A 144,179-nucleotide genomic window follows, 5' to 3' on the forward strand; every position below is an offset into this window, starting at 1 on the left:
ACTATACCTTAACATAGATACCTTCTACACCAGAGTAGTGTAGAAGTAGTTATTAATATCTGAAAGTATTTCACATATTTATGTGCTTAAGGGCTTATTGTATATATTTCCCTGACAGAATGTGTACTCCATAAAGACATGGGCTTTGTCTTATTGTTATTGCATTAATCCATTGATGAGTCCATAGCCGAATGTTGCTACAATTCTAGTTTCTAGAACCATACCTAGCATACTAAAGTACATACTAGAGTGGATTCTAGAGTACAAAGGAAGAAATAGGTACGGAGAAAACAAGTAATTTGCCCAATTTCATACATCTAATATAGGCAGATTCAAATGCAGAACGCTCTAACTCTGACATTCTTGTTCATTCTGGAATCTTTGAGGGCCTTTGACTTTAGGCATACATAAAGTGGGGGGGGGGGTTGTATTAACACACATTACCGAGTAGCATAGACATTCTACTTAATAGATCTGAATCTAAGAATCTAAAAAACACCTCAGATGATCCTGATGCAGTGAGTTCCCAGCCAAAACTTTGAAAAGCCTTGGCCCTGTGGCTTGTTTAGCTTATTCATAACTCTGTCTACCCCTAGAATACACATAAGAAAAATTGGGATAGAACTTTTGCACAGTGGTAGAGCACTTACCTTTCCTAGAATGGGTGAAACCCTGGATTTGATAGCTAGGACAGAAAAAAATAAAGAAAAAGCTACAGAAAGAAATTTAAAAAAAAATCAATATAAATGATACCATATTAAAAGTATACTAACCTGGAATAACATGGATGAATCTCAAAGGCATTATGTTCAGTAAAAGGACCCAGATGCAAGAAGAGCATGCCCTGTATTATTCCACTTATGTAACATCCTGAAGAAGCTGGAGCTACAGGGACAGATCAGATTAGTGTTTACCAGGGGATGGAGAGGTAAGGAGGAGATTGATAATGAAGAGGCATGAGGGGGTTTTTGGGGGGTTACTGAAATACTCTCCCCTGATTCTAGTGGTGGATATAAGTCCTTTCGTGCTTATTAAGACTCTGAGATATGGACACCTAAAAAGTGTGACTCTTGCTGTATATAAATTTTATCTCAATAAACCTGACTGTAATAAGAAAGACAACTAATGGGGTAATTCTGATTATCCACAAATTAAACCATAAAGATAACTTCAATAAATTCCAATAATTCCTTAAAATCCATCCTTTGAAAATCTGTGACTAGCACAGCTGTTTGTTCACAGCAATCATTTATAAGTGACAGAACTCAAGCCTGAAAAGTCAAAGTGTTTTTCCTTCTCCCTATTTTATTTTGGTTTCGCTTACCAGTCATTTTACCCCTTGAAATATGTTTTCTAAAAACAATGCATCTTTGGCAAGAGGCAGCAAATCAACAGAAATCAGTCCTGATATGGATCAATGACTTTGTCCTAGATGCCTTGTGAATTTTATATTAATCAATTCAACAAACCTGCCATGAAAAAGGAAAAATCAAAATCATCCTATATTCCAGTGATAGATGCTATATAATAAGCTACCCTAAAATTCAGTGACTTAAAACAACTACTCTCTCTCATCGTTCTTAGGATGACTTGGCTGAGCTGGGGGGGTTCCAGCTTGGGGTCTTCCATATGGTGGTAGTCACGTAGCAGGTAGTCTGGACTGGATATCCCAGATGGTTTCTTCACCCACACAAATGATGTTCCCACTGGAATAGCTGAAAGAAACAGGCTGGCTAGGCATCTCCACCAGCCCCCATGGTTTCTCTGGGGCTTCCTCATTGAGCTGCTGGCTTGCTCAAAGTGAGCTTTCCAAAAGGCCCTGGCTAAAGATGCATGGCATTTTTAGTGAGGGGGCCAGCCCGATTGAAATCAATTGAATTGCATTCCTCTTGGAGTATCAGCAGGAGAGGCTCATTAGGGACAATTTTGCAGACTAGCTACCACATCCTAAGAAACTCCTTTTTATTATTCCTAGAAGACTTTTACTTTATTTATTTTTGAGGCACAAATAGAATTTATTTCAATGTACAGGTACTTACCAAATGAAACAAGAAGCTTACACACTTATATCAAATGTTTCATCCCAAACAGCACATTATAATAATGCTCTAAGACATAAAAAATTAACTTAATTCATAGTATTATTGTTAAATAGATTCAACAGAAACTTGAAAGCACATAATCGCTGAGTATTTCAAACTACTACTGACTTTAAGTAATTGATATGGAAGTATTTTGGTGAAATGCCCACAGGCAGAATAGTTTAAAAAGCAGCCCTGAATTGGGCATGGTGGCACATACCTGTAATCCCAGCCTTTCAGGAAGCTGAGGCAGGAGGATTGCAAGTTCAAGGCCAGCCTCAGCAATTTAGCAAGACCCTGCCTCAAAATAAAAAAATAAAAAGAGCTTGGGATGTGGCTCAGTGGTTAAATGTCCCTGGGTTCAATCCCTGGTACCAAAACAGACAAACGAACAAAAAATCCAAACAAACAACAACAACAACAAACGCAGCCCCTGTTTCCTACAGAAATTGTGACAGTGACCACTTATCACATTCTCTGCAATATTTCAAAGCACTTCCACATTCGGCAGAGCAATACCCTGGACACCAGTTTATTTCACATTAGTGAACAAATCCAAGACTTTTGTAAAAAGTCTTGACTTTGGGCCAGAAAATAAAATATTCCATATATATATATGTACCCCCACCCCACACACACCAACACCTAGTATATTAAATTTCTACTTCTAAAAATAGTTTTTTTGACTTGTTTTCAGAGAGGAAAAAAAGTATACAATTCACTTTATTTGTGCTTTGAATTAATGAACAATATACATTAAGTGAGAAAAAAAGCTAATGGTACAAATCTACTTAGGTTATGTATATGATATTGGGTGTTCATGAGAATCAGTGTAACTGAACCTTACCTTAGAGCAACATAATTTTCTAAAGTTACCTAGAAAATGTATTCAAACTTTCACAAAATCAAAACATCTAACATGCATTTTATAAGACCATAGTCTCATGCCAGGCTCAGTGGCACACACCTGTAATCCCAGCAGCTTGGGAGGCTGATGCAGGACTATTTCAAGTTCAAAGTCAGCCTCAGCAATTTAGTGAGGTCCTAAGCAACTTATCAAGACCCTGTCTTTAAATAAAATATAAAAAGGGCTGGAAATGTGGCTCAGTGGTTCAGCACTCCTGGGTTCATGTCCTGGTACCAAAAAAATTTATTAGCTTGCCTATTCTTCTACAAAATAGGTATACATTAAAAATATTGCTCAAAACCATAAAATATATATTATTTCTTTCCTTTGCTATATATACATATAGTTTCCTGAAAATGCATCATCTTTCAATAAACAAATGCAAAAACTGCCTTATATACTTCTCTGCTATTTAGTATTATAAAATACAAAATTATTACAATATAATTAATTAGCTCCTAAATTCAAGGGGCTCGGGTTGTAGCTCAGCGTAGGAGCACTTACTTGCCTTGCATGAGTGAGGCACTGCATTTGATTCTCAGTACCACATAAAAATAAGTAAATAAAGGTATTATGTCCATCTACAACTAAAAATTTAAAAAGAGCTAAATTCAAGAGATTTGTAAACCAATACAGCAGCAAACAGTCTCCTGTACAAAAGTCTATTAAGAAAAAGTCAATTTTGTTACAGATTACATAAAAATGCCAGTCAATAAATGCAGTACAAATGCAAAAAAGAGCTTTGCTTCATCAGCACGTTCTTCAGTCTTGTTTGAACTAGATGCGAAACTTACTGTTCACTTTTTGGTTCATCTTGTTTTACATTAAGCTCTTGATCAACTTGTTTCATTTATTCTGGTAAGCCAGCATATTCCATGGGAACAAGTTCTGCTAAATTAAAGACATAGGTATGATGATTAGGGATTTTAGTTTTTTTCCATGAGTTTTTATCAATTTGCTGATAGCATTTTATAAGCCATCCCAGACTGGGCATTTTTCTTTGAGTTGTTGCACAATTTAAATAAACTATCATGTGGTTTATTACTAGCTCCAAAGTGCCAATAACATACTTAAAGAAATCCATCCGGTATAGTTAGATTGATCACTTTCAGATATAAAACAGACAACAAATCCATCCCTGTAATATCTTCCATAGCTGATAAATTTTTTATAGGGTTCAGTTGCCTTCACGTCAACCCCCTGGTGCTGTTCTCAAATCCTGAACATATGCCAGCATCAAACATCTTCTGTTTCCTGTGCTGCTGTAAACTCAGGGATGGAGCCTTTCCTAATTACTTCCGCAGTTTGGGGTTTAGGAAGATCATCTTCCCACCCACATTTGTTACTGTTCTCTGATGGTGTATCCAAACCATCTAAGTCAATCTCCCCACTTTCATCCAGATCATCTAACACAGAGCCATCACTTTGGTCCAGTGTCAGGCTGATGTCTGGAGCCATTAGTTTCTCACTTTTTTTTTTCCATTAACGTCTAGTGAGCCAGGCTGGCTCTCTGGTCCATTACATCTAGTATATCTGCTTCAATACCATCATCTTCTAATAAAGGTATCGGGAAAATCTTCATCTTGTCATTCTTCTTTCAGTTCTACACCTTGCATTCTCAGCCTAGATTCTATGTCAACCATTGACATAGAACCAACATTCCCGGGGGAAGCCTTGGCCCCCTCATCCTCTGTGCCCCTCTAGGCAGGCGGCATGGGCCAGGTTGCAGGAGGCAGCCCCAAGCAAAGCCCACTTCCCTAGGTGGGTGGTAGAGACGCCGGTCCAATTCCCCAGCCCAGTTCCCCCACCACAGCGGCAGGAGCAGTGGCAGCAGTTGACCAGGAAGCAGTCCTAGGAGACTTTTAATTTAGCCCATTCACATCATCACTCTACTCTGATGGCTTTAAAAGTTCTTTCTTTAAAGAAAATTTTTTTAGAATTTCCAATCATCTTGATGGTCTTTTAAGAACTCCCTTTATATAAAATTCATATATTTATACATTTATATATATTTTTCATTTATGCAAAAATTTGTAAAGTACTGCCACATACATTATTTAATTTGATCAGCATCATAACAATAGAGGTAGGCAGGGCAAGGACTTTTACCCCCAATCGTATTATTTATTTATTTATTTTTAGTACTGGGGATTGAACTCAGGGACATTTGACCACTGAGCTATATCCCCATTCCTATTTTGTATGTAATTTAGAGACAGGGTCTCATTGAGTTGGTTAGTGCCTCACGGTTGCTGAGGCTGGCTTTGAACCCATGATTTTCCTGTCTCAACCTCCCAAGCCACTGGGATTACAGGTGTGCCATGTTGCCAAGCTGTATTTATTTATTTGTCTTTTGCAGGACTGAGGATTGAATTCAGGGGTACTCTTACCACTAAGCTGCATCCTCAGCCCTTTTTATTTATTTGTTTATTGGTACTAGGGATTGAATCCAGGGGTGCTTAATATCTGAGCCACATCCCCAGCCCTTTTTATATTTTGTTTACAGACAGGGTCTTGTCAAGTTACTAAGGGCCTCACTAAGGCTGACTTTGAACTGAGGCTCCTGCCCCAGTTTCCCAAGCCACTGGGATTACAAGATTGCACCACCACACCTGGCTTTATTTGAGTCAGGATCTTGCTAAACTGTATAGACTGACCTTGAATTTGAGATCCTCCTGCCTCAGTCTTCTCTGAGTTGCTAGGATTACAGGCATGCTCCACCCCAGCTTTATCCCCAATTTACATTAGCAAATTAGAAAGAAGGAGCCTCAGAGAAGTTGAGTCCCATGGCCAGTAACTGCCAGCCCATAAGCTGGGCTCCTGCTCTGGTCTCATACCTGCTCAACAGCATGTCTGTGCTTTATCTTTCCAGCCCGAGAAAATAAGGCATTGAAATTCAGTTGACAACCAAGTGCTGGTGTCAGCAAAGTCATGCCTGCAAGATTAATATGGTAAGACAAAATTTTAAAAGAGCAAAGGAAACTTTAGGCACCTATCTAGCAGATGGATTTTAACTTGAAAATTAGGATTGCAGATGTTGATTGAACATTTAAAATAAAGGGTTTCTGCTATTACATTATTGAAAGCTCCACTATTCCATGTATAAAATCATCAATAGTAGTAAAAAATGGGTATAAATAATTTGCACCACAAAGTAACTTTTTTGGGGGGGGTACTGGGGATTGAACCCATGGGCATATAACCACTTAGCTACATCCCCAGCCCATTTATATTTTATTTTGAGACAGGGTCTTGCTAAATTGCTGAGGCTGGCTTTGAACTCAATATCCTCCTGTCTCAGCCACCACTGCTCCTGGTTACAAAGTAACTTTTTAAGTCAGTGTTTCACCTCCTTTTTATCTGTTTCTTATCAGGATAATAAATGAGTGACAAACTGGTTTGGATTTCCTTTCCTCTTCTTGTTCTTGTTTTCTTTTTCCTTGGTTAAAATCCTAGTAGATGCTGAAATGGTTTAAAGTCAAAGGTGGAAGAAGAAACCTTTTCAAACAGACTGTTTTGGGAGAGACAGTTATTGAAACCGTGACCATGGCACTGTCCACAAGAAAATCTTATGCTGATAAGTCACCTTATTGCAACTTCAGGTCAATAATGATTATTTGGATTCTTTAACAAAATGATGCTGAAGCAAAAAAAAAGTGTTTTAAGACTTACATAATTACTCCAGCTATTGAACTTGATTTTGTGAGATATGAGACAATCTTTTTGAAGAAAGTACCAATAAATTTGCCATAATACCCTGAAGTTAGAACTGATGTTAAGGTAATCTAAAACATTACACACATCAATCCCAAATGCTTCAAGGATTGTGGGGGGAAAAATTCTACCTTTTAAAGCCTCAAATATTTACTGATGACATTGTTTACCAGTAAACAGTGGTAAGTAAGTGGTTTACAATACCGAGCAAATGTCAAGGTTAACAACAACAACAAAAATGAGAACATTTAGCTATCATTCAAGAGGTAACTTCAAGGGTCTCTTTACCTCCTTGATACTTGGAGATAGGTCTCAGGTAAAAAGTCCAAGCAAGGGTCTGTTACTATTATTGGACAAGGCTGCTTGAAGGGGTCATGTGGCATCAACCACTCACAAAATTAGAAAATTAAATCCTAACATCTGTTTTTAAATAATTTTAAATTTTCTTCCAAGAAGATAAGAAAATGAAGAATAAATCAGTCATCTAAAACTTGTTTGCTCACATGTTGTAGCAGACACAGCAGAACATGGTGATGATGTGGTGGGCAGGGACAGGGAGCCAGGCTTGGTCTTTCCTGTGGGACTTTGGGCAAGCTTTCTTACCCTCTCTGTGCCTCAGCTGCCTTATCAATGGACAAGAAGATGATGCTAGTATGTACCTCAGAGGTGGCTGTGAGAATTAAATGGTTTAAAATATGTAATAGTGCTCATAACAGTGCCTAGCACAGTGAACACTCTAGATGAATGCTTGCTACTGTTGTAAAAATTGAAAGGTGGAACATAAATATCATTTGAAAGTTTATTCAAAATCAAGGAAGCTTCTGGGTATAGTGGCACACCTGTCTTTATAACCCCAGAAGCTTGGGAGGCTGAGACAGGAGAATAACAATTTCAAGGCCAATCTCAGTAGTTTAGTGAGGCCCTAACCAATTTAGTAAGACCCTGCTCAGAATAAAAAATAAGAAGGGCTGGGGATGTGGCTCAGTGGTTAAGTGCTCTGGGTTTAAGCCACTGTACAAAAAGAAAAGAAAAGAAAGTCAAAGAAGTTGTGCAGAAAAATATCAGGAGTATGTTAGATTATTTAGAAGGTTAGTAAAGATGGTTTTTATAAGTATGCCTTCTGATTTCCAATGCAGCACTCCTAGAGAACACCAAGTTAGTATTTTCATAATTACTACTTCTGAACTTAATAGTAAACTTTTATCAGTTAACCCTTAACAAATGACTCAGAAAGAATATACTGTTATATTTTTAAAAAGAACATTAATATATTTCTACATGCTGATTTGAAGACAATGAAAGAATTTTAAGAAATAAGGAGAATGCTGTTCCCAGCCAATTTGTGGTGCTGCAAATTCTTGAATCTATGCTTTGAAGGCAGAAATCTAAGAGAAAATAGTGTGGCTCTTGCATTTGACTGGATTATAAACCAGTGAGTGTTCTCAGCAAAGGATGTTAAGAATTTTTCTATATTCCTAATTCTATTGTGTCTCAGGATGAGGCCCACCTGGGAGTTCAGGAAGAGTCCTATTCTGAGATGTAGACAGGAGTTCTACTGCAGCACACAGAAGGAAGGACTAGTACCAAGAGATAGACTCCCCTTGGGGGGAGGGTCCAAACAGGTGCAAAAGGACCACTGGGAAAGGGTAGATTTGGCTGATGAAATGAATTTTTTTTTTTGTACCAGGGATTTAACTCAGGGGCACTTAAGCACTGAGCCACATCCCCAGCCTTTTTTTTTATTTTATTTAGAGACAGGGTCTCACTGAGTTGCTTAGGGTCTCCCTAAATTGCTGAGTCTGGCTTTGAACTCATGATCCTCCAGCCTCAGCCTCAGCCTCCTGAGCTGCTGGGATTACAAGTGTGTGCCCCTGCACTTGGCTTGGAATGAAATATTTGAAACTTACGCTAAGTACAATAGTTCAATTTGTTTTTTCTTTTATAGTTCTATTTGTTGACATTTAACAAACACACATCCAAACTGTATAGATACTGATTCCAAAGCACTCAATGAATAAATGATCTTTGGAAAGTTGATAGCTAATGTGTCAGAGGTGGAATTCAAAGATAAATGGTTCATAGGGCTGGGGATGTGGCTCAAGCGGTGTCTCGCTCGCCTGGCATGCGTGCGGCCCTGGTTCGATCCTCAGCACCACATACAAAGATGTTGTGTCCGCCGAAAAACTATAAAATAAATATTAAAATTCTCTCTCTCTCTCTCTCTCTCTCTCTCTCTCTCTCTCTCTCTCTTTCTCTCTCTCTTTAAAAAAAAAAGTTAAAAAAAAGACAAATGGTTCACAAAGCTGAAAAGCTATGCTATGCATAGCATTTGCAATAATATAGAAAGATTGGAAAGGGCTAAATTATATAAAATTACAGCAAAAAATTAAAATAATTTAGCATAATAGCACAAGGAACTTCACTTCATATTAATATACTTCCCACAATACCTAATCTACTCCGATTAATTTCTAATATTTAATTCTAATTGTGCACTACATAGTGACAGTTTGGTTTATGATGGACTGCAGAGACAACAGTGGTCCCATATATATGATAGTGGAGCTGAACATTTCCTATTACCTGGAAAAGGACTGTGGAAAGAGAGGTAAGAAAGCAGGAAAGTGCAGGAGAAGAAAGGAAGAAGCCCCAAGAAAATTCACAGGGAAGAGATTTACACAGGCTTTTGCAGACCCTGACAAACTCCTTAAAAAGTCTGAAACTAGGCATGGTGGCGAACACCTGCAATCCCAGCTCAGGCTCAGGAGGGAGGATCAAAAGTTCAGGGCCAGCCTGGGCAACATAGCCACAGCCTATGGAGGGGTGTTGGGGATGTAGCTCATCAGTAAAGTGCCCCTGGGTTCAATCCCTGAGGGCCAGGAGAGGGGGAGTTTGCAAACATGGATCCCAATGCTGAAAGGTTTTCATTTATAGAGAGGAAAGTTCATGGTACATTATCTGCTCATAAGCAGATTTACAAAGAGAAAACAATCACACCAGGCAAAGCTCCATGGATATATTTCTGTGACATCTCCCAGTGAGGAAACAGTGACACCTCCCAGTGAAGAAGAGCCTCTGGCAGCTCTTCAGGAGGGATTCCAGAAGAAGGCATGGCTGTCGTAGGAGATGACAGCTCCATCCATGTTACTGACCATGAAGAACTTGGGGCTGGGGATGTGGCTCAAGCGGTAGCGCGCTCGCCTGGCATGCGTGCGGCCACATACCAACAAAAGATGTTGTGTCCGCTGAGAATTAAAAAATAAAAATATATAAAAAAAAAAGAAAGTTAAAAAAAAAAAAAAACTTCTGGTGGATGATCCCAATCCCGGGTAGGCCTAGGCTAATGTTTGTGTTTGTTTCTTAGCTTTATATATATATATTAACAATTTAATGTTATTAATTTTGGGACAGGGTCTAGGTTGCCTAGACGAGGCCTCGAACTGCAGTCTAGCCTCAGCCTCTCAAGAAGCTGGGATTACAATGGGAGGAATAGATGAACTCTAGATAGGGCAGAGGGGTGGGAGGGGAAGGGAGAGGGCAGGGGGTTAGAAATGATGGTGGAACGAGATGGACATCATTATCCAAAGTACATGTGTGAAGACATGAATTGGTGTGAATGTACTTGGTATACAATCAGAGATGTGAAAAACTGTGCTCTGTATGTGTAATATGAATTGTAACACATTCTGCTATCATATATATAAAAAAATTAATAAAAAAGAAGCTGGGATTACAGGTTGTCTGCTGCCTGTGTCTTTAACCCAAAAGTTTAAATAGTAGATATGTGCATGCCTGAAATCTCAACTTCTTGGGAAGCTGAGGCAGGAGGATTGTGTATTTGAGGCCAGCGTGGGCAACATAGCAAGAACTCGTCTCAAAAAATAAAATAAAACATAAAAGTAAAGATAGAAAAAAAGTTTACAGATAAAGATATAAAGAAAATATTTTGGGATTTCTGTACAATATGTGTCATTACAAAAGTCTGAAAGTTGAAAAATGTACAAAATACATAAAATACAGAGTAAGCTGAGGTTAACTTATTATTGAAGAAGAAAAAAATGTTAACACATTTAGTGTAGTTTAATTGCAGTGTTTATAAAATCTACAACAATGTACAGGAATGTCCTTGGACTTCACATTCACTCCCCACTCACTCACTCACCCAGAGCAACTTCCAGTCCTGCGGGCTCCACTTAGAGTCAGTGCCATGCACAGGTGTAATATTTTTTTAAAAAGTCTTTTATATCAAATTTTTACTGTACCTTTTCTATGTTTAGATATGTTGGGCTACATAATCCATTGTATGATAATTGTTTGCAGTATTCAGTACAGATTTTAGCCAGGATCCTATGGCCTAGGTGTGCAGTAGGCTACCTATCATCCAGGATTCAGTAAGTGCTCTCTGATGTTTTCTTAATACCAATTCACTTAATGGTGCACTTCTCAGAACATATGTCATTAAACAACACACAATGGTATTGTGCCAATACCAAGAAACTCTTTCAAAAATCTAGTAAGTTATACATTTCAGAAAGAACTAAACAAAAAATACACTTAGAAATACTTTCTGCCAATTTGTTATTTGCCAATGGACCACAAGAGGGCACTTATTAAAAGAAAGCTATTTATCCTTAGTGGAAGGGTAGTGGGACACAAAATATCATCAAAGAAGAGTTTTACAGGTGCTATGGCTACTTTTTTATGCATTCATCAAAATGAATCATATTTTGCTGATGCTTTTTTTCCACTTCCACTAAGCAATCAAATTTATATTCTGAATTATATTTTGAGTTACTAGGACCACTTATATATAGGTCTGTCTCTCAATAAATATATTGCTTTGTTGTCTATGTGCCAGTATTCATTCATATAAATATATTTATTGATGAATCATATATGAAATATATAATTATATATTAAGCATATAATTTATATTTAATTTTAAAGGTTGGTAGACTATGATTATATACCAGGATTTATGATTTAATACCTCCCTTTTATAGAATTGATCTCTTCTTTTTCTTCTTGATACCAGGGATTGATTGAACCCAGGGCACTTAACCACTGAGCCACATCCCAGTCCTTTCTTATATTTTTATTTAGAGACAGGGTCTCTCTGAGTTGCTTAGGGCCTCATTAAGCTGTTGCTGAGGATGGCTTTGAACTTGCAATTTTATAAAAATATAAATATCTATTATAATAATATGTATTATTATAATTAATCTACAGAGAAGGAGATAGAGGCCTAGAAAGAGAAAATAATTCACCTAAGGTTACACAGTTACTAAGAGTAGAACAATCTGCATTTGGACTCTGTTCTCTTAGCCACTAGACTATCTTGTTTTAAAAACAACTCTGAATTGTATCCTATAAATATGTGCTGAGTGCCAGAACATGCCAGCTCTTGTTTTTAGATCAGGGATGTTCAATAACATTTTTGACAATGATGAAATGGCTCTATAACTGTCCTGCCCAATACAGGGACACTAGCAATGTGAGGCTATTGAGCACTTGAAATGTGGCTAGTACAACCGAGAAACTGAATTTTAAATTTCATCTCAAGGAAACAAAGTTGAAGTTAAGTAGTCATATGTGGTTCGAGAGCTACCAAAATAGCATAGTTCTGGCAGAGAGGGAAACATCAGCAAAAATCCAAGATCCTTGTTCCTGTGGAGTTCACATTCTGAGATGGGGAGTATCAATGAGAGGGGAAAAGATAGACAAGAGCCGTATAGGTAATAACTTACATAGCATGTAAAGGGCTACTGAAAATGAAAAGGTACCACAGAGTGGGGAGGGGCTGGGATGCATTTTAAAACAGGGTGGTCAGACTGAGATGCGAACTCCTCCATCATTGGCTATTATAACTCAGTCCCAAACAATTTCAATTCCAATCTCCCTCCTCCTCCCCTTTCTCTTAGGAGTCCAGCAAGGGGCAGCAAGGGGACTGGGAAAGGATGCTTGCCTTCTGAACTGGCCTTGCTCTGGGCCCACCTCATGCGGGCAGTCTTGGTCAAGGGGACCCAGTGCTGCAGGGAGGGCTTCCTAGGGGTCAGTGGGCAGGTTCATCCAGGCCCAGTCCATGGCTGAAAACGGGCCTCCACTACCGGCCTCATGCCCTCTTCAAATGTGGGTACCACTCTCTTTGGCAGTCTGAGCAGCCTGGGGCTCGTCCTCTTCTGGAAACCAGCTTCCTCCTTCTTGAGGAGCCGTGGGAACCGCCGAGAGCCCCGCTGCTGTCCACTAGGCTACAGTCCCTTCGCACCTGCTGGCCACTCCTCTCCACCCTCAGAAATCTCTCTGTGGGAAACCAGAACTGGTCTTCACATTTGGGACCCCTGTACTCCTGCTGTCCGAAGACTCCCACCAAGCTCTCCCAAGACCCTCCGCTGGTGCTCTGCTCTGATCGTGCGGTAACCGCACCTGGAGGACTGCAGGTTCGGCAGCTGAACAAGCATCCCTGGGAGAGAGATAAATGTATCCTCTTCCATCTTTTGTTGACCCCCTTGTTTTTATGAAGGGAAGGGGATAAGTCTGGACACCGCCCTTCCCTGCCTGGCACACTTTGCCTTGACTGATGACAAGTACCCATCTAAATTCCTCTCCCAGTATGGGCCGGTAGGCAGAGGGACAAAGGAGCAGCAGATTCGGCCGCCTTTGATTAGTCCTAGAAGGTGGTATTGTTAGTCACTCGTGGTGGCTTTCTTCAGAATGCCTGGTGTTTAGCACCTCTCCTCCTAAGCCTTGGTCCTTACCATCAGTTTGGGACAAGAGAATCGTACTTAACCCATCTTACACGGTTGGTATTAAATCACAAGTGTGATTTTTAACTACATAGTGAATCGTCAACAGAGGATCTAACCCACCCGCTCCCCGCCAGGGTGCAAAGCAAGCCCTGGGGGTTGGTTGTCTTGTCTGGTTCATAGAGAAAGGGAATCTTCAAAAGGGGTCACTCTTGAAATCCCCACTGACCAAGTGACCAAAACATATGAGGGAAGAAGAGAAATTTGAGAACTGAAGAGAGCACAATTGCTTTCAAACTTTCTTACAGAGGAAGACTGCAGATGCAACAGCACACCCAGAGTCCAGGGGAGCTTTGTCCTTGGCCACCGTGTCCTCCTGGCTCATCCTCTCCCCTAAGAATCATTTCCTCTGCCTCTGAAAGTGCCTGCAGCCCCCACCTCTCCCAGGTAAAGAGGGTTTTAAAGCATCCATCATCCGTTCTCTTCTTTACATTTTGTATTTTGGACAGCTCCTGGGCTTGTGCACATTAATAAATTTGTTATGCTTTTCTCTAATTAACCTTCCTTTTTTAAATGGGGGTTTTCAGCTATGAGCCTTTATGATGGGCAGGCAGGAAAGGGTTCACCCCTGTTTCCACCCCTACACTGACATGTCATCTGCTTTCTAAAAATCGTTAAATTCTGAACATTTCCCACATTTTTAATATGCTGTAAGGAATTTAATTTTTTAAATTTGTTCTAATTAGTTATACATGACATCAGAATGACTTTCATTTCATTGTACACAAATGGAGCACAACTTTTCATTTCCCTGGTTGTACATGATGTAGAGTCGCACCACATGTACAGTCACACATGTACCTAGGGTAATGATGTCCTTCTCATCTACAACCTTTCCTACCCCCATGCCCACTCTCCTTCCCTCCCTCCCCTTTGCCCAATCCAAAGTTCCTTCATTCTTCCAATGCAACTCCCCCACCCGCCCCGTCCCATTACAGATCAGCATCCACTTGCGTTTACTTCGCATAGCATGATTCTCCAACTCCATCTATTTACCTGCAAATGCCATAATTTTATTCTCTTTTAATGCTGAGTTATATTTCATTGTGTTGTTCATTTACAGTGTCTACTGCTGCTATACCTCTACAATGGCAGCATTGAACAGAGGCCACAGAGACCTTATCCCCTGTAAAGCCTAAGTATTTACTAACTGGTCCTGTTCTAAATCAATCATGGCAACTCGATTTTCCTTCCAGTGTTTATTTTTGGGAGGAGCATGAGATTCTCTTCTGGGTCAATAATACACAAAGGAATTCTATCAGAGAGCTGCTGGGGCAGGTTTTTTTTTTTTTTTCTGATGAAAAGGAGATAGGTGAAAATGCTTCCTTCCTGCTTGAATGTTGCACGTGAGGATATGGTAGACAGAACTGTGGCAGCCATTTTGTAGTTAGAGGGAAAAGTCAAGAGAATCAGGGAGAAATTCACTTAGAAATGGTTGAGCTGTTAAATCAACCAAACCTGGACTCTTTTCTAGATTTCTTTTTGTGTTTAAAATTAATATACTCGTAGGCTGCTGTGGTGACTAGGGAGGTTGAGGCAGGAGGATCACAAGTTCAAGGCCAGGCTCAGCAGCTTGGGAAGACCCTGTCTCAAAATAAAATTAGAAAGTGTGTAGGAGATGTAGCTCAGTGTAGAGCACCCCTGAGCTCTATCCTTAGCACCACAAAAATAGATGAATAAATCAACATGCTGATAGTTGGGCATTCTTCCTTATAGCCAAACTTGCCCTAAAGCATATGATATGAAATAATCTCTAAATAATGGCATAGTATTTCACCCTATTAATGATTCATAAGAACGTTATCTATTTATAGGCATTTTCCCAATTTTTTTCTATGATAAATTTTTGTCTTTTTTAAAAAATATAGAATTTACAAATAAAGCTCGTGATACATGCATGTCAATTGACTTACCTTCTTTCTTTTTTGCTGTACCACTACAAAACTGTCAAGGAAAAGACAAGTAAAAAGACCCTCTCTAGAACCTTCTCAGAACAATTGCATTGAATACAAATTATCTCTTTTATTTGGCAGCAATCCAAATCCATGTTGTACTTACATTCCATGTTAATGTATTTCCAATGCAAATTACATTTCATTCCAGATAAGATTTGATGAAGTTTTCAGCAAATTTGTTTCAGCAACCAAGAATATTTAATTGAAGCTGAAATTATGTAATTAAAAGCATTTTTTCTTCTTCCTCATTAACTAAAAGTACATTTGATCAAAATGTTTTGATTTTTTGGGGGGGGCACATTACTGGGGATTGAACCCATTTCCCTAAGCTACTAAGGCTGGCCTTGAACTTGTGATCCTCCTGCCTCAGCCTTCCAAGTCACTGGAATTATAGACGTACACTACCATGCATGCCACCACGTGTTTTTGATTTATTTGCAAATTCAGGTAACACACTTTGTGAAATTATTTCTCCTTGTGATATCATTAACCAGTACATTGTGAAATTCTGTTGCATTACCTAAGGCTCACTTTTCCATGTAGCCAATGTGTCTGTCCTTTCACTTGCGTCACACTTGCCACCCATCCAGGACCAGCTGCACTGATATCTCTGGGTTATGCAATCCCAAATTCAGCAAACAGCTTCTTGGAGTAGAAGGGACACTGCACTGCCTTTTTGAACTCATCTCTAAAATACTATTGGTTAGACCCATGTGTCCTCAGAGTATTAATCCTTGCCTATAAAACTCTATTCTCAGGGGCTGGGGGTATAGTTCAGTGGTAAAGCATTTTCCTAGCATGAATAAGGCCCTGGGTTCCATTCTCAGCACTGCAAACCACACCAAACCAAACCAAACCAAAGTATTCTCAGGAAGCCATTGGGAACAAAGTTTGCATGGGCACTTTTTTGATTCAGTGTTGACTAGAATGATTTTCTAATCAGTTCTCTGAGCTCCTGGGGAATGTTAAGCATTTTACCATGTTTACATTTGTTTCTCTATTGTTAAAATGAAGAGAGTAGAAAGAGCCAATTTTGAGAGGGATTCTAAGCCAATGAGAATTTTATAAAATATGGGAAGAGATGTGTTCCAAGAGTAAGAACTTCTAGTCCCTGCAACTCCCTTGCTTTGAAAAGGAAGCTTTCTGGGAGGTGACACTGCACAGCATGATGGCTAAGAGTTGGAACTCAACAGAACTTTGTCCAACCAGGCTCTTCCCTTAGGTCCTGTATGATTTGGGGCAAGTGAGTTGGCCTCTCTCTGTGCCTGAGTTTCTTCATGACTCCCATGTACACAGGCCACTGTGCTAGGCATGGGGTTTCAGCTGGCAAGCCAGCCAGGGAACAAATGGATGACAGTTTGAACAGAAAAGGTAACTTTGCAGATTAGGGGTTAATAATTTGAGCAAAATCCTGATTGTTTTGTAGTTTACAGAATAAATGGAGGCTGAGGGTCTCAAGGAGAGGTGGAGGAGAAGAGAAATGTAGAAGGCATGGCTTGGGATTGTAGAGAGTTTGGAACAGCTTTTGTAGGACAGGACAGGAAGGGATGGAAGAAAGAAAAGACAAGACATTAGGTTGGGGACTGATAGCCTAGCAAGGGTGAATATCCCCCATTGGAGCAGCAGCCTCATTTAGCACAGGGACTTCAAGGAAGCTGGTGATGCAGCTATCCCATGGCTGGGATGACCTTAAGAAAGGTTATGTGTCTCACTAAAGGTCATACAGGGACTTTGACACAAATATCCTGGCTCCAAGTCCAGAGCTTTCTCATCTCTAACAGGAGCTGAGTCTGTGCTCAATTAGGTTTTCTTTTCCTAGTCTGTAAAAGCCCCAGGACTAGCTGGTAGTGCCAGACTGCTGTAGGTTCCAGCTTGTTAGTTTACATGTCACTCTGGGCAAACTGTCTGGCTTGTTTCTATAGTTAATTGTCTTCCATAAGCCCAAGTTCCAAAGTGCAGATGCTGCAGAGCGCTCAACTACCAGGCTGTGTTACTTTCATAGCACTCACTGTGGCCAGGAAGGTCTGTTCTGTTGTGCACTCAATGCTACTAATAAGTCCTGTCAGATATTTCAGTCATCAACCTCGAATCATTTAAAGCAATTCGCAATAATCCAACACCATAAGCAAACAAGGCTGGAAGTTGGAAAAGAAAGGGAATAAAACAGTGTGGAAAATGAAAATAAATTTAGGCAGGCTGAAACACAGCAATGGGAAGGCAGTGGCTGAGAGTAGCTGTCTTAATTGGACCAAGTTCCTGCCAAATTGCCACGTATTAGCTCTTTGCTGTAGGCCACTAAATACTTCTTTGATTTTCCGCTTTTTAATAAAATGCTAACGAACGGTAGATATGCCCTATAACTTATTAGGAGCCAGGGGAGCAGAGAGGCTGACTTGGAGTTACAGTTTTCATCAGTGCGTCTTCCAGGACGTCATTAGGGATGGTTTCCCTTGGCGGGAGGGCAGGTGGGAATTAAAACAACAAAAACAAAAATCAGGCATAAGCTTGTTGTTTTTTTCATCACTGTCACTCCAGTACGTTCGTATTCGATGAGAAGCTGCTGACGTCCAGCCCCGAGCGCGGCCCGTCCGTCCCGTAGGCGGCTGGGGGCTCAGCCTCCCTCCCGCTCCTCCAGCGCTCAGTGGCCAGGCACCGACTTCCGTCGCCCCTGCGCGCGGACCTGGCGGGCGGGCGCAGCGCGCTCCCGACGCCAGGGGCGCTCCTGAGCGGCGCGGGATGGGCGGGGCGGAGGGCAGGACGAGGCCGACCCGAGTGTTAAGCGGCTGCCTTAGGCCGCCCTGGGTAGCAGAGAGGGCGGCGGAGCCTGAGCAGGACGTAGCCACGCCAACGCGGCGGTGAGCGCTGCCCGCCCGGAGGAGGGAGCGGGGCGTGGGCGGGCCCCGGCCCGGGCGACGTGACCTTTCCGGGCGGCGGGTGACGGCGCACAGGTGCCGCGGGCCTCGCGCGCTGTCCCGGGACTGGACGGCTGCGGCTCGTTCGAGCTTCTCCTGCTCCTGGGCCTCCTTTTCGCAGGGCCCACCTGGAAAACGGTGTCCTCGCCTGCCCCCAGGTCGAGTCATCTGGCCTCGGGGCGCGCGCCCCACGTGCTCGGGCGCCGGGAGCTCCGGGGCGCTGATGAATGGGAAGCTGGCAGGTTCCCCGGAGTGGCTGCGGGGCTGGGGCAGCGTTCGGACCCGGGAGAGAAAGCTGGAAATGGACCCTCTAGTCTGCGCCTTGCTCGATTCCCTAGTGGCGCGCGGGGTTTGCATCCCAGCGCCCTGTGCCCGGTTTGGGGGCTGGGGTGGCGGGTGGGCCGGTGGCCTCCAGCGTTAGCCTGAAACTGGAATCCTGCGGCAGTTCATCTTCCTTAATGGAAAATGTGGCCTTATCCATCCTCCCGTCCGAGAAATTAATCTCCCCAAGAACCAGAAAGAAGTACGGCCGGCGCCGCGGTTTCTGTCTGCCAAGTCATAGTTTGAAAGAGGGGCTTTGGAATACCGAAGGGATTCAGTTTTTCTATCCCAAGTGGTACAACAAGCTCATCAATTTTGATGCATAGTGATCAGTCTTGCCTCCTCCGAGTTTTGTCCTCTCCAAGCCATAGCCACGTATAACCCGAATTAATTGTGCACATCTTCTGAGTTCATCTGTTAGTACTTACCATTATTTTCTATAATTCTACAAGTAGTTATTTGTAGGATTTAATGTGTTTAAATTTCACTTACCTACAGGAGTTGAGTTCTCACTGACAAAACAGTTATTAACTGCTGTGCTTTTCTTTCCTTCTAAGTAAGGAAAGAATTGTTCACACAGAGACAAACGTCTTGAGGTGTATCTGAGAGGCCACCTTGGATGTGCTCTGTGCCTCTGCCCCCCAGTTGCTTGTTTCTTCCTTGAAATATACGGCTGGGTGTTTGGGGGGCTTCTTGTTTGTTTTGTGTTGTTGTTTTGGCCAGATTGGACTACTTTAGAATGGGAATTGGTTTGTAGGTATAGTCCTGAAATACAAGCCTTTTTAAGTTGAATCATGTCTGTGTCACTGACTAGTTCTGTGACCCTGAAGATGACCTTGCCTCCCTTTGGTCTCATTTTTCCTTGTGGAAGATGAGGAGAATGATAACCTTTTCTAAGTAAAAGTTGGAGCACCACCACTTTATTATCCTAGTAATGGTCTGTCTCTCCAAGCCTACCAGTAACCATGAAGCACATCTTGTACTTCAACCTTGAATGCTTTATTAACTATTGCGTTTTTATTGCTGGTTAATTTTTTTTTTTTTTTAATAAAGGAAGCTTCTTGGAGTTTGGTCATTGGCAAAATGCTTCAAGTGGTTTAAAAACTTCTTTGTGGTTACCATTATCTTCTGTTGACATTGATCCAGTGTACCGACCTGCTCCTCAATGTGATGAGGAATGAAATTTGTTCCCTGCTATTCATGAATACGTCAGGTAGTTTGAAAACCATACAGAATTGGTTATTTTAGTCTTCTATGTTAAGTAGCTGCCTCTTTAAATTTCCTGGTTAATATTTATTAAGTCTATATCTCAGCAATAGTTGATTTTTATCCAAAGATAGAATAGACTGCAGTTTCTTCAAATACTATAGGCTCCAATCCAAATATAGTAAATCAAGATTTCATGGAGAGAGGCCTGGTAATTTGAACATTTAACAAGTATTTCCAGGTAGATTTTTATCAAGCAAATTTGGGATTCAGTGGCCCAGATACTGCATTTCAAAGTGTGTTTGTTGGGCAGGCATTATCAGCCTTACCTGGGAACTAGTTGACCACAGACTCTCTGGTTCCACCTAAAGCCTACTGAGTCAGCATCTGCATTTTTAACAAGACCCTAGGTGAATTGTGTGCACGATAATTTTGAGAAGTGCTGGAGAGGAGGTAGGTTATAAGTACGCAGTTGGTTCTCTATGCTGGGCTTTGTTTTGAGAACTTGTGATCCATGTTCATGTCAGCCCCATGTGACTATCTGTGATTGTCTTTTCTCTCTCTCTCTCTCCATATATATATGTGTGTGTGTATGTGTATGTGTGTGTGTGTGTATGTATATATATATATATATATATATATATATATATAAAATAGTTGGTCACAATACCTTCATTTATTTAGTTTTATTTATTTATTTATGGTGCTGAGGATTGAACCTAGGGCTTCCACGTGCTAGGCAAGTGCTCTACTGCTGAGTCACAACCCCAGCCCCTCACTGTATTTTTAATATTCACCTTGTACAGGTAAGGACCTCTAGCTTTAGGGGTATAACAGGCTACCTTGCCAGAGGAGGCATCCACACTCAGGGACATGGAACTCCACAGAGCTAACCTCTGCCACCTGGGTGTTCCTTTCCAGGCCTCCTTTTAGGCACCCAGCAGCACAGAACTTTCTTCTGAACCTAGAAGTAGAGGGCAATCAATCACTCAGCTTCATTGCCTATCTTGAATCTCCCTCCTTAGGAGTCTGAGCATGGGGGATTGCAGGCATGGTGGTGCATGTCTATAATCCCAGTGACCCTGGAGAATGAGATGGGAGGATTGCAAGTTTGAGGACAGTCTCAGAAATTTAGTGAAATCCTGTCCCAAGAATTTTTAAAAAGGGCTGGGGGATGTAGCTTAATGGTAGAGGGCCCCAGGGTTCAATCCCTAGTTCTGCAAAATTAAAATAAGAACCATGGGGGTCTACAAAATCCAGGCTAATGGTGAACTCTTGCCTCTTCCCAGGGATATGCAGTACCCATCATAAGCTCCTAAGAGTTGCCTTCCACGTAGCCCAGCAGCACCATGAAATCCAATCCTGCCATCCAAGCTGCCATTGACCTCACAGCAGGGGCTGCAGGTAATCCCAGAAAAAAAAAACACAATGCTCTGTTTCCTCAAGTACCTTCTCTGCAAGATCAAGTGAAATTGGTATAAAAATATTCCCTTTGTCATCCTAGAAATAATATGCTTAGCCTCAGAGTGAATTTATTAAATGGAAGTATAATATTTTTCAGAACATGGCAGACAGTAGAGTAATATTCTTTATATTAAAACTTTGAATCAGGAAGAAAGGTAGGAATGTCCCCAACATACTGCTAGAAAACAGCTCAGAGATGAAATCACTTACCCACTGTCACACAGCTAGGATATACAAGTGACATTGGACTCTGTCTCAAGTTTGGTAGTCTTCAAATCCTTTGTAGTACAAAAATAATACCATGTCATCTTTCCGGGAAATGCCATGTGCTGTTACTGGTGCTGGGAAAGGAAAGAGGGCACCCTTTAGAAACAAGACTGATATGCCACTGGTTCTTAAAGCCATGGGAGGAAAGGAGAGGTAGTAAGATTTGTTGGGGCTGGTCATATAAGGTGTGCCCATGGGCAGACTGGAGCCTGCCAGGGTCCATTTGCAGGCCAGTCTTTAGGACAATCACCTTCAAGATGCAGGCTCAGCAGATAGCTTAGCCTGAGGCAAGTGGTGAAATTGGGTTTACACAGTGATCATTTAGTTTTCCAGAGTCCTGTGTTACCTTCGGGTTAGAAGAGCACTGGAATGCTTGTGTTTCCAAGTGTCCCACTGATTCTCATAATGCTTACAGTTCCCCGGACTGGGGAGGCCAGAGGGGTAAGTTGCCCAATGCTCTGTTATCCACTGGGATTTCCCAGGTCAGCAGATAGGCTATATACAGGGGCTGCCACTTCTCTCCCTGTCCTTAGTCCAACTGTAAAAAAACAATCCTTTTCCAGAAAGGAACTAAATATTTTTTTCAGGAGCCAAAGGTCGGCCAAAGTAGGCTAATGAGTAAGTCTGGCCACGGTCTCACAGACACTGATAAGGTGCCTGGGACAAGGGCACCTCTCTGAGGTTAGAGACCATAAGGTGTGTTCCAGTTGACTAGCAGGCCTGGAAGCTGGCTGAGCTCTGCCACAGTGATCTCTTTCCCATTGTGTGCTTTTGGGTCAGTCTTTCATGCTTGGGGGAGGAGAGCTATAGTTCCCTACACCCCCTGGTACTGGCCTTTCTCCTCTTTGCCGCACCACTGGAAGACACTGAGAATGTGCAACCATCTGTGGCCTCTGATCTCAAACCATCATAAGAACACTCTGGGTACAGTTCTTGTCTTACTGACAAGAACCACATATTTTATTATTTTATCACATAACAGATTCTTAACTTTTGGCATTTTATGTCCTTCAGTCAGTATACAGAAGATCTAAGATCTATTGTGGTAGAATTTAAAAGCTTACTTTTTTCTGTTTATATGCATTCAGGTATTTGGGTCAGTTTTTATGTAATTTATGTTTGGATCCTGGTATAGAAATCATTTGTTGATGAAAGTGTTTTGTAAAAATTACAATATTAACATACATTGGGCCCTTAGATATATTGACACTAAATGTTCCTGCTGACTCTGGATAGACATTTCTCCCTTTGCTTAGCAACATAGGATCACCCCTCCCTGATGCAGAGCTTCCATGTTTTGCAACTTCCAAGGGCAACATACTCGTTTGCAGGGGTTCTGTGGGTCAGGGACTGGGCAGAGGAGGTACCTATTAGTGACATAAGAACCTGCATTCTACTGAGAGACAGTGGGAATGCAAATAGGAAACACTAGTCTCACTTTTTTGAAGGCCCCAAAGCTTCTGAATTATTGATAAAGCTAGATGGCCCTTTAGAGATCATTGGCTCTAAGGTCACTGTATACCTAGGAAAGAGTCCCAGAGAAGGATGGAGATTTGTTCACGGTTACGCAGATAGATGGTGTGAAGTCTGGGCCAGGACTGCGGCTTCCTGGTTCCTTGTCTAGTGTTGTCTGTTTTAGTGCTGCCTGATGGGTCAGTAGCCCTGGAGAAGGTCAGGGTGCTGTGTGGTCTTAACCTCCCTGGCTTTCTGGTCAGATAAACTGCTGGGCTTTGGGTTTTTTTCTGTCAGGATCAGAGAACCCCTAGTGATTCGTGGCCATAGCCCACCCAAGGAAGTGATTCCTTTGGAAGTGCGGAGCCAGCTATGGTCCTGGGCGATTTGGGCAGAGCATACACGTGTTGTTCTTTGCGTCTCTCCTTTTTCTTTTAAAGCTTCCCCTGCCAGACAGGTTTTCCATCCAGCTCATCTCCTCTAAAGTGCCAAGAAGTTATTATTTCCCTGTCTGCACTTGTTGTAGAAGAGATTCCAGGAATGGATCTAGAGCCCGAGGCAGCTAGGATTAGGGGGATTTGAAGAAGATAGTTAGATAATTGGGTAATTGTTGAAATGAGGCAATGTGGATCCCAAAAGTTGAATTGCCTTAAAGGGAAATCTGGATACTTTAAGAGTCAGTAGTTCAACATCTTTAATGTCATAAGGCAGCCAGAGCCCTGACAGCTCTGTGGCAGCACACCTTATTAACCAGTGTCATTGGGGAATGAGTACTTTAGATTGTTTGTCCTCTTGAATGCCAAAATGAAAATCCTTTTTTGATAAGAATATCTTAAAAACAATATGCTACCTTGCCTTTTACTACTGTTTGTTGAGGGGTGTGAAGTACACCTGCCTGTCTTCCCTGTGAGCTGTTCCTTCCCCTGACACTGTCCCACCCTGATAGATTTGCCTTCATGCCTTATGCTTTTTTGTCCTGCCTCACAGTCTAAATGACCTGTGGCTAAATGTTGACCACTACCCAGTAAGAATTTCTGTCCTCAAAATGAGGTGCACAGCCAGCTGTGACACCCCTGAAAAATACAGAGGCTGTTTTCACTTGTTTTTCAGGGAGAAAAGCCTGATCATATGTCTGACTTCTACACAAGTGGAGAAGTATTTGTTCCCTGTAATCATTCCTGGCTTTCTTGACTTGATAGGTCTCTGAGAACCTGCCAGGTGTGGGTCTGAGCAGCCGGTGCTGGCATTCTGAATAGTCATCACTCATGGGAGGGGTACACAGGACTTGGGATGTGGGGTATATTACAGGTAAAGTTAGCTCACATCTCAGGGATTCACGGGAGGGAATTAGCATTTGAATATTAGCCATCCACCTTCTTCTTAGAAAGGTCATAGATACACAGCAAATACATATTGTAACCTGTGATGTCTGCTCCCTCCAGGCTGATTGATAAAATAGGGAAACTCAGCATATGAAGAATGGAGGAACTTTGGTTAGGGCAAAGGGAAGGGTGGGGATGGGAAGAGGCAGGGGGTAGGAAAGATGGTGGAATGAGATGGACATCATTACCCTAGGTTCATGTATGAAGACACTACTTGGTGTACAACCAGAGAAATGAAAAATCATGCTCCATTTGTGTACTATGAATCAAAATGCATTCTGCTGTCATGTTTAACAAATTAGAACAAATAAATTAATTAAAAAATATAAATAGGGGCTGGGGTTGTAGCTCAGCAGTAGAGTGCCCACCTAACACATGCAGGGCCCTAGGTTCACTCCTCAGCACCACATAAAAATGAATAAATAAAATAGAGGTGTGTGTCCAACTACAACTAAAAAATAAACATTAAAAATATATAAACAATAAAGTGCTGTGGAGTGATATCAGCCAAAAAAAAAAAAAAATAGGGAAACTCTCCAGTTAAAGTATTAACATGCTGAATTAAAGGTTTAATGTGCTGGGAGATGAGGCAGGAAGATTTTAAGTTTGAGGCTGCCCTCAGAAACATGACAAGGTCCTTTTTCAAAGAAAAGGGTGGGGGGCACTGGAGATGGAGCTCAGTGGTAGAGCTCCACTGGGTTCTTCATTCCCCTGAACTGTAATAACAGAACGGCTTTATGCAGTTCATCTGAATCTAGGTTATCTAAAGCATGTACTGTCTTAAAAATTCTGACAGTTTCATCATCTTTTGGAATAATTATATTGCTTGGATGTACTTTGGATCTTATTGTGGTCTAGCCCAGCAGTGCCTAGTAGAGAATAATTCTAAATTAATTATAATAAATCATATTGAATTCTATTCCACAAATTCAGAACTGAGGATAATTTGGCAAGACAGAGTGCACGGGTATCATCATTCCCTAGAAGAAGTGAATGGTAGTGATAGGACCACAGCAATTGTACTTTTCTTGTTGCTTAATAGACCAAGCAGTTCTCAGACCCTTTGGAATTGTTGGTCTATCGGCCAATAAATAGTCCTTCTCAGTGGCCCTCCCCATCTCTACTTTCCACAGTTTGGGTGGAATAACTGTAAAATGTCAAGATTATGAAATCACAGTTTTTAAATATTTTATGTGACCTTCTTTTTTCAGTTTTGATGAAGTTCTAGCAGCCTCATTATATGGTTGTGACATTTCCTAATATAAACAGGGGCATCTGAGATGTGGGACCTCTCAGGACAGAAAGGGTGGAAAATGTTAATCACTGGCAGTTGCCACAACACTAATCCCAGCCCAGGTTCTGAAGATATCATAGGGAAGTTACAGTTCATTCCTTTCCTTATGTATAGGATTCTTATTGAAGCTATCAAATGCAATTTTGGCCTTGAGTATCTGATATTCTTCCAATATGAAAACGGATAAGTATAGGACTTATGCTAAGCACAGGTTAACTTCAATTCGTTTATGCCAAGTAAAGATAAATTAAGGTCTACTATCTAGCTAAATACAAATGATTAATTTGTAGAGTTAAAATTCAAGAGGTTTTCCCTGGGATGAAATATTGTGCTCTGGAGGGATTAATTAGCCAGGCTCCTTGTTTTGTTCATGTGATGCCTGGTGCCCTGTTATTTTCCCATACTCATCAGACCGTGCCGTGGGGCAGTAGGCAAAGACGAGTGATTCTCTGAATTCTGTCTCTCTCACGGCAACTGCTTTGTGTTAACCACTTGTGCAGCAAGTGCTGTGCTAAGCTGTCTTCTCCATTTTGGTTCAACCTCCTGCTAACCCTGTGGTGCGGGCATGGAGTAGGAGCATCTCAGAGGTCGCATCCCCTGTCTGGAACCTTACAACAAAGCCAGGCTCCAGCTCCTTCCCTCTGACCCCATTGCCAAGGCACCTAAACACATGCACACCTTTGCAGCCTGGGGCTGGGGCTGTGGAACATACACATCTGCCCTGTGAGTAGAACCCCTTCAGGGTAGGATTTGGGTGCCGGACATAGTAGGGACTTGCTCTGAGTTGATTACTGGACTCTGCTAGAAGGTTTGGGGAGGATAAGAAGTCAGAAGGAACAGAGGTAACGCCTGGGGTAGGACAGCCGGCCTTCATTTCCATGGGTAGCTGAGAAAACCACAGACTCGTGCTAGAGAACACTTGTGTCCTGGTTCCAGGGGGCACAGCATGTGTACTGACTGGACAGCCCTTTGACACAATGAAGGTGAAGATGCAGACATTCCCGGACCTATACCGAGGCCTCACAGATTGCTGCCTGAAGACCTACTCCCAGGTGGGCTTCCGCGGCTTCTACAAGGGCACCAGCCCGGCTCTGATCGCCAACATCGCGGAGAACTCAGTGCTCTTCATGTGCTACGGCTTCTGCCAGCAGGTGGTGCGGAGAGCAGTTGGGTTGGACAGACAGGCAAAGCTGAGGTGAGTCAGGACACTGATGCCTTGTTCTTCTTCTTTTTTTTTTTTAAACAACAACAGCAACAACAAATAAACACAAAAACATTGTTGTATCACCCTGAGTCTCCTCAGGGGGATGCTTTTTAGATGGACAGAAGTGCTGGACTCAAACTGTACATACAGGTTGGGACCCCAGGTTAGGTTGTGCTTTATCAGCAAAAGGCAACATGTTGCGAGAGGTTGCCTGAGCCATGCAGGTTTGAGGAGAAATGTGGAACTTCAGGGAGGGTCAAAAACACCTGAGAAAATGCAGGTGAGCCTACCTTTCTTTGGCTGAGTCTTCCCTAAACATCAGATCTTGGCTTGGGCTTGGTCGTCCTTGGGGTTTTTATTATGCAGAGATCAAACAGTTCAGGAGATACTGGGATGTTTAGCTAGCCCTCCTTTGAATGCTGATCTATTTAAAATGATGGTATCAGCTTCATGGTTGCAGAAGGCAGTCTTGGTGGTGGTGTTGGTGGGACTAGAAGCCCTATTGCAGGGGCAGTGCCCACCTGACTAAAGGAGTTCCTTGTGCACAAAAATACCTCAAGGGCTCAAATGTGCCCTTTTACAGGCAGGAGTTCTGTCACGATAGAGGGAGCTTGTGCTTTCAGGGCTAGAGACTGGATGAAATGACTCCAGGAGATGGCATAGGGCAGAGCTCTGGTCCTTTAACCCTCCAGCACAGAGGGCAGGAAGGAAAGAGGAAGTAGACGGGAGCAGGTGAGGACAGTACCCCACAGTGGAGACCCCCCCAAAATAAAATAGTGTATGTATCCTCCCCACAGAGGGAAGGGCTTCTACTTGAGGAGACCTGGGATTCTGTTTGCTTCAGACTCCTTAGTAAAGGATGACACAGGAGAGAAGCCAGGGAATCAGTGAACACCTGTGTGGGTGCTGGTGGCAGGACTTGGCTTCCTCTGAGCAGAGCAAGCCCTTCTGGCCACAGAGATAATGACTTCTGCCTTCTTAGGTAAGTAAAGCCATTAAGGGATCAGGCCTTAATGTCCCTTCCCTTCCTCTTCTCTCAGCCTGTGAACAGTGAAGACTGGGAGGAGCATCATGTTTTCTGATGGAGAAGCTTGGATACCTTAGAGCTGCATTTCCATGCAGTTTTTAGAAGCTCTAGTCAGTGTCCCTGAGAAAGGGTTGGGAGACGCTTCTTTGTGTCTCTTGCGTGGAGAAGCACTCCGAGCACACGGATTTCATGCAGTATGGTAGCATTTAGTTGGTTGAAGTCACCTAGAAGTTCTTCCTCAAGTCTCGTCTTCTGAGCCTCTCTCGGCCCAGTTTCGGCCCAGTGTTCTTTCTGGTAGATCACAGTTGGGGTTGTGGAATGTTTTATAGGGGTCGCATCTAGAGAGAGAATTTATCAAAGTGTGGTGAAAAGGAAAGAACTGCTTGTGAGAGCCCGTTGTGAATTTTTGCAATCACATCGTCAATATTTGTCTGTTCCTGGTTTGAACATGACCCGGAGTGGTGTTCTTCTTTGACCTTTGGCTGGATGGGGTCTTACACAGCAAGAGTGTTCAGGTCATGTTTTTTGTTGAAGAGATGACAGCTGATTCTTACAAAACCCCATCCTGTGCCTGTTGCCCTTTCGATTTAATTTTATACATTTATAGTACACTTAGAACCTGCAGCCCATGTGTTTCATTTTGTGCCCTGGTAGATGACAGTGTTTATTAGAAAGCCAAAGTTCACTGCAAATCTGATCGGGCCTTGTCCTTGTACTATAATAAGGTGGTTGTTGTTGGTTCAGATGTCTCAGCCATCTCCACACCTGAGGTTGAACCAACTTCCACTTTTATTGACTGCCACCTTTGTTCCAGCAAACTTGGCAAACTCTAGTTAATGATCCTGGACGATTGCCTGTCAGCACGTTGACAGAAAGTCCCTGCGTGAGGCCAATTATGGATCTGTAGGCTGGTTAAAAGATGGCAGAATCCATTTTAAGCTTAGTTTTTCAACAAATGAACTAAGGAGTGACGTGAGGGAGAAGTGAACTGAACAGCCTGGGTCAGCTTGTATACACCAAAAGGTTGTGTGTAGGACATTTGTGTACCTTGATGGCTCTGCTGTGTTCATGGTCTTGGTGTAATTCTCCAAGATCAAAAGGAACCAGTACTGCAGTACTGCAAGCAGTGTCTTCCTCCTGAAAGAAAGCAAGCCCACACCAAGCCAGATTTTGAGACCTGGATACCTCCCGTTGCATCTGCCAGTGGCATAGAGGCTAGACCACCCACTAGGGACAAGTCTAGAGGGGCCTCAGTTTTATATTAATGTTTAATTCTGATAGAACAGTAGGATCATTGAATGTGGTAGGTCCCCTTGGAGATATTTTTACCCTCTGTGAGGGTGGTTGGTCTTAGCTATCCAGTGACCCCAGGAGGCCAGTATTTACTGGGGAGTTAGGGAACCAACCAGTCTTTTCCTGCCTGGTCAAAGACTGTACCACAAATACCGGCAGTGCTCCTACAAAACACTGTATTGGGGCTACAAGGGGGCTTCTTTTCTGACCCCTGTGAATTTCTGAGAATAGTGCTCAGACTTTCCCCTTACTTTTTTTTTTTTTTTTTTTTTTTTTTTAAGAGAGAGGAGAGAGAGAGAGAGATTTTTTTTTTTTAATATTTATTTTTTAGTTCTCGGCAGACACAACATCTTTGTTGGTATGTGGTGCTGAGGATCGAACCCGGGCCGCACGCATGCCAGGCGAGCGCGCTACCGCTTGAGCCACATCCCCAGCCCCTCCCCTTATTCTTGAACTCTTCCTGGATTCTAGTTTTAAGATCCTACTGGTAACTTAGGGACCTAGGGGTCCTAAGCCCATATGAAAGGAAGTAAATTCTTCTGTTTGTGTTTATTGCTCTCTCTTGTCTAGTTTGTAGTTTTCACCTAGACATGTCACCTAAAACCATTGAGTGTGCAGACTTTACCCACCTCTGAGGCCCATTGTCCCCTCCTCTTGGCCTGTGTTGCTGAGGTGGTGTTTTATTCCATTTTCCTATAACAGAATACCTGAGAACAAGTAATGGATAAAGAAAAGAAGTTTAGCTCACAGTTCTGGAAGTTCAAGAGCATGGTGCTGGCATCTGCTTGGTTCTGGTGGGGTTTTCTAGCTATATCACAGCACGGCAGATCACATCATGGTGGGAGTATATGTAAGAGGGAGAGATTTCATGGTATTACAGTAGGATAGAAAAATTCCCAAGTGAGGCTTGTTCTGTTGATAACAATAGTTTGTTCTTGTGGAAACTAACTGGAGTCCTGTAAGAACTACATTGATCCTTTCCAAGGGTGGCAGTGCCCCTAAGAACCTAACTGCCTTCGACTAGCCCCACCTCTTATAGGTTTCACCACCTCATTAGGGAGCAAGATTCTAGCACATGAACCCTTGGGGACACATTCAGACCAAAGCTGGAGGCTGGAAGCTGACTAGGAAATCTTTTTGGAATGCAGGGACTTGTCATTATAAATTTGTACTGGGTTTTTATCTGTGGTAGTTCATTACATGACCAATTGTTCCAGGATGGATTATAAGCATGAAGGGAAGACCTTAGAACTTAATCTTCTTTAAGGCTTTCTGGCAAATGTACTATAGTTGTGCATGTTTTGAGTGGGGGACCTATGGGTCATTTTTCCTCCTTCAGGTGTTTTTGCTTTATTTTGTATGTCACCCTGTGCCTTAGCGTGGTCTACTATAACAAAATGCCATAGTCTGAGTTGCCTAAATAACAAACATTTCCCCTAGTTCTAGAGACTGGAAGGTCCAAGATCAAGGTGCCAGCAAATTCAGTGTCTGGTGATGGCTCACTTCCTGCTTCATAGTACTTTCACACTGTGTTCTGACATGGCAGAGAGAGCAAGCTCTCTGGTCCCTCCTTCTTTTTTTTTTTTTTTTTTTTGGTACTAGGAGTTGAACCCAGGGGTGCTTAACTGCTGAGCCACATCTTCAGCCCTTTTTCAATTTAGAGACTGGGTCTCGCTAAATTGCTTAGGGCCTCGCTAAATTGCTGAGGCTGACTTGGAACTTGCCATCCTCCTGCCTCAGCCTCCTGAGCCACTGGGATTACAGGTGTGTGACACTGCGCTAGGCTCTGGTCCCTTCTTGTTAGGGCACTAATGCCATGATGAGGGCCTCACTTTCATGACCTCTCTAATTGCCTCTTAAGGACCCTCTTCAAAAACCATCACATTGAGGCGTAGGGCTTCAACACAGGAATTTGGGGTGGAGGGGAACACAAGTATTCAGCCCATATTCAGTACCTAATGAAAACAGCATGGATGTGGCAGTCAGGCAGACTGGGTGTGATTCCTGCCACTTTGTAGCTGTGTGACTTTGGACACATTATGGATCATTTCTAAGTACCATTTCCCTAGATAGGAATTAGGGTATTGCTGTCACCTCACAGGACACAGGATCCCTTGCTGCAACAGCATATGCCAATCCCACTTTAATCCCCATGCTCCCATTCCTTGAGGTGGAAGCTGAAGGAATGAGTAAGCTGACAGAGGTGGCTTCTGTGCTGTGTGCTTTCAGTGATCTGCAGAACGCAGCTGCCGGGTCCTTCGCCTCTGCCTTTGCCGCGCTGGTGCTTTGCCCCACGGAGCTCGTGAAATGCCGGCTACAGACCATGTATGAAATGGAGACGTCAGGAAAGATAGCCGGGAGCCAGAAGTAAGTACTGTTTGGAAACAAACGTTAGATCTCTGTTGCCTTGATATAGTAAGTGGGTTTTTTTTCCATTTTATATTGTATTAAAATTTAGTAGATTTGGAAACAGATTTATCTACTCCAAAATATTATTTCTAGAACACTTTCCCCTACCAGTCAAGGATTATTTTCTGCAAGGATTTTCTATGATGGTTGTACTGACTCTGAACCCCATAGGACATCTTAGGCAGATATTCAATACCCCAGAAATGGAGAAGCCTGGAAGTTAGCCCCTTTGTCCTCTTGGGTGTGTATAAGGAATGACCCTCAACTATATTGGGTTTTTTCAACTGCAGCTGAGAGCTGGTCCCTCTTAAGTGCTGATTTGGATTCTGAGATGGATATTCAGTGCCCATTCCCAGGTTTCATGCGTTGTTCAGGTTGATCACACCAGATCCTAGTGGTGACTTCTTTGCTCTCTTCTTGCCCTCCCCTGTCCTTCGTATATATCTACAAAGGGTCCAAGTTTTGAAAACATTCACAAAACCTCTGTAAGCACAGAACTCTTCTGTGATCAAATCGCCCTCCAACTCATCTTGAAAAAAGATTCTCATCACCCTGTGAGAATGTATATGTCATTCAAGATAACTTACTTGAATTGAAAAGCAATTTATTATCCTTATTAATCACAAAACTTGGCTATTGCATCCTAACATCTGGCTGATCAAAGTTCTGGTTGAAGATGTTGAAGTGGTGAATTCCAAGCCCGTGAATTTGCTGGGAAAACTGGTAGACAAATCAGCCATTTTTAGTTAGCAGTTTCCTCTCAGCAAGAATGGGGTTTGTAATAGTGCCCTGTTTTCTGCATCCTTGAGATTCATTTCATCCAACCTGAATCTATTATTTATTGCCAAGAAGTTCCAAAGTATAAGCCTTGAAAAATTTTTCTTGAACTAGAACATACGCATAGTATTGTAAATACATAAATCATAGTGTTCAATGCTATACACAGTCACAAAATGAATGGACCTTTGTAACCAGTCCCTGGATTAAGAAATAGAACACTAATAACACCCAGAAAGTGGTCCTCATGTGCCTTAGAAGTAGTTTTAGGTAATTTAAAGATAGCTACGGTTATAACTAAAGGACTTAAGACTGGTAGACACCTTGCAAGAAAAGAATATTTGAGATGTAGCAGGTGCTAAACAAAGCAAGTATAGTAACTCGGGGTAAGGCATGGTTTGGATGCAAGTGGTGTTGTGTGTTGGATTAATGTGTCACATTCTCATGGAATGGGAGCAGCACTGCAGGAAGGACCTGGCTTATGGGGAATGCCCGACGGAGCCTTCTGAAGCTCTGAGGGAAGATCATCACCCTGAGAGCTTCAGAGTGATGTGGCCTTGATACCTTGGGGGCTTGATCCTTGAGCTCCTCAAGCCAAGTCCCTTGCTCTCTAGAAAAAGGAAGGAGAAGATTCTCTAAGTCACAGAGTATGACTTTTTCCCGAGGATAAAACCTGCTATGGTACAACCCATCATGAAGAGGAGTCTGTGGACCAGAAGTGTCCTGGCCTCTCCAGGAGTAGGACTCTGGTCTGCTTAAAAGGAGTTCCCTGTACCTCTGCTGCTCTCAAGAATCAATTCTGGATGCTTTTTGCATCACAGGGGCTATAGCTCAGCTCTTAGAATTTCTTTCATCTTGCCTTCAAGTAACCATTTACTTCTTGGCATTAAAACAAAACAATGTGTAAATGCTTGAACAAATTCTCCTAAGAAATAGCAGAAATATTGAAGAGATATGGATCAAAGGAGGTAAGGGACTGATCAAAGACAATACCATTTTATTCTTGTTGAGTTTGGAGGACTCCTAATTATAATTTTAGGTTTCACTTTACTTCTGAAAATATAGGTAGTAGCTTTCATATATATATATATATATATATATATATATATATATATATATTGATAATGTGACTTCTAAAAATTTTGGCATTCATTTTAATAAATTATGTTTAACCATAACAACTTAATGAACCTGATAATAACAGTCTGCTTCTCTGAGATGCTTCTGAGATTCTTTATTCCATAGGAGGATACCTTTTATTTTCAGAATTATTGATTCCACTTTACAAAATCAACTGCTTCCTTCCTTGTGCTTGATCAGTTCTGTTAATTGGGTATGAATGTCCTTGTTCTCCCATCCTTCCTGCTGGCAGTAACTGTCACTCACTGTTCCCTCCCAGTACAGTTTGGTCTGTTGTGAAGACTATACTTAGAAAGGATGGCCCTTTGGGCTTCTACCATGGACTCTCAAGCACTTTACTTCGAGAAGTACCGGGCTATTTCTTCTTCTTCGGTGGCTATGAGCTGAGCCGATCGTTTTTTGCATCAGGGAGATCAAAAGATGAATTAGGTAAATGTGTTTGCATTAATGGGTATGTGGAGGCTGCTCCGTGGTGGTGTGGTTTCCGGGGATTATCTGTTCAATCCACCTCCATTTGGGGAACCCATCTGGCACTAGAAGTTTCTGGGTGCTGAAAAGTAACATGGCAGCAGATGATTGCCCATGCCCTTTCCCCAGGTTTGGTAATTTCCTCAAGACAGGGGCTGAAGCAGAAGCAGCACATCTCAAACTGCTTTACTGGAATTTCATTCATTCATTGTTCTGGATCCATTTTAGGGGGTGAAGAAATGCAGAGGTTATTTTTCCCATGGGGAAATCACTTATTTTCACTGGTTTCTGGAAATATCATATGGCTGTTCTTGAGATCAAATACCATTTGCTGTTTTTCTTCTCTAGGCCCTGTGCCTTTGATGTTAAGTGGTGGAATTGGTGGAATTTGCCTGTGGCTTGCTGTATACCCAGTGGATTGTATAAAATCCAGAATTCAAGTTCTTTCCATGTCTGGAAAACAGGCAGGATTTATCGGAACCTTTCTAGGTGTTGTGAAAAATGAAGGTGAGCCTGGTACGGTGGCACATGCCTATGATCCCAGTGACTGGAGAGGCTCAGGCAGGAAGATTGCAAGCTCAAGGCCAGTCCCAGAAATTTAGTGAGACCCTGTATCAAATTGGGGATGTAGCTCAGTAGTTAAGTGCCCCCCTGGATTCAATCCCTAGTATATAAAAAAAAAAAAAAACACAGAAAGGTGAGTCAACTAGTTTCAGAAACAGAGTAGGTGTGTATATAGAGTGATCACTTGCTTCAATACTGTCTTGCTGAGGTTTGATCAGATGTTTAATTGCCCTCTTCTCCCTGCCTCTTATCCTTTTTCTAGCACTGTATATTAATCCACATTTGTAGCTTTCTGTTTCCAGACTCCTTTCTTTAGCTTATTTTCATTATTCTCAAGAATGTTCACAATTCTTTTTCCTAATCCCTTGGGCAGGTACCTGTCAGGATTCTTTGTCTAAATAGCTTGGAGGGAATTTTTAAGATGTGGACTTTGTCCAAGGGGGCGAATGCTCTGAAGTTAGCACCACCTGCTTTATATAATACAGATATTACAGAAGATAATCTCTAACACGACCACTAAGGGCTTGAAAAGAATGTCCAGCATCCTTAATGCTAAGACTTCTGGAATCAGAAATGGACTGAGCAACTTCTGAAGGTGATTTACTATCAATTTTTAGAGTTATGTAGGAGAATAAAGATTAGTAATGCTTGTATAAAGCCAGCTTTATACAACCTGTTTGTAAAGACCTGTTTTTCTAGTATCCACTGTACATCTTCAAACTTGGGTTATGAACTTCTGTTTTGATTTTTAAAAGGGAAAGAGAAGTAACACAGACAAATTTAATTCATATCCCAAATAGAGTACAGACATCTTGTATATTACTCATACCTTCCTGAAAATTTGCATGACACTTTATAATAATTTTACAAAGTACACCTGCTTCCTTTATGTAATTCAGTCTTCATAAACATGCTGGGCAGTGCTAATATTAGAAATAGGTCTCTGATCTCAGTGTTGGTGCTCTAGATGCCATCTTTGGCCCCAGAGTTGCTTCTGTCTGCCCATCTTAGGATCAGCTCTGCCCTCTGTTTTCTAGGCATTAATCAGGTATTGAATTGGTTTATGTTACCTCAGCAACAGTCAGCTTTGCCAAGAGACTTGATCCTTATATAGTTTCTACGAGTCTATATAGGAAAACCTGGATGTAAGTCCTTCTACTACTTGTGGGGTTTTAATGCTATTGTTTGGATTTGTGAGTACTAGTGTGCCTATTCTATGCAGCTGCATGGAGTATTCCCAAGGGGGAATTGTTACAATCTTTGATTGCCCTTTTGTCTTCTAGGAATAACAGCCTTATATTCTGGACTGAAACCTACTATGATTCGTGCATTCCCTGCCAACGGGGCACTATTTTTGGCCTATGAATACAGCAGGAAGTTGATGATGAGCCAGCTGGAAACATATTGAAGTGTCCTGGTGGGCCTGGATCTAGGCACAGGCGTTTGAGGACTCCTGTTCATCTCAGGGTTTCACGGAGTATGAGAACAATGTGGAATTATTTTGAATTCTTGGGAATTTTGTTTTTGTGTTTCCTTCTACCCTACGTCTTAAACTTTATGGAAAGATGTATACCTTACATCATATATTTTCTCCCCAACTGTGTTGTTCTTACCCTTGATAGAATATGCAGGGTGGCTGATGGCCCAATGAACCTAATTTGAAAGGCTGAATATAGTTTTATTAGGGCATTATTACTTCATGAATCCATATATGTGCATTTTGGATAGTTATATATTGAGAAATTGGTTTCATGTTTAATTTAAAATATCAGAAAACCCAGAGGTGACAATTTTTCACTAAATGGTTATAAATGATTGCTTAAACCATTCTAGTTGTAGGATCTCTAAAGTCTGCTGAACCTGTGTACTGAGGTTCAAGTTTTCACATGGTACCTGAAAACTAAAATATCCATCTAGATTTTTAATAGACTATACCTGCATACTGGTGTGGTTTCCATATTCTTTTTTTTTTTTTTTTTTAAAGAGAGAGTGAGAGAGGAGAGAGAGAGAGAGAGAGAGAGAGAGAGAATTTTTAATATTTATTTTTTAGTTCTCGGCGGACACAACATCTTTGTTGGTATATGGTGCTGAGGATCGAACCCGGGCCGCACGCATGCCAGGCGAGCGCGCTACCACTTGAGCCACATCCCCAGCCCCGGTTTCCATATTCTTACTCAAGTTTCAGAGTAGGTATCTTGGATTTTCCCAAGAAGCTTTACTCTTAAAATAGTGCCATTCATTTTCTAGGTGGGCTCATATTCCACACTTGACTGTGTTGCTGGGTGTATCCCTAGAAGATCAGGCCTTTGGGAAGCAGTGGTGGCCTTCACCAACTTCCCTTTTTCTCCTTTCCCAAAGAGCTTTCCCTGTGCTGGGCTGTAAAGGAAAGGGCCCGGAGATGGGCTCTGCTGGGCTGTGCTGTTTGATGATGGCTGATAGCAGCTCTTAAACTAATTCTGTCTCTGGGTCCTGGCCTGGGTGGAATTATGGGTGTTCTGTTGGCCCAGATTCGGGGCTGTTGATCCACTTTGGACCACGGTGTCCTCTCTGTCCCACGAGTCAGATTTCGCCTTCTAGGGAACAGAGAGTGCCAAAGTCAAAAGAAGCCTTTGTTCCCTGTTTGGTGATCAAGTAAATGTGTTCATGGGCGAAGCCCTGTTCTCTCAGAACTGGAAAGAGCTTAGTGCTTAGATTTCACAGTGAATGATGGCAGGACTGACCCATCCTGAAGTTTACCTCAGAATCCACAACTGCTTGCTATGCTTTTTCAGTGTTGGAGCCTTTTGCATTTGGGGCTGGCAGTTTAAATTTTAATGGGGTGTGAATTTACAAAGAAGTGTAGCATAAGAAAAGCAATTTTATTAAACTAGGTGGTATGTAATATAGGGTCCAACCAGAACAAAGCCCACAGTTCATCTGCTCTCCATAGATTTGGGATGGGCAGCTGTGATCTAACAGGGTCATTCTTTTTTTTTTTTCTTTTTTTTTATTGGTTGTTCACAACATTACAAAGCTCTTGACATATCATATTTCATACATTAGATTGAAGTGGGTTATGAACTCCCAATTTTACCACAAATGCAGATTGCAGAATCACGTCGGTTACACATCCACAATTTTACATAATGCCCTATTAGTAATTGTTGTATTCTGCTACCTTTCCTATCCCCTACTATCCCCCCTCCCCTCCCCTCCCATCTTCTCTCTCTACCCCATCTACTGTAATTCATTTCTCTCCTTGTTTATTTTCCCATTCCCCTCACAGCCTCTTATATGTAATTTTGTATAACAATGAGGGTCTCCCTCCATTTCCATGCAGTTTCCCTTTTCTCTCTTTTTCCCTCCCATCTCATGTCTCTGTTTAAAGTTAATCTTTTCTTCCTGCTCTTCCTCCCTACTCTGTTCATAGTTGCTCTCATTATATCAAAGAAGACATTTGGTATTTGTTTTTTAGGGATTGGCTAATAGACAAAAGAAATTAAAGGCATAAAAATAGGAAAAGAAGAACTTAAATTATCACTATTTGCGGACGACATGATTCTATACCTAGAAGACCCAAAAGGATCTACAAAGAAACTACTAGAACTAATAAATGAATTCAGCAAAGTGGCAGGATATAAAATCAACACGCATAAATCAAAGGCATTTCTGTATATCAGCGACCAAACTTCTGAAACGGAAATGAGGAAAAACACTCCATTCACAATATCCTCAAAAAAAATAAAATACTTGGGAATCAACCTAACAAAAGAGGTGAAAGATTTATACAATGAAAACTACAGAACCCTAAAGAGAGAAGTAGAAGAAGATCTTAGAAGATGGAAAAATATACCCTGTTCATGGATAGGCAGAACTAACATCATCAAAATGGCGATACTACCAAAAGTTCTCTATAGGTTTAATGCAATGCCAATCAAAATCCCAATGGCATTTCTTATAGAAATAGATAAAGCAATCATGAAATTCATATGGAAAAATAAAAGACCCAGAATAGCAAAAGCAATTCTAAGCAGGAAGTGTGAATCAGGCGGTATAGTGATACCAGATTTCAAACTATATTACAGAGCAATAGTGACAAAAACAGCATGGTACTGGTACCAAAACAGGCGGGTGGACCAATGGTATAGAATAGAGGACACAGAGACTAATCCACAAAGTTACAACTATTTTATATTTGATAAAGGGGCTAAAAGCATGCAATGGAGGAAGGATAGCATCTTCAACAAATGGTGTTGGGAAAACTGGAAATCCATATGCAACAAAATGAAACTGAATCCCTTTCTCTCGCCATGCACAAAAGTTAACTCAAAATGGATCAAGGAGCTTGATATCAAATCAGAGACTCTGCGTCTGATAGAAGAAAAAGTTGGCTCCGATCTACATATTGTGGGGTCGGGCTCCAAATTCCTTAATAGGACACCCATAGCACAAGAGTTAATAACAAGAATCAACAAATGGGACTTACTTAAACTAAAAAGTTTTTTCTCAGCAAGAGAAACAATAAGAGAGGTAAATAGGGAGCCTACATCCTGGGAACAAATTTTTACTCCTAACAGGGTCATTCTTAATGACCTAACTAAAGTCAGCCTTATCATTCCGTGCTACTCCAAGACCAGCAGGGCCACTCTCAGTAAGAAGTGTTCTTAGACAGCCTATAGAGCAGAAGTCAGGCAGGCTGACAATTTTAACGAGTCTTACCTGGTGGTGTGTCTGTCCTTGTGGGCAGAATGTAAATGCTGGGCAACACCTGTTTCCTTTGGCTTTCTGCTCTCAGACAAGCCTGTGGCAACTCTTAGCCATGGTGTCAGGAGAACAGGGTCAGGGAATCAAGGTGCTACCAAATGGGCAGGGTGGAGAGCCAGGGACATTTGGGGTGCGGATGCTTGTCATGCCTGATGTGCTACAGAGCTAGAGCTGATCCTCCATTGGCTTTTTCTTTATGGAAAAAAAAACATTTTTTTCTACTTTTCTCTATATATTAAATGCTCAGTAGCTGCTGAATGGCACTTCATCTGAACAGGCATGAATTTAAGCAAACAGAACATGGGACTCGCTTCTAATCAGAGCCTCCTTCCTCAGTGCCCAGGAGCTAGTCCATGTTAGCTCATTTGGCAGTAGATCTTCTCATGGGTTGTCCATTCAAGTTTTAACTAAACATCTTCCATAGAAATAGTGTGCAGCAAGTGGAAGTGAGAATGGAAACCTAAGTCTGGAGAATTTATTTTTCTTTCTATTTGTTTAATTTGTGATTCAATATTTGGGTACAGTGTGTACCATTTCAGATCTGTACTCCAGACAAAAATATAATAACTTGAAATACTGTGTTAAAGAAATTTGAGTGTTCTGTCATTAAATTATTTACCTAATGTGAGTTGATGATGTTTCATTAAGTACTTTATGTCTATGCTGAGAATCAACAGTTAGGATTGTTAAGGAGTTACGTATAGTAATGTTACGTATAGTAATATTTCCAGGTGATGGTTTTATTGTAGCAGGCAAAGTAATTTACTGTAGGATAGTTGACAAAAACATGGAGCCTGAACTGGCTGCAGTTACGGCCCTCTAGAATTCATTCTCTCCCTTTTGCAGCCTCCATTTTAAAAAAGTTAAATTTCTTGCTATTAAGTTTTGGATAATTCTATTCCAAGTTAGTAAAATCTACTTAAGAAAACCAGTCTCATTCTGATACATTTCTTAGGTTCTTTGAAGAATGATTCACTTTGAGTCCTAAGAAAGTGGTACCCCAAGAGAAAACCAGAATTGTGTGGCAATGCATAACTGCCAAAAATTTTGATGAGTCCTGGAGGATTAAGTTATAGTTCAAACAGCAAGGTTCTTAAAATTTTGTTTTCTTCCCTCATTGCCAGTATTAGAGAAAGGCTTCACCGAATTAGCTCCCCCTAACCTGCCTCCCCACCACCCCTTTGCCTAAATCTACCAACAATCTGTTTTCTGAATTATTGCTGCTGGAATTTAAAATGAAATATTATGCAACCTATTCTGCCATAAGCATGCTTCTGTAACTCAAATTACAGGGAATGATGTCAGCAATAACATGCAAGGAACTTGAAAACATGCTTTGTGGTCTTTTCCTTCACAAGAAGCCAGATTAGGAGGAGAAATGGAAAAGGTCTATAGTTGGACTACAGCATTGGCTATTGGAAACCTTGTTTTGGGACACTTAGAGGAGAAACATGGCAGCCAGGCCAACCAGCAGCTTTGCAGCCTTTTGGCTTGTCCAAGTTGCATTCTTTTGTGCCTGCTATAGAGTTCAGAGCTTTATTCCCATCCGTGTCACTTTGGCATTCACAGCCCTTCCTTTTTTTTTTTTGCGTTGGGGGGGGTGTTATTGGGGATTGAACTCTGGGGCACTTGACCACTGAGCCATATCCCCAGCCCTATTATATTTTATTTAGAAACAGGGTCTCACTGAGTTGCTTAGAGACTCGCCATTGCTGCGGCTGGCTTTGAACTTGCGATCTCCTGCCTCAGCCTCCTGAGCCACTGGGATTACAGGCGTGTGCCACTGCGTCCAGTTTCATAGCCCTTCTTGTTATATTTCCATGAAAAAAAGAAAAAAAAACCCACTATCATAGATTCCACACTTCTGAGTTGCTGCCCTAGGTAATCCAACTGGTTCGTGTGCTTATTACAACAAAGTTGTTTAGTTGCAGTGGACTGCTCCAAACCCCAACTCTTCTATTTTCACAAACTTTTTTACTGTGTGCTTTTTTAGAGTCTTTCAAGAATGAGTTATATAGCCATGCCCTACATAATGACATGTCAGTGAGGGACCACATATTCATTGGTGGTCCCATAAGACATTGCTTAGTGACACTGTGGGGGTTGGCTTAGTTTATGCAAGCACACTATAATGTTGCACAGTGCTGGAATTGCCAAATGATGCTGTCCTTAGAACATTCCTTGTTAAGCCATGCATGATTCTACTGTGTTTTAGCAGAGACACTGGCTTTATTAACTGCTACCTTTTTATTTCCTGATGAATTCAACATGGTCTAGATTGTTGAGAACCTTGCCAATAAAAAAAAATTCAAATAAGGGTAATTTCGATAAAGTCAAAATAGGACTCTTTCAAAGACAATCATAGCCTCAGGATACAGTGCAAAGGAAGGTGCTTAGCGTAAAATAACAGCCTCAAAGAGAGAATGATCCCTGTGGACATAGGTCTAACCAGTGTGTGTAGCTAAAAGGTAATTTTCCTTCACAGAGTCCCCCCAGCTTGGTGAAGTTGGTTGTGAGCAGAGGTGGTAGGTTTTAAAATAAATCTAGATTACTCAATATTTCTTTTGACTTCGCTTATGATGTTACTCAAAGCAGAAGTTACTGAGGGCTTTTTATCCTTTGTGTTTACCAAGGCCCTCTCACTCTCCGTGTGTGTGTGTGTGTGTGTGTGTGTGTGTGTGTGTGTGTGTGTAATTAAAGGGAGCCTGTCCCATAAGCTACCTGTGCAGGGCTTGGAACAAGGAAGAGAATTGTGTTTGAGGTGAGGGGCTGGTGCTTGAAACATCTCTGAGTTCAAAACTCTTGTTGTCAACTTTTTTTTTTTATGTTTATAGATAGTTTGTGAATCAAATAGAGGCATAAAATAGGAATAGTTTTCTAATAAATATGAAATCGTAAATGTAAAATCAGAGAACAAATAATTGTCCAAAAATGTATAAGTATGTGGATACTGGTGGGATCAATTTTAAAGAGCTCAGTTATTCTAATGTGAAGGGTCTGTTATTTCAAAGTTCCTCAAAATAATACCTAATGTTCCTGTGTACTGTGTCCTGAATTCATCTAAGTACAAGATAGAAACTTGCAAGTATATTCCTTCAAAAAAGAAATCACCATTGACATTTTACCTGTATTTAATAGATTTCTTAGGAACATGTATATACATATCTGTATATATACACATACACATACCAGCAAGGACATAGGTTTAGAAGAAAAAATACACAAAAATGTATTAGAGATTGGAAAGAAGATGATTCAGTCTGATACCAGATATAGCATTAATTTTGGGTTGTTTCATCAAAATACACTTCTACTGCAAAATCTGGACGGTAAATTTTCCATGTTTTTGGTTTATGGGGATTGTCCAATTGATTTCTTGTTAGAGTAAGCCTAAGGATAGAATAAAAATCATTACATTTTATTTTAGGGCTAACAGAAAAGCATGCAGTTAGTAGGGTACTCTTGTTGGCACTTTAGAAAAGACTTGCCATGTTTCGAACCTCCACCCTTTTTTGTGTATGTTGGTTGGCTCCTTCCACCTCCCTGTTAAGGGACCAAATACCTTAATCTTCAGTAACAATATGTTACTGATTCTTTTAACATTGTCTCTCATGGAATTAATGACATCTAAGTTTAATAAAATATCTTAATTTCTGTAAGTGACATAAATCAGGCAGATACTAGATATGTAACAAAATCCAGTAATAAAATACTGTCTCTTAAATGATGAAGTTGGTATTTTTGGCTAAAGAATAGTTTTATAGCTATTTAAAAAAAAACAACAACAAAACTTTACCAGGCAGTATATAAAAACAAATGTGATAGCTATCTTTAGAAACTTATAATAAAGTGAGAATAAAAGTGATTTAATGTGTTAATTCTTTAATAATATAAATTTGGCAGTCTGAAGGAAAACTGTATCTTTTAGCAAGAACTACTTTTGAGGAACAACCGGAAATGAGATTAAAATCAACTCTCTCTATTGGAGGGACTTTACTCATGTTAGGAGTCAAAGTTCATTGTTGGCATACACCCAGGAAAAATATTTGTTAAAATATTCCTTCAGGGGGCTGGGGTTGTAGCTCAGCAGTAGAGCGCCCACCTAGCATGTGAGAGGCCCTGGGTTCGGTCCTCGGCACCACATAAAAATAAATAAATAGAATAAAAGCATTGTAAGCATTGTGTCCAACTACACCTAAAAAATATTTTAAAAAATATTCCTTCAGATCCAAAGTCCACTCTCTCAAGATCTAAATGTGTGTATCACAAGTGCATAGACCACACATTCCATTTACTCTTGTCTTATTAGACTTGAGGCATTATTATATCCAGTTCAGATTTGAAGAAAGAGTAGGATTGGATAAAAGGACAATTCATATCACCTACAATCACAACCACTTCTCCAATTATAACCTGAATGAGTTTAGTAGTTATTTTTCCTTTTGTATTGGATAATTTGGTATTACCTAAAATCTTATGTTTTGTTTTTTTTTTTTTAAATCACCACAGGAAATACTGCTTAAAATGGAGAACTTCTAGACTCAGGAGTGAGTTTCCAGATGTGGTACAAATTTCATTGGAATAATAATCTTCAAATTCAATTAATAAATTTAAAAAACTGTTTCCCAATTTAGATATTAGAAGCTCATGTTTAAATGAGAGACTATTAGGTCAGCAGGTATAGCCACTTGCCTAGCATGGATAGGGTCTTGTGTTCAATTCCCAGCAAAAAAAAAAAAAAAAGGGGGGGGGGGAAGAGACTTATTTTAACTATCTTCCATAATACTTAACGGTGTTTTATAACTTCTCTAGACAGAAATTGCCAATCAGATTTTAAACTAGCTCCCTTGATTACTTATTTATTTTGAGTACTGGGGATTAAACCCAGGGGTTCTTTACCCCAGTTCTTTTCAATTTTTATTTTGAGATAGGGTTTTGCTAAATTGCTGAGGCTGGCCTCGAACTTGGACTCCTCTTGCCTCAGCTTCCCAAGTCACTGAAATTACAGGTGTGCATCATCAATTGGCTTACTTAATTACACTTTACCATAGAATTTGTGGTCAGCCATTATCACTGAGTGCCTGCTATGTTCAGTGTACTGGATGCACATTAACCTTCACAGGAGGAGTCCATAACCACACTCAAGATCCAAGTGTAACACATTTTAACTTGGAATCATGTAGCACAAAATTTAAGGCTAATGCAACTGTGAATCTCAAGAACAGCTGTATTTTTTAAGTAACCACATTCAAATGAACAAGGCAACAAAGAATTCTGACTTGAATGATTCAAGAATTTTTTGGAATCTGTAAATTAAATTTAAAACAGTGGCAAACACTTGCCATTACACCTTATACAAGACATTGAAACTTAAGTTGTTTTGACTGGATTACATTATATTCCTACCTGTTATTTTTTATAAAAGATGTGTGAAACCAGAAAAAAAAACAACAGTTGTCATAGTATTTAGGAAGATCCTAAAAAGACATAGTTAAAGAAAAGAAAGTTATTTTCATAATAAAATTAATACCCCAAACTAATGTTTCTGAAGGGATTAAAATTCGTTCCTTTATATGTTTATTAAATAAAGTAGCAATTAAGTATACAGCACTCTACAATCTAAGACAATACACTTAAGATATAAAGAAGGAGGCTTAAAAGAATGCTGTTGCTTTCTCTGTTTCTATCAAACATTTTGAGGAATGTATTTTTTAAGTGTTGAAAATGTATTATCTTTATTTTGTTGGTATTTTGAATGAAAACATAAGGGTCCAAAATAGTGCAGTGAAATAAAATAGGTAAATTGAACTTCATTAAAATTTAAAACCTTTATGCATTAAAGGGCTCCATCAGCAGGGTGAAAACATAAGCCACAGAATGAAAGGAATATTTTCAAATCACATATCTGATGAAGGTCTCAAATCCAGAATATATAACTAATTATGAAATCAACAAAAAAGATAATCCAGAAAATATATCCAAACAGCCAGCTAGTGCATTAACTGATTCTTAGTCACAATGTCAATAAGGTAACACTTCACACCACTAATATCACTGATTAAAAAAAAAAAGCAAAAATAGAAAAAATAGAGTATTGGTGAGGATGCAGATAATTGGAGTCCCTCATATATTCCTGGTGGGAATGTAAAATGCTGCAAGCCACTGTGGAAAACAGTTCGACAGTTCCTCAATAAGTTAAATGAAGAATTACTATATAATAGCAATTCCCTTCTAGAAAATGTATTTTTGATAGATACTTACACATTTACACACTGGTCTTTTAAACTGGATTAGATGGTGCTAAACAGAATCTACCAAGGACCATGCCTATTTATATGCAAACATGTCATAATGAATTCTTAAAATATTTTGCCTTGGCATCATTTTAAATGTCAGACTTTCTCATATGAGAAGCCGGGCTCCATTATTATTGACAGTTTCCAGTTCTCTGCTTACTCCCAGTTCAATGTAATCAATTCAGATATCTGTCTTACATAGCTACTTCCTGGTGACCTCCTTCCTATGGGACAGCTAGACACAATGCACTTAACTTGCCCCACTGACCCCCATACTCCAGGGGACCTGTGCAGATATGCCACAGAGATTACTTCTCAGTCACAGTGTGTGACTTCTTGGACCTTATACTTGTTTCCTTTAAGCCCACTCCAATTAGATCTCCCTGTGGAAAAACTACAAGGAAAAACTATATACTCTGGACCCCAATAAAGTCTTTGATCCTGAGGTCTCTTTTTCTCTCTATTGCTCCTCTCTGCTGGTTGAGCAAACATGTCCTTGGCTCCCACTGTAAGGTGTGCTTCACTCTTCTCTCTGGGATCTGTAAGTAATAAAAAACTGCTTCTGTTACTTCATGTATTTTGTTGTGTGGACTTCTCTGTTTTACTTGACCAACACAACTGAATCTAACCCTCTCCTCAGGGCTGTCTTAGGGAGTGGCCAATAATCTGGACATGTCAGACATGAATCCCGGGGGTGCTTGCCAATATAGACAAGTTTCCTGGGAGAGGGACCCTTGTCACCAGACACTCAAGCATAAGGATGTCCCAGGATAAAGAAATATTCTGTGAAAAACCCAATGTAAACATCCAAAACCACTTAACATGGAGCCTCATTAAAAGAAGGCTAGAATTTATAGCCAGTCTTCAGAGAGAGAGAAACCTCAAGACCAAATTAGAGAAAAATACAATACATATTCATTTAAAGAAGGAACAGCTACACTGAATAATTAACCACCAATACTGATGATAATAAAATATTTTTAAAAAGTGCTTTCATGTCATGGCTTTTAATAATCACAAAAGCTGGATATTACTCAGGCCCCCAGGCCAGTGAGCTTTACATTACTGTTTCTGCTCAGCGACTGCTATTTGAACAAGAACTCAAGAGTGGCCCCATTAATCAAGGGGCAACCTTCAGAACAGGAAATATCCAGGTTATTTGCTTCAACACATTTACCATTTTAATATTTAATAGATTCTCTTCCAACAGGGAAAAAAAGAGATAAAAAAGAGCACAGGGAATAAATTCTAAATCTACCAACATAGTTACTTATTGGAAGTTATATTTGATGATTTGATAGTAAAATGAAACTAGCAAGGTATAGAAATTTGTTATGCACAGAATAATACTCAGATATAATATAATAATAATAATCAGATATAATATTATATACTCATGATATTCAGAGTAATGGCAATGGAAAGCATTATCATTTTTCATAAATATTAGATTAATGCATACTGCTTATATCATGAATCAATTCAGAGGAAGGTAGAGTCTCCCTCACTTTAAGATATTTTGTACATTATTGACAGCAATGCATTTCAAAAAAATAAAACAAAAATATGATCACTGTTTAGCAGTAAAACATACCTTTAGGACTTTTTTACCATCTTGATTTTTGTACTTTTTCTTATTTTAAAATTAATATATATAAATTGTATAGAATTTAGAAAAAAAGAATGAGCAAGAAAACCTTTAAGTTACATGTTCTTCTTTTACAAATTTTTGTTGTAGATTTGATTTGTTGTTTTTCTCCCCTACCGTGGCCGTTGATCGATATCAATTCCCCTGTTGGGAATTGTAGCAGAGGAAATTCCAAATGAAAAATCACTCAAAAGACCAGAAAATAACAATGGCAGAGATTGTTTCTTGATTACTCACTGTGGAGAAAAACTGTACTTTCACATCATCATAGAGAACTGGACTGTTGATTATAATAAATATTACTCTGTCTGATTCAATGTCATGAAATATCTGTGAATAAACACATGAAATTCAGAACCATGAACCCAGTTGATGATGAGATAAGTATAACAATGAAGTTTGTTTTCACTTACCCAGACTTCCTAAACTTATCAAGTACTCTTGGTCTCATAGCCCAGTCATTTCATGTATAAGTAAATGCTAATCATCATTTCTGTGAAGCTGCTATATACTACTGAGCTATCCCTACCTGTTTGAGAGTTAAAATGAGGCACTGTTGAGAGCAAAGTATTTGATTTTCTACTAGAGTTTAACCAAGTATAAACATGACTGTTTAAAGTATATCATCTGATTTTCATATATTGAGACCTCTTCTAAGAATGTACTATGAAGCCAAATTTTAAAGCTGGCATTGTTATTCAAAAAACAGTGCACAGCAGATGTTTTATGAAAGATCTTGTCCATTGCTGGCTGATGGATGGAGTGACCAGAGATAGATCAAGTTTCTGGGAAGCTTTGAAACTATATTAAGTATTTCTTCATTAGTGATTTTTTCATCATATAATAATGTCATCCACATTAAGAATGGTCTATATTAGTCCCTTTGAAAAATACAGAAGGCACAGATTCTGTCCCTTCAAGGAGTTGTATATATAAGGAACAATACTAGAACGATAAATAATTGAGTGTCAAGCTGTATATGAAGATTGCGTGTTCTGTTCAGCATTGTGGAGACAGGGGTATGAACAGGAGATATTGAATGAGAGAGCTTCACCAAGGAGGTAGAACTTGAGTTGGGCATGGAAAGATGGGGATAAAAGAATAGTCTGAACATGGGGGGAAAGACCAGCAAAAATATGAAGTAGAAATTAGAGTCATCTTCCAAGAGCCAGAGGGGATGACCCATGCTACTCAAATGGAGTCTATAGGTCAAGTTATTGATACAAATAAGCTTAGGTATGTTAGGGATATCATATCTTGAGCACTCATGAGCCAGGGAAATAAGAGTATAGTTGTAGAAAACTAGTGCGTCATTTCCTGTGTGACAAAAGGTGACCTGATGGGCTGGGGATGTGGCTCAAGCGGTAGCGTGCTCTCCTGGCATGCATGCAGCCCGGATCCGATCCTCAGCACCACATACAAACAAAGATGTTGTGTCCGCCGAAAACTAAAAAATAAATATTAAAAAAATTCTCTCTCTCTCTCTTTTAAAAAAAAAAGGTGACCTGATAATTATCATCTATGCCATTTATTTAGTAATTCTAATTTTCACAACACTTAGATGTGATCTTTATTTCACAGATAGAAATGTTTAGTCAAATATGTTGCCTGGCATGACCATAGACATACTGTGTGTTTTCTTCTCTACCTACAGCTTTTTGAAATAAGATCAGTATTTCTGGATACATATTATAAAACTCCACACACTGTATTGCATAAGGAGAAAGGGCATGAAGGCTACTGTAGAAACCTTGGAAGTGGCAGTGGGAACATAAAGGAAGAGAAAGTAATGAGAATTTTCAAAGATAGAATCTGCAGGAATTGGTGATTAATTGGATTTGGGGGGCCAAGGCAAATAAAGAATCAAAGACAATATCAAATTGTATGACATGAGAGGAAGTATATTGTGGCATTTGCAGAAACAGTGAAAAAGCTCATTTGATAAATCATGATTGATCAATGTGTATAAATTGTTAGGATAGAGATTGCCCTTGTTGTCTTTCTTGTATCTACTACACAGAAGGTGCTCAAATATCTGCTCAAAGAACAAATGATATTTTAAAGAAGAGGAATGGATGAGTAAAACCAAGAAAAGAGTATTTGCAAATAAAGTAGAGACCAAAAGAACAAAGGATTGATGAAAGAGTTGATTTTTGAAAGATAAACAAAATTGACAAACCCTTAACTAAAGTAACCAAAAGAAAGAGTAAGAATGCTGAAGTAAGTAAAATTAGAGGGGAAAAGGTGATGTTACAACACTGAATCCAGAGGGTCATTAAGCAATATTTTGAAAAGCTAAATGCCAACAAATTGGAAAATCTAGATGAATGGACAAATTTCTGGACACATATGGCCTACCAAAATTGAATCAAAGGATATAAGTAGATCAATAATAAGCAGTGAGTTTGAGTAGGAATAAAAATCTCCAAACAACAAAAAGCTCAGGACTGGACAGATCTACTGCTGAATTTCACCAGACTTTTAAAGAAGAACTAATACCAATATTCCTCAAAATATTCCATAAAATAGGAAGGTAAGGATCCCTTTCAAACCCATTATATGCAACCAGTAAGTATTACCCTGCTACCAAAACATGAGAAGGGCACAATACAACAACAAAAAGGAAACTATAAACCAGTATCCCTGATAATGCAAAATCTTCAATAAAATATTTGCAAATTGAATTTAACAGCACATTAATAAGGTCATATACTATGATCAAACTTATTTCATTTTTGGGTTGCAAGATTGGTTCAAATATGCAAATCAATAAATATTAAACAGCACATAAATAGAGTCAGGGATAAAAAAATCACATGACCATCTTAACAGATGCAGAGAAAACCTTCAATAAAATTCAACAGCCCTTCATTAAGAAAGCCCTGAATAAGATAGCAATAGAAGGACCATACCTCAAAATATGACAAACCAATAGACAACATTATACTATATAGAGAAGAACTGAAAACACTTCCTCTAACATGAGGAACAAGAAAAGGGTATATACTATCACTGCTCTTATTCAATGTAGTACTTGAAATTTTATCAAGAGCAATTAGGAAAGAGAAAGAAATAAAAGGGATACAAACAGGAAAGGAGGAAGTTAACATCACTACTCTTTACATATGATATGATTCTATACTTGGAATACTCCACTAAAAGGTTCTTAGAACTAATAAACAATCCAGCAAAGTAATAGGAGACAAAATCAACATTAAAAAATCAGTAGCTTTTCTATACACCAATAATGAACTTGTTGAGAAAGAAATCAAGAAAACAATCCCATGTATAATAGCCTCAAAGGAAAAAAAAAGAAGAAGAAAACCCTAGAAATAAACCTAACCAAATGGGAAAAGCCCTCTACAATGAAAATTATAAAACATTGAAGAAAGAAATTGAAGAAGACATTAGAAGATGAAAAGACATCCTATGTTCATGGATTGGAAGAATTAATATTGTTAAAACGACCACACTGCCAAAATCATCTACAAATTCAATGCAATCCCCATCAAAATTCCAATGACAGAAAAAGAAAAAAAAGACATTCTTCACAGAACTGGAAAAAATACAACAACACTAAAATTCATTTGGAAGTTCAAAAGACTGTGAATGGACAAAACAATCTTGAGCAAAAAGAACAATGCTGGAAGCATCACAATATCTGATCTCAAAATATAGAGCCACTGTATGGCATGGTATTGACATAAAAAAGACATAGACCGATGTAATAGAATAAGGAACTCAGAAATAAAGCCATGCCTCTACAGCCATCTGATTCTCAACAAAGATGTTAAAAACATAAGTTGAAGAAAAGACAGACTCTTCAACAAATGGTGCTTGGAAAACTGAATATCCACTTATCAGATAACCAAAAAACTTCCTTGATTCTATTAATTCCTAGGTTTTTTTTGTTGTTATTCTTTACTTTAAGAACAGAAGATTGAAACTAGACCCCTATCTTATCCTGTATAAAAATCAACTAAAAATAGACCAAAGACCTTAACATAAGACCTGAAACTTTGAAACTACTAAAGGAAAAGCATAGGGGAAACACTTTGAGAGATTGGTATAGACAATGATTTCCTGAATAGGATTATAATATCTCAGGAAACAAAGGGAAGAATTGAAAAATTAGATTGCATCAACATAAGAAACTTCTGCATGGCCAGGAAACAATCAGCAGAGTGAAGAAACAACCTATATAGTGGGAGAAAGTATTTAGTAGCTTTTCACCTGACAGAAGATTAGTACCAGAATACATAAAGAACTCAAAAAACTTAAAAGGTCAAGTAATTCAACTTTAAAAATGGGCAAATGAGGTTGATACTTCTCAAAAGAAGTACAAATGGCCAATAAATATATGAAAAGTACTCATAATCTTTAGCTATCACTGAAATGCAAATCCAAACTACATTGAAATTCCATCTCACTTCAGAGTGGTTATTATGAAAAATACAAAAAATTAATGCTGGTGAGGATAGGAAGAAAAAGGAACACACAGATTGTTAGTAGAGCTGAACACACATACAGCTACTATGGAAATCAGTATGGAGGTTCCTCAAAAAACTAAAAAGAGACCTGGCTATATACTCCTGAGTATATATCAGAAGGAAATAAAGTCAGCATACAAAGAGATACCTGCATACCCATGTTTACCAAATCACTATACACAATAGCCAAGCTATGGAATCTACCTACGTGCCTATCAACAGATGAATGGATAAAGAAAATGTGGTATATATACACAATGGAGTATTATTCAGTAATAAAGAAGAATGAACTCATGTTATAAGCAGGAAAATGAACGGAACTAGAGGATATCATTTAAGTGAAATAAGCCAGACAGAAAAACAAGTATCAAGTATCACATGTTTTCTTTCATATGTGAAAACTAGAAAAGAAAAAAAAAAAGGTGACCTGAAAATAGAAGAGTGACTATTAGAAAAGGAAACCAGAGGGGGAAGGGGAAGAGGGAAAGGGAAGAGAGAGTTGAAGAGAGGGCGGACATGATAAAAATATCATATATGCATATGTGGAAATGTCACAATGAAACTCACCAATTTTTACAATTAATATACATTAATAATTATTATAAAAAATAGAGTATTTGCAAAGAACAGAAAGCTAAGGATTAGGCCTAGGTGAATACCCCCAGTGAGGGGAGGACAAAAAAAGTTTTTTTTAAAGTAGGGTTGGAAAGGGTAATAATGTTGGTAAAAGAACTTGAAACAAGAACCTAGGAGGGGATTCTAAAAGTTTATGTTCTTAGATCCACAAATGAAACTTTCTTATTGTTTCAGAAAATGTCTATAATCTTAAACATTTCTTTTACATTTTAGCTTAACCTTGCCTCTCAGCCCCCATTGCTTTGGGTAAAGAAGTTTCTGTGTACTCCATATACTCTTGTATACTCTCAGGATGCCACCCCATAGAACGTGTGAGTTAGAATTACTGGGGACATTGCTAATTTCTGGGCCCCTTCCAGATTTCCTGAATCATACTTTGGAGGTACAATCTAAAAAAATGTGCCTCTTTACAAGCTCCCAGTCATACTAAATTTTGAGAATCAGTTCTATACAATAAAAGATAAAATTACCAAGAAGATAAGATGGCAAAAGCTGACCAGATAGATGAATTCAAATCTTGACAGATTTCTGGGAGTATGCTTAGCATTCATGGAAAAGTAAAAGCAAAACAACTCTCTGAACTGGCTAAAATTCTGGAAAATGCTCTGAAAAAGTACACTTATTTCTAATTTGCATCCAAACCAAGCACCAGGTTAGGTGGTAACCAGAAAGCAACAGGGCATCTCTCTGTGATGAGTGATGATTTGGGCAGGTCAACAGGCTGATTTGACATTGAGCTTTAAAATAAACACCAGAATTTTTGGATCATTGCTTTCTCTTACCCTACAGTTACTGGAACTAGAAGAAAAGACAGTCTTCCGATGCATTACTATATGTATTTTTAGATCAGTTCCATTGCCTTTTCCAACACCTGAATAAAAGTAAAAAGATATGCTGGTTAGAGCAAAGAGTAATGTCGTGCCAATTAACTTTATGGATTAAAAAGAGAAAAGTTTTCCAAGCTACCATAATAGTGATATTGGATCATTTGGTCTTGCATGAATTTTGTTTTGAAAAACAAGTATTCAAGTTCAATTCTGTCTCCTAAAGCAGAATTTATTAAGTTTGGAGAAAAAGAGGAAAAAAATATGTGTAGTTCAGCTTCTAAGAATTAGAATCCCATTGCTTACCTTTCTGTAAAAAAAGAATTAGGGAAGGTGATTTGCAACCCTTTTTGCTAATGCATTGCTTTCTTCAGACTTCTAATCATAATGTTTTTAAATAATAAATGTCTGCATTCCTGTTGCTCTATTTTAAGTCCATTTCCTACAACAAACTCTACGAAAATATGGGAGATTTATATGCAAACATTCCTGTGAAGTTTAGTACATATTTACAGATAAATGATCTTTTAAAAAAATATTTTATTTTTTAGGTGTAGATAGACACAACACAATACCCATTATTTTTATGTGGTGCTGAGGATCGAACCCAGGCCCTGCTCATTCTAGGGGAACGCTCTATTGCTGAGCCACAATCTCAGCCCCTACAGATAAATAATCTTATTTCCCTCTTTTTTGGTTCAAATGACCCACTTCCTTCAGCATTTCCTTAAAGACTTGGTTTCTGAAGCCTCCAATTGATTTTTTCCCCTTCCTTTCATCCTACATATTTCACTTTGACAAACAATCTAATAGTCATATATTAATCATTCTCAATTACTCAATTCATATTCTGTTTTGTTTAAGTGTGTCATTAACACCATGTTATCAATGTGTCCTTAGAAATCATGTTTTTTTCAGTCAGTTCCCTCTGTCCCATTCTTATTGCAGACTTTCTACTGATGTCTATAAGAAATCAGTAAAATGTATAACTAAACTAAGTCAAATGCTTATCACATGAGAAGTAAAGAACATTGATTTGAGCCCTTAAATTCCCATACATTAAAAACTCATGCAAATGTATCTGCATAACTTAAAAATAAAAATTAAAAAATAACATGAAGTGATAGGTCTCCATCTCACCCACTCTTCACCTATGTAGTTCCTCAGTCCCAAATATATAATCACTCCTATTAATTTCTTATTCGTTTGCATGTATAATCAAATATGAATATATATTCCTCAGAATTTTATGTATTTGTAATTATACAAATATTAATGTATTATCCCCCCTTTGCCAGAATACTGCCATGTACCTTGAATTTTTTTAAACGCTTGTCAAAATTTGGATTTAAGTCATAAAATAAATGAGAAACCAATAAAATGTTACATACAGTTGGCTCAAAATACTACACATTAATCAATATGATGTACTGAATATACAAATAGATGTATTCCACTTGATACAACTAATTTGCATTTGCATGGAAAAATTATTTTTGTATTATTATCAATTTTACACAGTTTAAAAGAGCTATAAAATAGCTTAAAGACAATGAAAAGTAGAGATAATTCTAGAAGCGTGCTCTGGACAAAAGATTACTCATTTCAGAGTTTTTCACATATCTTTTCCTTACACAAAGATTATTTTTATTCTAAAATAGACTAATCTCGTTAGGTTTAAACTCAGTATTTACACGAGTCCAGGAAGAATTTTGCTCTGCCATATAGGCCTCCATAGGTCTGTTCTACAAATAAAACCCATACAATACTGACCAGTTAAGGTCATAATCTTGAGCTTCTATCTGGAAGTCTCCATGAGGAATCTCAAGTTTGACTTTAAAGTTCTCCATTTCATCTTGGCCCATTGAACCCACTAGACTTCACCTTCAGTGCTTATAGATTTGGATTAGTTCCTCTGTTCTCCAGATCTGTACCTTATAGCTTTAAATAAACAGTGTCTCTATGGGGTTAAATAAAATTCAAAACATTATTAAGAGAGAAGTCCCAGTCTTATAATATCAGACTAAGGCAGTAAATAAAATTTGAGAATTTATTAAAAATATTTTTAAGCTTAAATTTTTGAGAAATGATTCTCATTGTTTACATTGGAGAAATCATTAAAATTTCATAGACTAAATGTCTCTTGCCTGTGTGGAACAGTTTAGTACTCCTAGGGTTTGTATAGATACTGTTATTCCCATTGATAACAGAGAGGATATTAAGGCAGATTATACAATCAGGTATTACACAGGCTGTCATGACCCTTTGTAGTTCGAGCTAAATTTTCTCAGGAAGAAATGGCTCCCACAGCAGAATGTGTTGCCCCTCATGCTGCAGAAAAAAATTAGTCTTCATCTTTTTGGTGGGTCCCACTGAATGTGGAAAGGAAGGGGAGTGAGGCACTGCTGTCCCAATCTTTACTACCTGTTGGATAAGCCTGGAATCTCTACTTGTGTGATGTCTGATTCCAGTTGGGGTTTTGAGTTAGGTCTGTCTTAGGCTTCACTACAGCTCTGTCCCTCACAGGTGCCATGAAGCAGTCATGGTGGACTTGGCAGTCTAAAAGTCTTTTCCCAACCAGTTGCTCATTCATGTACCCAGGCAGTCTCCTGTTAGGACAGGCTGGGTTTCAAGAGAGCTTGCAGTGTGCTTATTTGGAATATAAATCAAAAATTTCCATAGGAACATTGAGTTTGCTTTCAAAAGCCAGAAACCTATGTATTTGTTTGTGGTAATCCATCCAAATTCCTGGGGGAAGTAAAACTGTAAATAATTTGAAAAAAAAAAACATTTTATATTTTAATGAACAATATCTCTGCAGTTTTTATTTATATGTCAAAGACTTCTTTCATTTCTGATAAATTGGACAAAATGTCAAATAAAGTATTATTAGATCTTGTTTTGTGATTCCTCAGAAGGCCAGACTACAGCCTAGGCTGTATCGGTGGATGCTAGGACCCTGCCAGCACTTGGTACCTGCCTATGGTCTTTGATCTGGCTGGTTTAAGAGTTTTGCTTGAAAGTTTCAGAAGCATTGCCCCCTTGCCGCCTCCCTGGCAGTGGAGTGGTAAGATTCCATCCCCTGTTTTTCCACCTCCCCTGAAAGTGAACTGTGCAGGGGAAGCACAGGAGGGGGTGAAGAAAGAGTTGTGGGTTTGAGCCCATTCCTCTCCCTGCTTCCTGTCATTTTTTACATCCCAGAGATGGATAATCTAAACAATTTTCCCAACTTCCCTGGGTAATGGTGGTTTTCAGCCATAGCTTCTCTCTCCTTGCATTCCAGAAGCAGTCAAGTAGTTGGTTCTTGGGAAGTTGGTAAGGATTGTTCTTCCTGGTAATACTTGGTAGCAGATAGGGGGTTAGAAGACACTCTCTCCACTTTCTCCCAATCCTTTTCATTTTCATCTAGCTTCATGTAGAAGGGAGCCAAGTGCTTCCCCTTAGGAAGCTTTTCTAAACACTCACCCCATCTCTGTGTACTCTAACACTGTGGTCTGCTCTTTATATTCTTATTTCTTTCCTCTGTCAACCACGCAGGGACTCCTTAAAGGCAGGGAACACTAGCACAGGACCTGGCCCCAAACAGGCACTCAATAGTTATATGACAATAAATAAATAAATATTTACTGATCAGGTATTTAAGACATCTTTATGGAGATGCTGGGGGTGAGGGTTATAGGAAGAGGAGAGAGGAGAAAGAGAGAGACTCCGGTGATGAGAAAAAATGGTCTCTAAAAGGAGTAGGTGATAAAATGATATGGGGACACCTCTGCCAAGATGAAACTGAAACAGAGGTGGGTATGGGAAAGAAGTAGTCTTGAGTGCTCACAGGACCTTCTTCCCTCCACCAAAGGATCTGCCTTGAAAAGTCTACTCTGGGTTGAGGCCAAGGGAGCAAAAAGGACAGGAGAGAAGATAAGGGAAGTGAAGGGAAGAGATAGAGCCCTCTCTCTCCAAACTGGGGATAGGAAAGGGAAGAAGAGGGACATCTAAGAGTTGTCAATGTGACTACTCACTGCCTGTCAAAATGGACAATTCCAGGGGGAGGAGTTCATGTGTGAAGAAGTGTAAAAATACAGTGATGGGTTAGAATAATCTGTGTATATAACTATGTTCCCAAGTAGTGGGAACACTGGCCTCCTACCCAACCCGTCAATTATAAATAAAGCACTTACCATGAATTGAATAAATGATGAATTTTTTTATAATGAAATTTTGTCTTAGAGGTAGATCCCACTTGTAGTCACTTTTCACTTTTTCAAAATACCTCACATATCTACTCTGCAAAGCAACAGAAGCCTCAATTACATGAGAATTAAAGAGCTACAGTCAGAATTCCTAACTAATCAAAACCTCTCTCTTTTGAAAAGGGCCTATTAAGGGTAGTAGGAAATTAAGGAAACACAGTATGTCATCACATAACTAGGTATTTTTATGCTAGGGTCTTACAACTAAGTATCTATGATGGAATTCAGTGCTGTGAAGAAGTGATATAAAAGGAGCCAGTTCTTGTTCTCAGGCTGCTTATGACTGAAAGGGTAACTAATCAATGAACCATCTAGAATATTATTAATATGGGGGTAGAAGCTTAGTTTATGACTGAGTTAGAGGAAGGTTTGTGGTTTGGTGGAGAGTAATTTCCCAGTTATGGGAGAACAATATACAAAAAGTCCTCAGAGGAAAACATCCCTATATCAGCAGTAAATCAGATGTCATTCATCTCTGTCCCTGCTAGGTAGTTTCTTCACTTTCCATTTTTCAAATTCTGTTTTTGCAAGGAAACTTTGGAATTCTCTCAGTCTCATTTTTCCCCTATGGCAAGTTGCTCATGGATCTTTCTTCAAGGATTTGAATTCTGGGATGAATCAACTGGGATGTGCTAATAAAATTAAGTGCCATACTTCCTGTATGGTTTGGATCTGGAATGTTCCCCAAGAGTTCATGTGTTGAAGACTTGGTCCTCAGTGCAGCAATGCTCAGATATGGAGCTTTTGGGAAGTGATTGGATGATAAGGGCTTTGACTTAATCAGTGGATTAATCCACTGATAGCTGAACAGATTATTGGGAGGTATGGAAACTATAGGCAGGTAAGGCAAGGTTGGAGGAGGTATGTCCCTGGGGGAGAGCCCTTCGGGACTATATCTTGTCCCTGGCTCTTCTTCCTCTCTCTGCTTCCCAGCTTCCATGAACTGAACAGGTTTCCTCTGCCATGCCCATTTGCCATGATGTTCTGCTTCACCTCAGGCTCAGAGACGTGGAGGCAGTCAACCATGAACTAATATCTTTGAAACTGTGAGACAAAACAATTTCTTCCTCCAAGTTGTTTGTATCAGGTATTTTGGTCACAGAAATGAAAAGTTGGCTAGCATACTTCTCATTAGAAGGGAAGTCAGGGGAATGGTTCCCACAAGTTAACTTGGGAGTGAATGCAGTGCATTCACTAGAATGGCCCACAGTGCAGGGGCAGAATGTGGTGGTGTTTAAGAATTACTTCCCAACAGAGGTGTCTTTGCCCGGGGCCTTGACAACAAACTTCCCAAACATTCACCTGAGTCCTTACATTGCTATCAGAGTGTATGCCAGTTTGGAAGTAATATTAGGGAAACTGCATGAGTGCAGAAGGGGAAAGTGAGATGTATAGGGACTGAGTTGTTGAAGGAGACACATCTAAGATTCCCTAAGTTCCTGCCACCAGATTCTCCATCTTCCACTAAAGGCTTTAACCCACCAGGTTCTTCAAGATATTGCTGCTCTCACACTGCTACAGAAATTAATACAACCAACACATAGTAAGAACTCAGTACAAAGAAGATATCAGGAAAGTGGTGAGACACTTTGGGAAGTGTAGGGTAGGAAGACTGGCAAGACACAGTCTTACTTTTAAAGGGGATACAAAAGTCACCACTTTTTTTTTCAGTGTGGGGATTGAACCCAGGGTCTTGCACATGCCAGACAAGTGCTCTACCACTAAGCTAAACCCCAGTACAAGGCTGGGTATATAGCTCAGGAAAACAAAACCCACAAAAGACTATAACTGAAAAAGCAAATGCTGGAAAGGAAAGGGACTACAGGAAAAGGGATCCATGTGAGGCAATGAATGAGGGTGTAAAGTATTGATAGGCTAGGAAACAACAGACTGTCCTAATGTGTCTGAGTATGGGACACAAACCAAATTATGGAAGCAATCAAATTGTAGAAGCCAAAAGTAGCAACTTAAAACTTCACTGCCATTGGCAGCAGGGAACCATTACAGATTTTAGAGCTAGACTTTGGTACTTTAGCCTAGGGTCTGTGGTTATCTTTTCCTTTAAAAAAATTTTTTTTTAGTTATATATAGACACAATATGTTTATTTTTTTAATTTATTTTTATGTGGTGCTGAGAATCAAACCCAGTGCCTCACATGTGCGAGGCAAGCTTTCTGCCACTGAGCCACAACCCAGCCCTATCTTTCCCTTTTATTTATTTATTTTTGGTAGTGGTAGGGTGGTTGTTGGTTATGGAAGAAAAGTGTAGTAGTAAAGCTGAGTTATTTTGTCTCAATCTAAAAATCAGTAGTAACAGTATTCTACTAACAAGGTCAAGGGCATCTATTCAGCTCCCATCACTACTGGAAGAAAGAGTCTCATTCACAACCATATCCACAACTACTTAAGAATTCCCAACCAGTTTTCTCTTGGTTTGAGGGCAATATAGAGAAGGCAACATGGACAACAATGGACTGCAGAATCCAAGAGATCTAGACTCTTAGTTCAAGATGTTGATTTCACTAAACTTCAATTTCCCAGGTTGTAAAATGGGAATCATATTAGTGCCTACTCAGAGTTATTCAGAATACCAAATGAGATAATGAATATAAAGTCCTTAGCATGATTCAACAAAATCTAGAATTTTGTAAGCTCTATAGTATAAATAGAGGTCTTGGTTTCTGGTATAAACAAATTGTAAGGAATAAAAAAGAGGCAAGAAATCTTTAAACTAAAAACATAGCAATCAAGTGAATATGTGGATCTTTTTTGGATCCTGACTGAAGTAAACTAAAGTGAAAAAGAATTTAAGACAACTATGGAAATTTGACATGAACTAGAAGTTTGATATTGTTAAGGTATTATTAAGATATAATATTTTTAGATATTATAAATGGTATTAAGATGTTCTTCTGTTAGATGTCATACTGAAATGCTTGTGGAATAAAATGATCTGATGATAAATTTCTTTCAAAATGATCCAGATTTAAAAAATGAAGGAATGGAGAGCGGTTCTCAGGGTTTTGAGAAGAATGGGGAGGGGGCAAATGAAACATGGTATGATGATTACAGAAGAATTTATTAGTGGGGTAGGGAGGGGGAGCATGGGAGGAATAGATGAATTCTAGATAGAGAAGGGGGTGGGAGGGAAAGGGAGGGAGCAGGGTATTAGCAAGGATGGTGGAATGTGATGGACATCATTATCCAAAATACATGTATGAAGACACGAATTGGGTATCAACCTACTTTATATACAAACAGAGACATGAAAAATTGTGGTATATATGTGCAATAAGAATTGTAATGCAAAAAAGTACATGTGTAAAGACATGAATTGGCGTGAATATATATTTTATATACAAAGATATGAAAAATTGTGCTGTATATGTGTAATAAGAATTGTAATGCATTCTGCTGTTGTGTATTTAAAAAATAAAATCAACTTAAAAAAGAATTTATTGTATTATTCTCTGGACTTTTGTATATGTTTGGAAATTTCCATAATAAAATGTTTTTAAGAGGAAAAAATAGCATAATAGCTTACATTTCATATGGGTGTTACAAGTATTAAATGAAATGTATGTAAAAGTGCAATAATGTTTGCTATGTTATCGAATTTTTGAAAAATGTTTATTTCTCTTTTATATTCTGTTTCATAATACAACCTTCTCTTCCCTCTCCCTCCCTACCTCCCCCTCTCTCACTTGTGTGGCATGCCTGTGCTGTGGGAAGGCACGCACACACACACAGAGGATTCATCTAGAAACAGTCCTTGTGATGTTATATGAGCAATGAATTGTCAATTGCCCTAGAGGAGTTTGTGAAAGACTTGGTTCCTCTTTACAGGGAAATCAAAGGCTGGTGATTTTAAGTAATCTTCAGGGGTCTGGAACGCTAGGTATTGACCTTCCAGCTTCTGAAGGATAATCAGATCCTGAGTTCTGTAAACAACCATGAATATGAAATGGAAAGGAGAATGCTCCAGGGAGAACACAGGGCTTGCCAGTATAGACAGCACAAGAGGGGTCATTGTAGCTTCTGGAAGAGAGCAAGGCCTATGACAAGTCACCTAAGTGTTGTTGCCTGATCACTGGAGAAGAGTCTAAAATGAAACCAAATAACAGGTGCCAATTGTAACCCACCCCACAAAGAACTCTCCTTCTTAAAAAAAAAAACAAAACTTACCTGTGAAGGAGTTTCTACTCCTTGATATTTAGAGCTTTTGCTTTTATCTGTTCGTCTTTGTCCAAAAAAATAAAGGCTTTCCTACAGAAAAGGGGACAGACAATATAACCATGGTTCATGTGCACTCTTCCATTTTCTATGTTAGGCATTCTTAAAGCTTCTAAGGGCATGCTATTTCCTTAAGTTAGCAGTCTTTGGACAGAGTCTACCTCAAATAACAAAATTAATGAAGCCATATCAAGGATTTCTCTATTTCAAAGACTCATTTACACATGGAGTTTAGAGCTGTAAATCATCTGGTACAATACTTCTTCCTACCTGCCATTTTACAAATGAGAAGACTGAGGTCAAATGAAAACCAAGTGACCTGTTAAGTGGCCTGTTAAGTGAAAACCAAGTGACCTGTAGAGATACTGCAGCCAGTTAGAGGTAGTACAGACCTAAGGCACAGATCCCCAGCTGTCAGGCTAAGGCTCTGTATCAACTTCTTTTAAATGTTTCATTTTTGAAGCTTCAACCCATATTAATGATATTAGCACACGTGTGTGTGCACGCACACACACACACACTCACACACGATGTTTATTTTTTGATATTTTCTATTCTGCTTATTCCTTTTTATCAAAAATGCTGGACATAATCCAATAAGTAGACTTTATAACAACTCACTGTTATGATCCATAATTTGAAAAGCTGTGTCTTTGTATATTCATTTTTGTTGGGTCAGGCATTGGCCCAACCAATCCAGCCTGAGAACAGACATGGTGCTGCCCTAATCCCCAAGGGGCCATGGAGAGCAAGGATTGAACACCCATTTTCAAAACCTGTGTGTCTCAAGTTAAAAAACAGAAAGAGTGGGATTAGAAAGCTGAGCAAGTTTGTAGAACCCAGAGCTTCTTTTTTGTAGCCTAGGCCAAGAGATGAGCAGAGTTGTTGGGGATGTGTCCTATAAGTGTAACTTGTCAGCAAGATCCTGTCAGTAAAACAACTGAAAACATGCTTTAAGAAGTGGAAACAGTCCACCTTATCCCCTCAAAAATTTTCAGAGGTCACAGATCTCCATAAATTGATTATGCAAAGAGAATAATATACAGAAGAAACTATGTTTTGAGTTGGAAACAATACTTTTTATCAACTTAGCAATTCTAAGGATGGTCAAGGTCCTTTGGAGACTTATCTAATTAATCTGATAGAAACTTGTAGGAAGGAAGAAGCCATGTTACTGGTGGTGAGGAGAGGGAAGCATCTTGATTCCTGGAGTTTTTTACATTTGCATAACTTTGCTCTCCCTCTCTTACTTTAGTCCTGCCCCTACCAAGTCCTGCTTTTTAAAATAATGTTGATATTATATACATCATGAATTTTTTCACTAATTAAAAATACTGCAGTAATATGTCTTAATTATTGATATTTTTGGTATTCCATTAAATATTGTGCCTCACTGATATCACTCCAGTCTAGAGGTACTCAGGACAGTTACTAACTGCATAATAAACTTAATAAACACAATAAATACTACAATAAACCAGGAGGTATCAAAACAAGGCTTCCTAAAAACGACCTCTCCAATTTCACTTGATTCAAAGAATCGTCTTAACATTCTACAAGTGATGTTTCAGAATCAGCAAGTTCAACCAGACAGTGTACAGTAAGTAAGGTCTTTCCTACCTCTGCAGTTAAAAACATTCCACAGGCAAGAAGGCAGGCACAAACCATAGTTCCAGTTCTTCCTAGAAAATATAAGATGTTAGTTCAAGAAGTCATTTGTTCATTGTAGTACATAGTATAAAAATATACTCAGAAACACTCAAAAAGTTCATTTCATTTGTGTTTTTATTCACCCTGAAAGTGCTTGTCCCAAATATTTCAACTCAGAAATAGTCAAAGATGTTTCACTACTCTGTGACTGCATTAGGAATTCTGTGTCCTGTGGGCATGAAATACATGTTCTTGTGTGTATTTTTGTTCCATCACTAATGCTGGGTGATGGAATCGACTCTGCTAGAAGATTCCAAAGATAGTGCTACTTACTTATTAAGAACTAATTATAACTGGGCACAGCAGCACATGTCTGTAATCCTAGGAGGCCAAGGCAGAAGGATCTCAAGTTCAGAGCCAGCCTCAGCAAAAGTGAGGTATTAAGCAACTCAGTCAGACCCTTCTCTAAATAAAATACAAAATAGGGCTGGGAATGTGGCTCAGTGGTGGAGTGTCCCTAAGTTCAATCCCCAGAACCCCGCCAAAAAAACTAATTATATAGTGTTTTTGTAACTAACATAAATAAAACACCAATGAAAGATAAAACAGAATCTGAACCTGTAATACCATCTAAGCATTTACAAGACCTATTAGTCCTTCCATTTTAGAGTTTTAAATTGCTATTAGAAAAAATTTTCAAATATAACAAATGTAGAGAGAATAGTATAATGCATTCTTATATGTTTCCCAGATTCTACAATTATCAGTATTTTTTTGTTCAATTTCTCTCTTTTCTCCCCTCCCTTCTTCCCTCTTTTTCTTTTTTATGTGAGGGTAAATGGCAGTACTGAGGATCAAACCCAGGGCCTCATGCATGCTCAGCAGGCAATCTACCACTAAGCTATATCACCAGTCTTCTCTTTTTTCTGTGCTGTAATATTTTAAAGCAAACCTTTGACTCTGCTTCTACACTTCATCTCAAAGTATCTTATTTTATTCCAATTTGTATTTTTTTTCTGTCATACAAAATTTGAGTTTCAAAAAAAATGTTTCTTATTTTATACAATAAGTTGTAGCATTTGATTTACATAGTACACATTGAACTTATTTTATGTAATTCAAATCTACTTTTTTTCCTGAGAGGCACAAAATTTTCTACTCTATCCTATCTTTTCATACATACATACAGAGCACAATCTTTCATATCTCTAGTTGTGCACAAAACAGAGTCACCCCATTCGTGTCTTCATACATATAAAAGAGCAGTTTATACTACCTCTTGCTATAATCAATAAAAGCTGCCTGCAAAAAGAAGCTACTGAGCTGGGCATGAAAGTAGACACCTGCAATCCCAGCAGCTCCGTAGGCTGAGGCAGGAGGATCATGAGTTCAAAGTGATCAGCCTCAGCAAAAGAGAGGTGCTAAGCAACTCAGTGAGACCCTGTCTCTGAATAAAATACAAAATAGGGCTGGGAATGTGGCTCAGTGGTTGAGTGTCCCCGAGTTCAATCCCAGTACCCCCACACCCCCCAAAAAGAGGCTACTGCTCATTAACAGCCATTCTCTCAGCTGCATTGATTGTTAATATTTCAATTTTGGAAGACATCTCTGGGTCTCTGTAACTCTGTTTTTTTTCCCACTTGAAAGAAACTTTGGGAAATTTCCTTAACCAATTATGGATATATCATGAACAGATTCGCATCCTTGTGGATAAGTACAACTGCAGACATAGTAGATGTTCTTTTTATCAGTCAAGCAAATAGGGAACTATAAAAATACTATATACATACCTTAAATATTTTATTGTAACTTCAAATTTCAAACAAAGGCTTTAACTTTTTAAGTATGAGTTCTCCTACCCAGAAACTTTTCTCAAAAAACAAGTCCTATTGTATAAAGGCTACTGTATCATCTATAATCTCTCAATTCAGATTCTTTAAAGAAACCTAGGTGCAGAATTCTTCTAGATTTTTCTACTAGAATTGTTTTCCCATCTAGAAAGAACAAATTAAAAAATGCCAAAAAATTGTTCTCACAATGTTTTATAGTGATCTTTCTTGCATTTAATTCAGCTATAATTTTAGTTGTAGCCATTCGACTTCATTGAATATTCCTAAAACATTCAACTTAGTTTTCATAAAATTAAAATTTTTGTTCACTTTGACATTTTATAGATTTACACATTATTTGATTATTCAATATAATTATTATTTTTTGTCCTAATTTTTAAAATATATTTTTTAGATGTTGATGGACCTTTATTTTATTCATTTACTTATATGTGGTACCGAGAATTAAATCCAGTGCCTCACATGGTTGTGGCTCAGTGGTAGAGCACTTGCCTAGCATGTGTGAGGCACTGGGTTCAATTCTCAGCACCACATATAAATAAATGAATAAAATAAAAGTCCATATAATTATAACAAGTAGGTTAGATTGATCTTAATATGATAGCTTCTCCACAACCCCAGCCCCAGGACTCCATTTCTTGAAAAGGGCTCTTGTGCCACATAAAACTTATATTAAATAAATTTATATGTTTTTCAAATAACCCAATCAATAAATGGGCTAAGGAACTGAACACACACTTTACAGAAGAAGAAATACAACTGATCAATTAGAGTAATACAAATCAAAACTACTCCAGTCAGAATGGCAATTATCAATAATACAAGCAATAAGAAGTACTGGTGAAAACGTGGGGAAAAAGGTATACTCATGCACTGTTGATGGGATTGCACATGAACCATGGTTATATTGTCTGTCCCCTTTTCTGTAGGAAAGCAGTGTGGAGATTCCTCAGAAAATTTGGAATGGAACCAACATTTGACCTAGCTATCTCACTCCTTGGTTTATACTCAAAGGACTTAAAATTAGCATACTACAGTGACTTAGCCATATTAATGTTTATAGCAGCTCAATTCACAATGGCTAAAATATGGAACCAACCTAGATGTCCTTCAACAGAGGAATGGATAAAGAAAATGTGGTACATATACACAATGAAATATTACTCAGCCTTCTTTAAGGGTTAGGCTTAGAATGAAATTATGGCATTTGCAGGTAAATGGATGGTGTTAGAGAATATCATGCTAAGTGAAATAAGCCAATTCCCAAACACCAAAAGCTGATATTCTCTCTAATAAGTGGATGCTGATCTAGACAGGGGAAGGGGGATAGGGAAGAATGAAGGAATTTTGGTTTGTCTAGAGGGGAGTGAGGAGAGGGTTGGGATTGTGGGGATGGGAAGGACGATAAAAAGAGAGAGACATTATTACTCTATATACATGTATGATTACATCACTGGAGTAATTCTAAACCATGTACAGCTAGAAGAATGAGAAGTTGTATTCCATTTGTGTACTATATGTCAAAATGTAAAATAAATAAATAAAATAATTAAAAAAAATTTTTTTATGTTTTTCTCCTGTCAATCTGTCATATGTCGATTTGATTCTTAGGGCCCGATGAAAAGTCCTAAAGGGGCAAAGGTAAAATTTTGCCTCCTTTATACCGCCTTTTATGACTTTTTATAAAAATCCTTAAACTTCTTTTCCAAGCTGTGTCTGTCATCCTTCCCCATGAAGTAGAACTTACACTCCAAATTCCTGACTCTATAAAGCAGAAAACTAAAGTTGTTGAGAGCCACAGCAAAAGGGGCCCCAGAAAACTTCTAACTGCCAGCAAACTTCCAGCTGCCAGCTGATGATTGGCTCACAGCCCCAGCAAACTTCTAGCTGCCAACTGATTGGCTCCTCTGCAGTGATGCTCATTGGGTTGTTTCCCCGCCCTTTCAGACCGGGAGCTGCTCATTGGGGGACTTTTTTTGGCTCTGCCCACGCAACCCAGCCAATAGGCCTCAAGAGCAGGAGGAGTGGGGGAGGTTGAGAGGCTTGTGGGAAGCCGGTGGTGGCAGTTGGGCTCTGAAGGTTTTCCTGAAGAGCTGTGTGGTTTGGTGTCTAAAAATAAAGTTAGTTTCTTTTGACAAGTGGCTCCTGAATTGTGCCCAGCCAGACTGCCGCAAAAGTGATTATCCACATACCAACAATGGGTAGGGGTGTGTGTGTATGTGTGAGTGTGTGTGTGTCCCTTAGTTATTTACAGCACTTAAAATCTAATTGAAGTAATTTCTTATTTAAGATCTTCAGACTAAAACAGTCCTTTGAGAATTTGACTGCCTCAGTGATACAACAAATGAAGGTATACCTTACAGCATTCAGTAAAACACATTGAAATGCTAGAGAAGTTTAAATATTCACCTGTATTATTTAAATAAAAAGTTGTTCATTGCTTACCTATAAAGTTAAGGAAAGATAAGTTTAGTATTATAAACTGATGGTATAATATTGAAGGATACTATAACAGCCAATATTATTGAGTCATTGTCATTTCTTGCCAGGTACTCTACATATTTCATTTTAATCTTTACAACATAACTATGAAGTTTGTACTGTCATAATATGTGAATTTTACATATCATAAAACTAAGGCATAGAGAGTTTAAATAATTTACTCAATACCACATAATCATTAAATGATACAGTTTGAGGGCTGGGGCTGTGGCTCAGCTGTAGCGCACTTGCCTGGCATGTGTGAGGCACTGGGTTTGATTCTCAACACCACATATAAACAAACAAACAAATAAATATCTATAAACAAGTTAAAAAAAATTTTAAAAAAATGACACAGTTTGAATTCAAACCCAGATATTTTATTTTAAAATCTGTGTTTTTAACCATTATGTTATAATAGCTGAAATTCTTCAACTGTCTTTTATTTTTCAGTCCTTCAAACAAACAAAAAACAACTGACAAGGATAGACTTTTATATATTTATATATATCAACATATTTTGCAAGTTTATTCAGTCAGGGATATATTAGATGTAGTTGGACACAATACCTTTATTTTATTTATTTATTTTTATGTGGTGCTGAGGATCAAACCCAACACCTCACACGTACTAGGCAAGAGTGATCTACCGCTAAGCCACAACTCCAGCCTCAAGGATAAACTTTGATTAAAAAAAATCTACAAAAGAAGATTAAGAAAGTTCTCAGTGAATTCTAGTGTTTGGACCCAGTTGGAATTATATTCCAGAAAATTTTAAATCCCTGACTGAACAAACATGCAAAAGATGTTGATCAACATCATTAGATATTCCCCTGGTAGAGAACATGAGGGGTGCTTTTAACCTAGCACTGATCTATCTGACTTACTACTTTGAAAATCAAGAGATGGTAGATTCTCCAAACTGTAAGACAGTAATTTCGATGTTAATTCAAGGAGAAATATTAACACAGATATACTTAAAAGGATTGGTTGTGTTCACCTTGATGAAGAGGCCATGATCATTCAAGCCCAATATGAATTTTCAAAGTTACAGTAGATTTATTTCATTTATTTTTGGTAACCTTCATGGTATTCTCTATTACTCTGTTCTCTGTATACCAAACTCTCATGATAATCTTTTTATAACATCTCTGCTCAAATATAATTTTATTGGTGACACTCTCTTTGACCATCTATATATCAATAAGCAACCTCTCCCTGACTTCATATTCTCCTTTTTCTTTTCTTTTTTTTTTCAGTTACACTCATCACTATCCAATAATGCACACAAGTTTTTTTTTTCCTTGTTAAACAATACACTATGGTTTCCCCAGGGGACAGCAAATGTATTTGCTTTGTACATTGTCACATCTCCTGCAATTGGACAGTATCTGTTTAGTGTATGAATGACTGAACATGTTTGCCCTTTAAATTTATCATGATATCTAGTCCTTGAACCACTCCTTTTTTCTTTTTTTACTTTCATTTCCTTGTCTATCTAGATGCAATTCAATATTGTGGTTAAACATTGCCAATAACATTACAACTTTGAGACTTCTGGGTCCTTTTGCTGTACTCACTCTGTAAAAGCCTAGTACTGATTTTAGAAAAGGAGACTCAGAGACACAAATAAAGGGGTGGGGCAAAATCACTGATATAATATATATTTAATAGCACCATAAGAGTAACTTTATACCCATCATTTTTAAACTTTAAATGAAAAAAAATACTATTTAAAACATTGGTTCAACAAGAGAAAGCTTAAACACTGCAATAAAATTGCATTAAAAATTACATTTAGTCCAAGTCTTTCTCATCACCTCCCTCCAAAGGACAAGGTAAAATTCTTTTAAAGTGTATAAGAAAGCAATGATTCCTATATTTTATGAATTCTTGTAAATAATGATAAAAATTCCTAACTCAATACATTATTATAACTGATTTCCAAACTTCACAATTACACAAGATTACTTTAGTCCAGTCTCACTTATGAATGTAGATATTTTTAAAAACTCAATTGAAATATTTTCGCAGTTAATTCAGTAATGTAGAAAATACAAAGTGCCTTTTATCTCAAGGATGCAAGTATCATATCAGAAATCCATATTTATTTAATATATTCACAGATTAAAGGAGACATACCTTACACTTATCTTGGTAAGTTCAGGAAAACATGTTCACTAAAACTTATCATACATTCATGACTTTAAAAATTAAGAAAAACTATGAAATTTCCCTAACTTGCCAAAAAAAATCTACAAAAATACCCACTAAATACATCATGTTAATGATGTAATGTCTTAGTATTCTCTTTGTGGGCAAAAACTAAAAAAAAAAAAAATTCCTACCACTCACTGCCTCCATCTAATAATGTGCTTCAGGATATAGCTAGTATAGTAAGAAAAGAAAACGAAATGAAACATACAAGGATTAAAATAGAAGTAACAAACTTTCATATTTGTAGACTGGAAAAATCCAACCAAATTTACAGGCAAACCTCTAAATGTAAATAAAGAATTTAGGAAAAATGCTAGATATGAAGTCAACATTAAAAAATCAATAGCTAAATCAAGGATGTAGGCTGAAATCTTCAGAATAGTTACTAAAAGAAAAAACTGGGATGGGGGTGTATCTCATTGGTAGAGTGCATGCCTAGCATGCATAGGCCCTGGGTACAATCCCTGGCACTGAAAAAAAAAAAAAAAACCAAGTTAAACACCATTTATATTTTGACAGATATAAATTGGCAATTTAAAAATGAAAAACCCAGGGCTGAGGTTGTGACTCAGTGGTAGAGCGCTTACCCAGCACGTGTGAGGCCTTGGGTTCGATCCTCAGCACCACATAAAAATAAATAAAATAAAGGTATTGTATCCAACTATAACTAAAAAATAAATATTAAAAAAATGAAAAACCTAAATAATCAATACTCAAAGGCAAATATGCTTGACCTTCTTTAGCTTTTTTTACCTTGCTTTATTCCTTTCTTTACTCTTTCCGGCCCCTTCCTTATTTCCTTTCCTTTCTTCAGTCTTAAAGCTAATATTTTAAAATGTTAAAACTACTATACTGATTAATAGCAATGTTTATCTTGTTCTTGTACCTCTATTTATCTTTTCAATGTCTTTACAAAAAAGGAAATAAAAGAAAAGCATTATTACCTTTGCCTCCCTTACAGTGAATCACTAGGATATTTTTATCATCTTGAGCCATCCACGCATTTGCTTCCTTGGAGAACACCACCATCTCTCTGATTTTAAATGTAAGATTTTCAGTTGAATTAAAATATTTTTTTTTTAAAAATCAAGCCCGATGTATTAACTCTTCTTTTAATAGTCAATGTGGAATAAAACTTACTTTAAAGTAGGGACATTATGATCATCAATCATGATTCTATGGATCCTATTATGGAAGTACTTAGGATCATAACTTCTTTCACCTAAAATAAAAAAATACATATGTCATATCTCTTTTCCTAATAACATAGTAAATGATGAAGTTATGAATAGTTTGAATTTTCCTTTAGAAATTCTCTATTTTCAGAAGAAGCTTTTTGAGTAGCTCTTACTGCTCTAAAATAATTGTAGAGAATCTCAAAAACATAGAAGTGGTTTGTCCATAGCAGGTATTCTACATTTGAATTAGTTTTGTTTAATAGATTCCCTTTTAGCTTTCTAGAAGGCTACTCATTATATAACTGTAGGATAATTAGAAACCAAGGAGTAGAGGAAAATGTAGCTAACCAAAATGGTTGCATTGAAGATGTTTATTTTATAATATACAAGTGGAAGAAAATAACATGAGAGACAGAGTGGTAAACTAGAGTATAATCTGTTTTCTAAAGGGTCGTTTATTTATTTATTTATTTATTTATTTATTTATTTATTCCATTAGTTTCTATGTTTTCATCAAAACCCACTCCTGATGGGTTAGAGAACATGTTTGTCTAATTGTCTAATGTCTTCAACACAATTTGTAAGGGAAAACAGATTTTCCTAAACCTGAACACTCGAGCAGACCTTCCCTAAAATTGTTTGCCTCCATTCCACCTCTTCGGTCCCGCAAGGCCTGCTTCCCTCAGAGCAAACTATGCTGTTGAACTAACTTTTCCTACAAACAGGGCAGCACAAGATGAAGATTTTTTATTTTATCAAATTCTCCACCATTAAATACTTATGATTAAATATAATGTAAAAGTGGAATCTTCTTCTTATATGCAGTAATCTGTTTTCTATCTATGATAACAAAGTATTGAGTCATATACATACTGCATAGATTATACACTTGATAGTGGTTTTCATGCTTCAAGTCTAAGAATCGTGAAACTTCCTAAAAAAGACAGACACAAATTTTATATATCCAGTATAACCCATGAGTAACCTAAAATGATTATTAATTTTTATTCACCTGTCACTGGTAGCTTCAGGGAAATTCAAGACATATGAGGGTATGTGCATTCTAAATCATATGTAACCAGCTGATTATTTTCAAATAGCCCACAGAGCCAGCTTGGCTACTTAGATTAACCTGTACTATACATAGACATTGTTTAAGCTACCAGAGAAGGAAACTGGCTGGTTAATTAGCTTAGGTAAATTTCTTTCAAATCATTAATTCATGGCAAGTAATAAATGGTTGCTATTCAAATCTAATTCTGAATAGATATCTCCTATATAATTACCTGGATATTACAGTCTAAGCACTATGTAAATAAATAAGCATAAATATAATATAGTTGTGTGTGGTATAAATGATAGAAAAAGATAAATTATATCAAATTTTAGATAAGTGATAGAAACATGGAGACTTTTTAGCTTATCTGATTTTTATGTTATAGGGCTGGGGTTGTGGCTCAGCGGCACATCGCTCGCCTCACTTGTGTGGGACCCTGGGTTCCATCCTCAGCACTACATACAAATAAATAAATAAAATAAAGGTGTTGTGTCCAACTACAACTAAAAAATAAATATTTAAAAATATGAATATGTATATATGTGTGCATATGTGTATGTACATTAATGCATAACTTTTAAAACAAGAAACAAATAGTAGTTATTATTGAAAAGAGTTAAGACCACCATATTAATCCAATAATGTTTCTAGAAAACTTATCTACCTGAAACATGCACACACATATTTCCGTGCAATAGAAAAAATAACCGTCACAACATTAAAAAGCTGATTAGTACCATCAGAGCGTGTTTACTGGCTTAATATTTAGAAAAAGTAAACTAAGCTATCAAAGTAATCACATTGTAAATTAGTTATTTCTGTGTCAGAAGGAAATGATAAGTAAAAAAGACAAACACCTTGAGTCTGCACAGAATGGGAGTTTTATACACTTCAAAAATTCATGTGATGTTTTTCACTCAAATAAAATCCAGATACAAATGAGAAATCGAATGTAAAACCACCCAAATATCTCTAAGAAATTTAAATAAACAGTATTCAATTCTTTGGATAATGACTTAAGTGTTGAGTAAATGGAATAGCAATAGGTTTAGGTTTGACTTTGTAAAAACGGGCAACTTCTGTTTTAAAAAATGCCACAACAGGGCTGGGGATGTGGCTCAAGTGGTATCGTGCTCGCCTGGCATGCGTGCGGCCTGAGTTTGATCCTCAGCACCACATACAAATAAAGATGTTGTGTCTGCCAAAAAATAAAATATTAAAAATTCTCTCTCTCTCTCTCTCTCTCTCTCTCTCTCTCTCTCTCTCTCTCTCTCTTTCTCAAAAATGCCACAACAAACAGGGGAAAAGATATATCATTAAAGTCAACTGAATGGCAACCATGCCAAGTGTAATAAATTAATAACTCATTAATTTAATTTAAATTAGTAACTACAATTTTAAATAGTACCTTTTCAACCAATAGATAAATGAACCAAAGACCTAAATAACCACAAAAGAGAAAAATCCAATGAATTAACAACCTATGTAATATACAGCCTTGCTGATCAAAAAGTGAAAACAACAATGAAATGCCATTTTCACTTATAAAATCAGCCCTTTCCCTTCAAATGAGAAAGTCCAATGCTGGCCAATATGGCATGAAGATAAAACTTTTGATTTGTTGCTATTACAATCCCATGGATTTGGCAATATGTAGTAAGAACCCTAAAAATATTCATATTCTTTAACTAGGTAATTTGACTCCTAGGATTCTAACTAGAAATACTCTTCTGCTCAATAGTGTTATTTATAATAGTGACAGTGCAATGAAATATCATGCAACCATTAGAATACAGTCTTGAACTGCGTTCTCTCAATAAGAAAATTCTCTCTCACACTGGTAAATTTATGTGCAACTTTTTTAGTATACCCATATATAAGAACAGCATATTTGCTTCTTTGGTGAAAATAATAATATACCTAGGTAATTAAGTTTTAGAGATTCCTTGGATCTCCATATTTCTCTTAATGTCCCCAAAATTATTTTAATGATTTGATTTTCCAGCATGAGCCCATCCTTGACTCAATGTATAGATATTGTTGTAACTTTTGTTTTCTGGTCTAAGTAGTTTACTGAACAACTCTAAATACCTCCTAGCCAAATTAACTGAGAAGGAACACAGGCATCTAGAGAAAAGTTTAACTCTACCAAGAATCTACAAAGACCACAATCTGTCACTAAATGGATAATTTTGGTCCTCACCCAGAATAAAGAGTATTCAATTGAACCAAGGCCAAAAAATTAAAAGATAGCCAGGAAGATTTTAGGATTGTAGGTAAGATATATCTGATTTTCCTTAATATTTCAACCTTTGTGTGGGCTAAGTTTACAACCTCATTTTCTGTGAAAGCAGAAAATTTGTCTTTCACCTTTGGGTTTTCTTAAATCTGCCAAACACTTCTTTCTGCCCAGAGTAGCACATTTCTTTCTTTTTTTTTTTTTTTTAAAGAGAGAGTGAGAGAGGAGAGAGAGAGAATTTTAAATATTTATTTATTTTTTTAGTTCTCGGCGGACACAACATCTTTGTTGGTATGTGGTGCTGAGGATCGAACCCGGGCCGCGCGCATGCCAGGCGAGCGCGCTACCGCTTGAGCCACATCCCCAGCCCTGAGCCACATCCCCAGCCCCACATTTCTTAATGTAGGAGCAAAGGCACATCTTTACTGGTATGATGTGGCAGTGGTGGCAAATTTGTTGATGCGTCCACCATCATATTTTTCCCCATTAATTCTATGGGTCCCACATCTGTACAATTCTTGCTACTTTGAGGAAGCATTTAACATTTTTCTGCTAGCCAATTTCCCATTTGTGAAAATTTATCCATGCTTTATATACTCATCATTGCCCAAACCATAATTCTAAAACTGTCATCTCTTTTAAGTATAATCATGTGGAATCACATGACTCCTGGACATCATCCTGGGAGTTAAGTATGCTCAAATCTGAATTCTTCACCTTTAGTCAACCTTGATTTAAAATAGTTCTTATCTATAATATGACATTCACTGTGTAGGATATCCTGTTACCACTGAATATACTGTCACTGAAGTAGCTTAGTTCTCTGTCTGCCCAGGTAATTGATAGATTTGAGCCTATGCCTTGGCAAAAAAGAAAGACTAAATATTAGTTCAGCCATTAGGTATGCTTTTTTTTTTCTTTTTCTTTTTTTGGTACTCAGAATTGAACTTAAAGGTACTCTAACTCTTGCTACATCCCCAGCCCTTTTTATTATAAAATAGGGTCTTTCTAAGTTCTGAGGTTGGCATCAAACTTGTGATCCTCCTGCCTCATTCTATTGAGTATCTGGGATTAAAAGTGTTTTCACTATGCCTGGCAAGTTATGCTTTTTGTGTGGCTCATGATTTGTGGATTTTATGAAAATAGGTGATTCATCTTTGGATAATTTGATTAAAAATGGTAAAGGGATCAATGACTTATTAGGGTATTTGTCAATACCAAGCAAGTAGCAGTAAAAAAAAATGATAGAAACCAATAATCTAGAGACCAGAAGCCAAGAGTAATGTTTATATTTGGATTTACATGCTAAATGATGGTCCTGGGTTTTATTTTTCTTTTTAATATTTGGTACTGGGGATTGAACCCAGGGGCACTTAACTACTGAGCTATATATCCAGGCCCTTCTTATTTTTTGAGATAGGGTCTTGCTAAATTGCTGAGGGCCTCACTAAGATTCTGAGGCTGGCTTTGAATGTGCAATCCACCTGCTTAAACCTCCTGAGCCACTGGGATTACAGGTGTACACCACTGTGCCCACTAGGTCCTGGGTTTTTAAAAACACATTCCAGATATTATTAAGTACCACTAAAATACTAACCACCAAATTTATAAAAAGAAAAAATGGCTCCATTTAGACAAACTGTAATTAACTGACAATAATTAATTCAACATACTAAAAAACATTATTAGCAATCAAGGGATGCTTTACCTATAAGATGATTCTGCCAGTTTGGGGAAGTGAATTAAATTTGTTAAACATGCTCCTTCGACAGTATTATATTTGTTAAATATAGATTACTCTAACTCAATATTTTCAGTTTCATATGTTCTAAAGTTATGTGAGCTATGACTTCCCTGTCAAAATTTCTGGCTCCCAAATTTAAACCTCTTTCTTTTTTCCCTCCTTTTCTAATTGGTGCATTATAGTTGTACATATGGTGGAATTTGCTGTTACATATTTGTACATGCACACAATATAATTTGGCCAATATCATTCCCTAGTATTTTCCCTTTTCCCTCTCTTCCTCCCTCCCTCTGTTCCCTTTCCTCTACTGTACTGATCCCCCTTGATTTTCATGATATTCCCCCCTGCATCCCCCTCCCACCTTTCCTTTTCTTTTTCCTCTCTAGCTTCCACATATGAGAGAAAATATATGACCCTTGACCTTCTGAGTTTGGCTTATTCACTTAAAATAATGCTCTCAAGTTCCATCCATTTTCCTGAAAATGATATAATCTCATTCTTTTTATGGCTGAATAAAACTCCACTGTGTATACATACCACATGTTTTGATCCATTTATCTGTTGATGAAACACCTATGGTGGTTTCATAGTTTGGCTACTGTGAATTGTGCTGCTCTAAAACTAGATTTGTATGTGTCACTATAACATGATGACTTTAATCCTTTGGAATAAATATTGAGGAGTGGTACAGCTGGATCATATGATGTTCCATGCCTAATCTTTTGAGGAACCTCCATTCTGATTTCCATAATTGTTGTACTAATTTACTCCCATTACCAGTGTAAGGGTTCCTTTTTCTTCACATCCTCTCCAGCACTTATTATTGTTTGCTCTTGATGACTGCCATTCTGACTGGAGTGAGATGAAATCTGAATGTAGTTTTGATTTGCATTTCTCTAACTGCTAATGATGCTGAATATTTTTTCATATATTTGTTGGATATTTGTATTTCTTCTTTTGAGAAGTGTTAGTCCTCTCTTTTCATTTGTACTTTTTGATATTTAGAATTTTTAAATTTATGTAAAGTGGATTTTGTAGAATGTAATGTGTTTTGCAGGATGTAATGTGACTGTCAAGCAGTATATAATTATATGCTTTCTGTGTGCACATGCTTGCATTTTAATTATAGTGTTCTATAAAGCAATAAATCTTAATGTTTTCATTGTTTTTTAAAAAAGCCATCAGTTTATAAAATAATATGAGATGAATCTGACAGAATTTATTTTGAAGATTAAAAGCCAGTTACAAAAGACCTACTATATGATTCCACTTACATGAAATTCAAGGAAAAGTAAAATTAATCTGTGATAAGTCAAAATAGTAATTGTTTCTGGTGTTTTGAAGTATTGTCTGGAAAGAGGCAAGACATTTTCAATACCTTTATAGGGGTATTGACTACATGCATGTATACTTATACATAATTTCATCAAGTACACATTTAGTGCAATTTACAGTATACTTCAATAAACATAAAATTTTATATGCATATGTATAATTATGTATATAGTCATGTGCCACATAATGACCAATAGTGGTCTCATAAGCTTATGTTCCCTAGTGTCCCTGTAACTGTTTTAGTTTATTTAAGTACTATATTTCACTGTTTTTTTTTTTTCAGTCTAAAAATTAGTTTATGGGCTGGATTGTGGCTCCATGGTAGAGCACTCACCTAGCATGCATGAGGCACTGAGTTCGATCCTCAGCACCACATAAAAATAAAATAGAGGTATTGTGTCCACCTACAACTAAAAAAAAATGAATAAATAATTAAATATTTAAAAAATAAACAATAAAATTAGTTTACAGCCTTTCATTGCATAATTACCACATGGTATAATTCTGTTCATCGTATTCACATATGGATGCACATTTGTCTTCTTATGCACTGGGACTTGAACCTAGAAATTATCCTCAGTATACTTCCAAAAGTTGACTTGGGTGGTTTTTTGGGGGTGCTATAGTACTAATGGTAAACACATTTTTTTTTATGAGTAGCACTAAGGACTGCACACCAGATATGAAAATAAATGATGCTGGCACCGAATCTTCCAACACACAAGATTAAGTTTTGCAAGTCCATAGCTTAGAAAACCAAGGTAAATTTTCTCAAGGTAATATTTCAACTATAAAGCACAAATCAAAAACAACTAATGGTTAACTTTTTTTTTTCCCAGACCAGGAAAATGAAAGAAATGATATGTGTTAACTTGGACTGCTTGGTTTTAACATATATTCATAAGTATTTCATACATTCTAATCTTGCATCAAAGAGAGTTTAAATAATTTTTAAGTAATATTAATCATCACGATTAAAAAAAATCTTAATATTTTTTGCAAATATTTGGCAAATCTGCAATGATTATGTGGTGAAATAGGGTGTATCTATGATGCTCACACAATGGTGTGATCACTCAATACAACATATCTTATCATTAAAAGACACATGATTGCATTTATATATAGGCATACATACATACTGATATATAATTACATTTTTATTGGGGTAAAATAAATGTAATAATACACACATAAATGCTAACTTCTTAATGTCTTTCAGCTGGAATTTCTTCAATAGCAAACAGCCCTATATGTTTGAAATTAATTTAGTCATCCACAGAGCCCAAAATGTTATTCCTCCATTTAATTTAGAATACCAATCTAAAAGCATACATTTTAGTTACAGCTTTCCCTTTCTTCTCCCGATAAACAATGAAAAATGACCATAATTCTTTGCAATTTCTCCTATTCTACTCCTCGAATACAGACTGGTTTTGTAGTTTGCTTCGGCCAATAGAATGAAGTAGATGCCACATTACACTAGTATAGAGTCTGGGTCATAAGAAGCTTTGCATTCTTTTGCTTGCTGTTCCTTGGACCTTTGCTTCTGCCACCATGTAAACAAGATTGACCTAGTCTGCCTTGGAAAGAGACACTATGTAGAACCATCTAGCCAGGCATTTTAGACTAGCCAGTACTCCGATGACCCAAAAGCTATCCACAGATGCATGAGCAAGTCCAGATGAGATAGCCAGTTCTGTCCCTGATTATCAGAACCACCCAGTTAAGCCCAATCCAAATTCACAAACCACATGTCATAAGTGAAATAAAAGGTGTTGTTATATGCTTGAATGGTTTGTAAATAATAAAATCAAATTGATATCAACCCATTATGATTTTTTTTTACCTGAAAGAGCAAACTTTTAGAAAAGTATTACCATCTCTGGGTCAGTATCAAGCTTATGACTTCACTGTCCATATTCACCGAGAAGTGAATATTTGTATATTAACATCCTTACCTGAATTGGATTCCTATAGAAAGACTGCTTTCCAGAAGATGGAAATGACATGGCAATAATACGCTCTGGAAGTCAAAGTAATCACTACTATGAATGTCATTATAGATGTGAAACAATATACAAAAATCTAATCTACATTTAATCAGACTCCCTTTTCACAGAAAAGAACTTTCAGGATAGAGAAAAAAAGCTAACACATCCTCAGTGTACAATATTTTATATTATATTTATGTAATTTATTTAGTTATTCAATAAATTTAGATAATATATTTAGTTATTCAAAAAAATTATCATTGAACTGACTGTATGCCATACGCCACAGATTTGTATTGACATCAGTCTAGAGCTTCCCCTGTAGTTGGAATTTATTTCTTGAACACCAAAGAAAAACCAGGAAGTCTGGGATCCAGTGATGATAGAAACTCCAGGTGCTTTCTATCCCTCTTGACTCAGAAAACCTGAGACCTACAAAACAGTGACCTCATTCTTTTGGGTTCAAGGAAAAAAAGGAGTCTCTATGGGACTTCTGGAACCCAGGATGACTATCACAACTCAATAAATTCTAAATCAAACTCAAATAGAGTCAGCTGAAAATCCATTCCACCAAGTAGACCTGATTTGAAATGAATGAAATTTTCCATTACCAGGGAATGTGTCTTCATGGGTAAAGGATAATTTAAAAGAAAATACTTCAACAAGGCAAAACCAAAAGAAAATATTATTACTCATAAGAACAATTAGAAATTAATATAAATAAATCAACAATTAAAGTCACAAACCAGTAATGTAAGTGAGGTCCAGGTCAAATCCATCCTTTGTGTATCTCCTTTTGTTTCCTGAAACCTGAGAGTTTAAAGCAATTTTACAATGTGTAAGATATAAATCAACATAAAAATAAAACATTATGTAAATATCTATAACCCTTATATTTTCTTAAACACAAAAGAAATGTGTGTGTGTGTGTGTGTGTGTGTGTGTGTGTGTGTGGTATTGAGGATTGAACCTAGGGCCTTGCACGTGCTAGGCAAATACTCTACCACTGAGCTACTTCCCCAGCCCAAAATAAACATGTTTTGCTTACTCACCAGCCTTCTGGTCAGCTTTTCAAGTTGTCTTTTTTGGTAAGCCAAATGAAACATTCTGATCAGAGTGATAAGTCGCAGAGGTCGAAATAAAATGGTGAATCTGAATAAATTTATGGATAAAATTTAAAGATCCATTTTTGTTTCAGAAACAGAAGATTTTGTCAATATGGATTAAGTTTAACATTTTTTTAAGTGGTACTGGGGATCAAACCCAGGGCCTCACACATGCTCATCAAGCACTCTACTACTGAGCATACCTCCTCCAGCCTTGTATTGTTTAGAGCAGTGGTTCTTAGCCAGGAGTAATTTTGCCTCAACTCACCTTGCCACCCATCTAGAGGATATTTGACAATGTCTGGAAATACTTCTGGTTGTCATAACAGTTGGGTGTATATATTGGTGGGGTGTTACATCTAGTGAATAGAGGAATGCTGCTTAATACCCTACCCTGAATAAAGCTGCCCTTTCCTGTAAACAAAGAATTATTTGCCTAAAATGTTAATAATGCTAAGGTTGAAAAATTCTGGTCTAGAGGAAGTAATAATACTCTTAGAATTTTTGGATTTCTTTTATGGTTTAAGACCAGCATGTTGGGGCTGGGGTTGTGGCTCAGTGATAGAGCACTTACCTAGCATGTATGAGGCACTGGGTTCAGTTCTCAGCACTGCATATAAATAAATAAAAAATAAAGGTCCATTCACAACTAAAAATATATTTTTAAAAAAATCAGTATGTTTTTCATTTTCCCCCATGAAAACAAACTAAGGATTCTTGTTCACCTATGTTACTACTCCCTTCAGTAACAGAGGTTCACTACAGCCTGTATATGCTCATCAGGCAGGCTGCAGGCTGAGAGACTTCCCAAGTGCATTGGGTGGTGTTTCTCCTATCACTGGAAATACCATAGCAGAGAGCTGCTGACTAGTAGTGTCTAATTTAAACATAAACAAACATCACCTAGAAAAGCTTGTTAGACCCCAGGTTGCAGGTTCCAGAATAACTAATTTGGTGGGTTTAGGGTTAGACATGAGGTGTTTTTCTTGCATTTCTAGCAAGCTCTCACATGATGCTGAGGTTGCAATTGGAGGACCATATTGACTCTGATTATTTTCAAACTCCAAAGTCTATTATATAACACATTTAATTGGGTTCTGAATTGAAGCCATGAGAAGCTAGGTTACCAAAAGATGGTAGCTATTTGATTAATGAATAAGCCAAGAAAGCCCTTCAATGTCTACATCCTTATAGACATTTACTCTTCTTCATTGCCACAGTGAAAGAGAGGGGTGGGGGGTGGGAAGAAGAAGAAGAAGGAGAAGGAGGAGGAAGAGAGGAAGGGAGGGAGAGAAAGAACTATTATTCACACACATTTACTTTCCTAATCTCTCATGGTTCTAACTTTGCCTCAGCTTTCTTCATTTCTACTACAAGTATACTTCACAACTCTTCCTCTGTGTTGTATCTGTGTCACCTCCTGCTTTCCTGTTCAATGTGCAATGTTTTGGAGAATATGATTAGAGTCACTCAAATTTTCATATGCTTAAATCAATATACTCTATGTTGTAGGAAAAATTCAGGTAGATATATAGAACTTCATGTGTAAGGAATTTATGGCTGAAGCACAAATGGAATTTAGAGGGAATTTTAAAATGTAATGAAGTTAAAGTAAGCACAAGAGGCCAAGTCCCCACTCTCTTTGAGTGCTCCATCTTCTTTTTTCACCAAAAAGTATTTAGTGTATATACCTTTCACTGGCCTCTAAATGCCACCATCTTTTATAGTCTCAAAGTATGTGGAAATCTATCTTAACATTTCATTTTCAAGCAGCTTATTTGGCACAAAAGCAGAACACTCAAAGTTAAAAAGACGATACAAAATTAAAGCCATTGAAATGTAAAAAAATAAAAGAATGAAAGAAATGAAAAACTTCTAGAGGTAAGTCACATGTTTCATACCTGGAGACATTGCTGTGAAAGTCAAAAAACATGTACCAGAGGTCAAATGCCAAAGTCACCCCAATAATGACAGAATCGAAGACATTAAATACATCAGAAAAATAATGTTGTTTCCTGCAATATAAAATAAAATGTTTATTCTCTCCAAGAAGGGATAGGAATATTTTAAGAACACAAGTTTTTGACTTATCTTCAGTATGAATTCTACTTTAATGGTTTATTTAAAATGCATTGTCTACACTAGAACAAGGGAAATATAACATTAATAGAAAGTTTTCAAGCAGTTTAGACACACACACACACACACACACACACACACACACACACACATGAGAAAAAGCAACAGTATGGCAACTTAAGCTTAGTAAATAAGAGATATAACCAAACTATTAAACAAGAGGCAAGCTTTGTTTTCTCCTAGGCAGATGGGATGCTGGGCAGTTGGACGGTGGAAACTGAATATCTCACAGCCTCAGAGGATTTGGGACAGTGAGGAGTATGTGAGAGGAGCTTGTGAGAAGAAGAAACTTTCACTATTTTGAATTCATTGTCTGGCCATGAATCCCAAAGGGCTTACATGGCCTCTGGTTGACTTACAACTACTACATTTTCTTCTTCAACACTGGCTCCTTTAAACCTCAGCATTGGTCCTCCAGGGAAAGCTTCTGATTTTGAGGCACCCTCTTTAAGGTTCTGAGTAACCTGGCACTGAGCAAATGTCTTTAGATCAAAGGCATGAGGATTAAAAAAAAAATCATCAGGAAAGGAGACAAACTGCCAGAGTTGCTCTGGAAAAAGTGAGTCTGGGGAACTTTCTTCATGACTTCCACGACAGTCCAGCCCCAAACCTTGGCTTACCCCTACCTTCTCAGCAAAAACAGAAGAAAAGAAAAAAGAAAAACAACAACTGCTGTGTTGTCCCTGCCAATGAGATGAGTATGCCTCAGATCTCCTCTACACCTTAACAAAAGTTGTCATTTTAGCTGATGCAGGGATTATTCATGATCTATTATTTTGTATTTAACATACTATAAACTCTTGTTTGGAATTCAATTCTTAATGAAAGTATTAATATTTATACTTTACACACACATTCCTCTTCTTAATGTACATGCAGACATATCATGTACATCATGTACATGTGCCTGGTCCCTTTTAAAAATTCCTTCAAATTTTACCTTTTGAAGGGACCATCTAGAATATATTGTTGGAGACTGTAGTGACAATTGCAATAATAACATTATTAAAGCCCCATCTATGATAAACTAGGTTTGGATTGTTGTTTCTCTGTGAACTATGCCTTCTAGGAGAATTATTTTGATAAAGAGAAGCACATTTAGTTGGGTTAACCTGATAATTATTTTTGGATGCTTCTTATAACAGTACAAAATAGCTTTAAGTTAAAAAAAAATCAAACTTACCCTACTACATATATTTGAAGAAGAATATCCATGACGAAAAATAAAGCAATAGATAAAGAACTTATACGACATGCCAAAGAAACATGTATATGGCGCTCAGTCAAAATTATGTCATTAACAACAAGAAACACATCCACAAAGATCAGCAAAATTCCAAATATTCTAAAACAAATAAAGATAATAAAGATAATGGGGATTTGCCTCCATAAATAGACAACATTAAAGCTAATGATTAGATACCAAAATGTCAATATGTAGGATTAAACTGTTCATTGGGAGAAAGAACTGTATTGCCTTAGAATCTTAAAAAAAATCACTCATTTTTACCCAATAAGAACAGTTGTTTGTGAATAAAATTCCCATCAAATCACTGTAATGTATGTTATCATATTCTCCTACAACAGATACATCAGACTAACCCAAGATAGAACTGGAACTGTGTGTGTGAACTCTTCTTAAATTTTGAAAATTTCAATCATTTCTCATCATAAATAAAACATTAATCTGAAAAAATTTTAAAGAATTTAGTAATAAAACCCAAGTGAAGGCAAGACTAATGTAAGACTCTTTTCTTTTCCCCACCCTTTTTTATTAGTGCATTATAATTATAAATAATAGTGGGATTCATTTTTACATATTCACCCATGCATGTGATATGATAATATAATTCGATCAATATTATTTCCCAGCATTTCCCCTTTCCCAACCCTCTGCCCTCACTGTGTCCCTTTCCTCTCCTGGTCTCCTCTCCATTTTCATGAGACCACCTCCCACTCCCTCCCCTACCACACTTTCTTTTCCTTTTTCTTCTCTAGTTTCCACATAAGAGAGAAAACATGCGACTCTAAGCCTGAGTTTGGCTTATTTTGCTTAAATTAATGTTTTCAAATTCCATCCATTTTCCTGCAAATAACATAATTTCATTCTTATTTATGACTGAATAAAACTCCATTGTGGGGCCAGGGGGTTGTGGCTCAATGCTCGCCTAAGCTTGTGCAAGGTACTGGGTTTGATCCTCAGCACCCCACATAAAAATAAAATATTGTATTCACCTAAAACTAAAAAATAAATATTAGAAAAAAACTCCATTGTGTATATATACCACATTTGCTTTTTCTGTACCTTGGCTGATGGACACCTAGTCTGGTTGTGTATTTTGGCTATTATGCATTGTGCTGCTATAAACATGGGAATGCATATATTGCTATAGTAATGATGACTATAAGACCATTTTGACCAGTAAGATTTTTTTAATCAGTGAAATTTTCAACAAATACATTATTACACATTCATGGGCACTCCTAGAACAGTGATGGGCACATGAGAATAAATTCAAATCCATACATATTTCCACAAATGAACTCTTAAGTGCTTTTCTCTTATATATTTTAAAAACATTCCCTGATATTTGACTATATTTCTTGCATGAAACTATTATTAATTTAAAAGGAAGCAATCACATTGGTGTATATTTGAATCATAGTAGTAAATCTTCTTCTTACATAGAGAAGAAACCCAAGTAAAATATTTCCAGAATTAAGAAGTAATTCTGGATGCATAAGGTATTTAATAAAATACTTTACCTATAATTACAGAATTTTAAAATGCATGCTTCATTATTTTTACTTTTATTAGTAGGAAAAAAATGAATCTGCCACTAGTTAGACTTAGGCAAATGTCATTGTTTTGGGAAAGAACATTTTTTAAAAGCTTTATTTATACATAGTAGTTGGGTTCATCACTATATGCTCATTCACACATAGAAATTGATGTCAGTTCATAATCCCTCCTTTTCCCTCCCCCTTTTATTTGGAAATATTAATGTCCAACTGAAACCAAAATTCCAAAAAAAATTAGATTATATTCAAAATGTGGGTATACAGGCTATTTAGCAACATTTTGAGAGTAGAAATGCTTTTTTTTTTAATACTAGGTATTTAACCCAGGGGCAATTTACCACCAAGCTACATTTCCAGTCCTTTTTATTTTTTATTTTGAGACAGGGTCTTACTAAATTACTTAGGCCCTTGCTAAGTTGCTGAAGCTGGACTTGGGCTTTTGATTTTCTAGTATTGGCCTTCCGAGCCGCTGGGATTACAGGCATGTGTGCCTGGGAAATATGCTTTTTATTTTGTTCTGTTTTGCTTCCTATTAAAAATGTTGATATTAAATGTCATAATCATTTCCTTTTTTAAAGTCTCACATACCTGAATGGAAAGGATGATACAATTAAATCCACAATATGCTTAATCTTGTCTCTATAAAAATTAATAAAAACAAATTAATAAAATTTCCTCTAACATATATTATGAACTTAACAAAAACCCAAGGCCTTTATAAGGCCTTGAATTTAACAGAAAAAAAATTCAGAAGTTGTATAACAAATTGCTTTTTACTAATAACTAAAATTTTTACATTTATACTTCATGAGATTTTTACCTTCCTATTTCGAATATACATGAATAAAATGCTGAACTTTGGATATTTGATAGCATTTCCCTTGCACATGAAGTTCCAACTCCAACATTATGGTAAAATTAATAGTAATTAATTAATATTATCATTGAAAATTTATGGTAATATTAAATTTGGGGTCATCAACTAAAGAAATATCACATGAAGATGGAAGAGAATGATAAAAGAGAACTATATTCCAGCCCTAGCCCTTTGGTTAACAAACTGCAGGATATTGGGCAAGTCATCAAACCTTGTCCAGACCTCCATTTCCATAGGAATGCAATAAGGATTTCAGGGATGAACACAGATTCTCCTATCCTCTATATTCACTTCTTGAAACTAGACACTCATTATGTCTAGTTTCAAGAAGTGAATATAGAGGATAAACATTAATGGGAGGTTTACTTGGGGTTGCAAATGCACTTTGGAGGTATCTTAGTAAAACATATTTCAAAAAAATACACCCCAAAGATGAGGTTCTTTCTATTAATCAAAGGAAGGAGAGCCTGTTTGATGGTGCTTCCACTAATGCCACATTTTACCCTACTGCTAGAGACAAAGTAGCCATCAGGAACAATTTCTTGACCTGCTAAAGCTTTTAACCTAGGATCCAAATTCCACCCCAAGTAGAATTAGTCCCAAGAGAGCGTTCATATCCTGTGCCCAAGACAGGAGAATGGAGAGAATAAATTCTGAGTAGAACTGAGGCATGGCCCATCATCCATGGATGAATACTGTTAGATTAGCTTGAAATATAGGGACAATTGTTATAATCTTCCAAGGTTCAACTGTATCTACCACCTCCACTCTGGTCTCGAGAGCTAAGGATGATGTGGATGGGGAACCACATGGCTAAAAGATAAATTCTCCCCCAAGGCTACCATTCTCTTACTACAAGCCTCTTTTGATCCCACACAGTCTATTGCATCTCTTGTAGCAATGAAATGCTATAATAAATCTGAACTTGCCTGACAAAATTGACCATATAGAACCATACCTCACAGGATTATGAAGACACAAGGGGATGAGTTGGGGTCACTTTAGTTCCTCCAATCTCTTTCAGTGTCCCCCAAAACTATTCTAAATAGATATACAATTTAGCTTTGCAGTTGTTGTTAAAAAGATTGTGTTATGTATATGTAGCTTCAAACAGTTAGTGCAGATTGCAGGGTAAGGACCATGAGTCAATAAGCCTGTATCTGGGAAAAGTACTGCTCATATCTGAGGAATGGACAGATACTTCAACATGCAGCAACTCAAAGCAGGACAGCCATGTACCTTTCTTAAAAACAATTATTCAAAGCAATGTTCAAGTCAACAGCAATGAAGCAAAATAAAGATGTAGGAATAAGAAAGATGCTTCATAAAAGTGGTAAACAAAATCAAACTCAAAACATAAATAATAAAAATGTAGTAAGGAAATATAGCAGGTAGAAATGCAAATAAATTATCTTAAAAGCAAAGACAACAAAATTCTCAATAACAAAAGAAATAGAAACAAATCAACTGTAGTATGGATTTGCAGGTTTTCTCATCAGTTTAGGGATTAAGGCTTGGAAGAAGACAGAAGTGAAATTAGATTGCACTTTTTTGTTTTTCTGAAGTACAAGTTCAAGATGTTAATGGAGAAGCAAAACTATTATTATGTTTTCTAAACATTTAGATACAAATGCTTATGGGTCTATAACTTTCACATCAGTAAAAACATCAACAGAGTAAAAACAAATCAATTAACTAGCAAAATTCAAAGAAAAATATAAAGAAAGTATTTTTAATATAGAAAACAAAATAAGATGATAAAAATAAAACCAAATATGCCAATAGTTACAAGTACACATTATTCTCAGGTTAAATATTGGCAGTACTTCTAGATAAGTTTAAAAACTAAATGTGAAAAAAATACTAAATGTATTTTGTGCTATATGTGAGACAAAACTAAATTTAAATGATAGTTTGAAAATAAAAAGACTGACAAAGATATGAGATGCTAAATCTTAAAACACTAAAAGTCACAATATTAATATCAAAGGAATTCAAAGCAAAAATATTAACTATGATGAAGATATGTGATATCAATAGACATAGAACCTATAAGACACAAATAAGACTGTATTAGGGGCTGGTCCTGTCTCTCCCCGTTGGATGCTATATCTTGGGTACAGATGCTGGAGGAAAGGACGTGGCCATGACCCAAAGCACTAACTGCACTGGGATGATTCTATGGTCTTCCTGCTTTCATTTGGAAGACTCTGGCTTTTTATCCCAATCTATCCACAACACACAAGGCCAACATTACTAGATTATAGTATAAACTGAAGTTGAATTTAGTAGAATCAGGCTTTAACCTGGGAGAAAAGTAGATTACTACGCTTTTATATCTCAAGATGAAATTTCTGGGCAGATGTTTTATTTAAATGCATGAAATAAATCTACAACATAGACATTTTGGTGGATATATTTAAAATCTTGGAGTACAGAACAACTTTCATACATTTTTAAGTGTGAAACTAATGCATAGCTGGGCCTAGTAGTGGCACATGTCTATAATCCCAGGGCCTCAGGAGGCTGAGGCAGGAGGATCATGAGTTCAAAGCCAGCCTCAGCAAAATCGAGGTGCTAAGCAACTCAGTGAGACCCTGTCTCTAAATAAAATACAAAACAGGGATGGGGATATGGCTCAGTGGCCAAGTGCTCCTGAGTTTAATCCCTGGTACGCCTAAAAAATATTTTAAAAAATAATAATGGCATATATCCCAAATAAAAATATAGATGTATTCAATTGTTTGAAGATTATAATTTCCAGGATGCAAACGTGAAGAAGTTAAAAATATATCATCTCAAAATATGCTGAATTGATATGTTGATTAGTTCAAGCTGAAATTACTCAAGGAAGTGTAACTTCAGAAAAAGTCATTTGACCTTTTGCTATGCGCAAAAAGTCATAAAGATTTTTTTTAGGAGGAATGTTGTTATGATTTGTATCTGGAATGTCCTCCCAAAGCTTGTGTGTTAAAGGCTTGATCCCTGGTGTAGCAAAGTCCAGAGGCAGGGTTTTGGGGAAGTGATTATATCACTAGGATTCTGACCTCATCAATGAATTAATCCACTGACATATGAATAGACTACTATGAGGTGGTAGAAACTACATGGAGGCATAATTGGAGGAAGTATCTTGTCCCTGTCCCCTTTCCTCCAACTCCACCCTCTGTCTCTACTTCTCACCTGCCTTGAGTCAAACAGCTTCCTCTGCCACTCCTTGCCCCCATGATATTCATCCTCATCTCAGGCCCAAAGCAATGAATTCAGTCCACCATGGAGTGAAACCTCTGAAAGAGTGAGCCAAAATACCTCCAAGTTGCTTATGTCAGGTATATTGGTCACAATTATGAAAAACTGACTAACTCATATGTTCTTCCCATATCAAGGCTGGATCATGAGACTGGTAATAAGGACTGCAATGAACCAAATAATTTCTGAAGTAACCTAATCTTCCACTAACTTCTGTATCCTCATATGTCTCTTAGTTACATCCCTGTAATCGACTACCTTATCTCAGTGATCTCTTTGTCCTGTTATTCCTTCAAAAATGCATTGACTTTTGTAGAAAACATAAAGGCATCATGCTTTGGTCACTTCTTTAGACTTCACTCTCTTGTGAAGATCCCCATGTTCATGTAAACTTTCATGGTTTTCTCTAGCTAATCAGTTTTTGTATCTAGCCAAAGAACCCATATAAGAACTAAGGGAGGCAGAGAGGATCTCTCCCTCCCCCTTACAAAGCAATTTTTTTAAAAAATCTGGCAATATTTATAAATAGGAAGAAGTGGGAAAATAGCAGAGAAATGAGAACAGATTAACCACATCTGTCTAGGCACATCCATTGCTCTTCCGTATGCTGTGCATCACCTCTAGCAGTTTGACATATTCTAGCTCCAAGACAGTGGGAAGCTAAGGATTTTCTCAGAGACTGTATCTCTGCGTTGCTTCCCACCTCTTTTTTGTGGACCCACATTTAAAAAAATTTTAATTTTTTAAAAAATTTGTTCTTACTAGTCCTACATAAGATAAAAAGGATTGACATACAAATAAAGAACTTTTCAATCCAATGACAGATACAAACACCCAGATTTTAAATGAACAAATGTACTCTGAAAATAATGAATTTCTATTTTTCTATTATAAACTGTTATGTTGTTTTTTTAAAGCAGAAAACCTATAAAACTTTATAGAGTTTTTAAAGCACTTTCATGAATATTATTTTACTTTTTTCACCAATTTCATATAATACATAGTAGGTAAATAACACAGATAGCATTATTACTAGTTTATATTTGAATAATCTAAAGTTTAAAGAGGTTTAGTGACTTGCTGAATGTCAAGTGAATATGAGATGACAAAGACAAACTTTTGATTCCTGCTCTTTTTCCTAATCTAAGACTAAAACCCTAGTATGACACAACAGTGTTTCTTATAAGGACTACTGAAAATGTCTCCTATATCTATGCAATGAGCTTTTGTAGTTTACAAAAAAGAATGCTTTATGTTGTTCTGAGTATGGTAAGAAGGAAATGCTTGCTTTGCTCAATCCTTCCAAACTTTGCCGCATCCCTGAACAGCCCATTACACAAAATGAATAGGTAACATGCAGACATAAAATTTAATAAAGGGCAGTATGAACTCATCATTGATTGTTCATGATGTAAAAAGTTACAGGAAATGGAAATTCCAAGTAATTTAATTATTTTCATTCATTAGTTGGCGTTTTGTTTTCTGTGTAATCTTTGTCTAGACACCAACAAATTGCAACAGTGACTAGTTAATTTTTAGTTTCCTCTTTGGCAGTAGATATGCTCTTTCCAACATGATCATAAACTGATGAATAGTTAAATAACTGGCCAAGAGAGCAGCAGAAGGAAAATCTCCTTAACATTTCTTCAGTTCTGGTACAAGTGATTTTAAGAATGTATTGTTTTGTGGGCTGGGGATATAGCTCAGTTGGTAGAGTGCTTGCCTTGCATGCACAAGGCCCTGGATTTGATTCTCAGCACCAAAAAAAAAAAAAAAAAAAAGAAGAAGAAAAAGAAAAAAAAAGAATGTATTGTTTTGTTACAGTAAGTACAAATAAAAATGCAATCAAATCAGTGCAACAGAAAGTACTCCAGGTAACATTACTCAGAAACATAAAATTAATAAAATTCCAATAAGCATGAAGGGGATTTATTCAGCAAAACAGGTTCCCTTTCAATCAGTCCCATTTATACTTAGACAAAATCTATAAAACTGGGAATCAGAAGATATCCAGAAAAATGAGAAAGAACCACTATGAAGGAATAAATAACCTGTTATTTATTCAATTCTGTTATTTAATTCTGTTAAAAAAAGAAACTTTGAAATAAAATTACTGTCTATAAAGGATATAGTCAATTTTGAAACTACAAAAAATGTTTATTTGTGAGTAGATGGAAATATTTTTTTCAAACATGGTTCCTGTCTGTAAATTCAGTTGGAGTACCCTTCCTCCCATACATTTTTATATCTTTTCATAGTTTTCCTTTTTGTATCAGTACAAACCTTGTTTTCCCAAAGGTAAGAGACATACCGATGACTCCCTCCCTTCCACCGAACTTCAAACTAACTTACTGATATGTTTTGGAATAGTCACAAAAGTCATCATCATCATCTTCGTCATCAAACATGGGGAGATTGTCTAACAAACTTCAACCACCAACAAATGCAAAAATACATCATTAGAGATTTGCAACATGGAACAGTGAAAAAATTATTTAAACAACAAGAATTTCCTAAATTTAAAAAATATAACTCAAAAAACTTTTACAATCATAGCCCAGAAAACTCTTATTTTCCCATGGGTACTTACAAGATTGAATTTTGTAAATTTATCTCTTCTCTGTTAGTCTCTGTGTCACTCTGTCTCTGCCTCTCTTTATATACACACACATATATGTTCTTTATATTTCATATATATCTCCTTTATATCATTTTATATTATATAAATATGTATATACATATATCAAGATTCTTCAATGACAACATCATTGAAAGTTGAGATATATCAAAAACCTATCAAAGTAGTCAAAGATTACCAGTATCATTTTATTCAAGTAAGTGTTAAGTATTAAAAATATTTAAGAGCCAAGTGACTTCATAGACTTAACTTATTTTTCTTTGGTTGAAATACACACAATTGTTCTACAATTTATTATCTGTTTGAACTCTAAAAACTTATATGTCAATTTGGTATTTGGAAATTGGCATCAGTTTTACCTAAAATTAAGCCTCATGTGAGGTAGAGACGATTTTGGTCCTCACAAAACAGCCTAGTGAATCAAGTTTAAAGTGAAGTTTTTATACCTCATCAACAAAGTGTACCAGCACTTTAGGGTCAATTTATTTCAAAATTCAACTTGACATTTTGTAGGTACTCATAAATCTTTCCCTTTCTAGTTTCCTGATTCTCAAATCCCTCTACCACCCTGTATTTTACAAATTATGGGCTTTTTTTTTCCTCCATTGGATATCAGGTTTCAAGTAACAGGACTGAGATAAGGACTCCATTTGGAGTGATAGTGGGTTTGGGTTTGGAGCACCAGTCTCACATGGTGGCAGAGCTCTGGAGGGTGAGGAATAGATTGAGGGTTTATTAAGTGTTCTTTTTTTGCTGCCACTTCTCTCTGCCTGCTGCTACCTCCTCCTTGTTCTATATGAAATTATTACTTCTCTTGACCTCTCTAGAAGAGTGTCATACATAAATTCTCATATTTTCTTAAAGCTTTTGTCAGCTGCTAAGGATGAAGCATTTTTCTTACAACAACTAACATACATTTTTCTTACGTACAACTAACGCAGCAAAGTATCTACAGACACTACAGCAAGAAGACTTTAGAAAACAGTAAAGACATTCTATATTGTCACTGATGCTCCTGAAAATTAACTTTCCAAATGTCAATTTCTTTGTATGTGTATGTTTTCATGTGTGTGTTTATTTTGATCTCACCTTTCATTAGTGATTATCTCCTGACTTTTTATTGTTGATTGAGATGATACGCTACTAAAGGTTAAAAAAAAAAAAGTATAGTGAGACACCATATGATTTTCTGGACTCAATTTTTGGTGCAGATTAGCTACAATTACTCTTTAATTTACAAAAATATGATGACTTTCTTTTCAGTACTGGAGATAGAACCAGGGTTTCATGCATGATAGGCAAGCACTCTGCCACTGTGCTATATCCTCATTCCAAATGTCCATATATGTTGACTTTAAAAATTCAATTTAGATATTTCTAAGCTGGCTTTTGAAGGAGAAGCAAGAATTTTCCCTATGTTTTCTAAAGGCAATGAATCAATCCAAGTTATAAAGACCATAAATGACAGATAATGGTAGATAATCTAGTACAATTGAATTGACACTCTTGAGCATTTCTGTGTGAAGGAGAAGAGATGAGAAGATATAATAGTAAGTTAAAGCAAAAAATAAATATTTTTTAATAGGTTCAGATAGACTGATCAGGTGTTTTGGGTGTTCTCTTCAATTAATTCTGAAAACTCTGAGATAGATGTTATGATATTAATTTTATAGACACCCCCCCCAGAAGTATAGAGAAGCTACATATTTTGTTTAGTACAATACAATTTTAAACGACCGACTCAGGTTTCAAGGATAAATCTCTTACTCTGAAGCCTGAACACTTTTAAGTATGTAATGATGCCAACTCTATTTATACAGGTCAGATAAATACTTCTAGGTAACGGTTCTTTTTAAGCAAAAGATGGTTTAAGATAGGAATTTCTTTTTAAACTAAACATTAAGGCAAGAAAATATTTAGATTCATTGTTTTCAGTTGGGGAATTAAACACAATAGATTAAAAAAATTATTAAAAAAGCAAAACAACAACATAGTATGAGCCACACGTAGAAACATGGTTTCAAATATAAATTCATGATAGGCAATGTCTGGTTTGATCATAAGAACATTCTATTCTTTAAACACAAGGATAAAACACTCTCCTGAAATGTGTTTTATTGTACAGAGAAATTACATGTTTCAATTGATATATTCAATTGGTTATTGTCTTAGGTATTCTTTTCAATTAATGACATAAATTTTCATGATGATTACTCAATGACGTGGCAGCTCCTGGGCTAAAGCATATACTTGTAAATCAAGTAGAATGTAATATGTAAAATATTCAATTAAAAAGTTTAAAATTTAAATATGTCAAAATAGTTAATATCACAAAATTCAAAAATAGCTCTTTATTACTGAACCTAACCCCAATGTGTAAGAGCATTTTATAGTTGAATTTATTTCAAGATTTACCTGCTCTCTCTCTAGTTATTATTAACTCGTGTTAATTGTAGGGATTTGTGTGATTTTTCCATACATGCATATAGTGTGCATTGATGATGTCAATTGTCCTTTTTCTACCCTTGCCCTCCCCCTGCAGCACCCTTCCCAATACCTAGTAATCAATATTCTACTTTAAGGTTGACCTTTTTTTTTAGTGTCCACATACAAGAGGGAATATGTGATGCTAGCCTTTCTATGTCTCTCTTTTTTTTTTCTTAACATGATGTCATCCAGTTCCATACATTTTACTGCAAATGACAGAACTTCATTTGTCTATACGACTTAATAATACTCCAGTGTGTATCATGCTTTCTTTATCCATTCATCTGTTGGGGTGCATATGCTGATTCCATATCTTAGATATTGTTTATAGTGCAGTAATAAGGAGAAGAATAAACATGAGCACATGTGTACCTAATTCTGTAGGTTGTCTCTTTTTTTAATATTTTATTTTAGTTGTAGTTGCACACAATACCTTTATTTTATTTTTATGTGGTATTAAGGATTGAACCCAGGGCCTCGCATGTGCTAGACGAGTGCTCTACTGCTGAGCCACAACCCCAGCCCCTGTAGGTTGTGTCTTTACTCTATTGTTTCCTTTGATGTGCAAAAGCTTTTTATTTTAATATAATCTCATTTGTCAATTTTTTGCTATTGTTAAGTTTTTTTGTTGACTTCATTTCCTTTGGATACAGACCCCAGAATGTTATAGCTGGATCATATGGTAGTTCTGTTTTAGTTTTTTGAGAAACCTTCATACTGTTTTCCATAGTGACTGTACTAATTGACATCAACTGTGTATGAGAATTCCCTTTTCTCAAATACTGGTGAAAGATATTGGCCAAATTATATTATTATATTGTGTGCATGTGTGAATAGTTAATAACAAATTCCACCATTATGTACAATTACAATGAACAACAAAAAAAGAGAATTCCCCTTTCTTCACATTCTTATCAACAATTTTTAACTTTTTCTTTTTGATAATAGCCATTCTAACTGGAATGAGATTATTTCATTATTGTTTTGATTTGCACTTCTCTGATGGCTAATGATATTGAGCATTTTTCATGTATTTATTGGCAATCTATAATTTTTGTTTGGAAAGGTATCTATTCAGATTATTTGCCTATTTTTAAATTGGATTACTTATTATTAGTGTTATTGAGTTCTTTATATATTCTGAATGTTAACTCCTTTGTCAGATAAATAGCTGGTAAATACTTTCTCATATTGTATAGGTTATTACTTCACTCTGTTGATGTTTTCCATACTGTACAAAAGCATTTTAAGTTGACAAATCCAGTTTTTCTTTTGTTTCTTGTGCTTTGGGAGTCCCATCCAGAAATCATTGCCTGCACCAATAGCTTGAGTATTTTCCCTAAGAGTTTCAGGGTTTCATGTTTTACATTAAGATCTTTGATCCATGTTGAGTTTATTTTTGTACAGGGTGAGCGACAGGGGTCAAGCTTCCAGTCTTCTGCTGTGGTCATCCAGTTTTCCCAGCACCATTTGGTGTAGAGGTTGTCCTTTTCCAAATCACGTTTTAGCACTGTTGTTGAACATCAGTTACCTGTCGATGTGTAGGTTTATTTCTGAGTTGTCCATTCTGTTCCATTGATCTATATGTCTGTTTTTATACTATGCTATTTTGGTTACTTTGGCTCTGCAGTATATTTTGAAATCAAATATTGTAATAACTCCAGCTTTACTTTTTTTCCTCTTAAGTTTGCTTTGTCAATGCAGAGGTTTTTGTTTGTTTCTTTGTTTGTACTGGGAATTGAACCCAGGGGCACTTAACCAGCAAGTCACATCCCCAGGCCTTTTTAATATTTTATTTAGAGACAGGGTCTCTCTAAGTTTCTTAGGGCTAAGTTGCAGAGTCTGGCTTTGCACTTGTGATCCTCCTGCCTTAACATCCAGAGTTGCTGGGATTACAGGCATGCACCACTGTGCCTGGCTCAATTCAGGGTCTTTTATACTTCCATATGAATTTTGGGATTTTTTTTCTTTGTTAAGAATGTCATTTATATATTATGGGGATTGCATTTAACAAGATTGAATTTTAGTTTTTAGGTACCCCTTACTTGGCTCATCTCATTTTATGATTCTCAAGTATATCTACCATCTTTGAATATTCACAAATTATGCCTGTCTTTCTTGCCCCTCAAACATGGTCCAGTAATTAGGAATCTGAGGCAAGGTCTCCATTGAAAGTGATGATGGGTATGCATTTGGAGCACCAGCCTTACATGATGGCAGAGCTCTGGACAGTGAAGAATATAGTGAGGGTTTATTAGCTTCTGTCTTTCTGCAGAGGGCTGTCTTCTCCCTGCCTGCAGTTACTTTCTTACTTCCAAATGGATAACTTGGCCTATTCTAACAAAGTGTCATATACAGATATTCTGGTACTGATCTAAGGGTGTTGGCTGCTAATAACTAATGATGAGACTAGGAATAAGAAGTCTCCCTCTTTGACCTACTCCTTTCTTTCATGAACCAAAACACCAAGAATATTCTATCAGCAGCTTAGCATGACAAGACATTAGAGAGAGAGAGAGTATGAAAGGAACCCTGCATTCTTATGCACAGGCTTGACGGTATATATCTCAAATCACAATCCCTGTGTAGGTTATGTGTTTGTACAGGCAAATATCTATGGACTTGCATGCACACACACACACACATATGAATTCATTTATATCTTACTAGGTGTTGGTGAATCTACCTGAGGATTCTCTTTTCATTCAGATGCTTTAAAGCTAAAAGATTTTTTTTTAAAAAAAAGTACATAGTCGTCTACGGCCATACCACCCTGAACGCGCCCGATCTCGTCTAAAAAGTACATAGTAAGATACTATGTGACGTCCTATAATTACTGTTTTATTTCAAATTAGTTACAATCAAAATTCAGTTTAAAAAACAGTTGACCCCTGGGGGCTGGGACTGTAACTTAATAGCAAAGTGCCTGCCTAGCATGCAAAAGGCCCAAGCACTGTAAAACAAACAAACATGTAAATCACTTATTTGATATCTATTAAGTCATATTTCCCACAAATGATGCTTTATATATTTAATAAATAATTTTAGTATTATTAAAAAAGGTAATGATTCAAGATTTAAGTAGAGTTGTTTAATACTGAACCTGAACCAATGCACAAAAACCTTTTAAGTTAAAATTTATTTCAAGTTCAATGTTAGTACATAGGAACCCATCCTTCTTATCCCATTTAACGCTCTGTTGCCTAAGTCCTTCCTTCACCGCCTTCCTTTCACACGTCATGGTTGTCTTTACTGTTTCTCAGAGAGGGTATAATAGCTACAGGTTGAGTCAGAGCTCTTTAATAATGATATTGTTTTTGGTTTGGGGGACACCTCCTTAAGCTGGTAGTAGATGTCTAGAGGGTAAAGGACACGTGTAAGTTCCATTATCTTACTCTTTTCTGCTGAAGTTTCCTCCATTCCTTATCCATGGCTACCTCCTCATTGTTCCAAAATAGGATTCTCTCTTCTCTTCACTCAATATGATAAAGTTCATACACAGGAAATATTCCTGAGGGTTTTCTTTTGTCTGGTGGTTACTTAGGGTGTCAAACTCAAACACACCAGGAGGAAAAAACATGTATGTACCTTTTAACCCAAATTGATCCAAAAGAATAGAAAGGTGCCTACATATTCTAGAAAGAGACCATTCTGAAACAGTGTCAATGACATGGTATTGCTATACTCCTATGAACTTCCAAATCTCAAGGTTTCTCTTTTGCTAGGTGCATGTGTATATGGGTACATAAGTTGATGTATATATGTAAGTGTGTGCATATATAAATAATATATATTTATATCCTTCTATCTGTAACTTCGTATTGATATATGTTTTTTAATATATATCTCACGGTTGATTGGTAGTTCCATCATGTTCTGTTGCAAGATCACACGGGGAAACTCTATAGGATTTAAAATTACATATAGTCAGATGCCATGTGACTTCCTAGATTTAACTTTCTAGTTCAATTTAGCAGTAATTACTTATAAATTCTAAACTGGTTGACCCTTTATTTGTAGGTAAATTAGTTACTTGGAAACTTCTATATGCTTTTTTTTCCAGAAATGACTATTCTTATGTCTGTAATAAATATCTTAAGTGTATGAAAAAGTTTAATGACTCAAGATTTAAATTCAGTTCTTTATTATTGACTCAAATCATAATGTGAAAGTATTTGATGACTTAATTTCAAATTGAACTGTGGTTTCTAGCTTCAAATCCTTCTTACTCTAACTAAATTCTTAGTCCCTCTATTGACTCCTTATTTTCATCATTATAAATGTCTTCCCTCAACACAGTGTCAAGATGCTATATGTAGAAGCAGGGGCTCCATTGAACATAATGATGGGTGTGGGTTTGGGGTACCAGCCTCACATGGTAGCAGAGGTCTGGAGGGTGAGGAACAGTCTTTTGACTTCATTCTTCTCTGCTGAAAGCTCCTGCCGATTATTGCCTCTTCCTGGATCCAAATAGGATTTTCTCCTCAATTTTCTAACTCTAGCAATAGAATATCATACACAATAAGTAGAGTCTCAGTAATAGAGGCTCATGCATATTAACTAATGGTGACAAACACCAAGAGCAAGAAGTTTCCCTCCAGGAATTGTTCTTCCCTTTCATACCTTAATTCCATAGACAAAGAATATTCCACACAAAGGTTTACCATGATAAAAATTTAAAAACAACATCAGGAAACTGTATTCTCATGGATGTTCCTAGGACTGAATATCCAAATCAAAAATATCATTATACGTAGAATGTGTGAATGCATATACACATATATATGCATTTATATTTTTAAACACATATACACATATATTAAATTATATCTTACGTTGCATTGGAGACTTCACGCCAGGAAACTGACTTCATTTTACTAGGAAGAGTTCTAAAAAATTAAAAAGGAAAATAGCAAGAAACAATATGACTGCCTTGGCTTAATTTTTGGTTCAAATTAGGTAAAAATATAATTTATAAAGTGAAATTTAATACACATGTAATTAGTTATTTGAAAATGCATATCTTATATTCACAGAAATGAATCTGTGTTTCTAATGATCTTTGGCCTGTGAAAAAACAATGATCCACAATTAAGTTTAATTTTTTATTATTAAACCACAACTGAAAGAATACCATAAGTAATTTATCTCAGTTTAAGTTTCTAGAAGCAAAACCCATCTAAATTGATGATTCTTAGGTCTCTCCATTGACTCCTATTTTCACCATCATAGCTGTCTTCTCTATCCTCACTCAGTTCAAGCAGCAACAGACCTGAGATAGGGCTCCATCTAAAGTGATGGAAGATTTGGGTTTGGGGTACCAGCCTTTAGTGGTGGTAGAGTTCTGGAGGGCAAGGTACACTTCCAATGCTTTTAGATCTGTTCTTTTCTGACATCTTGACTGCTACTGCCTCCTTAAGGGTTCCAGATAGGTTTCTTCCCTCCCTTAATCCACTCTAGCAGAGTATCAATATGCAGTAGCCAAGGAGGACAAACATTAGGAGTGAAAAAAAAAATCTCCCTCTATGATTTATTTTTTCTTTTATCACCTTTATCCAAAAGTCAAAATACATTAGATACAGAACAAGTGTGAGGCACTGGGTTCCATCCTAGCACCACATAAAAACAACTGAAGGCATTGAGTCCATAAACAACTTAAAAAAAATTAAAAAAAAAAAGAGTAAGAGATGAAAGTAAACCTGCATTCCCAAGGATGTTCTAGACAATGAACCACCAAAAAGTTATATCTGTGTGTATTCATACACATGTATTAATTATTGATAACTTACTCTACATTGCTGACTCCACTTGTTCTTTTCAAAATAGATGGGGCCAACCTAATGGATTAAAAAGGTACACAGTAAGACACCACAGAACTTCCTAGACTTACTATTATTATTACTATAATGATAACTTCAAATTAGTTATAATTACTTTTCACTAAAAAACTGGTTGACACTAAAACACTTCACATGTAAATCTGTTATCCAGAATCTAATATACCATTTCCCCTGGAAATGACCTATGTAGGGCTACACTATTTTCGTCTTATCAAAAATGTAATGACTCAAGGTGTAAGTAGCAGTGGTTCACCACTGAACTGAGTCAACACATAACAATTTTGTGATGCAATTATTTTAAATTCAAATTCCATTTGTAGATACTCAGCCCACTAGTCCCATCTAAAATCCTAATTCCTAAATCCCTCTATTTCTTCCTTACTGTCACTATCATGGTTGTATTTCCTGCCCCTCAGTTAGGGTCTAGCAGCTATAGGCCTAATATGGGGCAAAATGCAATGATATTGTTTGGGGGTTGGGGCACGTATCTCCTTTGGTGGCAGAGCTCTCAGGATTCATTTTCTGTTTCTGTCAAGCTGTCAGAAAAGAACAGATCTAAAAGCATTGTGCAGTTTTTTGTTCATTGCTATTTTCTCTTTGCTCCAAAGAAGATTCTCTTCTCCATTCACCCAATCTAAAAAAAAATCTCATGTAGAGGTATTTTGAAAATGTCCTGAGGGTTTTGGCTGATGGTTACTCAGACTGTTAAACACACCAGGACACAGAGGAAGTTCTCCATAACAGGTACCTCTGTCATCCCTGTTGATCCCAAAGATTCAAAGTGCTTACATATGCTAGAGAGAGATCACTTTGAAACATTGTCAATGATACTTTGTATTGCCAGAGATGCTCCAGACTATGAACTTTTAAATCTCAATCTTCATTTCCCTCTGTGCGTATGTATAGGGTCAGATGTCCCGTGTGTGTGTGTGTGTGTGAGAGAGAGAGAGAGAGAGAGAGAGAGAGAGAGAGAGAGAGAGAGAGAGAGTTTATATTATTTCTATTCTGTGGTGCTGGGGGAAGGAACTCAGGGCCCAGTACATGGTAGGCAAATGCTCTACCACTGAACTACACCCCCAGCCCTGTGTTTATATATGTGTACCCATGAACAGTATATATCAATACCTATAACTTCTTTTACTGGTCCTTATGTGTTCATTTATATGTATATTTTAGTTATACATGGGCACAATATCTTTATTTTTTAATTTATTTTTATGTGGTGCTGAGGATCGAACCCAGGGTCTCACACATGTGAGGTGGACGCTCTACTGCTGAGCCACAACCCCAGCCCCTATGTGTTCATTTGATCCTGTATATATCTCACATTTTGCCAGCAGCTTCATCACAGGGTACTGATTTGAATTCATAGTGGTAGAGTTAAACTATTTAAAAATACAGATATGTAGCCAGATATCACATGACTTACTAAATTTTAGGTTAAATTAACTATAATTTCTGAATAACTTCTAAACTAGTTGATACTTAAATAATATTTTAAAAAGTTATTGGGAAATCAGAGGTCTGTGTCTCATAGAATATAATCTATATTTCTTTTTTTTTATTTTAATTTTATTGTTGGTTGTTCAAAACATTACATAGTTCTTAATATACCATATTTCACAGATTGATTCAAGTGGGTTATGAACTCCCATTTTTACCCCGTATACAGATTGCTGTGTCACATCAGTTACATTCTTTTCAGAGTTTCTTGGCCTGTAAAAAAGTTTAACTTCTAAAGATTTCTGTTCAGTTACTCCCAGTTGAATGCTAAGGACAGCATTTTGTTTTTGACTGATTTACAATTTAACTGCAGTTTCTCAGTACAAATACTTAATAGTCCTGATTCTCAGATCTCACCAAACATTCCTTATTTTCACCACAATAGGTGCCATCTCTGCTCTCACCCAGAGATGATAATCTGCAGGCATGTGGCAGGTGCTCTGGTAGGTGTGGGTTGGGGACATTCACCTCACAAGGTGGCAGAGCTCTGGAGGGTCAGGAGCAAATTCCAGGGCTCTTAGCTCCAATTTTTCTGTGGATGAATCCACTGTTAGTCCCTTCTTGCTCCAAATATGACTGTCTCCTTCCTTCATCCAATCTAGTGAAGTCTTACATACAAGAAATTTGAGTGTTTTCCTGCCACTAATGAAGGATAACACATTAACAGCAACAATAATCCAGTATGATCTATTTCTCTTTTTTCTAATGCAGTCTAGCAAAAACGGAAATTTATCTACAGATGTCACAGTGATAAGATTAGGAACACTGTCAAAAATACTCTGTGTTGCCATGGATGCTCTGGACTATGAACTTGCCAAATCTCAATCCCTACCTTTTTTCTATATGTATATGTGGGTCTGTGACCAATACATGCCTGTGTGAATATGCATATGCAAAATAGCATATGTTTCCATCTCTCTAACTATATAAATTTCTTTGATTATCTGTATAAATGTGTATGTGTACATTATTGGTAGCTCAAAAGGTAATGATATGGAAATGCTACAGTATTCAAACTACATATAGTTAGATACCACCTAACTAAACCTTACTTTTGTGTTAAAATTAGCTATAATTTCTTTATAAATTATAATCTAATTTACCCTTAATACACATCTGATGCAGTTATTTGAGAAATTTTATACCTGTTTTCCACAGAAACTTCATATGTTTTTCTTTTTTAATTGATTTTATTTTTTAAAATACATGACAGCAGAATGTATTACAATTCTTATTACACATATAGAGCACAGTTTTTCATATCTTTGTATGAAGTTCATGCCAATTCATGTCTTTCTATGTATACTTTTTTGCATTACAATTCTTATTACACATTTATACCACAATTATTCATATCTCTGTTTGTATATAAAGTAGGTTTATACCCAATTCATGTCTTCATACATGTACTTTGGATAATGATGTCCATCACATTCTACCATCCTTGCTAATCCCCTGCCTCCTCCCTTTCCTTTCCTCCACTCTTCCCTATCTAGAATTCATCTATTCCTCCCATGTTCCCCCTCCCTACCCCACTATGAGTCAGCCTCCTTATATCAGAGAAAAGATTTGGCATTTGTTTTTTGGGGATTGGCTAACTTCACTTAGCATTATTCATATGTTTTTAATGAATATCTTAGACCTTGAAAATCTTTTTTTTAACTGAGGCTTTATTTTATTTTGTCCAAATACAACACTATTTTCAAAAAATAGTCTTTTTTAAAAAATTTGTTCTAATTAGTTATACATGACATTGAAAAATCTTAACGATTCAATATTTCACATTAGTTTTTCTTAGTCTTCTTCCCCCTCTCACTCTCTTATTTGTTTTGGTAAAGGGGATTGAACCCAGAGGCTCTTTACCACGGAGGTACATTTCCACATCCTTAGCCCTTTGTTGTTTTGTATTTTGAGACAGAGTCCTGTAATGTTCTGAGGCTGGCCTCAAAACTCATAATCCTCCTGCTTCAGCCTCTTGTGTTGCTACAACAGATTATTTCTTTACTAACCACAATGTGAAAGGATTTTGTGAGTACTTTATCTTACATTTAACTACAATTTCTAGAAAGAAAACCCCATCTAAATTGACAATTCTTAGGTCTCTCCATTGACTCCCTATTGTCACCATCATAGCTGTCTTCTCTATCCTCACTCAGTTAAAGCAGCAACACACCTGAGGCAGTCGCCCCTCAGGTATCTATTGTGATGAAAGATTTGTGTTTAGGGTACCAGCCTCTTATAGTGGAGGGCTCTGGAGGGTGAGGAACATTTCTAAAGCTTTTAGCTCTCTGTTCTTTTCCGTTAATTGACTGCTACCATCTCCTTGTTCCAGATAGGTTTCTCTCCATCGCCCAATCTAGTAGAATGTCAGTATGCATTAGCTAATGGGGAAAAATAGGAGGAGCAAAAAAAAAAGTCTTTCTATGACTTATTCCTTCTATTGCTACCTTTATCCAAAGTTAAAGTATATACAGAAGCTTACTATGTAAAGACATAAGAAAGAAATGAAATGAAACCTGCATTCCCACGGATGCTCTTAACAACAAACATCCAAAAAGTAATCCTGCTATAGGTTTTGTGGGTGTGTGTGTTTGTTCATGTATATATGTTTGTGTGTGTGTATACACATATACATATAAAAATTATTGATAACTTATGTTGCATTAGTGATAGCACTTGGTGTTTTGAAAGCAGGTTTATCTACCCTAAGTGTTAAAGAGTACATAATAAGACAACACATGAATTTGTAGGCTTACTATTTTTTTAGTTCATATTATATTTATCATTACTCTTCAACTTAAAAACTGGTTGACATGAAGATACTTCACATGTAAATCTGTTATGCAGAACCAAATATACTGTTTTCCCTGGAAATGACATTATGTTTGGCTACAACACTATTTTCATGTTATCCTCAAGATTAAGTAGCAGTTGTTCAATACTGAATCTGAGTCAACACATAACTATTTCATGGTGCAATTTATTTTAAATTTAATTTCAATTTGTAGATACTTAGTCCTTTAATCCCATCTAAAATCCTGGTTCCTAAATCCCCCTATTTCTTCCTGTCAACCATCATGGTTAGGGTCTAGTAGCTATAGGCCTGATATGGGACACCAAAAATTAATATTGTTTTGGGATTGGGCACCTATCTCCCTTGGTGTTGGAGCTCTCGGGGGTAGGAGATGCATTCAGGGTTCATTTTTTTGGTCCTTTTGTGCTGTTTTCAGTTTACTGCTACCTCCTCTTTGCTCCAAAGAAGATTCTCTTCTCCTTCCACCCAACCTAATAAAGTCTCATGCAGAGGTATTTTGAAAATGTCCTCAGGGTTTTCACTGATGCTTACACAAGCTGTTAAACACACCCGGAGGTAGAGGCATTTCTCCATGACAGGTACCTCTGTCATTCCTGTTGATCCCAAAGATTCAAAGTGCTTACATATGCTATAGAGAGACCACTTTGAAACAGAATCAATGACACTTTGTATTGACATGCATGCTCCTGAGGAGGAAATTTCCAAATCTCAAATTTCTTTTTATTTTTTATGCTTCCCATGCTCCCCCTCCACTCCATTATGAATCAGCATCCACATATCAGAGAAAACATTCGGCCTTTGGCTTTTTGGGATTGGCTGATTTCACTTATCATGACATTCTCCAACTCCATCCATTTACCTGCAAATGCCATGATTTTACGCTCTTTTATTGCTGAGTAATATTCCATTGTGTATATATACCACATTTTCTTTATCCATTCATCTATCGAAGGATATCTAGGTTGGTTCCACAATTTAGCTCTTGTAAATTGTGCTACTATAAACATTGATATGGCTGCGTCACTGTAGTATGCTGATTTTAAGTCCTTTGGGTATAGACCAAGGAGTAGGATAGCTGGGTCAAATGGTGGTTCCATTCCCTGTTTTCCAAGGAATCTCCATACTGCTTTCCATATTGGCTGCACCAATTTGCAGTCCCACCAACAATGTATGAGTGTACCTTTTTCCCCACATCCTCGCCAATAATTATTGTTGTTTGTCTTCATAATAGCTGCCATTCTGACTGGAGTGAGATGATATCTTAGAGTAGTTTTGATTTGCATTTCTCCAATTGCTATAGATGATGAACATTTTTTCATATATTTGTTGATTATATATCCTTTTCTGAGAAGTGTCTGCTCAAGTCCTTGGCCCATTTGTTGATTGGGTTATTTGTTCTATTGGGTGCTTAGCTTTTTGAGTTCTTTATATACCCTAGATATTAGTGCTCTATTTGATGTGTGAGGGGTAAAAATTTGCTCCCAGGATGTAGGCTCTCTGTTCACCTCACAGATTGTTCCTTTTGCTGAGAAGAAACTTTTTAGTTTGATTCCATCCCATTTATTGATTCTTGGTTTTAATTCTTGTGCTATAGGAGTCTTATTAAGGAAGTTGGGGCCTAATCCTACATGATGAAGATTAGGGCCTACTTTTTCTTCTATTAGATGTAGAGTCTCTGGTTTAATTCTTAGGTCCTTGATCCACTTTGAGTTGAGTTTTATGCATGGTGAGAGATAAGGGTTTAATTTCATTTTGTTGCATATGGATTTCCAGTTTTCTCAGCACCATTTGTTGAAGATGCTATCTTTTTTCTAATGCATGTTTTTGGTACCTTTGTCTAATATAAGATAATTGTAATTTTGTGGGCTAGTCTCTGTGTCCTCTATTCTGTACCATTGGTTTACCAATCTGTTTTGGTGCCAACACCATGCTGTCTTGTTACTATTACTCTGTAGTATAGTTTAAGGTCTGGTATAGTGATGCTTCACTCTTCCTGCTAAGGATTGCTTTAGCTATTCTGGGTCTCTTATTTTTCCAGATGAATTTCATGATTTCCTTTTCTATTTCTATGAGAAATGCCATTGGGATTTTTATCGAAAGTGCATTAAATCTGTATAGTGCTTTTGGTAGCATGTTCATTTTGATAACATTAATTCTGCCTATCCAAGAGCAAGGTAGATCTTTCCATCTTCTAAAATCTTCTTTGACTTCTTTCTTTACGATTCTGTAGGTTTTTTTAAAAAAAATATTTATTTTTAGTTGTAGTTGGACACAACACCTTTATTTCACTTGTTTATTTTTGTATGTGGTGCTGAAGATCGAACCCAGGGTCTCACACGTGTGAGGCAAGCACTCTACTACTGAGCCACAACCCCATCCCCAGGATTCTGTAGTTTTCATTGTATAGATCTTTCACCTCTTTCGTTAAGTTGATTCCCAAGTATCTAATTTTTTGAGGTTATTGTAAATGGGGTAGTTTTCCTCCTTTCCTTCTCAGAGGACGTATGACTGATATACAGAAATGCCTTTGATTTAAGGGTATTGATTTTATATCCTGCTACTTTTCAGAATTCATTTACTAGTTCTAGAAATTTTCTGGTGGCCATGTCTCAGTAATAACCCTGTATGTTAATGGCTTAAACTCACCAATCAAAAGACACAGGCTAGCAGACCGGATTTAAAAAAAGATCCAACTATATGCTGCCAACAGGAGACTCATCTGATAGGAAAAGACATACACAGACTGAAGGTGAAAGGTTGGGAAAAATCATACCACTCACATGGAGTGCAGAATCAAGCAGGGGTTTCCATTCTCATATCAAATAAAGTAGACTTCAAGCCAAAGTTAATCAAAAGGGATAAAGATGGACATTACATACTGCTCAAGGGAACCATACACCAACAAGACATAATAATCATAAATATATATGCCCCATACAATGGTGCAAGTATGTTCATCAAACAAATTCTTCTCAAGTTCAAGAGTCAAATTGACCACAACACGATAATCTTGGGTGACTTTAACACACCTCTCTCACCACTGGATAAATCTTTGAAACAAAAGTTGAATAAAGAAACTATAGAACTCAATAATACAATCAATAACTTAGAATTAACTGACATATATAGGATATTTCAACCTGCATCATGCAGATATACTTTCTTCTCAGCAGCACATGGATCCTTCTATAAAATAGGTCATACAATATGCCACAAAGCAACTCTAAGCAAATACAAAAATGTAGAGATACTACCTTTTATCTTATCAGATCATAATGGAATGAAATTGCAACGCAAATCAACGACAAAATAAAAAATAAAAATTTCTGCATCAATGGAGACTGAACAATGTGCTTCATATTGAACAATGGGTTACAGAAGACATTAAGAAGGAGATTAAAAAATTCTTAGAGGTAAATGACAACATAGATACAACATATCGAAATCTCTGGGACACTAGGAAAGCTAGGAAAATTCATTGCATGGATTCATTCCTTAAAAGAAGAAAAAGACAACAAATAAATGACCTCACACTACATCTCAAAGCCCTAGAAAAAGAAGAACAAATCAACAGCAAAAGCAGTAGAAGTCAAGAAATAATTAAAATTAGAGCTGAAATTAATGAAATCAAAATAAAAGAAACAATTGAAAAAATTGACAAAACAAAAAGTTCTTAAAAAATAAATAAAATTGACAGACCCTTAGCTATGCTAACAAAGAGAAGGAGAGAGAAAACTCAAATTACCAGCATATGTGATTAAAAAAATAATATCACAACAGACACTACAGAACAGAGGATAATTAGAAATTATTTTGAAAACTTATCACCAGTAAAATAGAAGACATTGAAGCATTAACAAATTTCTTAAGTCATGATTTTTATAGATTGAATCAGGAAGATATAGACAATTTAAACAGACCAATATCAAGTGATAAAATAGAAGACACCATCAGAAGCTAACCAACCAAGAAAAGCCCAGGACCGGATTGAAACACAGCCAAGTTCTACAAGACCTTTACAGAAGAACTAATACAAATACTCTACAATTTATTTCAGGAAATAGAGAAAGAGGCAGACTTCCAAACTCATTCTATGAGGCCAATATCACCGTGATCCCAAAACCAGGCAAAGATACATCAAAGAAAGAAAACTTCAGACCAATATCTCTAATGAACATAGGTGCAACAATTCTCAATAAAATTCTGGCAAATCAAATACAAAAACATATCAAAAAGATTGTGCACCATGATCAAGTGGTATTCATCCCAGGGATGCAAGGTTGGTTTAACGTATGGAAATCAATAAACGTAGTTCATTGGGTTGGGATTGTGGCTCCGCAGTAGAGTGCTCACCTAGCACTGGCGGGACCCAGGTTCGATCCTCAGCACCACATAAAAATAAAGGCATTGTGTTGTGTCCATCTACACCTAAAAAAATAAATATTTTTTAAAGAACGTAGTTCATCACATCAATAGACTCAAAGATAAGAATCATATGGTCATCTCAATAGATGCAGAAAAAGTATTTGACAAAATACAGCACCCCTTCATGTTCAAAACACTAAAAAAAATAGGGATAACAGGAACATATCTCAACATCGTAAAGGCTATCTATGCTATGCCTCAGGCCAACATCATTCTAAATGGAGAAAAATTAAAGGCATTCCTTCTAAAAACTGGAACAAGACAGGGATGACTTCTTTCACCACTTCTATTCAACACAGTTCTTGAAACGCTGGCCAGAGCAATTAGACAGACAAAAGAAATTAAAGGGATAAGTATAGGAAAAGAAGAACTTAAATTAGCACTATTTGCAGACAATATAATTCTATATCTAGAAGACCCAAAAGCTCCACCAGAAAACTTCTATATTTCTTTTCAGAGTATCTAGGCCTGTAAAAAAGTTTAACGTCTAAAGATTTCTATTCAGTTACTCCCAGTTGAAGCTAAGGACAGCACTTTGTGGTTTGATTGATCTCCAATTCAATGGCCGTTTCTCAGTACAAATGCCTTTTAATCTATGTAACTGCCTGATTCTCAGACCCCACCAACTATTCTTTACTTTCACTCCCATAGGTGCCATCTATGTTCTCACCCAGAGACAAGAAACTGCAGGCATGGAGCAGGTACTCTGGTGGGAGTGGGTTTGGGACATCTGCCTTACAAGGTGACAGAGCTCTGGGGGATCAGGAGCAATTCCGGGGCTCTTAGCTTCACCCTTTCTGATGTTAGTTTCTTCTTTTTACAAATATGATTGTCTCTTTCCTTCACCCAATCTAGTGAAGAGTTATATACAGAAAATTTGACATATATATTTATCATCAATATTATATCCTTCAGATAAATTGATTCCTTTATCATTAAAAAAAGAAATTTGAGTTTCATAAATGTTTTTCTGCCACTAATGAAGGATGACACATTAACAGGAAGAATCATCCCAAGTGACCTACTTCTCTTTTTTTCTAATGCAATATAGCAAAGATGGAAATTTACCTACAGATTTCACAGTGACAAGATTTAGGCACACTGTCAAAAATTTACTCTGTGTTGCCATGGATGCTCTCGACTATGAACTCCCCAAATTTCAATCTCTATTATTTTCTATATGTATATGTCAGTCCATGACCAACACATGCATATATGAATATGCATATGTAAATAGTATCCCTTTCTAGCTCTCTAAATATAACTGTGTATATATATATTTGATTGTATATATATAATTGTATATATGTACATTTCCCTGGTAGCTCACAAGGTACTGATATAAATTCATACTGTGCTACAGTAAGTGCTACAGGATTGAAAATACATATAATCTGAAATGACCTGACTATCTAGACTTCACTTTGGAGTTAAAATTCGGTATAATTTCTTTAAATTTTCAATGACTTACCCATAATCTATATCTGAAGCAGGTATTTAGGAAACTGTATTTCTGTTCTCCACAGAAACTTCATATGTTTCAAATGAAATTTGTTAACCTGGAAAATTTTAATGATTCAAGATTTCAGAGTAATTCTTCCTCTTTGTCGTCGTCTTCTCTTTCTTTTTGTTTTTGTACTGGGGATTGCATCCAGAGGCTCTATACCATTGACATATACCACCATAATCTCGGCCCTTTTTTATTTGATATTTTGAGGCAGGGTCCTGCAAAGTTTTTGTGGTTGGCCTTAAACTCACCATCATCCTGTCTCAGCTTTGTGAGTTACTGGGACGGATTATTTCCTTACTGTTGAACCTAACCACAATGGGAAAGCATTTGGGGAGTAATTTATCACACATTTAACTACAGTTTCTAGAATCAACCCCCATCTAAAATTCTCTTTCTTAGGTCTCTCCATTGACTCTCTATTTTCTCCATCACAGCTGTCTTTTCCATCCTCACAACAGACCTGAGGCAGGGGCTCCATATAAACTGATGGAAGATTTGGGTTTGGAGTCCCAGCCTCTCATGGTGGGAGAGCTCTGGAGGGTGAGGAACACTTCCAATGTTTTAGGTCTATTCTTTTCCAACACCTTGACTGCTACCACATTCTTGTTCCAGATAGGTTTCTCTCCTGCCTTAGCCCACTCTACAGAGTGTCAATATGCAGGAGCTAAGAGTAACAAACTCTACAAGCAAAAAACCCTCCCATTATGACTTATTTTTTTTCTGTCACCTTACAAAAAAAAAATCAAAGTATATTATATACAGAAGTTTACTTATGAAGACAAAAGAAAGAGATGAAAGTAACCGGAATTCCTATGGATGCTCTTGACAAAGAACATCCAAAAAATCATCTCACCATAGGTTTTGTGTGTGTATTCATATATATGTTTGTGTGTATACACATACACACGGGTATTAATTATTGATAACTTACGAAGCATCTGTGAGTCCACTTGATCTTTTCAAAGTAGATGTGTCCACCCTACAAATTAAAGTGTATATAGCAAGACAAACATGACTTCCTAGACTATTTTAGTTCAAGTTAATTAACATTACACTTCAACTTAAAAACTGATTGACACTAATATACTTCACATATAAATCTGTTATCCAGAATCAAATGTACCATTTTCCCTGGAAATAATGCTATGTATGGCTACAACACTATTTTCATCATTTCAAAAATGTAATGACTCAAGGGGCTGGCACTGGGGCTCAGTGGTGGCACACCTGCCTGGCATGTGTGAGGTGCTGGGTTCGATTCTCAGCACTGCATATAAGTAAATAAAGGTCTGTCAACAACTAAAAAAAAAAAAAACGTAATGACTCAAGATTTACGGAGCACTTTGCCGGGAGTCATCCCTGAACTGTGAGTGAACCAAATCAACATGAAAGCCATTAGGCAGGAAAGCCTGGAACTCCCAGAGGCAACCCTACTGGTTTGAGAATGTCCAATTCATGTGAATTCCTACCTACCTCCACAAAGTTCTGCACAGCATTGGAGACGGGGTGACCCACTGGAGCAATGCAGCCTCTTGGAGATGGGTGTGGCTTGCAAAAATGCCAATCAACCTGTTTGCAGCAAGACCCCTGCTACACAGAGAAGCAAGACTCCTCCCATTGAAACCTTATCCCTGCCTTTGAATAGGAGCCATTTTTCAGTCATTCAGTTCTAGCTCCTATCAGAACTGGAAGACCTCGCAGACACTCCACTCACTTACCTAATTTGCTAACTCTGTCTCTATTTCTTACTAATTATTTCAAACTTTATATTTCTCAGATGTCTCATGCTTCCTGAGCAGGAATCTACCCTGGTGGGGTGCTGGCAACCCTGCAGTAGCACTTGTTCCCTACTGAACCTGAACCAACACATAAAACTTTTGTGGTGCAATTTATTTTATTTTATTTTATTATTTTTTTAATTATTTTTTTTATTGGTTGTTCACAACATTACAAAGCTCTTGACATAGCATATTTCATACATTAGATTGAAGTGGGTTATGAACTCCCAATTTTACCACAAATGCAGATTGCAGAATCACGTCGGTTACACATCCACAATTTACATAATGCCCTATTAGTAATTGTATTCTGCTACCTTTCCTATCCCCTACTATCCCCCCTCCCCTCCCCTCCCATCTTCTCTCTCTACCCCATCTATTGTAATTCATTTCTCTGTTTATTTTCCCATTCCCCTCACAACCTCTTATATGTAATTTTGTATAGCAATGAGGGTCTCCTTTCATTTCCATGCAATTTCCCTTTTCTCTCCCTTTCCCTCCCATCTCATGTCTCTGTTTAATGTTAATCTTTTCTTCCTGCTCTTCCTCCCTACTCTGTTCATAGTTGCTCTCATTATATCAAAGAAGACATTTGGTATTTGTTTTTTAGGGATTGGCTAGCTTCTCTAAGCATAATCGGCTCTAGTGCCATCCATTTCCCTGCAAATTCTATGATTTTGTCATTTTTTATTGCTGCATAGTACTCCATTGTGTATAGATGCCACATTTTTTTTATCCATTCATCTATTGAAGGGCATCTGGGTTGGTTCCCCAGTCTAGCTACTGTGAATTGTGCAGCTATGAACATCGATGTGGCGGTATCCCTGTAGCATGCTCTTTTAAGGTCTTCAGGGAATAGTCCGAGAAGGGCAATAGCAGGGTCAAATGGTGGTTCCATTCCCAGCTTTCCCAGGAATCTCCAAACTGCTTTCCAAATTGGCCTCACCAATTTGCAGTCCCACCAGCAATGTACAAGAGTACCCTTTTAGCCACATCCTCGCCAGCACTTGTTGTTGTTTGACTTCATAGTGGCTGCCAATCTTACTGGAGTGAGATGGTATCTTAGGGTGGTTTTGATTTGCATTTCTCTGACTGCTAGAGATGATGAGCATTTTTTCATGTACTTGTTGATTGATTGTATATCCTCCTCTGAGAAGTGTCTGTTCAGGTCCTTGGCCCATTTGTTGATTGGGTTATTTGTTATCTTACTGTCTGATTCTTTGAGTTCTTTGTATACTCTGGATATTAGGGCTCTATCTGAAGTGTGAGGAGTAAAAATTTGTTCCCAGGATGTAGGCTCCCTATTTACATCTCTTATTGTTTCTCTTGCTGAGAAAAATCTTTTTAGTTTAAGTAAGTCCCATTTGTTGATTCTTGTTATTAACTCTTATGCTATGGGTGTCCTATTAAGGAATTTGGAGCCCGACCCCACAATATGTAGATCGGAGCCAACTTTTTCTTCTATCAGACGCAGAGTCTCTGATTTGATATCAAGCTCCTTGATCCATTTTGAGTTAACTTTTGTGCATGGCGAGAGAAAGGGATTCAGTTTCATTTTGTTGCATATGGATTTCCAGTTTTCCCAACACCATTTGTTGAAGATACTATCCTTCCTCCACTGCATGCTTTTAGCCCCTTTATCAAATATAAGATAGTTGTAACTTTGTGGACTAGTCTCTGTGTCCTCTATTCTATACCATTGGTCCACCTGCCTGTTTTGGTACCAGTACCATGCTGTTTTTGTCACTATTGCTCTGTAATATAGTTTGAAATCTGGTATCACTATACCGCCTGATTCACACTTCCTGCTTAGAATTGCTTTTGCTATTCTGGGTCTTTTATTTTTCCATATGAATTTCATGATTGCTTTATCTATTTCTACAAGAAATGCCGTTGGGATTTTGATTGGCATTGCATTAAACCTATAGAGAACTTTTGGTAATATCGCCATTTTGATAATGTTAGTTCTGCCTATCCATGAACAGGGTATATTTTTCCATCTTCTAAGATCTTCTTCTACTTCTCTCTTTAGGGTTCTGTAGTTTTCATTGTATAAATCTTTCACCTCTTTTGTTAGGTTGATTCCCAAGTATTTTTTTTTTTTTGAGGATATTGTGAATGCAGTGTTTTTCCTCATTTCCGTTTCAGAAGTTTTGTCGCTGATATACAGAAATGCCTTTGATTTATGCGTGTTGATTTTATATCCTGCCACTTTGCTGAATTCATTTATTCATTCTAGTAGTTTCTTTATAGACCCTTTTGGGTCTTCTAGGTATAGAATCATGTCATCTGCAAATAGTGATAATTTAAGTTCTTCTTTTCCTATTTTTATGCCTTTAATTTCTTTAGTCTGTCTAATTTCTCTGGCGAGTGTTTCGAGAACTATGTTGAATAGAAGTGGTGATAGATGGCATCCCTGTCTTGTTCCAGATTTTAGAGGGAATGCCTTTAACTTTTGTCCATTCAAAATGATGCTAGCCTGAGGCTTAGAATAGATAGCTTTTACAATGTCTAGGTAAGTTCCTGTTATCCCTAGTTTTTCTAATGTTTTGAACATAAAGGGATGCTGTACTTTGTCGAATGCTTTCTCTGCATTTATCGAGATGTTCATATGGTTCTTATCTTTAAGTCTATTGATGTGGTGAATAACATTTATTGATTTCCGTATATTGAACCATCCTTGCATCCCAGGGATGAATCCTACTTGATCATGGTGCACAATTTTTTTGATGTGCCTTTGTATCTGATTCGCCAGAATTTTATTGAGGATTTTTGCATCTAGGTTCATTAGAGATATTGGTCTGTAGTTTTCTTTCTTTGAGGTGTCTTTGTCTGGTTTCGGAATCAGGGTGATGTTGGCCTCATAGAATGAATTTGGAAGAGCTCCCTCTTTTTCTATTTCCTGAAATAACTTGAAAAGTATTGGTATTAATTCTTCTTTAAAGGTTTTGTAAAACTCCGCTGTATACCCATCTGGTCCTGGGCTTTTCTTGGTTGGTAGTCTTTTGATGGCTTCTTCAATTTCATCCATTGATATTGGTCTGTTCAAATTGTGTGTATCCTCCTGACTCAGTCTGGGCAAATCATATGACTTAAGAAATTTATCTATCGATGTCTTCACTATCTTCTATTTTATTGGAATATAGGTTTTCAAAATAATTTCTAATTGTCTTCTGTATTTCTGTAGCATCTGTTGTGATATTGCCTTTTTCATCCCATATGTTAGTAATTTGAGTTCTCTCTCTTCTTCTCTTCGTTAGCATGGCTAAAGGTCTGTCGATCTTATTTATTTTTTCGAAGAACCAACTTTTAGTTTTGTTAATTTTTTCAATAGTTTCTTTTGTTTCAATTTCATTGATTTCCGCTCTGATTTTAATTATTTCTTGCATTCTGCTACATTTGCTGTTGTTTTGCTCTTCCTTTTCTAGGGCTTTGAGATGAAGTGTGAGCTCATTTATTTGTTGGTTTTTTCTTTTTTTGAGGAATGACCACCAGGCGATGAATTTCCCTCTTAAAACTGCTTTCATTGTGTCCCATAGATTCCGATATGTTGTGTCTGTATTTTCATTTATCTCTAAGAATATTTGATTTCCTCCTTTATGTCTTCTGTAACCCATTGATCATTCAGTAACCTATTGTTCATTTTCCATGTGATGTAGGATTTTTCCTTCCTTCCTTTTATCATTGATTTCCAGTTTGTTTCCATTATGATCAGATAAAATGCATGGTATTATCTCCACCCCTTTATATTTACTGAGGGTTGCCCTATGGCATAATGTATGGTCTATTTTTGAGAAGGATCCATGTGCTGCTGAGAAAAAAGTATATCCACTTGATGATGGTTGATATATTCTATATATGTCAGTTAAGTCTAGGTTATTGATTGCGATATTGAGTTCTATAGTTTCTTTATTCAACTTTTGTTTGGAGGGTCTCTCCAATGGTGAGAGAGGTGTGTTGAAGTCACCCATAATTATTGTGTTGTGGTCTATTTGATTCTGGAACTTGAGGAGAATTTGTTTTATGAACATCGCAGCACCATTATTTGGTGCATAAATATTGATAATTGTTATGTCTTGTTGGTGAATTGTTCCTTTTAACAGTATATAATGTCCTTCCTTATCCCTTTTGATTAACTTAGTCTCGAAGTCGATTTTATTCGATATGAGGATGGCCACCCCTGCTTGCTTACGAGGACCGTGTGTGTGGTATATTTTTTCCCAACCTTTCACCTGCAGCCTGTGTATGTCTTTTCCAATCAGATGTGTCTCCTGGAGGCAACATATTGTTGGATTTGTTTTTTTTAATCCATGTTACCAGCCTATGTCGCTTTATTGGAGAGTTTAAGCCATTAACATTTAGAGTTACTATTGATATATGGTTTGTACTGCCAGCCATGTTTGATTATTTATCTTTTTTTAAAATTTAGTTTGTTTCTCCATGATTAGCTTTCCCTCTGCCCTCTGTCATTACCTAGGCACTTCCCACTGATGGGTTTGGTTGTTGTTTTTCATTTCTTCCTCGTGTAGTGTTTTGCTCAAGACGCTTTGCAATGCTGGTTTTCTGGCTGCAAATTCTCTTAGCTTTTCTTTATCATGAAAGATTTTTATTTTGTTGTCGTACCTGAAGCTTAATTTTGCTGGATACAGGATTCTTGGTTGGCATCCACTGTCTTTCAGTGTTTGAAATACATTGTTCCATGACCTTCTTGCTTTCAGTGTCTGTGATAAAAAATCCGTTGTTAACCTTATTGGTTTACCCCTGAATGTAATCTGTCTCCTTTCTCTTGTAGCTTTTAATATTTTCTCTTTGTTCTGTATATTGGATATCTTCATAACAATGTGTCTTGGCGTTGGTCTACTGTGATTTTTGTTCTCGGTGTCCTGTATGCATCTTCAATTTGTATATCTGTTTCCTTTTTTATTTCTGGAAAGTTTTCTGTAATTATTTCATTCAGCAGGTTACTCATTCCCTTGGTTTGAATCTCTGTACCTTCTTCTATCCCAATGACTCGTAAGTTTGGTTTTTTTATGTTATCCCATAACTCTTGGATGTTTTTCTCGTGATTTTTTACCAGCCTTTCTGAGTTGGCTAGACTCTTTTCAAGATGATATATTTTGTCTTCATTATCTGACGTTCTGGCTTCTACTTGCTCCACTCTGTTAGTGATACTCTCAATTGAGTTTTTAATTTGGTTTATCGTTTCCTTCATTTCTAGAATTATTGTTTGATTATTTTTTATAATCTCTATCTCCTGATAAAGATGCTTAACTTCTTCTTTTATCTGTTTATGTAATTCATTCTCAATGTGTTCTTTCGCTGCTTGAATTTGCTGTCTTGTATCCTCTTTAAGGTTCCATTCCATCTGTCTAAGGTGTTCCTTGAGTTCTTTATATGACCATTTTTCTGATGACTCTAGGTCCTCCTGAATATTTAGGCTGTCCTGCATTGTGTGTACTCCTTTTCTTCCTTGCTTTTTGAAGCTGCTCATGTTACTTCTTGTTCTGTTTGACTGCTGAGTTACTGTTTACTCCTATAAATTTATTTGATGCTTGGGAGGAAAGGTATTAGAAGGGAAGGGAAGAAGTCACTAAAGAGAATGAGAGTAAGCAGGTAGAAATCAAGGAAGGGGGGATAAGATAATTGAAAAGAAATGAAAAGACAAAAGAAGAAAAAAAATATGAAATAAAAAAAGAAAAAATTTTTTTAAAAAAATAATTAAAAAAATTAAAATTAAAATTAGAAGAAAAAAAATTTTAAAAATTGTAAAAAAAATTTAAAAAAACAACAAGAAAGAAAAATGAAAATGAGAGAAAAACCCAAATAAAAAAAGCGAAAAGAAAAAAGAAAAAAAAACTAATAAATGCAGTCTTAGAGTTTGATTAACTTCTCTTCCAGTAGGTGGCGCTGTGCCCACCAGGTCAAGTTTCTCCTGTCAATACGCGGGAACCAATCACTGTGCAGCAGCTCCTCCTAGACTGGGTGAGTCTCCAATCCTGAGTGCCTAGGGCCTCCTCTTGTGTCTAGTCACTTCCCACTTTTCCTCTAGCCAGGCCCCTCTCACGAGTGCCGCTCACCACAATACTGGCTACACGCCAGGTCTGCTGCTCCCGGGAGCCCTGTTTTCATGAACAACTGGGCACACTCTTCCAGTTTGCCATTCCCTCAGACCCTAAGTTTGTAGAGCTTGGGGCTGAGAATCCTCAGCGAATTTTACTTGCCCTCCGGTAGCCACGCCCCCGGTAGCTGGTGCAAGAGACCTCAGCTGTCAGCACTGGTGGGAGCGGTAGTTCCGCGCCGAGGGTCCCACGCCACCTCTGATTCCCTCGGTCTGGCTATCGCGCTCACAGGAAAGCTGGGAGGGGCCCTTACGGGAGAACTGGGAGGGGCCCTTAAGGTTTCCCCGATGTGTGGAGAGGGAAGGCTAGGGAATTACACACCTGTAGCCACAGGTTTCAATTAAGTTATCTCCTCCGCCACAATCTGATGATGTCAGTTCTCTGCCATGGTGGTATCTCTTGCAAATGGCGACAGTTTGTTTCCCTTTGCCGGGTGACCAATGCAACGGGTGGGTCCTTACTGTCTCTCCCAAGCCCCATTTCAAACCTGTGGCCACTACCTATGAAGGCTCAGTTGGCATTTACCTCCGTAGGATCAGAAGGGCTGACCAGTTGTTTCAGCCGGATGGATTAATGCTGAGTCACAGCTGTTTGTCTGCGGGAAGCAGGCAAATGGGAGCTTGAATTCAGCCGATCCGGGCTCAGTGTGTGTTCTGAGAGGCCCAGACTATTCGCCCCAGATCCACGTCAGCTCAGCATTGCCTAGTGATCCTGAGCAAACAGATTTAGGTTGTTTACGACTCCCTATGCCTGCACAGCTGAAGAGGTCAGAGACTTGATCTCTCCGCGCCCGCCGCCATGTTGGAATCCGGTGCAATTTATTTTAAATTCAATTTCAATTTGTAGACACTCAGCCCTCTAATCCCATCTAAAATCCTGATTCCTAAATCCCTCTGTTTCCTCCTTACTGTCACCCATCATGGTTGTCTTTCCTGTCCCTCAGTTAGGGTCTAGTAGTTACAAGCCTGATATGGGGCAAAATCCAGTTAATATTGTTTTGGGGTTGGGCACCTATCTTCCTTGGTGTTGGAGCTCTCAGTGGTAAGAGACACATTCAGGGTCTGTTTTCTAGGTCATTTTGCACTGTTTCCCATTCACTGCTACCTCCTCTTTGCTTCAAAGAGGACTATCTTCTCCTTTCATCCAATCTAATAAAGTCTCATGCAGAGGTATTTTGAAAATGTCCTGAGGGGTTGGGGATGTGGCTCAAGCAGTAGTGCGCTCGCCTGGCATACGTGTGGCCCGGGTTCGATCCTCAGCACCACATACAAAAACAAAGATGTTGTGTCCGCTGAAAACTAAAAAATAAATATTAAAAATTCTCTCTCTCTCTCTCTATCTCTCTAAAAAAAAATAAATAAATAAAAGGAAATGTCCTGAGGGTTTTCACTGAGAGTACTCAGGCTATTAAACACACCAGGAGGTAGAAGCATTTCTCTGTTATCCCTGTTGATCTCAAAGATTCAAAGTACCTACATATGCTAGAGAGGATCACTTTGAGATAGTATCAATAACATTTTGTATTGTCATGCATGTTAAGGAAGATGAACTTCCAAATCTCAATCTTCATTTCCTTCTCTGTTTACATATGGGGTTAGTTGTCCCTGCAAGTATACATTTATATATGATTTCTATTTTGTGTTGCTAGGGCAGAAACCCAGGACCCTGTGTTTGGTAGCAATGCTCTTCCACTGAGCTACATACAACCCTGGCCCTATGTTTATATGTAGTGTACTGATTAGTAAGTATTCATTTGATTTCAAATTTCCCCCTTAGATTCATTGCAGAGTACTGATTTGAATTCGAATGAAGTGCTAACTATTTAAAAGTATATAGTCACATACCATATGACTTACTAATCTCAAATTTTTATGTTCCAATTAGGTAAAATTTCTGTATAACTTCTAAAGTGGTTAACCTTTAACACACATGTTATTTGGAATCCTGGATGCCTGATCTTCAGAGAAAGGAATCTTTAATTATTTTCAAGGATTATCTTGGCCTGTGAGAAAGTTTACCTACTAAAGATTTCTGTTTAGTTACTTCCAGTTGAAGCTAAGGACAGCATTTTGTGGTTTGACTGATTTTCAATTCAACTGCAGTCTCTTAGTACAAATGCCTTTTAGTCTATGTTTCTGATTCTAGGATCCCAACAACCATTCTTTATTTTCACCACCATAGGTGCCAACTCTGCTCTCACCCAGAGAGAAGAAACTGCAGGCATGGGGCAGGTGCTTTGGTCAGTGTGGGTTTGGGACATTCACCTCACAAGGTGGCAGAGCTCTGGAGTGTCAGGAGCAACTCCAGGGCTCCTAGCTTCACCCTTTCTGTAAGTGAATCCACTGTTAGCCCCTTATTACTCAAAAGATGATTTTCTCCTCCCTTCACCCAATCAAGTGAAGTCTTATATACATGAAATTTGAGTTTCATTAGTGTTTTCCTGCCACTAATGAAGGACAACACATTAACAGGAAGAATCATCCAGTAAGATCTATTTCTCTTTTTTTCTAATGTAATCTAGCAAAGATTTTATCTACAGATGCTACAGTGACAAGATCTAGGGACACTGTCAAAAATACTCTGTGTTGCCATGGATGCTCCCAACTGTGAACTTCCCAAATCTCAATCATATTCATATATATATATATATATATATATATATCCATGACCAATACAAGCTTGTGTAAATATGCATATGTAAATAGTGTATGTTTCTGTCTAACTGTAACTATGCAAATATCTTTTATAATATACATATATGTGTGTGTATATGTACATTTCACTTAGGGTACTGATATGAATTCATAATGAGTAGTGCTACAGGATTTGGAATGCATATAATCAGACAGCACCTGACTATCTAGACTTAACTTTGGGGTTAAAATTAGCTACAATTTACAATCTGATTTATCTTTATTCCACATCTGAAGCAGTTATCTGAGAAGTTGTATATCTGTTCTCCACAGAAACTTTGTATGTTGTAATGAATATGGTAGACCTTGAAAATTTTAATGATTCAAGATTACAGATTATTTCTTCTTCATCGTCTTCATCTTCTTTTCCTCCTTTCTTTTTGTTTTGGTACTAGGGATGGAACCCAAGTGAGGTACCCCCACGATCACTAGCACTTTTTTATTTTTTAGACGGGGTCTTGCAAAGTTTCTGAGTCTGTTCTAAAACTCACGATACATATGCCTCAGCCTCTTGTGTTGTTGGGACAGATTATTTCTTTACTGTTGATCTTAACCACAATGTGAAAGCATTTTGTGAGTAGTTTATCCCATATTTAATTATAGTTTCTAGAAACAAAACCCCATCTATGTTGTTGATTCTTAGGTCTCTCCATTGACTCACTATTGTCACTATCACAGCTGTCTTCTCTATCCTCACTCAATGTCAAGCAGCAACAGTCTTGAGGCAGGGACCATCTAATGTGATGGAAGATTTGGTTTTAGAGTCCCAGCCTCCCATGGTGGCAGGGCTATGGAGGGTGAAGAGCACTTCCAACGCTTTTAGGTCTGTTCTTTTCCAACACCTTGACTGTTACTGCCTCCCTGTTCCAGAAGACATAGTGACTCTAGCAGAGTGTCAATATACAATTGCTAAGGTCAAGCAAAAAACCATATGACTTATTCCTTCTTTGTCACCTTTATCCAAAAGTCAAAATATATTATGTACCAAAGTTTACTTATGAAGATTTAAGAAAGAGATAAAAGTACACCTGCATTCCCATGGATGCTCTTGACAATGAAAGTCTTAAAAGTAATCTTTACAAGGTTTTGTGTGTATGAGTGTGCATGTATGTATGTATGATTTATTGATAACTTACGAAGTATCGGTGAGTCTACTTAATCTTCTCAAAGAAGATGGGATCAGCCTAAGACAAGAAAAAGCACATAATAAGAAAGCACATGACTTTCTATTCAATTTCAATTTGTAGACACTCAGCCTTCTAATCAAATCTAAAATCCTGATTCCTAAATTACTGTTTCCTCCTTACTGACACTCATTGTGGTTGTCTTTCCTGCTCCTCCTTTTCTACTGTTCTATATATATTCACTGGATCCTTTTTATTCCTTACATTTTTGCCCTTAGGTTCATTATAGGGTACTGATTTTAATTCATATGAGAAGTGCCAAACAATTTAGAAGTAAATATAGGTCAATACTTCATGACTTTAAATTTTTTAAAATATGTTTTTAGTTATAGATGAACACAATGCCTTTATTTTATTTATTTATTTTTTATGTGATGCTGAGGATCAAACCCAGTGCCTCGCACATGATAGACAAGCACTGTACAGCTGAGCCACAACCCCAGCCCCATGACTTACTAATTTTACTTTTTACATTCAAATTAGGTACAATTTCTGTATAACTTCTAAAGTGTTTCACCCTTCACTAACATCTAATCCAGTTATTTGGAATCCTGGATACCTGTTCTTCAGAGAAAGGAATCTTATGTGGTCCTGAAGATTGAACCCAATGCCTCGCACATGCTAGGCGAGCCATCTACTGCTGAGCACAACCCCAGGCCCCTCTAGTGAAGTCTTATATACAAGAAATTTGAGTTTCATAAGTGTTTTCCTGCCACTAAGGAAAGATGACACATTAACAGGAAGAATCATCCAAAATTACCTACTTCTTTTTTTTCTAATGCAATCTAGCTAAGATGGAGATTTATCTACAGATTGTACAGTGACAAGATTTAGGAACACTATCAAAAATACTCAGTGATGCCATGGATGCTCCCAACTGTGAACTTGTCAATATTAGTCTCTACTTTTTTTTATGTGTACATGTGGGTCCTTGACCAATACAGACATGTGTGAATATGCATATGCAAATAGTATACATTTCTATCTCTCTAAATATAACTGTGCATATATCTTTGATTGTATATGTACGTGTATATATGTACATTTCACTGGTAGCTCACAAGGTACTGATATGAATTCATACTGGGAAGTGCTAAAGGATTTAAAATACATATAATTGACACTGACATCATAGATTTCATTTTGGAGTTAAAATTAGCTATGATTTCTTTATAATTTTCAATCAGATTTACCAGTAATCTACCTCTGAAGCAGTTATTTGAGAAGTTGTATATCTGTTCTTCACAGAAACTTCATGTTTGTAATCTTGAAAATTTTAATGATTAAAGATTCCTAATTAGTTCTTCTTCTTCTTCTTCTCCTTCTTCTTTGGTTTGGTATTGGAGATTGAATCCAGAGGCTCTATATCATTGAGATACACCACCATAGCCCTAGCCCTTTTTATTTTTTATTTTGAGACAGGGTCCCACAAAGTTCTGAGACTGGTCTCAAACTCACGAACCTCCTGGCTCAGCCACCTGAATTGTTGGGATAGATTATTTCTTTACTGTTGAACCTAACCACAATGGGAAAGCATTTGGGGAGTAATTTATCTCAAATTTTTAACTACGGTTTCTAGAAACAAAACCCCACTTAAAATGTTGAGTCTTAGGTCTTTCCATTGACTCCCTATTTTCACCATCATAGTTGTCTTCTATGTCCTCACTGTCAAGTAGCAACAGACCTGAGGCAGGGGCTCCATCTAAATTGATGGAAGATTTGGGTTTGGAGTCCAAGCCTCTCATGGTGGGAGAGCTCTAGAGGATGAGGAATACTTCCAATGCTTTTAGGTCTGTTCTTTTCCAACACCTTGACTGCTACCACCTTCTTGTTCTTGATAGGTTTCTCTCCTTCTTTAGCCCACTCTAAAGAATGTTAATATGCAGGAGCTAAGGGGGACAAACACTAGGAACAAAAAGAAAATCTTCCTCTATGACTTATTCCTCTATTGTTGTCTTTATCCAAAAGTCAAAATATATTATATACAGAATTCTAGTATGTAAAGACATAAGAAAGAGATGAAATTAAACCTGCATTCTCATGAATACTCTTGACAATGAACATCAAAACTAATATTCCTGGGCTGGGGATGTGGCTCAAGCGGTAGCGTGCTCGCCTGGCATGCGTGTGGCCCGGGTTCGATCCTCAGCACCACATACAAACAAAGATGTGGTGTCCGCCGAAAACTAAAAAAAATAAATATTAAAATTCTCTAAAAAAATTTTAAAAAAATAATAATATTCCTGGCTGGGGTTGTGGCTCAGTGGTAGAGCACTTGCCTAGCATGTGTGAGGCACTGAGATTAATCCTCAGCACCACATCTAAACAAATAAACAAATATATGTCCATCAATAACTAATAAAAAATTTTAAAAACCCTAATATCCCAAGCTTTTATATGTGTATGTGCATGTATATATGTGTGTGTGTGTATACACACATACATGTGTTAATTCATTTGTAACTTACGATGGAATGGTGAGTCTACTTGGCGATTTTATGTTAGATGCTGTAGTCCTGTGGGATTAAAAAGATACATAGTTAGATACCACATGACTTCCTAAACTTACTATTTTAGTTCAAATTAACTAACATTACTTTTCTACTTAAAAACTGGTTGATACTAAACAGTTCACATATAAATCTGTTATCCAGAATCAAATACACCATTTTCTCTGGAAATGAGCATATATGTATGGCTACAACACTATTTTTGTCCTATCAAAAATGTAATGACTCAGGCTGGGGCAGTAGCTCAGTGGCAAAGCACTTGTCTAGCATGTATGAGGCACTGGGTTCGATTCTCAGCACCACATAAAAATTAACAAATAAAATAAAGGCATTCTGTCCATCTACAACAATAAATAAATAAATAAATAAATAAATAAATGTGATAATTCAAGATTTAAGTAGCAGTTGTTCACCACTAACCCTGAACCAACATATCACGATTTTGTGGCGCAATGTATTTTAAATTCAATTTCAATTTGTAGACACTCAGCCCTCTAATCCCATCTAAAATCCTGATTCCTAAATCCCTCTGTTTCCTCCTTACTGTCACCCATCATGGTTGTCTTTCCTGTCCCTCAGTTAGGGTCTAATAGCTACAGGCCTGATATGGGGCACCATGCAGGGGGCACTTATCTCCTTTGGTGGCAGAGCTCTCAGGGTCTGTATCCAGGTTATTTTGTGCTGTTTCCCATTCACTGCTACATCCTCTATGCTCTAAAGAAAATTCTCTATTCATCCATTGTTATAAAGTCTCATGCACAGAAACATACACTATTTACATATGCATATTTACACAAGCTTAAAAATGTCCTGAGAGTTCACTGATGGCTATTCAGGCTACTAAACATACAAGGCCCAGGTGTTTCTCCATGACAGGTACCTCTGTCATCCTTATTGATCCAAAAGATTCAAAGCACCTACATATGCTAGAAACAGACCACCTTGAAACAGTATCCATAACAATTTGTATTGCCATACATGCTGCTTATGAAGAACTTTCAAATCTCAATCTTCCTTTTCTCCTGTGAATGTATCAGGTTAGTTCCCCTGTGTGTGAGGGGGTTTTGTTTATATATGATCTTTATTTTGTGTTGCTTGGGGAGGAACCCAGATCCCTGGGCATGGTAGGCAAATGCTCTTCCACTGAGCTGCACACCATAATCCCTGTGTTTATTTTATAGTTATAGGTATCAATATATGCCTGTGAACAGTGCATATGGATACCTATAAGTCTACTTCTACTGATCTATATATATTCATTTGATTCTGTGTAAGTTTCACATTTTTCCCAAAGGTTCTTTATAATGTGCTATTTTGAATTCATACGAGGAAGTGCTAAACAATTTAAGAGTACATATAATCATATACTGTATGACTTACTAATTTTAAATTTTACATTCAAATAAGGTAAAATTTCTGTATAACTTCCAAACTGATTGACCCTTAACTAACACCTAAACCAGTTATTTGGAATCCTGGACACCTGTTATTCATATATCAGAATCTTTATTCCTTTTCAGGGAGAATCTTGGCCTGTGAAAAAGTTTACCTACTAAAGATTTCTGTTCAGTTACTCCCAGTTGAAGCTAAGGACAGCATTTTGTGGTTTGATTGATTTCCAATTCAACTGCAGTTTCTCAATATAAATGCTTTGTATTCCATGTCATATCCTGATTCTCAGATCCCCAAACCATCCCTTACTTTCACTATGACAGGAGCCATTTCTGCTCTCACTCAGAGACAAGAAACTGCGGAGTGGAGCAGGTGTGGGTTTGGGACATCAGTTTTCAGAGCTCTGGGGGGTCAGGAGCAATTCCAGGGCTCTTAGCTCTACCATTTCTGCTAATGAATCCTTTGTTAGCTCCTCCTTGCTCCAAATATGATTGTCTCCTCATTTCACCCAATTTGAGGAAATTTGAGGTCCATAAGTGTTTTCCTGCTACTAAAAAAGGATGACACATTAACAGGAAGAATCATCCAGTATGACCTATTTCTCTTTTTGTAATGTAATGTAACAAAAATGGAAAATGATGTATAGACATTACAGTGACAAGATTTAGGGATACTGTCATAAATGCTCTGTTTTGCCATGGATACTATGAACTTTGCAAATCTCAATCTCTTCCTTTTTCTATATGCATATGTGGTTCCATTGCCAATACATGCATCTGTGAATATGTATATGTAAGTAGTGTATATTTCTATCTCTCTATGATTGTGTATATATCTTTGATTATATATGTATGTATATATGCATACATTTCACTGGCAGTTCTCAAGGTACTGATATGCATTCATACTGGGAAGTGCAAAAGTTTTTAGAATACATATAATCAGACACCATATGACTTCCTAGACTTCACTTTGGGGTTAAAATTAGCTATAATTTCTTTACAACTTACAATCTGATTTACCCTTAATATATATCTGAAGCAGTTATTTGCAATGTTGTATATTTATTTTCTACAGAAACTTTGTATATTTGTAATGACTATATAGACTTTGAAAATTTTAAGGAATCAGTTCGTCTTTTTCTCCTCCTCCTTCCTTTTCCCTCCCTCTCCCCTTCCTCTGCACCTTCCTCCTCTTTCTGTTTTGGTACTGAGGATTGAACTCAGGCTCTTTACCATTGAGGTACATCCCCACATCCCTAGCCCTTTTTTATTTTGTATTTTGAGACAGGGTTCAGCAAATTTCTGAGTCTGGCCTCAAACTCACGATCCTCCTCCCTTAGCCACTTGTGTCATTATGACAGATTATTTCTTTTTTAAAAAAAATATTTATTTTTTAGTTTTTTTAAGGTGGACACAATATCTTTATTTATTTTTTTATTATTTTTATGTGGTGTTGAGGATCAAACCCAGCGCCCTGTGCATGCCAGGCGAGCGCGCTACTGCTTAAACCACATCCCCAGCCCATGACAGATTATTTCTTTACTATTAAACCTAACCACAATGTGAAAGCATTTGGGGAGTAATTTATCTCAAATTTAACTACAGTTTCTAGAAACAAAACACCAGCTAAATGCTGAATCTTAGATCTCACCATTGACTCTCTATTTTCACCATCATAGCTATCTTCTCTTTACTCAGTGTCAAGCAGAAATGGACCTGAGGCAGGGGCTTCATCTAATGTGACAAAAGATTTGGGTTTGGGGTACCAGCCTCTCATGGTGGCAGAGCACTGGAAGGTGAAGAACACTTCCAGTGCTTTTAGCTCTGTTATTTTCCAGCATCTTGACAGCTACCACCTCCTTGTTTCAGATAGGTTTTTCTCCTCTCTTAGCCCACTCTACAGAGTGTCAATATGCAGGAGCTAAAGGGAACAAACACAATAAGCAAAAATCCTCCCTCCATGACTTATTCCTTTTCCTGTCACCTTTATCCAAAAGTTAAAGTTTATTATATACAGAAGCTTGCTCTGAAAATATATGAGATGAAAATAAACCTGCATTGTGTTAATTCATTTGTAACTTACGATGGAATGGTGAGTCTAAAGGGCCATTTAGATGCTGTAGGCCTATGGTATTGGAAAGATACATAGAAAGACACAATATGACTTTCTTCACTTACTATTTTAGTTTAAATTATTTGTCATTACTTTTAACCATAAAATCTGACTGACACCAAAACACTTCACATGTAAATCTGTCTCCAACATAAAATATAATATCTTCCCTGAAAATGACACTATGTATGACTACAACACTATATTCATCCTATTGAATATGTAATGACTCAAGATTTAAATAGCCCTTGTTCACTACTGAACCTGAGTCAACATATGATGATTCTGTGGTGTAATTTATTTTAAATTCAATTTCAATGTGTAGACACTCAGCCCTCTAATCCCATCTAAATTCCTGATTCCTAAATCCCTCCATTTTCTCCTTACTGTCACCCATCATGGTTGTCTTTCCTGCCCCTCAGTTAGGGTCTAGTAGCTACAGGCCTGATATGGGACACCATCCAATTAATATTGTTTGGGGGAGTTGGGGTTGTAGCTAGTCGTAGAGCACTTGACTAGCATGTGTGAGGCACTGGTTCGATTCTCAACACCACTTATAAACAAACAAAATAAGGGTCCATTAACAACTTAAAAAATGTTTTAAAAATATTGTTTGGGGGTTGGGTACCTATATCCCAGGATGACACAACTCTGAGGGGTAAAAGACATTTCAGGTTCAATTATCTAAGTTATTTTGTGCTCTTTCCCATTCACTGCTACTTCCTCTTTGCTCCAAAGAAGATTCTCTTCTCCATTCACTCGGTCTAATAAATTCTCATGCAGAGGTATTTTGAAAATGTCCTGAGGGATTTTGCTGACGGTTACTTAGGCTGTTAAACAAATCAGGAGGCAGAGGCATTTCTCCATGACAGGTATCTCTGTCATCCCTATTAATCCCAATGATTCAAAGTGCCTACATATGCTATGGAGAGACCATTTTGAAACAGTATCAATGACACTTTTTATTGCCATACATGCTCCTGATAAAAAAACTTCCAAATCTCAATTTTCATTTCCATTCCCTGTGAGTGTATGTGTGTATGTGTGTGTGTGTGTGTGTGTGTATTTACATGATTTCTAGTTTGTGTTGATGGAGAAGGACATAGGACTTTGTGCATGGTAGGCAAATTCTCTTCCACTGGCTAAGCTCTGTGTTTATATATGTACGCCCATGAAGAGTACATATTGATAAAACTACACTTTTACTAATTCATATGGATGCTGCATATGACTCACATTTTGCCAGAAGGTTCATTATAAGGTGCTGATTTGAATTGGTACCAGGAAGTGTCAAACAATTTAAAGTACTGTCTTCTTCATCTCTTTTCCTCCTTCACATTCTCCTATTTCTTTGGTTTGGTACTGGAGATTGAATCCAGAAGTTCTTTACAACTGAGGTATCTATCCATATCCCTATCCCTTTTTTATTTTGACTTTGAGACAGGGTCCTTCAAAGTTTCTAAGTCTGGCCTCAAACTCATGATCCTCCTGCCTCAACTTCTTCTGTTGTTGGGACAGATTATTTCTTTACTGTTGAACCTAACCACAATGGGAAAGCATTTGGGAGTAATTTATCTCAAAATTAACTATGGCTTCTAGAAACAAAACCCCATCTAAAATGCTGATTCTTAGGTCTCTCCATTGACTCCCTATTGTCACCATCACAGCTGTCTTCTCTATCCTCACTCAGTGTCAAGCAGCAACAGACCTGAGGCAGGGACTCCATCTAAAGTGATGGAAGAAAAAAAAATAAAGTGATGGAAGATTTGGGTTTGGGGTACCAGTCTCTCGTGGTGGCAGAGCTCTGTTTAGATATGTTCTTTTCTGACAGCTTGACTGCTACTGCTTCCTTATTCCAGATAGGTTTCTCCCCTCCCTTAGTCCACTCTAGCAGAATGTTAATATGCAGTAGCTAAAGGGGACAAACACTAACAACAAAAAATCTTCCTCTGTGACTTATTCCAGTTTCTGTCACCTTTAATGAAAACTCATAGTATATTATATACAGAAGCTTACTCTGAGAAGACATCATAAAGAGATGAAATTAAACCTGCATTCCCATTGATGCTGTTGACCATGAACATCAACAACTAATCTTCCATAGATGTTATGTGTGTGTATGTGTGTGTGTGCATGGATATATGTGTGAGTGTCTATACACACATACACATGTGTTAGTTAATTTATAACTTACGATGGAATGGTGAGTCCACTTGCCGAATTTATGTCAGATGCTGTAGGCCTATGGGATTAAAAATGTACATAGTAAGATACCACCTGACTTCCTAGACTTACTATTTTAGTTCCAATCAGTTATCATTATTCTTCATTTTAAGAACTAAAACATATCACATATAAATATCCAGAATCAAACATACCATTCTCCCTGGAAATGACCATATGTATGGCTACAACACTATTTTTGTCCTATCAAAAATGTAATGAGGGCTGGGAATGTGGCTCAAGTGGTAGCACTCTCACCCGGCATGCGCGGGGCGCTGGGTTCAATCCTCAACACCACATAAAAATAAAAAATATATTGTGTCCACCAAAAAACCTCTAAAATATAAATATTTTTAAAAAACGTAATGACTGAAGGCTGGGATTGTGGCTCAACGGTACAGCACTTGCCTAGCATGTGTGAGGCCCTGGGTTTGATCCTCAGCACCACATAAAAAATAAATAAATAAATAAATAAAGATATATTGTGTCCAACTACAGCTAAAAAATAAATTTTTTTTAAAAAATGTAATGACTGAATATTTAAGTAGCACTAGTTCACTACTGAATCTGAATTTTGTGGTGTAATTTTTTTAAATTCAATTTCAATGTGTAGACACTCATCCCTCTAATCCCATCTAAAATCCTGATTCTAAATCACTTATTTCCACTTTACTTTTATCCATCATGGTTGTCTATCCCTCCTCTCAATTACAGGCCTGAAATGAAGCACCATTCAATTAATATTGTTTTGGATTTGGGCACCTACATTCCAGGTGATACATCTCCAAGGGGTAAGAAACATATTTCAGGGTCCTAGACATATTTTTAGGTCCTTTTGTGCTGTTTCTGGTTCACTGCTACCTCCTCTTTGTTCAAAAGAAGATTCTCTTTTCCCTTCACCCATGCAGTCTCATGCAGAGAGGTACTTTGAAAATGTCCTAAGGGGTCCACTGATGGTTACTATCACTGCTAAACACACCAGGAAGTAGAGGCATTTCTCCATGATAGGTACCTATGTCATACCTATTGATCCCAATGATTCAAAGTACCTACATATGCTAGAGAGAGACCAGTTTGAAATAGTATCAATGACACTTTGTATTGCCATGCATGCTCCAGATTATTAACTTCATTTCCATCTGTGTGTCAGGTCGGTTGTCTCTGTGAGTGAGTGTGTGTGTGTGTATATGTATGTTTATGTATGATTTCTAATTCATGGTGCTAAGGAAGAAACCCTGGGCCCTACACATGATAGGAAAATACACTAACAGTGAGCTATATCTGCCCATGAACATACATAATGATACCTATAACTCCTTTCCAACTGTTCTATAAATATTCATTGAATCCTGTATATTTTTGCCCTTAGGTTCATTACAGGGTACTGATTTTAATTCTTATGAGAAGTGCCAAACAATTTAAAAGTAAACATAGCTAGATACTTTATGACTTACTAATTTTAATTTTTACATTCAAATTAGGTACAATTTCTGTATATCTTCTAAAGTGTTTCACCCTTCACTAACATCTAATCCATTTATTTGGAATCCTGGATACCTGTTCTTCAGAGAAAGGAATCTTTATTTCTTTCAGGTGGTATGTTGGCCTGTGAAAAAGTTTACCTATTAAAGATTTCTGTTCAGTTACTCTCAGTTGAAGAAAAGGACAGCACTTTGTAGTTTGATTTCCAATTCAACTGAAGCTTCTTAGTATGAATGCCATTTAGTACACATCCCACCAACCATTCCTTATTTTCACCACCATAGATTCCACCTCTGCTCTCACCCAGAGATAAGAAACTGCAGGCAAGGAGCAGGTGCTCTGGTGTGTGTGAGTTTGGGACATCTGTCCCGAAGTGACAGAGCTCTGGAGGATCAGGAGCAATTCCAGGGCACTTAGCTCCACCCTTTCTGCTAATGAATCCACTATTAGCTCCTTCTTGCTCCAAATATGATTGTCTCCTCCCTTCACCCAATCTAGTGAATCTCGTACACAGGAAATATTAATTTTATAAGTGTTTTCCTGCTACTAATGAGGGGTTACACATTAATAGGAAGAATCCTCCAGTATAACTTATTTCTCTTTTATCTAATACAATCTAGCAAAGATAGAAAATTACCTACAGATGTTACACTGACAAGATTTAGGGACACTGTCAAAAATATTCTGTATTGCCATGGATGCTCTGGACTATGAACTTGCCAAATCTCAATCTCTACCTTTTTCTATATGTTTATGTGGATCCATGCAATACATGCATGTGTGATTATACATATGTAAATAGTGTACATTTCTATCTCTCTATGACTGTGTATATGTCTTTGATTATATATGTTGTGTGTATGTGTACATTTCACTGGAAGGTCACAAGGTACTGATATGAATTCATACAGGGAAGTGCTACAGAATTGAAAAGAAATACGATCAGATACCACCTGACTATCTAGACTTCATTTGGAGTTAAAATTAGCTATAATATCTTTACAACTTACAATCTGATTTACCCTTGATCCACATTGAAGTAAGTAGTTATTTGGGAAGTTGTATATCTCTTCTCCACAGAAACCTTATATGTTTGTAATGAATACCTTAGACATTAAAAATTTTAAATCATTAAAGATTTCAGATTAGTTCTTCTTTGGTGTCATCATCTTCTTTTCCTTCTCCTTCTTCGTCATTTTCATACTGGGGATTGAAACCAGAGGTTCTTTATCACTGAGGTACATTCCTGCTTCCCAACCCTTTTTTATTTTTTTATTTTGAGACCTGAAAATTTTCTGAGGCTGGCCTCAAACTCTTGATCCTCCTGCCTCAGACTCCTGAGTCACTGAAACAGATTATTTCTTTGCTCTTGAACCTAACCACAATGTGAAGGCATTTGAGATTTAATTTGTTTCTAATTCAATCATCCCTATTTACAAATTCCTTTTACTTAATCTCTCTTACTGATTCTCAGGTCTGTCCAATGACTTCTTATTTTCACTATCACAAATATATTCTCTGGTCTCACATAGGGCACCATAGTTTGAATCTGGAATGTCCTCCAAAGACCCATATGTTAACAGTTTGGTCTTCCAGTTGGTTCTACTGGAAGGTGATGAAAAATTTAAGAGGTATGGTCTAGTGGGAGATTTAAGATCACAAAGTCATGTATTTTTCAGATTTTAAAAATTTGTTTTTATTAGTTACACATGACAGTAGAATGCATTTTGATACATCATATATAAATAAAGTATAACTTCTTATTCTTCTGGTTGTACATGATATTGAATCACATCAGTTACATACACAGGGTATGTCCAATTCATTGTACTACTGTTCCTACCCATATACCCTCATCCTCCTAATCTAAAGTACTTCTATTTTTCCATAGCCTCCCCTTAATTGTGAATTAGCTTCCACATACTAGAGAAAACATCTGGACTTTGGTTTTGTGGGATTGGCTCATTTCGCTTAGCATGATATTCTCCAGCTCCATCCATTCACTGGCAAATGCCGTAATTTCATTCTTCTTTAAGGCTGAGTAATATTCCATCATATATGTATACCATACTTTTTTAATCCATTCATCTGTTGAAGGGTACCTAGTTTGGTTCATAATTTGGCTATTGTGAATTGAGCTGCTATAAACATTGATGTGGCTGTGTCACTGTAGTATGCTGATTTTAAGTCCTTTGGGTATAAAAAAAGGAGAGGGATAACTGGGTTAAATGGTGGTTCCATTCTAAGTTTTCTGACAAATCTCCATACTGCTTTCCACAGTGGTTGCACCTATTTGCAGTCTTACCAATGAATGAGTGAACCTTGACAACATTATTGTTACTTGTATTCTTGATAATTGCCATCTGACTGGAGTGACATGAAATCTTAGAGTAGTTTTATCTAATTGCTAGAGATGTTGAACTTTTTTTTTCATATATTTGTTGATTGATTGTATTTCTTCTTCTGTGAAGTGTCTGTTCAGTTCCTCAGCCCACTTATTGTGTTATTTGATTTTTTTGGTGTTGTTTGAATACTTTATATATTCTGGATATTAATGCTCTATGTGAGGTAAGTGTTGTAAAGAGTTTCTCCCATTCTATAGGCTCTCTCTTCAAGTTATTAATTCTTTTGCTGAGAAGAAGATTTTCATTTTGAATCCATCCCATTTATTGATTCTTGATTTTACTTCTTGCACTTTAGGAGTCTTGTTAAGGAACTCAGGTCCGAAGCCAACATGATGAAGATTTGGGCCTACTTCTTCTATTAGGCCCAGGGTCTCTATTCCAGTACCTAAATATTTGATTCACTTTGAGTTTTGTTCATAGATGTTTAATTTCATTTTGCTGCATATGGACTTCCAGTTTCCAAGCATCATTTGTTGAAGAGGCTATTCTTTCTCCAATATATGTTTTTATGATCTTTATCTTGTATGAGGTAACAGTATTTATGTGGATTTGTCTCTGTGTCTTATGTTCTGTGACATTGGTGTATGTGTCTATTTTGGTACCAATACCATGCCATTTTTGTTACTATTGCTCTGTAATATAGGTTAAGATCTGGTTTGTGATGCCTCCTGCTTCAATCTTCTTGCTAAGGATTGCTTTGGCTATTCAGAGTCTCTTATTTTTCCAAATGAATTTCATGATTACTTTTTCTAGTTCTGTGAAGAATGTCTTTGGGATTTAAATAGGAATTGCATTAAATCTGTATAATGCTTTTGGTAGTGTGGCTATTTTAACAATATTAATTCTGCCTATCCAAGAACATGGGAGATCTTTTCATCTTCTAAATTCTTCTTCAATTTCTTTCTTTAATGTTCTCTAGATTTCATTGTGATCTTTAACCTTTTTTGTTAGATTTCCAAGTTTCTTTTTGTTGTTGTTGTTGTTGTTTTTTGTTTTTTGAGGCTATTGTGAATGGAGTAGTTTTCCTAATTTCTCTTTCAGTGGATTCATCACTGATGTATAGAAATGCATTTGATCTATGGGTGTTAATTTTATATCCTGCTACTTTGCTGAAATCATTTACTAGTCCTAGAAGTTTTCTGATGGAATTTTCTTGGATGTTCTAAATTATAGAATCAGGTCCTCAGCAAATAGGAATAGTTTGAGTTCTTCTTTTCCTATTTGTATCCCTTTAACTTCTTTCTTCTAATTGCTCTAGTTAAAGTGTCAAGGACTATGTTGAGCAGAGGTGGTAAAAGAGGGCATCCCTGTCTTGTTCCAGTTTTTAGAGGGAATGCTTTCAATTTTTCTCCATTTAGAATGACGTTGGGGAGAGGTAGGAAGATGGCGGCGAAGGGAGTGCATCACCCCCGTGTGCCGCGTCACTGTGTGGGAGAATGACGAGTTAAAACAGCTGAAGGCTGTCTTGTTGGGAATTTCCAGCGAAATTGAGGTGCACCAGAATCTAGTGGAGGGATTTTCATCGCATGAGGATCGGCGGCGGGGGCTCGGTCGCCAGCGATTACTCCGCACGGAGGGGCGCACTGCTTGTTCGGCGGATTGCCCCGCGGCCAGAGTCTGCGGCGTGCGCTGGGAAGCGGCGAGGTGGCGGCAAGGAGGTGCAGCACTGCGGATTCTGTGGGTTTCTGCCAGCGGTGGAATGGCTGCGCTCAGTGCTTAGTTCTGGGTTTGAGACAGAGGAGGGAAGCGGTCCAGTTCGGTTCTCCACACCGGTCAGTCCACGGAGGAGGCCAGCGGCCGCCATCTTGGAGAGCTGACGTACTCATCCCTGTTTTCTACTGATCTCAGCTCATTCAGCTACGGAACAGGTGATTTCAGGCTGTTATTTGCCTGCGTCTCGCAGACAGATAGCTCAGGCTGAGGGCTAGAGAACCAGCGGAGACGGCTTCTTGGAGCTCGCCCCTAGCAGAGCGTGCACCGAGCTCTGAGCAGCCGGGTTCTGGCTCCCGGAGCTGCTTTGGTCCAGGGCTGGGGAACCCGAGGAGACTGCTTCTTGGAGCCTGCTCCTAGCGGACCTTGCACCGAGCTCTGAGCAGCCGGGTTCTGGCTCCCGGAAATGTTTTGGCCCAGGACTGGGGTACCCGCGGAGACTGCTTCTTGAAGCCCGCTCCCAGCAGAGCGTGCACCGAGCTCGGGGCGGCCGGGTTCTGGCTACCGGAGCTGCTTTGGTCCAGGGCTGGGGAACCCATGGGGACTGCTTCTTGGAGCCTGCTCCTAGCGGACCGTGCACCAAGCTCTGAGCAGCCGGGTTCTGGCTCCTGGAACTGTTTTGGCCCAGGGCTGGGGGAACCCGTGGAGTCTGCTTCTTGGAGCCCGCTCCCAGCAGAGTGTGCACCGAGCTCGGGGCGGCCGGGTTCTGGCTCCCGGAGCTGCTTTGGCCCAGGGCTGGGGAACCTGCGGAGACTGCTTCTTGGAGCCTGCTCCTAGCGGACCGTGCACCGAGCTCTGAGCAGCCGGGTTCTGGCTCCCAGAAATGTTTTGGCCCAGGGCTGGGGTACCCGAGGAGACTGCTTCTTGGAGCCCGCGCCCAGCAGAGCATGCACCGAGCTCGGGGCGGACGGGTTCTGGCTCCAGGAGCTGCTTTGGCCCTGGGCTGGGGATCCCGCGGAAACTGCTTCTCGGTCTGGGTCCTGCTGGGTGCTATGGAGGCCAGAGGGGCAGAGTGGAGCTGCCGCCTGCGCCCAGAACAGGCCAAGCGACCCGCCGGCGTGGTATCACGTCATCCTAACTGCAGCTAGGGCCGAAGAGAGCAGCCGCCCACGCCTGGATCAGGGCCATCAACCCGATGGCGTAGTAGTCAAGTCACCCCATTTGGAGTAGGGGCCAAGCAAAGCCGCCGCCCGAGCCTGCAAGGTAGGCAGACCTGCGACCCACCGGCGTGACAAGCCCGGTGGCCTGACAGCGTAGTGGACACGTCGCACCGATTGGAGTGGGGGCTGAGCGGGGCCACTGCCTGTGCCCGGAAAAGGCCCAGCGACCCACCGGCGTGGCAGTCAAGTCACCCCATTTGGAGTGGGGGCCGAGCAGAGCCGCCGCCCAACCTCGCAAGGTAGGCAGACCGGCGGCCCACAGGCGAAACGGGCCCAGCGGCCGGCCGGCGAGACAGACACGTCACACTGGTCGGAGTGGGGGCAGAGCAGAGCCGCCGCCCGTGTCCGGAAAAGGCACAGCGACCCACCACGGTGGCAGTCAGGTAGCCCCATTTGGAGTGGGGGCCGAGCAGAGCTGCTGCCCAAGCCCGCAAGGTAGGCAGACCTGCGACCCACCGGCGGAACAGGCCCAGAGGCCTGCCAGCGTGGTAGACACATCACACCAATTGGAGTAGGGGCCGAGCAGAGCCGCCGCCCGCATCCAGATCAGGCCCAACGACCCGTGGGCGTGGTAGTCACGTCACCACAATTGGTGTGGGGCCAGAGCAGAGCCGCCACCCGTGCCCGCAGGGTGGGCAGACCTGCGACAGACCGGCAGAGCAGGCCTAGCGGCCCGCTAGCGTGGTACACAGATCACCCCATTTTGGAGGAGGAGCACAGCCACTACCCACCCTGCAAGGGAGATTTTTCAACTATACAAGAGCAATATAAATAAATAGGGGGAAAATTTCTAAAACACAACAGTTTTACCAATCAGAAAGAAACGTGAGCAGTATGAAAAGACAAGGCAAGAAAGGACCACAAGTAATGCAGGTCAACTCAACTTTAGAAGAGGTAATAGCTGCAACAGATGGAATGTCAGATAAAGAATTCAGGATATACATGCTTCAGATGATCTGGAGTCTCAAGGAAGACATGAGACAGCAAAATCAGACAATGAAAGATCACTTTGACAAGGAATTACATAAACAAATCCAAGAAGCAAAGGATCAATTATACAGGGAGATAGAGGTAATAAAAAACAAACAAATAGAAATCCTAGAAATGCAGGAAGCAACAAACCAACTTAAAAACTCAATTGAGAATACTACCAGCAGAGTAGAACACTTAGAAGATAGAACATCAGACAATGAAGACAAAGTATTTCAACTTGAAAAGAACACAGACAGCTCAGCAGAACATCCAAGAGATATGGGATAACATAAAGAGACCAAACTTAAGAGTCATTGGGATACAGGAAGGCATGGAGGTCCATACCCAAGGAATAAACAATCTATTCAATGAAATAATACGAGAAAACTTCCCAGACTTGAAGAATGAGACAGAATAAAAAATCCTAGAAGCCTACAGGACGCCGAATGTGCAAAATCATAAGAGATCCACACCTAGACACATTATAATGAAGATGCCCAACATACAGAATAAGGAGAGAATTTTAAAAGCTACAAGAGAAAGGAAGCAGATTACATTTAGGGGTAAACCAATCAGGATAACAGCTGATCTTTCAACACAGACTCTGAAAGCTACAAGATCCTGGAATAACATATTTCAAACACTGAAAGAAAATGGGTTCCAGCCAAGAATCATGTATCCTGCGAAATTAAGCTTCAGGATAGAAGATGAAATTAAAACCTTCCACGATAAACAAAAGTTAAAAGAATTCGCAGCTAGAAAACCATCTCTTCAAAAAATCCTTGGCAAAACATTACAGGAAGAGGAAATGGAAAATAACAATGAAAACCAACAGTGGGAGGTAGGACAATAAAGGGGGGAAAATAATCAAAGAAGAAAACAAATCAGGTTTAGTAACGTTAATAAACAAATATGGCTGGAAGAACAAACCATATTTCAATAATAACCCTAAATGTTAATGGCTTAAACTCACCAATTAAGAGACACAGGCTAGTTGAATGGATCACAAAACAAGACCCAACAATATGCTGCCTACAAGAGACGCATTTGATAGGAAAAGATATACATAGACTGAAGGTGAAAGGTTGGAAAAATCATATCACTCATATGGACTGCGGAAACAAGCAGGAGTGTCCATACTCATATCAAATAAAACAGATTTCAAGCCAAAGATAATCAAAAGGGAAAAAGAGGGACACTGCATACTGCTCAAGGGAACCATATACCAACAAGTCATAACAATCATAAATATATATGCCCCAAACAATGGAGCAGCTATGTTCATCAAACAAACTCTTCTCAAGTTCAAGAGTCTAATAGACCACCATACAATAATCATGGGAGACTTCAACACACCTCTCTCACCACTGGACAGATCTTCCAAACAAAAGTTGAATAAGGAAACTATAGAAATCAATAACACAATTAACAACCTAGACTTAATTGACATATATAGAATATACCACCCAACATCAAGCAGTTACACTTTTTTCTCAGCAGCACATGGATCCTTCTCTAAAATAGATCATATATTATGTCACAGGGCAACTCTTAGACAATATAAAGGAGTAGAGATAATACCATGCATCTTATCTGATCATAATGGAATGAAACTGAAAATCAACGATAAAAGAAGGAAGGAAAAATCATGCATCACTTGGAGAATTAACAATAGGTTACTGAATGATCAATGGGTTTTAGAGGACATCAAGGAGGAAATTAAAAAATTCTTAGAGATAAATGAAAACTCAGACACAACATATCGGAATCTATGGGACACATTGAAAGCAGTTCTAAGAGGAAAATTCATTGCTTGGAGTTCATTCCTTAAAAAAAGAAAAAACCTACAAATAAATGATCTCATACTTCATCTCAAAATCCTAGAAAAAGAAGAGCAAAACAACAGCAAAAGAAGTAGAAGGCAAGAAATAATTAAAATCAGAGCTGAAATTAATGAAATCGAAACAAAAGAAACAATTGAAAAAATTGACAAAACTAAAAGTTGGTTCTTTGAAAAAATATATAAAATCGACAGACCCTTAGCCATGCTAACGAAGAGAAGAAGAGAGAGAACTCAAATTACTAGCATATGGGATGAAAAAGGCAATATCACAACAGACACTTGAGAAATACAGAAGATAATCAGAAATTATTTTGAATCCTTATACTCCAATAAAATAGAAGATAGTGAATAAATAAATTTCTTATAAATTTCTTATAAATTTCTTATAAATTTCTTACGTCATATGACCTGCCCAGATTGGGTCAGGAGGATATAGACAACCTAAACAGACCAAGAACAATTGAGGAACTAGAAGAAACCATCAAAAGACTACCAACTAAGAAAAGCCCAGGACCGGATGGGTATACAGCAGAGTTTTACAAGAACTTTAAAGAAGAACTAATACCAATACTCTTCAATCTATTTCAGGAGATAGAAAAAGAGGGAATACTTCCAAATTCATTCTATGAGGCCAACATCACCCTGATTCCAAAACCAGATAAAGACACTTCAAAGAAAGAAAACTTCAGACCAATATCCCTAATGAATTTAGACGCAAAAATCTTCAATAAAATTTTGGCAAATTGGATACAAAAACATATCAAAAAGATCGTGCACCATGACAAAGTGGGATTCATCCCTGGGATGCAAGGCGGGTTTAATATACAGAAATCAATAAATGTAATTCACCACATCAATAGACTTAAAGATAAGAACCATATGATCATCTCGATAGATGCTGAAAAAGCATTCTACAAAATACAGCATCCCTTTATGTTCAAAACTCTAGAAAAATTAGGGATAACAGGAAATTACCTCAACTTGGTAAAAGCTATATATGCTAAGCCTCAGGCCAGCCTCATTCTAAATGGAGAAAAATTGAAGGCATTCCCTCTAAAATCTGAAACAAGATAGGGATGCCCTCTCTCACCACTTCTATTCAACACAGTTCTTTGAAACACTAGCCAGAGCAATTAGACAGATGAAAGAAATTAAAGGCATAAATATAGGAAAAGAAGAACTTAAATTAGCACTATTTGCCAATGATATGATCCTATACCTAGCTGAACCAAAAAGTTCAACCAAGAAACTTCTAGAACTAGTAAATGAATTCAGCAAAGTGGCAGGATATAAAATCAATACCAATAAATCACAGGCATTCTTGTATATCAGTGACAAATTCTCTGAAATGGAAATAAGGACAACTACTCCATTCACAATATCCTCAAAAAAAATAAATAAATAAATAAAATACCTGGGAATCAACTTAACAAAAGAGGTGAAAGAGCTACACAATGAAAACTACAGAACCCTGAATAAAGAAATAGAAGAAGACCTTAGAAGATGGAAGTGTATACCTTGCTCATGGATTGGCAGAATTAATATTATTAAGATGGCCATATTACCAAAAGCACTTTACAGATTCAATGCAATTCCCATCAAAATCCCAATGACATTCCTTGCAGAAATAGAAAAAGCAATCATGAAATTCATCTGGAAAAATAAGAGACCCAGAATAGCTAAAGTAAAGCAGGTGGCATCACTATAATAGAACTTAAAATATACTATAGAGCAATAGTTTAAAAAAAAGCATGGTATTGGCACCAAAACAGATTGGTAAACCAATGGTACAGAATAGAGGACACAGAAACTAACCCACAAAACGACAATTACTTTATACTAGACAAAGGTGCCAAGAACATGCATTGAAGAAAAGATACCATCTTCAACAAATGATGCTGGGAAAACTGGAAATCCATAGCAACAAAATGTTTAAATTAAACCCCTATCTCTCACTCAAAATGAATCAAGAACTTAGGAATACAACCAGAGACCCTGCATCTAATAGAAGAAAAAGTAGGCCCTAATCTCCATCATGTGGGATTAGGCCCCAACTTCCTTTATAAGACTCCTGTGGCACAAGAATTAAAATCAAGAATCAATAAATGGGATGGACTCAAACTAAAAAAATTTCTTCTCAGCAAAAGAAACAATCTGTGAGGTGCATAGAGAGCCTACATCCTGGGAGCAAATCTTTACCCCTCACACATCATATAGAGCACTAATCTCTAGGGTATATGAAGAACTCAAAAAGCTAAACACCAAAAAAGCAAATAACCCAATCAACAAATGGGCCAAGGACCTGAAGAGACACTTCTCAGAAGATGATATACAATCAAGCAACAAACACATGAAAAAATGTTCATCATATCTAGCAATTAGAAAAATTCAAATCAAACCACTCTAAAATTTCATCTCACTCCAAGTGATTTTTAATGAAGTTAGCAAGAGTATATTTTAGAAAAACAAAATCCTCTTCAATAACTGGCTGGTAAAATTGAGTATCCATATGCAGAAGAAGAAACCTAAACTTTGTCTATCACTGTATAAAATATTCAAATTCAAATGCATTGAAACTTCAATGTAAGACCCCAAACTATGAAGCTGCTAGAGGAAAACATAGTGGAAATGCTTCATAAAAATGGTCTGGACCAAAGATTTCTTGGGTATGATCCCAGTAGCACAGGCAATGAATCCAACTAAAAAGTTTCTGCACAATTAAGGAAGAGATCATCAAAGTAAAAACCAAAACAATATTTCGTGAGAAAAGTAATGCAGGAGGCATCACAATACCCTATCTTAGATTATACTATAGAGCTATAGTAACAAAAATCGCATGGTATTGCCACAAAAACAGATATGGAGACCAATGGAACAAAATAGAAGATACAGAGAGATACCCACATAAATATAATTATCTCATACTAGACAAAGACACCATAAATGTACATTGGATTAAAAAATGGTGCTGGGAAAATTGGAAATCCATATGTACAAGATTGAAATTGAACCCCTATATCTCAAAACTCAACTCAAAGTGGATCAGGGACCTTAGCATTAGACCAAAGACCCTGCAACTAATAGAAGAAAAAGTAGGCCCAACTCTCCATCATATCAGCTCATGAATGGACTTCCTCAATAAGTCTCTTAAAGCACAAGAAGTAAAATCAAGAATCAACAAATGGGATGGTATAAAACTAAAAAAAAGCTTCTTCACAGCAAAGGAAACAAACAAGAACATGAATAGAGGGCCTACCAAATGGGAGAAAATCTTTACCACCAGCACCTCAGATAAAGTATTAATCTCCAGGATATACAAACAACCCAAAAAACTTAACACCAAACAAAAAATCAAAGAACCCTATCTATAAATGGGCAAAGGAACTGAGCAGGCACTTCACAGAATAAGAAATATGAATCGTCAAAAAATATATGAAAAAATGTTCAAAATCTCTAGCAATTAGAGAAATGCAAATTAAAACTAAACTGAGATTCCATTTCACGCCAGTCAGAATGAGAATTATCAATACGAGTAAATGTTGACAAGGATGTGAGGGGGAAAGGTACACTCACTTACTGGTGAGACTGTAGATTGGTGCAATCACTCTGGAAAGCAGTATGGGGATTTCTCAGAAAACTTGAGAGCAGCACAACTCACAATAGCTAAATTGTGGATCCAACCTAGATACCCTTTAATAGA

At 37.6% G+C, this 144,179-nt stretch overlaps 2 protein-coding genes and 1 pseudogene across 10 annotated transcripts; 1 reads left to right on the forward strand and 2 right to left on the reverse strand.

The window, feature by feature from the left end:
* Nucleotides 1–3,838: 3,838 nt before the first annotated feature.
* Nucleotides 3,839–4,604, reverse strand: LOC308651946 (BCL2/adenovirus E1B 19 kDa protein-interacting protein 2-like; annotated as a pseudogene). The gene has a single exon. The product of its transcript is annotated as a BCL2/adenovirus E1B 19 kDa protein-interacting protein 2-like (transcript).
* Nucleotides 4,605–18,186: 13,582 nt separating this feature from the next.
* Nucleotides 18,187–37,506, forward strand: SLC25A15 (solute carrier family 25 member 15). Of its 8 annotated transcripts, none has more exons than XR_014021188.1 (8): nt 18,187–18,315; nt 21,189–21,303; nt 26,695–26,953; nt 31,512–31,649; nt 33,868–34,037; nt 34,425–34,583; nt 35,924–36,585; nt 36,794–37,506. XR_014021188.1 is itself a non-coding variant. In XM_081287457.1 (8 exons), the coding sequence occupies exons 3-8, from the start codon at nt 21,249–21,251 to the stop codon at nt 36,046–36,048; spliced, it is 906 nt and encodes a 301-aa protein (XP_081143583.1). In that variant the 5' UTR covers nt 18,335–19,109; nt 19,747–19,906; nt 21,189–21,248; the 3' UTR covers nt 36,049–36,210. The 8 variants fall into 8 exon arrangements, 6 of the variants coding, with proteins under 6 accessions (XP_081143583.1, XP_081143585.1, XP_081143584.1 ...); XR_014021189.1 differs by lacking the exon at nt 36,794–37,506 and adding an exon at nt 35,014–35,235 and having other exon boundaries at nt 35,924–36,061; XM_081287457.1 differs by lacking the exons at nt 18,187–18,315; nt 36,794–37,506 and adding exons at nt 18,335–19,109; nt 19,747–19,906 and having other exon boundaries at nt 35,924–36,210.
* Nucleotides 37,507–40,141: 2,635 nt separating this feature from the next.
* LOC308652045 (phosphatidylinositol 3,4,5-trisphosphate 3-phosphatase TPTE2-like) lies at nt 40,142–102,736 on the reverse strand (the record flags this gene model as incomplete). The annotated part of the gene is made up of 16 exons (XM_081299737.1): nt 40,142–42,773; nt 44,790–44,860; nt 47,565–47,657; nt 53,236–53,324; nt 57,453–57,558; nt 61,710–61,790; nt 63,378–63,439; nt 70,900–70,988; nt 71,096–71,177; nt 72,007–72,067; nt 79,470–79,534; nt 80,249–80,312; nt 80,555–80,654; nt 92,028–92,102; nt 99,636–99,689; nt 102,612–102,736. 16 exons carry the CDS (start codon nt 102,734–102,736, stop codon nt 42,662–42,664), a joined length of 1,329 nt encoding a protein of 442 aa, XP_081155863.1. The 3' UTR covers nt 40,142–42,661.
* Nucleotides 102,737–144,179: the final 41,443 nt, after the last annotated feature.

This window comes from Spermophilus citellus (assembly GCF_964194105.1).
Source record: "Spermophilus citellus genome assembly, chromosome: 1".
Taxonomy (NCBI): Eukaryota; Metazoa; Chordata; class Mammalia; order Rodentia; family Sciuridae; genus Spermophilus; species Spermophilus citellus.

Bases quoted from the DNA above. Each gene is read 5' to 3' on its own strand.
- SLC25A15 (XM_081287457.1), top strand. From the start codon at position 21,249: ATGAAATCCAATCCTGCCATCCAAGCTGCCATTGACCTCACAGCAGGG. The intron at 26,954-31,511 runs GTGAGTCAGGAC...GTGTGCTTTCAG, and splicing joins GACAGACAGGCAAAGCTGAG to TGATCTGCAGAACGCAGCTG. The intron at 31,650-33,867 runs GTAAGTACTGTT...GTTCCCTCCCAG, and splicing joins AAGATAGCCGGGAGCCAGAA to TACAGTTTGGTCTGTTGTGA.